General features: G+C 48.7%; 1 protein-coding gene across 1 annotated transcript; it reads right to left on the bottom strand.

The window, feature by feature from the left end:
* Window positions 1-32,018: 32,018 nt before the first annotated feature.
* Window positions 32,019-140,964, bottom strand: NLGN4X (neuroligin 4 X-linked). The gene is made up of 5 exons (XM_090264176.1): window positions 140,442-140,964; window positions 90,893-91,045; window positions 43,643-43,828; window positions 40,697-41,486; window positions 32,019-33,035 (listed from the first exon to the last, which is right to left on the bottom strand). Exons 1-5 carry the CDS (start codon window positions 140,911-140,913, stop codon window positions 32,186-32,188), a joined length of 2,451 nt encoding a protein of 816 aa, XP_090120302.1. The 5' UTR covers window positions 140,914-140,964; the 3' UTR covers window positions 32,019-32,185.
* Between the last annotated feature and the right edge of the window lie 3,215 nt (window positions 140,965-144,179).

Here is a 144,179-nt window from a genome sequence, read left to right as displayed (position 1 = left end):
CACGAGACTCAGAAGAGCCCCCACATCCAAGAGAATATTCTTCCCCTGAACTTCCTTGGGCTTCAGAATCACTGGGGAGTTAAAATAGTTAATACACATGGGATTGAAGAGAATCACATCAGATCAAAGGGAGTCATACGGGACTGGCTACGGGAATTCAGGGCTGCAGAGAATTCTAACGGAAGATGCCCCCACTTACAATCACGTGTGATTTTTCCAAGCAAACATCCCCGCTGCTGTGATGGTCAGCGTGACACCCAACAGAACGCTGACTTCTCAGGGGGCTCCAAGGAAAGAAGGAAGCTCCGCTTTCCGTAAGCACCAGCGTTTGTCCCATAATTCACAATTCTAAATAAAGTGTATAAAGCTCACTAAAAGTTGAACATGATGCCATTTTTATGTGCCTTATAGCGATTTTGGGGATTCTAGAACAGCCTTGCATTTTTCAAACACCTGTAAGATTAGGGCCACTTCCCACAGGGAACTGATGGTTATTTCTCAAGCATTTATGGTTTCGATCCAATTTTAGCTACTGAATGCCCAACTATGCACCGTTGTGATTCACAAGGAAACAATTTTTGATTGATAATGATTCCGATCCCATATTCCTTGGTCAAGGCTAAAAGCATTATCATGCGAATCCTAACTTTTCAGATGTCCCTCGAAAGTCCCCGAATTCTGCAGGAAAGAGAGAAAAAGACAGGAAAGGAGAAGTCTCCACTAACCCATTCAACATGTACTCGGCAGTCACCGGGCACCGCGCTGCTAGGCAGAGGCCGTGAGAGACCGAAGGATTCTAACACCGAACCTCTCACTCAGCCAGAAACAAAATCAGCGCTCAGGATTCATGATAGGACAAGCTTTCCAGAAACAGATACAAGCAGATGAATCCCAGAACACGTTCTAATTTGCCTTTTAGTTTTTATTGAAAGTCTCTTAGGGCCGCCCGGCGCTAGGGTTGACATGCCCATCTGAACATGTTGGTTATTCAGTGGTGTTCTACTACCCACGGGTGAATCAAGGCACGTTTTAAGCTGCACCCCAGTCCTTGGTCAGGGGTGGCACTGCTGGATTATCAGGTAGTCACTGATCCCATGGGCGCAGGCACCTGGCGGGGGTGCGAGGAGGAGGTGGGTCACAAACACGCACAAAATGCATAGAAACTCACGCAACGGCGTTTTCATGGACGCGTCCCGTTTGGAGATCTGGGAGATGCTAACGCGTGGGGCGGGGATTGGCTTCTTTACAAAAAGGTGAAGCTCATTAGAGCCCAACATGATCTGTATGTTGTATTTACCTCAGGGAAGCATGTATCTCATTGTTGAAATGTCTTTTAACTGTTGAATTGCTTCCATGTCTGGGTAAGGGGCGCATATTCAAGCCAAACGTGGGTTCCGATGGGGAGTTCAGTGTATCCTGGCCACATGGGTTTCTCAAAATAGAAGTAAATGACTAACCAGGTGTAGGACTGCAGTAGGACTTCGATGAGTAAATACACGCAAATTGGGCGGAAGAGTTCCTGGTTCTTATTAAGAGCTATGAGGGTGTTGTCGTTATTACGATGATGATGATGATGATGATGATGCTGTAGATACAGGCAGAAGCTTCCAGCCTTACTTTCATGTTCACATGCGTGCAGGCGGCCCACAAATATTTATTTATCTGACGTGTGTGTCAAGAGTCCCTGCAACTCCGTGGAAATAAAATGAGGAGGTAGAACAGGTCTTGCCCACATGGAGCTGCACGAGGGATGTGTTTCTGAAAAGTCGAATGTGGGAAACATGATAGGAGATTGGTTCTGAGATTAGGCTGCCAGAGACTCTCCATTTTTATTTTAGTTTTGTCCTGAGAATGTGTTGGGACATCCGTCCTTGGCTGGGTGGTACCTACATGTTCACCCACTGAGGTGCGCCGTCTTGAACGTCCACATCCACCCACGTCCACCCTCTAGCTCACGTGTTGCACGGAATTGTTCTATCTCTGCCTCCCACCGAGAAGGTGCTGCAATAAAATGCATATATTTGGCATATATTTCTAGGCTCAGCTAGAGGGCAGTGCTTGAAACTTGATCGATACAGTTGTGAACAAATAAATAAATAGTTAAAAGAGCATACGGTCGTGGAGGGCTTTTTACAAATCTCGGTTGGGGGATGCATTTTAGAAATCTTTGCCAAGCCTCCGTCTCGGCCACAGAATAATAGCGACACTTTACGGAATAGCAGCTAGCTGGGGCCAAGAGTTTCAGTTTCATTAGTCCTGATTCTCACAACGGCCCCCCCAAAAATAAGCGGAGTTTTGTCAACTGGCCAAGAATGCAGTTAACAAAAGCTGGCATTAGGCATTGAACTCATGATGGTCTGGCTGTTAAACCCGGGAGGCTATAATTCACATCTGATTCTTTTAAGAGATAGAAAAATAATCTATTTAAAAATATACTCCTATATATGCAAAGTATCCTCTCTAAATACGAGGGAAGAGTAAGGAAACCATAAGAACCCAATGGGACTTTCCTACCCACCTCAGCGCCTGCTCTGACCAACATTTTCGTGACCTTATTAACACGCCTTATGTTCTGTGTGATAAAACAAAATGGTTATTTAAACATATAGATGTTTAAAGGTCCAAATCTCTTTTCTCACCAGCAAATAGTCATGCCTTACATGACAACAGGGACAAGGAGATTAATTAGCCTGTGTTTGTAAAATACTTGGGTTTTTGTTCCCTTCCCTGCGTTTCCAGAGGAGAGCAGAAAAAGGCGCATTCTGGGAACGATGCCTGGAGCTTTATTAAATTATCCTTGTCCTGTTCTGTGATTTACAACCTGTGGGACTGCAGACCTTCAGAGCATTTGTATTCTGGGGATAGTCCCAAAATTCCTGCATTGTAACTGCTTCCCTCTGGTTCAAAATGTACCAGTGGGTTTAAGTAAGATTTTACTGGAGGGCACAAGCTATTATTATTATGGCTCATTGTACTTCTAAGTAAAATATTATATCTTACTATATAATAAATGAAGTTGGAAGTTAAAATCATGATATCTGAAATCATGCCATTCGTATCTTCGGAGGGCGATGATCCTTTATTTCGTATTTATCTAATTTTGTCATAATTCATGTGATGCCTTCATCTCAGCCTCATTGTGTTGGACTTAATTTATCTCGGGTATTAAAGGCTTCAGAATCATTAGGAAGCAATTCCCACCGCAGGTGATGATGGGAAGTTAATGGGCTGCTATCCATTATCCTTATTTCTCCTGAAGCAAGATGCAAAGATACATACTATGCGCCAGGTACAAAAAGACACTTCCTTCAAGGCGCCTTGAAGAGCCACTGGACTTTTGTGATAAGACAGAGTTTAATGGGTAATGTGCCTCTGTTAAAACCCAGCACGGTGGCTTTGGGGTCATTTGTGTTTATGGCGTTTTTCCTAATTTCTTATTGTATTGTGAGCACATTATGCAAGCATTGATTAGATATATGATTTAAAGTTTATATAGAAAACTGAAGATATATGTTTATGCATGTATCTCATGGAATTCAGTAAAAATTAAATTCTTTTTTTAAAATGTATTTTATTGATTATATTGTTGCAATAAAAAATTAAATTCTTAATTCAATAACACATTTGTAATTCCACTGATCGATCTGAGCTGCGGGTTTTATAGAAAAAGATAGGATAGATGTTTCTTTCTCTCCCTTTGTTTATTATGTTGCAAAAGAAAGTCGATCCACCCGTGTTTTCTAGAGATGGTCCATGGGCATATTTCAGCATCCTCGTGAACTGAAATGTTTAATCTTATGTTCCATTTGAAAACTATTAAATTGCTGTTCAGGTTAAAGGTCAGAGTGTGTCATCTCAAGTCAAGGGCAGCCCGCTCTGTCTTGCTCTTCACCGCCCTTCGCATCCCGGGCCGTCTTGCTTTCCTGGGACCACCCATAGAAGGGGGCCGTCCATCTTCACGCAAGAACCCCAAGTGAAAAGTGAAGAAAGATGCGGAGGGGTAAACGGTCACAATTTTGGGTCCCCTCCGGAAGGAATGAGTTCAGGTGATTCAGCAGTTTCTTCACGTCCTAAGAGAGAGTCACCCATGCACCGTGCAGATCTTGGGGGAAGAACGCCACACCATTTACGCAATGGTCTTGCAAAACATACAACTCGAATGTGGTTGGCATTCTATGATCTGTGCCGACACACGGTGGCCACGGAGGCGCAGCCCACCTGTTGGGAGGTGAGATGGTCTGCGAGGATGTCCCCCCATGGAAGCATGTGACCGACTGCTTTTACCCTCACACTAACTGTTGGCCAGGGTCCCCCGCTCGGGGGAGCATGTGCATTTGAAGGTAGAGAATGCCCAGCCATCTAGGGCCATTCGCAAGCAGCAGCGGCCGGGAACCGCCAGGAGCCGGGACGCTCGGCCGATGGAGAGGGGTGCGCGCCTCTGAAGATGGCATTGGTCATAATGCTTCCACGGGCAGCTCTCCCAAGTCCCCGGTTTCCTGCAACCTCATTGGCGACCAGTCACCAGCAAGCATTCAAAGCCACTGAGAGGGGATTCATAAAGGCACAGATAGGGCGTTGCAATAAATCCAAAGGAATATGAAAGAAAACAAGAAAAAAAGAGCCAGGGAAATGATTTCTCATGTTAATAGGCTTAGCCGTCTAAGTTATTAGTTGTTACTTCTTGTGATTTACCACAAGCTGGACAATAACCCTGCCTTTTCTTTCCTCTTCTTCTTCTTTTTAATTAATTATGTGTTTGTTTATCTATTTATTTTTAGAGAGAGGGGAAAGGAGAAAGAGAGGGAGAGAAACATCACTGTGTGGTTGCCTGTCACTCGTGCCCTCAACTGGGGACCTGACGTGCAACCTAGTCATGTGCCCTGACTGGGAATCGAACCAGTGACACTTGGTTCGCAGGCCGACACTCAATCCACTGAGCCACAGCAGCCAGGGCTCCCTGCCTTTTCTTTCTTCCCCTACCAGCACCCCGCAGACAATGATACCCAGGAAGGCAGTGTTGATCCCGAAAATAGTAAAGGAAAAGTGGATACTGTGGTCGTTACATCCCGAACTTTAATACTCCATCCATATTGCTGGACCCATGTGTCTGTAACGGGGCCCTAGAACTTAGGGGTTCGACAGTGACCATGTACATTTTTAGACACGTATTTTTAATGCCATTTCACGATCTTATCTCAAAAAATCTCAAAGCACCAAAATGCCCCCCCAAAGTGAACCCTCCTTTACCGCTCAGAGATAACTATACTTCGTGTTTCTGTTTGCTTTTTTTTATTGTTGTTCAGTTACAATTGTCCCACCCCATCCCCCATTGCTCTCCCCTGCCCCCACCCCCACCCCTATTCCCACAGTCAACCCCAATACTTCACGTCTTGTTATATGAATCTAGAGTCATTCTCTGTGGTTAAAAATACACACTGTGCGATTTTTGCCACAACATTTCCCTGGTGGACACATTTTTGAAGTACGCATTTTTCAACTGATAAATAATAGAAACAATCTTCTTAGCTATTAAGTATTTTCTGATTTATCACAGTAACTGATGAACTATTTGAATATGTGATAAAATAATGTATCCATCTGTCTAATGCTAAACAGTTAGGAAATTAAAGAATACTTTTTATAAACTATGTGTTAGTAACTGCCCTTATTAAAAATATGAACATCTATCCCCATCGTTTCCTGCGGAAAAATCCCAGTATGAAATATGGCATCGTACTTTCTTTTCAAATGAAAAGAAATTATGTTAATGTCTCTTCAAGAAAGGGCAAATCGAAAAATGAAATGAAAATTGCAGTGCAGAAATCTCACCAAACCTGGGTTGATGTAGACAGGTCTGCTCCATGAGTCTTAAGAAAACATATGTTCCGTCTTCAAAAACTGTGATGTATTAACAAATAACCCCGATTTGGATCATTTTGAATGAGAGCCAACTACAGAGTATTTTGTCTTCTCTTATTAGTTCATGGACATGTGGAGAACATTAATATGTAAACATGCATTTAAGGCATTTACACCCACTTTTCCTGTGAACACTGAGGAGGTCAAAGATCACTCACTATGTATGAACTCGTCTGTCGTACAAAATTCACTGCACGTGCCGTTAAGGCTTGGCGTTCGCAGCCCGACTTTGATGTGCTCAGGAGCCAAATTTAGTCCAGTCCAGGAAGGAGGTTAGAAAATTTGAAGTGTCAATAAAATCCAGATCATGGGAAAACCAATGAAAAATGGACATTTTAAATGAGGGGATGTTTATAAATATGCATGTTTAGAGAGCAGAAAAACAGAATCCATTCGAAGAATGGAATTTTAAAAAGAGACTTAAAATCGCTTCAAGAGATTTTGCCCACTTTTATAAACCGGATCATGGGTTCCGAGAAAATAAATAAACATCCGATTATCATAATTTGTAGACGTCTCCTTCATGAAACTAAAGTTCCACAATCATACGAAATTGAAATAGAAAATCAACTTGGAAGATGTGAGTTCAGAGCCTCCTTTGCATAGGATTTGGTGCGTAGGATCATTGAGTCATCTGTAAGGGTCTTTCCAAAGATGCGAATCATAATTTTCATTAAATAGAAGCTATTCAGGTAATGTCTACAAATTATGGTTCATGATAACATTTCCATACAGTCTCTAGGCACCTGGGGTCTTTGACACAAATTCTAAGAAATGGAGACTTTTCTGAAGTGTCACCGGGCACATCTCAGTGAAATGACCCCACTCAACATTTCCTGTTACATTGTAGGTCACTAGTCTTTCCTTTTCTGGACCAAATCTGTTTAAGTTTTTATTAAATGTATCGGGGTGACATTGGTTAATGAAATTATATGGGTGTTCAGTGTCTGATTCTATGATCCATCACCTGTATATTAGACCGTGTGCCCACCACCCAAAATCAAGTCCCCTTTTGTAAGCATTCATTTGACCCCCTTTACGGTCTCCCCCTGCCCCATGAATCACAATATTCACATTCACGGTTAGAAAACGCAAATCTTTAAAATCGGTCACCCTTCTTGGAAGTTGTCAAAAATCATTGTCTTTAGTTTCCACGTTGCTTCTGTTCGCGAGAAAGAGAAGTGCTGAGAAATGAAATGGTAATTCACGCTCCAGTTTTTTGTAGACATGTGTGAAAATTTTTTAAAAGTGAAAGGCAGCACTTTCCTTTAAAAAATATTTTTATTATTAATTTTTTTACTCAAAAAAAACCATTTTAAATTGTTGTCCTATTACAATTGTTCCATTTTCCCCTCATTGCTTCCCCCCATCCCACCCACCCCTTTTCCCACGGTCAGTCCCCACGCCATTGTCCACGTCCATGGGTCATTCACACTAGTTCCTTGACTAGACCCCTGTCCTTCTTTGTCCCCTTCTCCCCTCTTCCCTCCCCTCTGCTCACTGTCAGTCTGTTCCCTGTTTCCATGACTCTGGTTTTATTTTGCTAATTTGTGTTGTTCATTAGGTTCCTGCATTGGGTGAGATCATATAGTATTTGTCCTTCTTTGCCTGGCTTATTTCACTAAGTGTAATTCTCTCCAGTTCCATCCATGTTGTCACAAATGGCAGGAGTTCCTCTTCCTTTCTGCTGCGTAGCACTCCATCCACACCATGCATGTCCCTCTGCAATTGGGCAGAAGGTCCCAGACACTGACTGAATCCTTCCTCCTACACTGGATGGAAAGACCTGTCCACAGGAGGCACCAAAACAGAAATTCTCCGAACGAATGAAAGGAAGCTGTAATTCAAGTCCTTGTCCATTAAAATCGACCACGTTGTGCATTTTGGAAGGCACACGATTCTGTGTTTGAAGAGGACATGAGAGCGAAAATTGAAAAATCTACAAGAAACTGATTTATCTGGTTGCATCCCAGGAATGTTTGGATGATGATCCCATGATTTCAAGAAATAGTCTCAGAGGAGAAAGCAGCTGTCTTGCGGACAGCAAGGAACGAGTGGTGTGTAATCTCGAATCAAACGTCAGCCTGGGTGGACACCGCTTCGGCTATCGGCCCGTGGAAAAGGCCAAAAGCTGGACCTCACGGGAGCTTGATTATGCGTCCTGCTGGGCGCTACCCACCGTCCACTGAGAACTGAAAGTCATGGTTGAGTAGCGAACCGAGCAAGCCATTAGGGTTGTTCCGGGTCAGCCCGAGGCTGAGAGGAAGGGTCCTTGTCACGCCCGCCCCTCTGTCCTTTCATAGATGTGAACTAAGTCACGTGGAAGCGGTGGGGAGGCTACCCCATCCCTTTTCATCTCTGTGTTGCGATTGCACACAATTGTGCGTCTATAATGCCCTTTGTCAATACGTCTGCATCAGCACGAACCACAGGAGAGAGACCGTCTGTCACTCAAACAGGAATGACACCAGGCCATGCTCGTGTTAAGACAGAAATATAAAGCATCCGGAACTCAGTTGGGAACGTCAGACGATTCCAATGTTACACCGGACACGAGTCAGTTTGACCTCTCGTCCCGGGGAGGACGTCTTTTTGACTTTTATAGCATCCGAGCTGGGGGAGTATCTCAAATAAATGAACCCAGGCGCGGTACTTGGCAAGAGAGTCTTCCTCAAAACAATGTCCCTAATGCCTTTCCTCTTTGTTCTACACATGCATTCTGTAACATAGCATGTCATATGTCACATGCCACCTCGGTAAACGATAATTATTTGCACGTTTTACTATTTGAGGTTACAAGGTAGCGAATGTGCTCCTCAGATAGGAATTTTGAATAAAACCTATTCGACTAACTTTATGGAGACTCAAGTAAGCAGGGATTACAACATGGTCTGTGAACTTGAGGTGTCTACTGGGGGTGATCTTAAGGAGCCTGTTTCTTCCACATGGCAAGGTTACATAATTCTAAGCACGAATCAAAAGACTTTCATTATTGTTCTCCGTGGATGGACCCCCCTTAACGTCATCACTACAAAGACCTGGGCGGATTCACAGGCATAAACTTATATGTAAGTATATAAGCATGTGTGAGAGCATGTGCGTACAAACACTATGTCGTCGTCGTCGTCGGCAGCCGTCCGTCTCGAGAGACGATGGTGTAGCTTCTTAAGAGTCTATCTGCACCGCCGAGAATGGCTGTGCAGTCCGACTTGGGAGTGACACAGTATCTGTCTCCTCCCATGTTGAATCGACATCTTGCGATGACGCTGGAGTGTCCTCTCCAGTGAAGCTGAAGCTACAGAGCCTGGGCAGGGTGATATGGAGGGTCTGCTGTTGCCCATGCAGCAGACCCCCCCTCTCTTCGCAGCTGAAGGGTCCAAGGGAAAGACGGAGTCAATACAGCTTGGCTTCAGGTGCGCCGCAGGAGTTGCCGGTGTTGACTACAACGTCAAACCGCCTTAGGGACTCCGGCTCCGGATTTTCTGTCGGGGTTTACTCCCTTAGCCTTTCCCCTGAAGAGGTATGCCGCAAGGCAGCGGAGGTTTTTTGGAGTCAGAGTTTTCCTTCTCTGACAAACACTATGTATATAGCAAGTATATACTATACACAAGTCTATATACCTTTTACGAGTATATATGCTCGTAAGTACATGCTTATATTTACATATGTGTTCTTTAGATAGAGAATATACTAGAAAATATTTTAATTATATACTTATACCAAAAAACACCAAGAATCATAAAATATAAATTTGTCTTATATAAATTTGTATATTTGAGATATAAAATACATAATTATGTAACTATATACACTTACATAGAGTATATGCGTACACTGTAGTTGAACATATTATTTCATACTTATAAATATACTTATGTAAAACGTGAGCAACAAAAAATCCATATATTTGGCAATTAAGAAACTAAAAAACACATGGTTTTCGCTGTTGCTATGCTTTGCTATGTTTTAGGAGGAAGAAAAAATAAAAAATAAGAGAGAAAGAAAATTCAGCCTTGAGGCAAAAGATAGATCAAATTCAGCGGAAATTGATGAGAGCCAAGTTCCTAGTTCGAATTCTATTAAATTATACTCCACTTTTATTCCAATCACATAAGCGTCATATATTTTACTGTATTCTAATTTGTTGCCCAAACAAGCCAGAATTCCCATGGTTTCTTTTTCTATGTGCGATGACAAAGGGGACATCCCTCATCATTTCCGAGTCCCCTAGGTGTCTGGACTCCAGGAGAAGCTAACCCTCACCTCTTCCCAAGGGCGGGCTGCCGCTGATACAAGTAAGAGACCCCTGTACCGGAGCCCGAGGAAAACGAATGACAGGCCTGGCTGCGAACATCAGGAAAGAGCCTACAGGGACGAGGGGCGTGCAGTGACACACAGGTCATGAAGGGGACAGGGTCTGTCACGGTCCTCGTGCCCAGGCCTGCTGAAGAAGTGCAGCAAAGCATTCTGGGCTTCTTAGTAAGCCATGACATCTTTGCATGGAGCATGTGCTGAGACGGGAAGCAGGAAAATCCAGCTTCATAAATTTTCATAAAGGGAGTTGCCCTAAAATGAATGACAATCGATTTAAACTATAATATCCCAGAATTCTTAAAATGCGTATGTACTCAGGAGAGCCACGATAATGTTACACTCTTTCTAAAGAGTTGGAAGCTTCACATTTTATTTTTCTCCCAAAATAATGATTTAAGATGTCTGCCAGATAGAAAGATAATTATTTCTAGGCTGCTGTGATTTTTTTTTCAGGTAAGACAATCAAATTACATTAGCAATAGAGTCATCATGTCATACATGTGAATTTGATGGCATTATATGATATTTCATTACATGATGTTATTCTATGTGTATCCATTCAAAGAATGAGTAAATCACCTCCTTGTGTATGAGCTGTCTACAGACTTTAAGATGGAGAAAAGTAAATACACACACACACACACACACACACAAACATATATATATTCAAAGCAACATTAGCAAAATAAACAATCGGATGTTTTAAATGGTCAGTGTACTGCATGCCTTTAACAGAAGGGGATACATAACTTCGCCATATTTTCATTAGTTCTATTCATGCAAATATACGTATTTCAGAATGAGCTTTATGGCTCAAACGGTGGAATGAAAAATCGTCCCCTCTTCCTCTCTCTCTAATACTGTGTCATTTCTCTCGAATCCTCAGTGAGCTCTTTCAAAAATGTCAGTTTTTCAAAATCTAACCATTGTGAAGGGAATCACTTCCTACACATTTTGGTTGGAGTTTAATGTCTTCTTTGAATACCGGGTGCTATTGAAAGGAGAAGTCCCTGACATCGCGACTATATGCTAGTTTCACAGGGTGTTATTGGAGATATGAAATGTATTGCATAACACCTGTGAGCACCTGCTACAGAAGTGATGCTTCTCTAGATTCATTTTAGCAGATTCTGATACTGTTAAAAAATAACAGTATCTCAATAAAATAGAACCCATGCACGGTAGAAACCATACAACTTAAGTATGCAGCTCCGTGAGTTGGTACAGACAGATGTCTCCCTGTGAATATCACCCAGAACAAGATATAAAATATTTCCATCACCCCAGAATGATTCTTCATGCCCATTTTCTAAAAATTCCTTCATTCAAGATCTCATGGATTTGTCTGGCCTGCTCTTGGCTTCCGATTAGTAGAACCACACGTGAGGTACTTTTGTGTGTGCATGTTGGGCTTCTTTCCCTAAGCAGAATGTTTTGAATATGATTTTTAAAAAATGTTTTCTTCTCTTGGTGGTCATTTTTGGTGCCCCAGTCAACTGTAAGAATAGACATTTAGTTATTAATTTTGAATCATCATGCAAACCCATCTAATTGAAACAGAATTACCTCCTGTCTTTGATTTTAATTTAGTCACAGATTATAATATGGGAAAAAACTAGCAAGCAGATGTGAAATTAACATGATGACAAGAATAGTGGAACCCTCTTACTATTACCTAAAATATGTGTTGTGTTTATTACTTGAATATTTTAAGAGAGAACTTGGTGAGGAGTCTAAAATCTAACACCAGCAACCACTGAAGACATCTTGCCACTCTGGGACCCGCCCCCTCTAGGAACGGAGTGAAGAACTCACTGGGGTTGGGGCCCACCCAAGATTTCTACATGAGAACAGACGGCTTTAGAAAATTCTGTACACGTGTTCCAAGTTACATATTATTCTTAAAACATCCCCACGGACACTAACACCGTGAAAAATTCTCACTCCTGGAATTTTTTTTTGTTTGTTTTAATGTACAGGCATTTCAGGAAATAGAACATATTTTCATTGTCAATCTTTGTTGGTAGTAATCTCTTTAAGTTTTTTTAAAAACGCATCTTATCCCTCCAAGGGTAATTTGCTTCCTCAAGGAGACGTTCTTAACCAGCAATTTACGTATGAACTGAAAATATCAGAAAAATGTGTTATGTGAAAAGGCACCAATTTGCATTTTTTCTGCTCAGGGGCAATCATTGTGATCAGATACTCTTAGGACTTTGTGCTCAAGTGACATTAATAATTGGCCCTTAAATGACGATAGCTTGTCTACGCATGCTGATATCTTGAGAAAGAGCAGAAAAAAATAATTTTTGTCCAATTTAGGGAAACCGTCTGTCAATTCCTGAAACAAAGACCAGTCATGCCTGTTTTCAGAAGGCAGCCAAGATTTCTGTAGGAGCAAAGATTTCACCGACTGATAAATCCTCTCAAGATTCAGAGGGTTCAAAAACGTATAGAAAACAAACCTTCTGCCAGAGGATTACACCCCGGTGATCGGAACCCCCTCGGTTTCAGACTTTCTAACCACGAGGATGCACAGATGTGATCTTACATTGGAACAGAGTAGGCCATCTATATTCCTACACGTCTTTTTAGGAGAGCAGTTTCATTAATATTTATAATTTTATACTTAGAAGAGGGCACTAAAATACTTTTCAATTTGATTTTATTTCTAAGAGCTGGCTTGCTCTGTCAGTCCGCTGATTTAGGATAAAGATGGTTAAGCTTCAATCTGTTCTTCGCAAAAAACAACAAGAACATTTGGCCCCGCAAATCTTACACAGAGAACCGCATCACTTGAAGCTGAAATCAAATATGCAAATGTTAATGATTTATTTCACTCAAATCAAACGAGCATAAATAATTTCATAGTAAGATGCAGAAGCAATTCTCTCTTATTGATCCTGATAGGTTTATCAGCTCCCAGAAATCACGGATAGGAAACGCACACACATACGCGATTTGTTTTAAACATGAAATCTTTCATTGAATTCCATCTGCTGTTCATTGGTTCTTAACCTTCACCTTGGCCCTGTGGTTTTTATCCTCAAATACTTCGTGCCCAACCCAATGTCTGGTCATCTCCTAAATGTTGTGCCTGTACATTTAAAAACAAAGATGGACCATGATTTCACCGATACGTTGCTATCGGTCAAATTTCAGGGAAGAAAGGGGAGCCCTCTGAGGACTCATACCGGTTCTTGCGGCAAGAGGTCATGATTCTCGGAGACACGCTCAGGCTCAGTCCACAGCTGAGAAATACCAGCACCAGGAAAAACATCTTCCGATCCATGGTCTATTCTTTCTCTGTCCCTCGAAGCTGAAATGTCTGGGTTCTATCAGTGGGCTCTTCTGAAATCTGGAAGCCATGCTGGGAATTGGCATAGAAGTCTCTGGCCAGAAAAAGTGTTCTTGATTCTGTATTGGTGATGTGGCCTTAGCATGCTCTTTTCCTGCATGTCCCAGCACAACCCCCGCACCCCCACACTGGCCCAAAGCTTCCTTTTGTAGACACGGATGACCTCTCTCTTTATTTCTTTAGAGCTAACGATGGTGACCACCCCATTGCTGCTGGTCCTGAGTTTTTGCATTGACAACTGGGGTGTTTGGACACCTTGGAAGGTTTGATCAGGACACCCTTTTGGGGTGCTACCCGGCACAAGAGCTGTCCCACAAAGAGAAACGGAAGCTGCTCCTTGGTAGGGAACCAGCCGTGTACTGGGTTGCCTGTCTTTAACTATAGTCTCTTGGTCTTAGGTCTCGTCCCTTCCCTACAGGACGGCAAACCAGGAGTTCTCTCCATGAACCCCCAAATGCGTGTTTGCTTTAGGGACACCTGTGTGAGCATTTTTCTAAAAGGCCACCTACTTTTCGGTAAGGAATAATCACAAGACACATGCACGCTGACTAAGCTCTGAATGCAAAGATAGTATCTCACATGGTTTCCTGAAGCTTAATACCATGTCTGATAGGTCTTTTAAAGTTATGTGCTTGCATGATACAAACTTTTTGCCACGTTAGCTTTAATTAGAAATATTTATTTGGCAATATTCTTTCTTTGTTACTCTTAAGCATGAATAAATTTCCTATTCCTGTATTTCTGAATAGAATTCAAATTAATTACCTAATTAATTACTATTTCAAAGAGCTTTCTGAACTGCTTACACCAGGACCTATAACTTAGATACGGCATTTGCTGGGTGTTACAAAGAGAAACATTGTTATATATTTATACAAAACACATTTAAAAGAATTAAGAGATTTGAATCAGTAGCATTAGCATTGAATATAAAATACTCATTAGAACACAAAGTTTAAACAAAATGTTACTAAAAATAAATAAAGAGTAGTTATTATATTTGCATAACTTTCCAGCAGAATAAGTCAAGCCGTAATGTTACACTGAGGGAAATAAAAATGCAGACAGCCCTATTTTGTGAGCAAATTAAGATTAACTTTAGGGATTACTATAATAAAAAAGAGACCAAGTGTATACCCTGTAGCATTAAAACTCACAGAACAAAATCTAAACTCTATTGTCAAGGAAAATCTTATAAAATATAGCCAAACAACTGATTTTATGGCTTCAAGTCATATAAACTGATATATTCATATAACTAAAGCAGGATTAGGTTTTGGGATCAAAATATTTGAGAATATTTATAGACTATCAACGCCAGCTGAGGGGCTGAATGATAAATGATTTGGAAGGACTTGGGAGAAATCAGTTACCAAAGCTTAAGGGATGAGCAGTGATTTCCAATGATTTCTTGCTCTTTTCTCTGTTTTCACAATATTGTAGAGAAAGACTGTTCAGGTTAGCACACCCTTCTCTCAGTGTCTGGAATCTACTGGATCGTAGTGCTGGCATCTCACCCAGCAGCATGGCCAGTGAGTGGATTTGCCATCGGAAGAACAACGATGACTTTATCCGCAGCGGATGAAAGGCAGGATCCTCAATCCCTATCCTGCACAGAAAATGCTTTGGGTGGTGGCCAGGAATATGGAGAAATCCTCCTCCTTTTGTAGCAGGTTTACCGGACCGTGGTTAACATTCTTCAGATGGTGAACTCCGTATGGGTAGCCCAGGAATCCATCCTTTTCCTAGGTCTTTTGATGATCTTCTGGGTGTGGAGATATTCCCGCCGGAGGTCCCAGGGGATGAGGCAGATACAACTGGGGGTGCAAAGCATTTCTGGACACTTCTGAATGTCCCCCAGCTAATGTCAAGATGGAAGGTTGGGGGGAAGCTCCTTGTGGAAGACATATGGGCTTTCATCAAACAAAAAGCTATGTACCAGAGGTCCACATGGCAAGGAAACTAGTGTGGGCCCTGGGAAGATGTTAGACTGGATATTTGTATCCCCCGCAAATTCGTATGTTGAAGCCCTAACTCATAGTGTGATGGTATGAGAGGTAGACTCTTTGGGAAATTAAGGTTGGGTCCACCGTGGGGGGTTGCTGTGCTTACGAAAAGAACAGAGATAGCGATAAGTCTCCCTCTTTCTCTCTCTCTCTGCCCCTTTCCCTCTCTCTTTCTCTACCCCGTCAATATCTTTGTATCTGTCATTCCATCCATCAAACTATCAATCATCTATCTCTCCTATCATCTACCTATTTATCTAACGTCTGTCCCTGTCTCTCTTTTTCTTCCTCAATATCTATGTGTTTATTGATCATTCCAGCAATCAACCTGTCAATCAACTGTCTATCTTTTATCTTTCATTTCTCTCTCTCTCCACACACAGAAACAAGATGTGAGCAAACCAGTAGATGTTGATCATCAGCATGTCAAGATAACAGGACTAAGAATGAAACCCTACCTTCATGAGAATACTTTGACCTTGGGCTTCCCAGTGTCCAGGACCAAGAACAATAAAGGTCTATTGTTTAAGCCATCCAGTCTCTGGAATTGTGGGATAGCACACCAAAGAGTCTACAACAGAAATGAAGACTCACAATTCAACAACCTAATGAAACTCAATTCTGCCAACAGCATTATTGAGCTTGGAAGTAGATCCTTTCCCAGTCACGTGTCGGGAAGGGGCCTCTGTTACGGCCACCACCTTGAAGTCAGGCTTGTGTGAGCCCCAGAGACAGCTGCCCCAGTTAAGCCACACCTGAACTCCTAACCCAGAGAAACCAGTGCCCTGTCTTAAGCCACAGATGTGTTGTGATTGATGCTGAAGCAACAGATAACTCGTCAGAAGGATACATGGATTGTCATGAGAAGAATGACAAACGGCATGTGTTTGGGAAAAGTAAAGTCTACCAGACAGGAAGTCAGAGCTAGGAAATGAGCTCCAAGGACCAAACACATGTCTTTTTATTTGCTGGAAAAACCGAGTCCCTCCCATTTATTCTTTAACGTCTGTCTTATTTGGCTCCAATCCCACACGCGTGTCCAAAGCCAACCCCTGCAATGAGGTATCTTGTTTGCCAGTGCAGCCCTATCCAATGGTCAGTCGCTTGGTCTTTCCGCAATTCCCATGAATCCTTTGGCTCTTGCCAAATCTTAGGAGGTAAATACAGATCATTTTGCTGCCCGGTTTCTACTCCTTGCTGTGAAAGATGGGTCCTCCATTAGAACGAGCAAGAGAAAGTGTGGTTGGTGTCATCATGACTACGGCTAGAAAAAGAACTTCTCTAGCGTTCAAATCAATAATTCATACCCTTCAGCTGATAAAATTATCATTAATTAGCTCTTTCCAATTACCAAGAGACATCACGTATTCACGAGGTGATGAATAAATTCTGGAACCAACGTATGCAAATAGTAATTTCACTCCTTTAATCACACGTACCCTCTTCGATGGTAACGCTAAATAAAACATTAAATATCTCCATGACTCCCTTTGATGTTCGCAGTCTTGTTCCTTATTGCGATGAGAAGCTCAAAGCGACTAACTACAAGAGAATCGTACTGCAGTGAATTACAGGTACAAGACTTAAGTCAGTCTGGCCCATTAAATAGCAAAGGAGACTCTGTTCTCATTTATATTTCAGTGGGCTGTCTCTGCGGAGACCACAGAGGTCACCCTCCCAGGCGTTCTTCATGAGGATAAGGAGAAATGCCCAGGACGTGCAAGACGGCACTTTCAGCTGCTGCAGGACATCGAAAGAGGCAGGTTCGTCTTACACACCAGCACACACTTATTACACTAGGTTTTATTGAAGACTTTGGTATGCAAAAGTGTGGCCAAGTTCCGGGAACGTTCATACGGCAGAAACTACAGTAACCCTTTCCTTTCCAACTCTGCGTCTATTAAAGAAAATCATAACGAAGGCACATAAATGCCATGACTCCCTCAGGAAACGGAGGTGGGGAAAATATATAACTTTCTAGCACATGCTTCCAGATTGCAGCATGTGAACCCACTAAAAGAGAAGGAGAAGTTAACTAACATCATGAAGGTGAGTTAAATTGTTAAACAGTTGAAGTCCTCTCTGGCCACGACTTTCTTATTTCATTTTAGCACACACGATAGAAAGAAGATGAGACATTAGGAATTAAGGGGAGAAATTAAATCAGATGAGAAAAATTTTCTGGTAATTTTGCAATTTAAAAACATAGGAAGTTCCTAATAAAATGATAACTTAATAATAATGTCATGTCAGACATCTGTGCCTTGTTGATCAGAGCAGGGGATTGGAGTAGCGGTTTGCAGGCGGGGGTGGGGGGGAAAGCTGCCTGAGCAGCAGACAATGTGATTAAAAATACACACACAGCCCTGGCTGGTGTGGCTCAGTGGATTGAGCGTCGGCCTGTGAGCCAAGTGTCTCCGGTTTGATTCCCAGTCAGGGCACATGACTAGGTTGTTTGCCAGGCCCCCAGTTGGGGGCGCGTAAGAGGCAACCTCACAGTGATGTTTCTCCTCCTCTCTTTCTCCTTTCCCCTCTCTCTAAAAACAGATCAATAAAATAAAAAGAAAGTAATCTTTAAAAAAAAAATACACACACATACACAGTTTCAATAGAGGCACTCAGTTAAAGAATTCGGCCCCTGGCTGTTTGATACATTACCGTCTCATGAGCGTGCCTTATTCTACAGTGAAATGACGTTCACACTGTGGATATCACTCCACGTCGGAGCTGCATCAACACATGACCTATACTGATAACGCTGCTTTCTCAGTAGACCCATGATCTGAAACTCACACTAGTGTCTTTGAAAGAAAACAGTTCCAACTAGGAATGAATGTCATCGTCATCAGGATGAAGGATGGCTATGCAACTCTATGTTACAAACACCTTTCAGACGTCCATAGTTAATCAGCATGAGCATTAAGTTATCTTTGTTCTCCTACTCAAATCCATTAGTCCTCCCCCAAAATAATGGCAAAGGTAGGTTCATTCAGCAATAAAAGACAAATAGCCCAACTAAAAAAAACATCAACACAAGCTTTGAATAGACTTTTCTGCAAAGACACGTAAATGGCTACTGAGATCATAAAATGATACCCATTAGTCATCAGGAAAATGCAAATCAAAACTACAGTGATGAATAAAACCTCGGGACTTCTGGCCAAGACGGAGGCCTAGACAGACACGCTGCATCTCCCTCCACAACTAAGAAGGAACACAACTACCTCAAAACTAGAGACAACCAGAAGTTCCAGAAAATCGAGCTGCATGGAAGACCAGCAAATAAAGTTTTACAAAGAAGAAACACTCACCCAGACAGGTAGGAGGGGCGGAGGCCCGGGGCGGAGAGGACGCGGTGTGGTGGCGGCAGCAGTGGCGCAGTGGCAGGCCGGCGGAAAGCACAGTTACACGTTTTAAAAAGTAAGAAGGGACACCTGGGGAGCGTTCCCAGCACCAGACCAGACCACGCAGCTCACAGTCCCAGCACCAGGGAAAATCAAGCCTCATTGCTTCTGACTGTGCAGACCAGTGGGGGTTGGGGTGGAGGCAGAAACTGCTGGTCTCTCAGCAGAGTCCACTTGTTTAAAGGGCCCCCACGGTTCTAGAACATCCGCAGACCCACCCACTCTGGGAACCATTGCCAGGGCAGGAGCTAGAGAGGCACCAGTCCCATAAAAAAAGTGGGAGAAGTGCCTGGAAAAGGGGCGAGTGCTGGGCAGACAGCATTGTTCCCGCTCAGACCCCTCCTGCACATACAGCACCACAACGTGGTGAAATGGGTCGCCCTGTACTGACGAATCCCTAAGGCTCTGCCCCTTACAATGTAACAGGTGCGACAGCTCCACCTAAGACACAGAGGCAAACACAGACAGGAGCCTGTCAGAATGAGGAGACAGAGAAGTGTGGCCCAAAGGGGGGAACGGATCAAGGTTCCAGTGGGAGAACTAAGTGACAAGGAGATAGCCAACCTAACAGATGCAGAGTTCAAAACACTGGTGATAAAGATGCTCACAGGCTTGACAGATATGCTTGAGTACAGCAAATGCATAAGGGAAGAAGTGAAGGCTATGCTAAATGAAACGAAGGAAAATCCACACAAAACCAGTGGTGAAGGGAAGGAAACCAGGGTTCAAATCAATGATTTGGAACATAAGGAGGAAAAAAACAGTCAACCAGTGCAGGATGAGGAACCAAGGATTGAAAAAAAATGAGAAGGGGCTTAGGAACCTCTGGGACGACTTTAAACGTGCCAACTTCCAAACCATAGGGGCGCCAGAAGGAGAAGAGAAAGAGCAAGAATTGAAAATTTATGTGAGAAAATAATGAAGAAAAACTCTCCATATTTGGTGAAGGAAATTGGAGGGTTATCAGCTGGGAGGGGGAGGGGGAGAAATGGGGAAATGGTGCAGGGACTAAGAAGCATAATCGTTTGGTACAAAACAGACAGGGGGATGTTAAGAATAATATAGGAAAGGGTGAAGCCAAAGAACTTACATGCATGACCCATGGGCATGAACTAAGGGGGGGTGGGATTGCTGGAGAGAAGGGGGGTACTGGGCATAGAGGAGCAAGGAGAAAAAAATTGAAACTACTATAACAACATAATTAATAAATGTACTTAAAAAAAACAATGATGAAGACAAATGAGGGATTGGGTCAATATGGTGGCATTGGCAGACATGGCTTGCCACATCAAAATTACGACTGAAAATATCCAACAACCATCAGCTAGAATCCCCAGAAATCAATATGAATGGAAGTCTGGCAACTACAGAATTAAAGAAACCACATCCATCAAGACAGGTAGGAGGGGTATGGACGTGGAATGGGCTGGTCTCTCATCCATGTGTGGTGGGTAAAAATTCGGGAGTGATATCTTTGGAGTGAGGTGTCCCAGCCCCGCACCAGCCCCGCCCAGCCCAGGATTTCGATGCCAGCAAGATAAGTCCCCACAACTTCTGGCTGCAAAAACCAGGGGGGATTGAGTCAGTGGAAGAAGCTGCTAGAGACCCAAGCAGTTCCTTTTAAAGATCCCACACACACAGGCTCACCTGCTCAGACTCACCCCCTCTGAGCTCCAGTTCTAGGGTAGCAGCTTGAAAGGCACCGGTGGCATACAAGGAAAAAACTGAAGAGTCTGGCATCAAGGTGAGCAGAGGCCATTGTCCCTTTTCTAAACCCTCCCTGCAGAGAGCTAGCAAACTAGTGCCATATCTGAGAGTCCATCAGATTGGCTAACACTGTTTGACCTGCCTTGGAGATCCCCAGAGATCACCCCCCCCCAACTTATGGGCCCACCCACGCTGCTTTTCCATATGAATGGCTGGTCTTGGCTCAGGCTTCACAACTTCCTAAATCCTCTCAAATGAGCAACAGCTGGCCTCAGTGAGCCCATGTTCAGCACTAGCAGCAGCCAGCCTAGATTCGCAGGTTGGCTTCACCTGGGAATCTCCAAGCCCAGCACAAGTAGCAGCCATCTCAGATTGCTTTGTAGCTCAGGCAGTGCTTGGGTGACAGGGGAGGCTGTGCCAGTGGACCCTACAGGAAACCTACTATATTAGGCCACACTACCAGGCAGAGTCAAAGCAGCCGTACCTAATACACAGAAACACAGGGAGGCTGCCAAATTGAGGAGGCAAAGAAATGTAATTCAAATGAAAGAACAGAACAAAACCCCAGAAAAAGACTTAAATAAAATGGAGATAGTCAACCCATCAGATGCAGAGTTCAAAACACTGGTGATTAGGATGCTCACAGAAATGATTGAGTAAACCACGAAACAAAGGAAGACGTGAAGGCTGTACAAGATGAAATACAAAAAACTATACAGGGAAGCAGCAGTGATGGGAAGGGAACCGGGATTCAAATGAACAATCCAGAATATAAGGAAGAAATAAGCAGTCAACCAGTACAGAGTGAAGAAACAAAAATTTTAAAAATGAGGAGAGAAAAAGAAGACTCTGGGGTGTCTCCAAATGTGCCAACATCCAAATCATAAGGGTGACAGAAGGAGAAGAGGAAGAACAAGAAATTGAAAACTTCTTGAAAAAATAATGAAAGAAAACTTCCCTAATTTGGCAAAGGAAATAGACATACAAGTCCAGGAAGCACAGAGAGTCCCCAACAACTTGGACCGAAAGAGGACCACACCAAGACACATGATCATTCAAATGTCAAAGTTTAAAGAGAAAGAGAGAAGCTTAAAAGCAGTAAGAAAAGAGAGTTATCTACAAAAGAGTTTCCATAAGATTATCAGCATATTTCTCAAAAGACACTTTGCAGGCAAGAAGGGACTGGCAAGCAATATTTAATGTGATGAAAAGCAAGGACTTACAACCAAGATGACTCTATCCAGAAAGCTATCATTTAGAATGGGAGGGCAGATAAAGTGCTTCCCAGACAAGGTAAAGCTAAAGGAGTTCATCATCACTAAGTCATTATTATATGAAATGTCAAAGGGACTTACTTAAGAAAAAGAAGATCAAAACCATGAACAGGAAAATGACAACAAACTCGAAAGTATCAACAACTGAATCTAAAAACTTACAAAAAAAAAATAAAATAAACAAACAAACTAAGCTAACCAGAACAGGAACAGAATCAGAGGTATGGGGATCATTTGGAGGGTTATCAGCTGGGAGGGGGATGGGGAGAAATGGGGAAATGGTGCAGGGACTGAGAAGCATAATTGGTTGGTACAAAATAGGGGGAGTCAAGAATAATATAGGAAAGGGTGAAGCCACAGAAGATACACACATGACCCATGGACATGAACTAATGGGGGGCGTTGATTGAGGGAAGGGGGTTATTGGGTGGAGGGGAGCAAAGGGAAAAAATTGGGAGAGCTGTAACAGCATAATCAATAAAATATATCTATATATAAAAAAAAAAAAACCAAGCACAATGGGTTACCACTCAAACCAAGGTGGTTATTTAAAAAAAAGAGAGCGAGAGAGATGATAAGTGTTGATAAGGATACAGAGAAATAGGAACCCTGATATAGTGCTCACAATAGGTAAGTAGGTAAATAGATGATAGAGCGATGATGAAAGAGAAAAGTGATAGATAATAGATAGATAGACAGACAGACAGACAGATAGATAGATAGATAATAAATAGATAGATAGATAGATAGATAGACAGATATGGCCGGATGAATGGATAAATAGGTGAGTACATAGATAGCTGTATAGAAGAGAGATAACAGGTGATTGATAGGTAGAGATGGATGGATCGATAAATAAGTAGATAGCTGGATAGATGGTAGATTCATGGCAGAGATAAAACATAAAATTTACAATAGCTTTATCCCTCATCTTTAGTGATTTCTTACCCACCCTACACCCGTGTCCAGTTTGATCCCCTATTAGCCATGTTTCTAAAGCTCCGCTTTCAAAGACCCCCACACCCTTCCCACCCGCCGTCCCCATGGAAGCCTTTCTGTCCCCACGGAAGCCTTTCTGTCCCCCGCTTCCCTGTCCTGTCAGCAGTTTCCAGCTCTGGCGGCCAGCCTTGCAGGCTCTCTTCTCCGCACCCCTGTGAGGTAAGGCCCGCCTCCTTTACCTACCGCAATTCCAGCAGCCCTGTGTTGGGGGGCTCCTCTGAACCCTGCCTCCCTCCCCCCTGCATACCGCTCAAACATTGTGTTTCTTCACAAGGAGCACCATGCACCTGCATCTTGGGTGCCACCACTGCATCCCACGCAACTGTCTTACAGGATTTCCTTCTGATTGCGTCCGCTCGGATCATTTGATTTCTTCCTTGGGGGTCAGCCCTCCCGTCCTCATGGTCTGCTCACTGAGTAGAGAGGTGTCCCTCTTCTGCTCCACTGCACCTGCCCGCCTCCCTCCAAGGGCAAGCCCAGGAGGCCCCGTGCCCACAGCACAGAGGGGACCCCTGTGGTCCTCCTCTGCACCGCTTCATGCAAGCCACCTGCTTGGCTTCAGACTGGTGTCCTCACCACCTGACTGTCCCCTGCCCCCCACTACCTGGCTTTGTTGAGCTCGGCTGGCACATGCCTGTCATGTCATTTCCCGGTGAATCGACTGGACTCTGCCCATCTTTCACCAGGATTCCGGTCATAGACTTGGCTTCCGCTCCCAGGGACAAGCTCATTGTTGGACCTACACAATTCCTACACATTCTGCCCCCCTGACGTTCCTTCCGTTCTTATAAAGGTCCTGAGTGGCTCCGGAGTCCTCTGCTGTCTGGAGGCTCCCTCTCTCCTGCCGCTAAACTGTGGCCAGACGGAGCTCCTTCCCAGTGTCCAGAATTCAGCTCTGACCAAACCGCAAGTCTTTTTTTTTTTCCTGGAAATTTCTTGGGCAACATTGTGACCCTCACTTATTTAATTTCATCACCAAATGCTCTAGAATTCAAAACACGGGTCAGTTTCTCCCCTTCCTGTTGTTTCCCTTCTTGGTGGGACTGAATTGCCTTCTATTTGAAAATGAGTGTCCCTGGAGCTAACAGGCAATCAGGCACATGAAAAATCAATCAATAAATATCCCTGGAATAGGCCAATTTTAAGAAAGAGCTTTAGGTACAAATCATTGAGCATTTCAAGACATTCGTCTTCTCAGCTCCAAAAATAACAATGTCTCATAATGGATCACAAGCATCACTCCAGTCTAATATTATACGGAGTCATCTTGGTGGCGTCACGCCATCGATTTCACGGTAAAATGGAATGTCCCATGAATCTCCAATGAAAAATGTAACAACGAGGCATTAGAGCTTTTTTCGGGACGTGATCTGCCATGTGACCCACTGAGGGTGTAACATCACACAATTCTGTCTTTAAAGAGCTACCGTTCAAAATGCAATATGGTATGTGCATGTCCCCTTCCACCACTCGGAAACAGTGGTATTTCCCTAGAAGTGGGTGCACGAGAACTAATGACAATAATTCCTTGGTTTGCAGTAAAACAGTGCACATTTCTCCCGTGCGAGAGGCCGCCCAGTCCCACTGTAATGTTTTGGAGATGTTTAAAGGTTTCCATGCAAAGGTATCCACACGATATGCTCTTGTCAAAAGTTCCATCTCACTGTGGGTTGGCGGTAAAACTCAGGTTGGGGTGTTGCTTCTGCTTCTTTTGGCAGGTTGAATGGGAAACAAGGTGCCCATGGAGCTGGGAAGAATACATCAAACCATCGAATCGTCCTCTTTCCTGTAGCGCTTTCAGAGAGAGTGATGGAAAGCTTTGCAGCCACCACGCTTCCCGCCCCTTATTCAACACCATCCGGGAAGCCCCGGCCACAGCAATCAGACAAGAAGAAGAAATAAGAGGCACCCAGACTGGAACGGAGGAAGCAAATCTGTCCCTGTTTGCAGATGACATCCTACTATGTGTAAAGAACCTGAAAGATTCCACCCAAAGAAAACCTATCGATTAATAAATGAGTTCAGTTAAGTAGCAGGATACGAAATACATATCCAGAAATCAGTTTCATTTTTTATGCCCCAGTAATGAACTCTCAGAAAGGGGAAAGTAAAAACACAACCTCACGTACAATTGCATGAATAAAATAAAATAAAATACCTAGGAATAAATGCAATCGATGTTTGGAAAACTGTACGACATGGAGCAAAGAAATGGGAGAAGATACAAATAATGAGAAGCATGTATCATGTTCACGGCTGGCAAGAATCAACACCATTAAAACGCCCGCATGCCCCAAAGCAATCTATAGATTCAATGCAATTCCTGTGACGATTGCACTGGCGTATTGAACAGAACTGGAATATTCCAAAAATGTATGTGGAACCACCAAAGCCCCCAAGGAGCCACGGCAGCCTTGAGAAAGAAGAAGAAAGTTGGAAGAATCATGCTACCGGGTACCAAACTGTATACTACAAGGCTAAGGAGTCCCTCCCTTCAACCCCAAGTGCCCGGTGTCTGTGCTGATGGAACAAACAGAACCACCTACTCCGTGTTTTTCTCCGTTAAAAATTTTTTGCTTCTATTAACACACGTACAGTAAAAACGAAATAAACGGACATACTTTACGACATCCTTCCTATTATGCCATTATTTATATTCCAACCCTAAAACTGAATGAGGGGAGACATGAGGAACCCAAGGAAGGGGGTTCAAGGTTAAACACCTGACTCAGTGGGGCGCGGGAAACGGCCATCGGTCTGGTTGTAAACCAACTCGGCTGTCATCTCCCAAAAGAGGGTGGAGGTTTGTGGATGAGCCTCATTGAGGATTTGGTTTGAATGACGCCTTCTCAAAGGCCCCTGATCAGCTGCAGAGAAAGAACTGTTATGGCTTCCAAAACGTCCCCATAGCAGAATTTATGTGCTTCTACCATTGATACTCACAAATCAGTAACATACACTCATTCATGTGTAGATGGATGCACTTATACAAACACATGATACTATATCATTTCCAATACAGTATATGTGTTCTGCACACCCCGTACATGAATATCCTTAGACATATATATATATATGTATTGTGTGTTTACATCCTCTGCCAGTACAAACCTTTCCTGCAACGGGAAGCAGAATCTAGCCTTTGTGGTCCTCTAAGGGATGATCAAAATACGGATCCAACCGGACGGATGTCCATGCCGTCACCTTGGCACATGTGCAGGAAGCAGCTTTTATTTCGCCGGGACAACCGTGTGCAGATCAGGGGGCTGCCCCGCTGGGGGAGCACCGATGTGTAACCGTCACGTGCTCTGTGGTTGACGGCACGAGAACCGCGTCTCCGGACCAAGAGTGTCAACACGCTCATATTAGAAGACTAACCGCACGTCCCGAGGAGCTTCTCTGATCTTATTAGTGTAGGTTTAAATGGCTTTGAAAGGAAGATACAGTTTGTGCTTGATGTCAAGATCAAACAGTCCAAGGGAATTAAAGATGCCTGTTCAGAGGGTGCATTTAAAAGCGTGTATGCCCACAAATGCCTGAGTATGATGTTTGCAAGGAGAAGCGTATATGCTGCATGCAACAATTAGTTATGAGTATGTATACACACATGTATTTATATCACGTGTGTATGCAATACACAGCATATGTTATATGTGTGTTTGTACAATATATAGCCATCTTAGGTACTCAATTGTATATATGTAGTTGTAAAATATAACATTTTATAAATATATAACATACTGTAACCAGTATAATATGTATAATATATAACATATATACATATTATGCATTTTTGCCAGTATAGTATGCTATGTATCCTACATATTATATGATATATACTTACATTTATTATCTATGACAGCTGATATACTAAAAGACAATGAAGGAAGTAACTGCAATAACAGTGCAAAATTCCCCAAACCGTCTGTTTCTCCCGGTCACCCCTTCTGTTTAGACCCCCGAGATGGTGGGTGTCGGGGCGTCCCAATTCCTATCTGTGTGCGGGCCTCAAGGGTGGAGCTTTTGCGGTTTCGTTGGTCACGCCCGTCTCCCGCATCCTTTGAGATCACACATGTCTGAGACACACAGACACACCCCAGCACAAAACGCACCTCTCGTGGCTCTATCTCCTCCCCTGAGTGTAGTTCCGTCTTGTTTTTCTCCACGTTCCCTTATTCTTTGTTCCCTGTGCATGTAGCTGCACCGTCCCTGGGACCGGTCTCTTCCCTCCTTAGTAACATGAACAAATCACACCCTTATTTCTCAGGTATGCCCACAGGCCCTTGTATGTCTGCTCTTCCGATGCCAGATCAATAAAGAAATGAAAAAAATGGCTGCCAGGTTGTTACACCGATTTCCTAGACGTCAGCAAGGATGATGGGGCTTCTGGTCTTCGAATATCCCCTGGTGTGCAGCCATAAAAAAAGAAAGAAGCCTTACCCTCCGCGACAGCAGGGCTGTCCTCAGGAACTCATCTGAGGACCTCCCCGGGGAATACTTATTTCAGCCAGGTGACCTCTTTAACCAAATCTGACATTGTCTCCCCAGTTTTCCCGACAGCTCTTGCCTCCAGCGAACCCAACTGTGTGTAGGTTTTCTAAGCATTTGTGGTGACCGTCCCTGTACAGGGTCCTATAGACCCATAAAAAAAAAAAAAAAAAAAAAAAGTGTGCAGAGTTTTGCTCTTACTTCCTTGGCAGAACCTCATTTTCCCCCCTGAGTCACGCATCTCATCATAAGACCGGATGAGGCGAGTCCCTTTCAAGGAAGTTCCGTGAAAGGAAAAGGAGCCTGAAAATTCACGGCGAGGTGCTGGTAGGCCCACTTACAGATCAAACGCCGTCGGCCCTTGGATTTGAACTCCCCAGGTCCGTTTGTACACGGATTCTCTTTAGTCCTCACCCGAAGATGGGATTGTTGGTTTGAGAGAGAGAAAAACACGGATGAGAGAAACACTGATCGCTGGCCTCCGATTGGCACTGCCACCGGGGATGGAACCCCTAACCTAGGTCTGTGCCCTCACTGGGGACTGAACCCACAACCTTTCGGTGAACGGGATGACATGCCAAACCACCTGAGCCACCTGGCCAGGGCTCCACACGGGTTTCCAGAATCACACTGGAAAACACCCTGAGATTCCCCTTCCACCAGGAAGCGACTGTATTGATTACTCCTGACAAACACCTAGTCACATTGCTGTTTCGTTGTAATCAATGCATAAACTCTTGTACCTGTCAATACACATAAATTTCGTTTTCACTTTACTTTTCATTTTCGATGTCTGTTGTTAGTAATACTTATAAAACATACTTTTTTTAATCATATAAGACAATACTGATGTAAGTACTAACAGACACACAATTCATCTTGTCCACGGATGATGTAAACTTGCAGTATCAATAAAGACAGTGCAATACTGTAAATATATTTTCTCTTCCTTATGAGTTTTTAAATATTTTCTTTCGCCTGGCTGCCCTTACCGTGAGGACACTCTCTCTATAATACACACAACGTACAAAATATTGCAACAGGTTTTCATCGGCTGTCTAGCTGACTGGTAAGTCTCCTAGTCCATAGGAGGCAAAGTTTGGGGGGAGTCACAAGTTGTATGTGAATTATGTGAATATTTCACTAGGGAAGCGGGGGTCGTCCCTGCTCCTAACCCCCCGGCCTTGCTCAGGGGTCAACTGTGATTCTAGACAATCCGATGAAGGCCGTCCTGGGCCATCACAGCTTAAGATAACTCACAGACAGTCCGCCACCTCTAAAATTAATGCGACGTCCCCTTTTATTCTAGACTCTCTTTCCTGAGAACTCTAAGCAGTTTCTAACTCTGAGCTTTTTCTGTTTAAACATGAAGACAGGTGTCTGCCCCTTAGGGCGACTCTGAATGTTAAATAAGACAGAAGGAGCGGCCAGATGTGCAATAAGAACTTGATCAATTAGCTGTCATCGGTACGACAGCAACTTTCCGACTCCTGAATTTTACTCGGTAGTGTTCCGCTGTGCTGTGAAGGTTGACTCAGAGAGCGCTCCGTGCTGGAAAGCGTAAAGACCCCGTGATGTCATACACAACGCAAAACCCACAGGAATGAAGAACGGCCATGCTCGGTGTAACAGATTCAACTGTTCCATTTCAGAAAGCGTCTTACCCACGGGGCTCCCCGTCCGGAGCTTTGGTCTGCAGCGCCAGGCCCGTCGAGTTTACCCCACAGCGGTACAGAACGCGTGCTCCGGACCGGAAGACAGCGACCCCCTACCGACTGAGTTTTCCCTTCAGAACCCGTATCAGCTGCCGCATTTTAATTCGGCAAACGAGAAAGGCGTGTGAAGAATACAAATAAATGGATCCACTGCCTACGAAAAAATGGACGCATGATTCGTTGCACAAAGCATTAGAAAATACTGTGATATTTTATTATTAAAAATGCTTGCTGAAAAGTTTATACATATGTGTCCAGCCATATATATCTTCTATCATTACTTAAGGCAAAATCAAAAACAAAATCGCAAAATAACCCAAGAAACCATTAAACCCTGCGTGCCAGTGAAGGTCGGGGATAAAAGCTTAAGAAAGTAAATTTTTTTTATGCATTTTTTTCTCATTTTCCTCTTTTTTCAGTTTTTTATAGATAGCAAGTATATTTTATTCTCATAGAACTCTATGAAGACTCTATCACTTCTTTCCATGTAGAAATAAGATAGCATTGACGATGTATTAAATTGCTTTTGATCATAATCCTCTGTAGAAGCTAAAGGAGTGATTCACTTAACAAGAACTTTTTTTTTTTTTTCCGTTATCCAAAGGTGACAAACCTGATACATGACTGTGCATATTGCTAGCTGAAGACAACTGGAAATACTGAACAAATACTAGAAGTCCTATTACAGACGGACCGGACCAACATCAACGCAAGTGTCTCTTCTTCTGTTCCTCTGGGGTGTGACGGACAGTGGGTTGGTGGCAATTTTACAGAGCCGGGGGACGTGGCGTGAGGCGGGATGCAGGTCACACACCGGGTACCCGAATCTTCTAGCTGCAAGAGAGGAGCGTGGCTTCCCCGTGTTCCCACGGGGGATCATACTATTTCACAACATGAAATGCACCAAGGCTCATACTCAAGTTTGAACCAAGACCAACGGGACGTCCATCCATTCCTAACAACTTTTCCTGGGGCGCTTTTGCCAGCGCTCTGACAATGGCTACTGTTGTCATTTAGGGGCTTTTGTATTTGAAGGAAGCGGGGCTAGCTTGGCGGGGACGGGCCACCTCTGCAAGGACACTGAACACGGACATTCTCACATACGCACGACCAAGCCCCGAGACGCTCCCTGCAGCTATCTTTGGCTACTATCTCCTGCTGTCGCAATAGTTTCTGCAAGACAAGACATGACCGCGGTCACTGGTTCTTCCTCCCACGGGACGACACTAGCAACATTCTTTATGGAAGATGAGAAGGACGAGGAAATGACCACGTGTCAAAGGGGACGCTGGTCCCCAGTCTGTCCATTTTAAGCAGGTGACAAACTCCCCGATGTCACCCCGACAGGGAAGCTACCATCACTTGCTGGGAAACCCACGCGAAGCACGTCTGATGTCAGTCTCCCTTTGCCTTGTGTGTTTTTGTCTGTCGTGTTCCTGACCGCTGACGGATACACAGACCCACGAAAAGGAATATTCTGGGACAAGCATAGCAAGAATAGAAAAACTCTGCTGACGGATAAATAAAGGACCCACGGCTTCAACAGAAGAGGGGCGACCCACCCCCTCCCGCCACGGGATGAGCTCAGCCCCCCAGACCCGGCGTCAGCCAGCCCCTTCTGCAGCTGCTGGGGAACACAGAGCCGTATTCACTCGGCAGGGGACGCCCCGCCAAAGGCCGGCTTTCTCTGCGTTTTGGCAGGACCCCGGGGCGGGAAGCAACTCTTCCCAAACGTATTCAAAGAACCAGGACTACAGAACTGAGATGCCTATTTCTTTTCTTTTTTTTTTTTTTTGGCCTGGTGTAGCTCTGTCTGTGCATCTCTTAATTCCATGCATTTTCTGTAGATTCCACGTGGGGCACCCGGTTCCCTGTTGCAACTTCACGGAAGCTTCACGTGGGCACACGCACACACACACACACACACACGCACACGCACACGCATGGAAGCAAATGAAAGTTCCCTAAAACAAGTCTCCTAAGGTTGCGGTCACATGCACTTGTACAACCTGGAAAGGGGAAGGGGCCCCGCAGCCTCGTCACGGAGACGGCCGGGGGACGCCCTGCCTGCTGCCCATGAAACGCATTAAAAACTCCGCGTCCTCATCATCACAAGGAATTAGGAAGAAACACCTCCTATGTGGAGAGGAATCAGGTGATATGACTAATGTGTATATATATGTATATATATATATTCCTTTTTTTTATGTACATACACACCACGATGGGAAAAGCACAATCTTGCTAAAAGCTCTTTCAAACTAAAAACACCCATAAAAGCCTCTTTTGTTTCGTCTCGGGTTCTGGGCGTGTGTGTAGTGTTGCAAATCACAGCTATATACATTTCCGTGTTTCATTTTTACAACGTTTCTTAAATAGAGTTCAGGCCGGGGGAAGCCCTCGTTGCACAGAAGTCTACACAGGTTCCTGCACAGTCCGCGTGGGCATCGTGATAAAACCCCAGTTTTCTTTCTTGCTGGGGTGCAGCTCCGTGCGCTGCATAAACACCCGCCCGTTCTTTCTCTCTGCCACCTGCCGTATGGCACATAAAGAACTTCTTTATTATTATTATTATTATTATATTTTTGAAATTGCAATTAAAAAAAAAAGTGACGTGTTCCTGGCTACGTTCCAGAAGTGTCCGCGTGTGTCGTTAGCTTGGGGACAGCCCCGTCTTGGCAGCGCCGAGGGACTCCTCTCCCAGGAGCGTGCGCTGGAGCGGTGGCGAAGCTCCGGTCGCGCTCTGTCCTCGAGGTCCACTCTTCACATTCCGTAGGGTCGGAAGCTGACCTCGTCCTAGCGGGAAGTGGCCGCGGGGACGTGGGCGTCCACAGGGACGTGAGGATGGGCTGCTCTCGTTTGCTCGTTTTCCTTTGATTTTTATTCTGCGCGGGCGGGGTGGAGGCCATCCCTCGGGGAGCCACACGCCCGTCCGTTTCCCCGCTGTGCCCCGTGGCCGCCGGGACGCGCGGAGGGAGGGCCGGGGCGGGGGCCAGCACAGCTATACCCTCGTGGTCGAGTGCCCGTGCGGTAAGTTTGTACTGTTCTGCCCCCCGCTGAAGGTGTTGAACGTGTGCAGGGGCTGCATGCCCGTCAGTGTGTTGGGGATCATGGTGATGGTGTTGGGGGTCATGAGCGGGATGTCGTCCGGGGAGCGGCGCAGCGTGAGCGTGTAGTCGGGCGGGCAGGTGAGCCTCAGCGTGTCGTGCGCCTGCAGGGACTCGCACTCATGGTCGTGCTCCAGCTGCTTCATCTGCAGCGACATCATCTCTTCGTTCTGGATGTGCGCGATGTCGTTGGCGGTGTTCCTCTGCGGGCTGGGCCGCCGGTGCGTCTCGTGCCGCCTCTTGTCCTTCTTGTAGTAGAGGGCGGCGAAGGCCAGGATGTTCAGGAACAGCAGCGACGCGCCCACGGCGATGGTGACGCTCAGCTCGGTGGAGTAGTCCCGCTTGGTCTCGATGAGCACGGTGGTGTCCTCGGGCCCCGTCTTGTGAGGGTCCTTGGAGTGTTTCGGGTGGTTGGCGGGCGTGATGGCCGGGCGTTTGGTGGTGGGCCAGATCTTGGCGGGGGACCGCCGGGTGCCGTAGGGGAAGGACGTCATGTCGGGAGGCGGGACCTTCGTGGTGGTGGAGACGTACTGGAATATCTCGTTCAGGTTGTGCAGGTGGGGGACGAGCTCCAGCCAGAAAGCCACCTTGGTGGCCCGGTAGTGGTCCCGCACCCGGGGTTTCAGGCCGATGTGCAGATAGAGCTGGTCCTTCGGGTTGTACTTGGACCAGGCCACCTCCTCAAAGCGGTTGGGCTTGGTGTGGATGAACTTGGTGTCCTGCGGCACGGGCTGGTTGGGGTCCCTGCGGAAAGACGGGAGGACAAGAGAGAAAGGAGGTCATATTCTACCACGTGGCACAACACTCATCAGACAGAACGAGACACTGGGATCCGTTCAGCGCACGTGTGCCGATGGGCACAAGACACGGATACGTTCATTCTGTTCTTGAGATTCGTTCTATCAGTGAAATATCCCACTGTATAAATAGGGACCACATGCTACACACAAGTGACATCGTATGGTATTCATCTTTCCCCGTCTGACTCACGTCACTCAGCACAATACCCTCTGGGTCCCTCCACCTTGTCGCTCATGGTAACATTTCGCTCTTTTTACGGCTGACCAATATCCCACTGTCTATATGATATATGGGCCACATCTTCTTTATCCAACGGTGTTTTTAAAATAATTTCTGATGGCCGCATGACGGCATGTTCCTAATACTTTTACTACTTTAAAGACGCGTCAAGGTGTCTTCCACAGCAATAAAGGAAAACAGCGTGTTGGTGGCATTTCAGTGACGCTGCCCACCCACTGCTGGCTTCCATGCCGGAAAGCAGGGAGACCAGAGGTCCCGCTTACAGATACTAGGTCTACAGATGGTCCCAGGCAGCCTCACGAGTGCAAACGGTGTACTTGGGCAGCAGGTGCCATGGACTTTAGTCCCCGTCCTGAGGCTAGCAGAATCATTTCCAAAACCTTGACCTTTCTACACCTGAGAAATCGTGAGCAAGTCCTCACGAGCCCTCAGTGGGACTGGAAATAAGCGAAGAGGGTCAAGTATTCACTACAACGTTGCTGGGATCTACTAAGAGCTCAGAGAGTGTGACCCCTTTCTGTCAAGACATAAATTAGAATACTTAATATATATATAATGGGTCATATACCTAAATATATAATTTAGAGTACTTAAAAATACAATTCAGAATGCATAGAATATAATTTAGAGTATCTATGAATTTCCTTAGAGGAAGTAGTACATACAGTAGAGGATACAGCATACCTTTAGAGCATACATTGCATAAAAGCATACTGTATATATGGCATGTGGTATGTTGTATATAGTCCGTCTTCTAAACTTATACTGTATACAGTATCTATAGTAAGTCATAGATACTGCATATAGAATATACTTGTAGTACTGAGTGCCACCGTAGACACTGCATGTTATATAGGGCATATATGTATTCATACACACTGTGTATCACAGTTTACACGGTATACACAGATATATGATATATCGATATGATTATATATGTATAAAAGAAAAAGCAGTTTCATCTCATCACTGAATAGACACTAAATCACTGCTTCTATTTACTAATGGGAGCAAAATTATAAAATTATCGGTCATACTGACATGTACTTTTGTATGTATGTGTTTATTTATACACAATATATGTGAAAATAAGCTGCTTTTTCTTTATCTTAGACAACGTTATGTTTTCGAGCAGGTGTTGGATTCAACAGAGCACCGTATGTTTCTTTGGCTGGAGTTTTCTGAAATAAGTTTTTGACAACGTTCTTTTTAATTGGAATCTGCCACGGAGACATTTATCATTGACTCTGACTGTCTAAAAGCACCAAAAGGTCATGGGGATTCCTACTAATTTTCCGTTCATCGGATTCGAGTCCATTCTGTTTGTCAGCCGGGCAACCTCTTATTAAGGAGACGTCATCTGGGGAAGAGAATGTTCTCTTCACGTTGCCTAGGAGGCCATGTTTGCCGGAACCTGGGCTACACTTGCAAAGCAAAGAAACACACTTTGCTCTCAAGGAACAGACTGCCGGACCTGGGAGAACCAGAAAGGTAGACGTGGCCCCGATACAATCTAGTCAACGTCTCGGACGCACGGCCAGAAAACTAAAGCAGAACAGACTGCCGGAGCTTACGGAAGCCAGGTCTCCTTGTGACGCCCTCCGCTGACGGGAGCCTCCCAAGCGGGCCCCCGATCTGTTCTTTAGATTTTCCTGCCGCGTTTCCCGTTTTAATTCCCGGGTGTGACATTGACGAGCATGATGGTTAATGACAGGAAGAGACACATCTCTCCCTGGGAAGAACCTCCCCATCTCCAGCTTCCTCCCCGAACCGCTAACACACACGTCTTCAAGTGTGTATTTTACTTGAGATATCGCCTTGCCTCTGACTACAGTCAAATGTGTTCCTCGGATTTTCTGGTCCGTTGTGTTGACTGGAGATAGGTAATATGACTTCTTTAAAGATGTCAGGGAATTCTGATATGGTCTTCTTGAAGGCACGGGGCTCTCCTTTGACCTGAAACTCTGTCGCGGACGTCTGGAACAAAATCCACCCACCCCCCAAGAATTCTGTGTTCAGTGACTTATGCAGCAGGGAGAGATGCTTATTTCTTTAGCATAAAATACTCTCTGGCCATAAAGGTCGCTTGTAAATCCAGACTCATGCTGCTAGGCTATTCTCTTTCTAGGCTATTGTCCTTAATTACCTCCTTCCTACTTTCTTCTTCCTAATTATCTTCTTCCTACTTTAAGATTCCATAAAAGTGGAATAGAAGGTAATCACAGGCTTCTGGCAAATTCCAAAGTAAAGATGCACCCGAAGCAAACTAAAGACCTAAGGCATTGCACCGTACCTACCCCAAACTCTTGAGAACAAAATTAAAATATTGAAACACACGTTGGGTTTATTATATATTTTCTATTACATACTATATATTTTATATGACATAATATATTTGGTGAATGAGCCATTATGAAGCAATATTGCTACCTCTGAATTCCAACCGCATCTAAAGTCTTCAAGGTATGATGCACGATTTGATGGCTTGAGGTCCTCTTCACGGCCGTATTTTCTAGAGAGATCTGTATCTTTGCTTTTTACCTCCCTCTTTTCACAGAGAACCCCGACTGAACTGGGCTCTGATGACCAAGCACATGAATTGTATTGACTGGCCAAGATCAACAGCTTCCCTTCTGGAACCAGAGGTCTGATATGACAAAGACGCCTGGTCTTTCCCGTCGTTGGCCAGCTTCGGAATGGGTTTTCATGTTTCCTCGCCGTCACTTCTCACGGACCACGACTCCCCATGTCAGCCTTACGTCTCTGCGGCTACAGAACGTTCCGGCCCGCACGGCCCCTGCCCGTCACCTGGCTTAGTTCTCACCTGGGTCATCGAAACAGTCTCTTAGGGACAAATGCATCCCCCTCTGTCCTCTTCCCCTCCCTCCCTTGCGTCTCTGCCCTCATAGGCACATTCCAAATATCTCTTTTTGTGTGCTCCACAATAGAGCAGACAGACAAGTAGAGTTGGTATGTTCAGTGTATGTACATGTAATTCTAGGCGCCAGATTGCATCTGTTAGCTTCAGGGGTCCAAGAAGAAGCATCAGGTACTACCCCGCCGTGGCCAATCGGGAACTTCAGTGCGCTGTCTGTCAGGTGTAAAAGGGTTTAAGTCACACCAGATGATCACGGAAACGCATGTTCTGGACCTGTGTGCTCCTTTCTCCATAATGTGTTGTCCTGTATGTATGATAAGCTATTATTATTATTATTATTTTTAGAAAGAGAGGGGAAGGGAGGGAGAAAGAAAGGGAGACACACATCCATGTGTGGCTGCCTCTCACACGCCCCCAACTGGGGGCCTGGCCCGCACCCCAGGCTTGTGCCCTGACTGGGAATCGAACCAGCGACCCTCTGGTTCTCAGGCCACTGCTCAATCCACTGAGCCACACCGGCCAGGGCTGGGCTATTCTTTTACTCCAACTCCTGCCTCCCTAGTGCTTCTAAGGAGTGGTTGCTGGTACTCCCAGGTGCTCCCTGCTATTCTTTCATGGTTGTGGGCGTGGGGGTCCCAGAGGTCTGTGCTCATAAGCGCCTCCGCTCTGGCCGTGAGGTCAGCTATGCCGTAACCTACGCCGTTCCCTGACCAGCACCGTTTTGGCTCCTTCTCCTCGGCGGGACCGTGGAAGCAGCTCCCCTGCGGACGAGGAAATTCTCTGCACCGGCTTGGCGATGCGACCACCCTATTTACAATAAATAATGAGCTAGCAGCTACCTCTGAAGCCTGCTCATCCGCTGATCAAAGCTGACATGTTCCTCAGCTCCATGTTCTCGTTAAAGCATCAGCCCGTGAAACGTGACTCCCTACTTACGTACGCTCCAAGCGGCGTCCTGCTTTGCTCCTTAAATGACGTTCTGAGGGCCTTCCTTTGCGGACGATCTGGCCATGCCAACAACCTCTACAGCTTCATTTAAAATTAAAAAAAACCAAACTCACGGCGTGCATACGTCTTAAGGATCACTTCCGCTCCGCGCCTCCTGGGCCACAGGCACGAAATGAGCTCCTGCTTGGATGCCCTCCAGATTCTTCCATCATCTCTCTGTGTCTTGTCACCTCGGGGAGGCGGGCAGCTGAGGTTTGGGGCTACGGTCGGAGGGAGGCTGTTTCTCTGACGGGGGGGTCTTCTGTGCCTCCCCGTCGGCGCCTGCTCCTTGGCCACCGTTGAGAAAGCCAGAAGTGCCCTGTCCCTTGAATATGTCTGCGGGGTGATTAATCCCAGGTGTGCAACAGCTCCATGACCTTGCTGTTTCCCAAGTGAGGGGTGTACACACCAGGGGCCACGCCGAGGGATTGCGGCCACTAAGGTTACGGCATACATAGCGTCCACGAGCACACGCGTGCGGCGTTTTCAGCCCAGGCCGCGATGCGGTCGCCTTAGCTGTGGGTGACGGTATTTACGCAGTGCTGGGACCTCACTAATTAATCCCCTCTCTCTTCCTTCCATCTCTTTGTTTTTATTATTGTTCTATAACAATCGTCCCAATCCCCCCCCCCCCTCCGAAAGCCTCAGCCGCAGGGCCTCTGGCCGGCAGGAGAGCTAATGAGAATTTAATGCCTTCGTTTGGCTTCTATTTCTTCTTAATGGTTCCGTGAAATTCATGATGAATAACTCGGGTCGCAATTAAAAAAAAAACGATAAAAGATGTCTGCGCGAAACCTGGGAAGGAACAATAACTCCTTGGTTCTAACAAAAGGAAGCAATGAGGGGGTGTTTCGATCTCGCGTAAAGAAGGGCACGTTTGGAAGACGGTGCCGGGAACCGCAGCTGGCCACGGTTGGGGACACAGAGACGGGAGGGCACCCTGAGCGTCTGAGGCCCACGACATGGCCGGACACGGACCTGCCTTTAAAGGGGGTGGTGAGTTCCACTGTCACCTCCCAGGTGAAGACCGGCTCAGGTCCTAACCCCGGCACAATCTTGAGGGAAACAGGGTCCAGCCGGAAGGGACACATTCACCCAGAGAAGGTGAGGTACCACGGGAGGAGAAGGAACGTCTAACGCAATGCGCCTGGCAGCTGCCACCTCCCATGAACAGGGCTATCGAAACCCAGACACACACGGGGGGCCAGCCTCATGACGATAGAGACAGGGGATGGAGGGACGCCGCTCCGAGTCAGGCACGGGCCAGACTGCCAGCAGACCGTCCAAAGCTTCGGAGACATGCAGAGACACGCGCCCCACAAATCTGGGAGGGAACGTGGCCTTGGAGACCCGTCATTTTGGACGGCACGCGTCCAGAGCTGTGAAAGGATGCACTTCTGTAGTTTCAGGCTGCGTCGCTGTGGGTACTGGGTTTCAACAGCTCTAGGAAATCTATGGCCCTGTGCGATGGAAACACGTGTATGGACTTGACCCTGGCCCTGTCCTGTGGAACAAAGAACTTTTTCACGACAGGCAACCCTGCGTCCCTAATGTTTGTGCCTCCTCCCGACCCCACTGCCCTCAGGGTGGCTCTCCCTCCTTACTCCACATATGCAGAATCAGACAGTTCCACGTGGGTACCCATGCTACACGCTTTCCACGCGGTAAACACGCTGTGCTTCCGCGAAGACTGCACAGCGCTCTGAAGCCACTTCCCGCCGTGAGACTTGGAGTCACTGTAAGGCGTGATTGCTTGTAAAGCCCTCGGCATTGAGACCCTCCAAATTCTCCCCTCTTTGCCCCGTCCCCAGAGCCGCATGGGGGGGCAGCAAGGCCGCATGCGGGGAGCCCCTCTGGCCATCCTGCCCGACACGGGAAGATTCGCCAGCCTCGCAGGCACGCGTGTCTTCGTTTTGAACGATACCGCGTGAATGTGCACAATGAGGCTACAAGACACGAGGAAATGAAGACTCGCTGACAGAGGGAGCCACTTACGGGTTGGGCTGTGCTTCCTCTCACTGTTTGCTGACAATCTGCTCCGCAGAATTATCAGTGGGGGCTGCTGCATGTGTAGCTCTTGGGTATTTCCTACACATTTACCCAGTGAGCCTTTTATTAAGATATACCACAGATACACAGAGATAAATACGTATCTGTATATATGCACATAGCCATGAAGTGTCTATTTACTTACGAAATCCACATGCATAAATATCTATACATATGTGACAAATATCGTAACTACAGATGTGGGAAATAGAGCCCTGTAGGTTCTACACCGTGGCCAAAAAGCAAATATTGCACAGAGTGAGGGACTCGATGGTTCTGGTTTCCCAGTGCATACAAAAGTCATGTTTACACTATACTGTAGTGCACCGATTTTCCACCTTTTCCGTGGCAATAATTACCAATCTACGGTGGCATCCCAAAGTATCTCTTATGCTGACCTGACCAAACAATAGGCGTAAGTTTGATTCCTTCACACCGGGCGGCTACGGTTGGGTTGGCGGCTGCCATTATTTTATTTGACACTCGAAGGGGAAAAAGGTCAGTGCCCTGGACTCAATCGTCAGGTATTGTAGGCTCTAAAAATTCTTGGGCCACACCCGCTGAAAATCAGTGCTATAGTTTATAGAGTGCGCAAAAGCGTGATGTTTACAAGACACTGTGTGTCACTTTAATGAAAATGCTGACCCTCCTCTGATCCTTCAGGTAAATCATAATCTTTTTGCTGGTGGGGGGTCTCACCTTAAGGTTGTAAAATAAATGAGTCAATAACGCAACGTTGAACAACAAAGGCAAGTGTGATAAAATGAGGTGTGCCCTTATGTGCAAGTACAAACACACACGTAGCATCTCTCTCTAGTTACGAGGACGTCTGTCTCATTTCCACGGCTGCATGGTTAGCACCATTTATCATGCGGCTCATGTGTTTTGATAGCCCTGTTATCTACCCGAGGAGACACGGTCTCATGTACATTGGAAACTACACTCAGCTCTCCCTAAAATAGGCACGTATGTCTATGTCGTGCAGTAGTAGGTAGGAAATAGAATTTTCAATAGGCAACGAGCCCTGTCATAAAACTCTGGCTTGCCCTGGCTGGTTGGCTACGTTGGTTGGAGCATCGTCCATACACCAAAAGGCTGTAGGTTCAAACCCTTGTGAAGGCACATGCTTGGGTTGTGGGTTCAGTCTGCAGCCAGCATACATACGGGAGGCAACCGATCCATGCTTCTCTGTTACATCAATGGCTCTCTCTCTCTCTCTCTCCCCCTTTCTCTCTAAAATCAGTAAACATATGCTTGCGTAAGGATGAAAAAAATGTGTCTTGAGAGATACAATTTTAGGGTCAAGGACAAACGTGGCCCCCGTAGAAGTTGGGGAAGAGAGACTACTGTGTGTGTTCACGCCAGCTGCCGTGTGCATAGTCATGCAAACTCTCATGCGGAGGAACCAAACACCTGGGAGGAGCATCATCCCATGATGGGGACACCTTACCCGGTTTTGGCGAAATTGGTCCAATAGGTCATGACCACCGCGCTGAGCATCACGTCGTTCTTGGAGAAGTTGCAGCTGAAGAGCTCGGTGGGGCCAATCATGGGAATCCCGAAGACGTAGGGGACTTCGTCGCCGTGGGCCGAGTCTGCCCAGCTGGGCTTCATCTCGCTCTGGCAGTGGTGGTAGAACGCGTAGAAGTAGGTCGGCGATCCGTACTGGGCGTGCAGGTCGGCCGTGGCCACGGCGGGGGCCACCCACTGGTGGTCGGTGAACAGAGCCACCAGGGTCTTCCGCCGCGTCTCCGGGTTCTCCTTGTCCGCCCAGTCCGTGTACATGAACTTGATGGTCTCCCGCAAGGTGTCCTTGCCCTCTGGGTAGCCGTACAGGTTGTCCACGAAGTTGGACACGGAGAAGTCAAAGTCGTTGGGCGTCACCCCGTCTTCGTTGTCCACGATGCCGTCCACGAACTTCAAGCCCTCCCCTTGGTTGACGCCCAGCATGATGTCGTAGTTGAGGAACTCGCCCTGCTCCATCAGGATCTGAGGGTCATCGGGGATGACGTCCCCGTCGATGACGGGCCCGAAGGAGATGTGGTAGGTGGCGGGGGTGATGGTCTGCTGGACGAGCTCCTTGTAGTTCTTATTCCGAAGGCACTCCACCAGGTCCGTGGTGTCCAGCATGTTGCAGCCGACCTTGTCTGCCAAGATCCGGGTGTACTTGGCCGGTTGGTAGTTGACGGCCCAGCTGGAGAGGGCCGTCCCGCTCTGGATGATGGCCTTCTGGAACAGCCCTGCAGGTGCAAGAGCGGGGCATGCAAATGAAACCCCGAGAGACAGAAGGGCAGCTCTTCCTTAGCAAAGAAGGCTCTGATTGTGTGCCCGGCCTGTGAATGTCGGGACGGCGGCATTCAGCTCATTCAGTGTCCCTTCCACGCAATTCCATTCCGTCCTCCCCGCTTCCCGCCCCTCCTGCCGGGCATTGCTTCTATGGGACGTTCTGACAAACACACACGGGAAAACCAGGTACCGTGTGCTCGCGGGGAAACCCAGTCTCCTCAAATCAGTTTCGGACTAAACATTCACAGATGTACTTCTATGCCCCGTCCTCAACCTATGAGGGACGTTAACATTTGACAATTAAATTAATTAAGTTAACTCTTCCTAAAGGAATCCTCACTTGAACACCCCCTAAAATGTATATTTAAAAAAAAATTATTCATTTCAAAATGGCATCCATCGGAAGCCCAGGCTTTGTCTGATTTATTCTGCCCCGTTTTAAAAATGTCTGTGTGGTGAGACAGTTGAAAAGTCTTGGGCAGTTTGAGGAGTAAGATTTGAATTGCCCAACTACGACACACCTTCCTGAGACGTTGCATTCATGTGGCTTTGCCTAATACGTCATCAAAGTCATTGGGGGGCCAATGGGCCCGTGTTTATGACGGTCAGAAATAAGCCACTATTGACTTGTGCGTTTGCTTCTAAAGACTGATGCTTTAAAACATGTTAAAAGCATGATGTCAATACCTGACCTACGAAGACATCTATGAGTGAAAACCATCAGAATTGGAAAAATAGTGTGAGATGTTGCTTTCCTCTCTCTCACACCCCCGTTGGCCATGACTGAGGAAGAAGTGCGGCTCTATCTGTCTGTTAGGGAAGCAATATAACCCCTGGAAAACGAGAAACATGGAATAAAGAAAGAATATCACCTATAATTCACCCTGGAACATGCCAGTTACCCTCCCATTTTAATATCATTCTTTTTGGCTACTTTTCCTCAGGAGTCTGCTTTGCGGAACTGCGTCCATCATAGGCATATTTTTTACACTGTTTCTCAGGACTGTCCAACTGAGGCTCAATTATTCACACTAATTACTATTCCTTTGAGTCAATACCTATGTTCCTTATAACTTTCTTGCCTTTTTTACCTTTTTTCGTCATTCTTTGGTGTGTTCATACTATGGCAGATATGTTTGTGACTGCCTCTTCCATGCATACGTTGATTTCATTAGGAGAGAGCTCTAGAAGTGGAATTCCTAAGGCCAACCCTTTAGGTATTTTTGTCATTCTTGATTCTATCTCTGGGTTGTTTCTGAAAAGGCCCTTTGCACACGTGGGCCACGCAAGACGTTATCGCATGGCAAAATCATTTCTATCTGTCGACTTAAGTCATTAACACTCCTTACCCCCTTAGCTGTGGCTGACGTGGGTTTGATTCCTACTACGGTTGGTTCTGACAAGTTTCTCCATTGCAAAGAGACCACCATGAAAGTCTAGCTGCTTTCCTGAGGAATCCCTTTCTCCTTTTGTAAAGGGTTCATACAGATAGAAGCCTTTCACTCCACCTCTCCTTATCCACGAGGAAGCAAAGAATCGGGACATTCCTATTTGAGGGCCAAAAAGCCATGATCAATTTTATCTCGCGAATGGCGATATCATGGCACAGAAAGATTCGGCAACTGGTCCGCAACGGGACAGGAAGGGAGGACAAGATGGGACGCCCGGACACGGCACAGCGGTCCCTTCCTCCGTGAGCATGTTTGTGGACCACGAAGGTATTTTAGAGGGAGATGCTGTACAACCCTTTCAAGTAAACTAATTCCTTTCAAGCTGCAAGTGCTTTTGATGGAAATGCTACCAAGAGATATGGTCTCCACTGTATCCAGTCCCTGTTAATATCTCTTTTATTTCCATCTAAATTTTTATATTTTCAATGACAGTTGACACTCAACATTATCTCGGTCACTTCGCAACATCTACAGATGCGATCTCGTTACTTTCACCCCTGAAAGCGTATCATGTTTTACGTCAATTATATCTCCATTTGTAATAATGGGAAGACAGCTGAGTGAAAATAAGAGCATGTTGCTACATGTCATTTTGGGGGTGTGGGTTCTCTGGGTCCCAGGGGCCACCCGTTCGCCTTGGGGACGCCTTTGTTTCTTACCTTCTGAATAGTGGGACAAGGTCAGGAGACTGACGCACGAGGCTCCTGCGCCCGAGCCGAAGATGGTCACTCGCTTGGGGTCCCCTCCGAAGGCGCCGACGTTCTCCTCGATCCACCGCAGGGCTTGGATCTGGTCCAGGAGCCCGTAGTTTCCCTTGGCCGCCTGGTCCCCGGTACTTAGGAACCCTGCAAGGGAAGACATGACATTTCGACGGGTCAGCACTAAAACGCACATGCACACGGTCGCGACTGGAAAAGATCGTGCGTTCCCTGGTCCCCGCGCTTCTGAGAAGCAACCGTGCAGACCATGTTTTCCCGGCAGAGAGGTATAATCGTTACTGTTTCTGTGGACGCGATGATAACACGCCCGTCTCCTCGGTGGGTTTGGAGGGAGCTCATGCGGAAGGCAAAATCCATCTACAATATTTCCAACACGGGACCACAGCAGAGACTACATACATGTCCCTCGATTCAAGCGATTATTCTCGTGCATGGGGCTCTTTGCCTTGACAAAATGAAAAATAATCCTAAAAGAAGTTTTTCGCGGGGAGAAGACCTGTGTGTGTGTGTGTGTATGTATGTGTGTGTGTGTGCATGTGTGCAGGGGATTTGTATGTTGGTGTCTGTCTATAAGGCCGTGTAGCAAACACCAGCTTTTTCCCATTACATTTTTATGAATATTTTCATTGCACACCTTTGTACTGTTTTCCTTTCAGAGTGAATTGCAGACAGAAGGAGACCCCATAGTTCAGCCGCTTCGTAGGTACCTCCATTTCTCCACGTAGAAAAAACTAACAGTGACACGCACACACCAATAATTCTTTCATACAATTTAAAACGGACAGAAGGACATCAGAAAGGCAAAAGTCTTGGCCTTTCTAAATAAGTCCTTTGGCTTCGATTATTGTCAAAAACAACTGTTATAAACCTAAGTCAGAAAAAAATATTAAGTAGTTAATAACACGGTATTGCGTGTATGAACGTTGCTCAGCACATCAGTGTTAAAAATTCACGTTAAGAGAGTCCCCTTAAAACTTCTCATCACAGGAGAGAAATTTCGGCCGAAAGCCAACGCCTAATCAAATCTCCCCGACTGCCTGCAAAATGCCAGGAGCTGGGGGTGCCCTGTATTTTAAAAACCAGAACTCTGTCGGTGGAGAAACTAGATGTCACTCGTGGCCCAAGAGCCTTCGTCTGTCCTGAGACACTGCAGCTGCCGGGGAGCCACCAGCACGAACCCTCTGCCTCATCACATCCCTGTTCCTCTTTGTAGCAGAACGGTCCTAACCTGGAAACACTGCTTTCCTCTGATGGGCGAGGTCATCTGTTAGAGACACACGCGTTCTCCTCCTTGGGATGGACTTAGGGAGCGGAGGGAGGCGGGAGGTACCTGGGACAAATGGAATAGACCCCGAGTTTCCTCGCCTCAGGAGGAAAGCCTGTCTCACGCAACTGGACGGATCAAACGGCGGGGGACGGCCGTTGGGGTGTCGCGTAATAACGCGCGTAAAGACAGGCCTGTCTGTCCCCATGAAGGGCACAGGTGATGAATTCTGACAGGCTCCAGTGATTTTCTGGCGTGTCTGTTCTGCGGCCAACACACGCTCCTGCGCTCGGCTGTCCCCCTCCCGTAATGCTTTGCACAGATGACCCGTTGGGTCATTTCGCACCTCGGATGCAACAGCAGAATTTGGAGCTCGTGGTCCATCTCGGCTCTGTGTTCCACCAGGACCCTCCCCTTCCGAGCAAACCGTGGGACCCACCGCCCCTCCAACGGCTGCTTCGGGAGCACCCGTCACCCTGGCAGCTCTCAGCGCCTCCCTGAGCGTCCTCCGGAAAGGTCGGCGCTCCAGGGTTCTCAATTCCTTCCCGAAGTCCTGAGGGAAACGGCCCTCCACGTGTGTCTGACCGTCTGCAGACGAACAGGCTTTAAAAAAGCTGCTGTTTCCATAGTTTCTGCTTCGGAATCTTCACGGACCTCAATACCCAGCGACCTATTTTTTCCCCTTTGCTTTTTGTTCACACCGTCCGCCAGGCAGACTCCCAATGTCATGTTCTCTACGCCCCTGTGTCCCTGTCTCATCCTCATGGAGCAGATACGGCGTTGGATGGAGCCCAAACGCAGGACGCGTGTGCGTCTGCCGGTGTGAAACGCTGGGAACCACAGGACAGCAGCCGGGCCGTCGGCACAGAGAGACACGCGCTGCCGAGGAGCGGCGTTGGCAGGGGTGCCCTCGGGAGCCAGGCCCCGGCAGAGCACGGGGGTCCCCAGCTCGTGCGCGGATGAGTTCATAAGCCAGCCGCCCCTCTCTTAGACAGGCAGGCCCTGCGTGGCCACTCCCAGAACCGTTGTGCGTTGGAGGGTGTTCTGTCTCTGAAACAAAGCCTGTCCGTCAGCCCCCCAAGACTGTTGGGAGGGACCAGGGTGACAATGAGTTGCCTCCCGAGAAGGAACAAAAATAAACGGCGGATACGCCAGAGAAGTGCTCGGTGGCTGCGTGGTTACTCTACAGGATGATTCACGAAAAGATGTCTGAACAGCAGAAATCATGTCTCCTCCTGCGAGAAGGAACTGAGTGCCGTGTGCAAAGGAACGTGGTATTGGATCTCAGGGTCGCTGCTAGGATAGGAAGGTTTGCGGGGCTAGGGGAGGTAATTATAATCTACAGGTGCCTTGCTTTTTCTCCGTGGGGGGTCGCACCATAGGGCTCACTCATGATGGCTGTCCACGCCCTGTAAGTCAGCGGGGAGAAAGCCAGTGACGTCAGACGTGTTAGCCCCTCTGTTCGTTGGTGACGGAGCATGGAACCCACAATGCACTTCCTTGTAGCACATCGTTCACCACGCACGCACAGCAGGCATTTGTATAACGGAATATAATTCTTAAGTGACATACAAGGCCAGTAACATTCACACTTTCACGGTGTGCATTCACCTGAAACTGATAGAACTGATCTAGGTTGGCAAATGTCCTTCTGTGTGTGTGTGTGTTCCTCTGCTCACAGAATGGCGTGTTTGCTTATTTTATCTGCAGAGTGAGAATCTGCAACCTATGGAAATTCACTGATTTTCTTAACTCAAAATCACTCCCTCCCATATATTTATACACGTGACTTTGTGTGGATGTGTATACACGCACAGATATTTAATTTACTTGCATCAAAACAGAAAGGAAAACATGTTGAAATAAAACACTTCAATGAAAAGACAGAATGTCCTTTAGGTCACATACATGAGCCCCAAAAGGAAAGCTGTGTGATGAAGACTGGGGCGCAAGAATAATGGAAATCACTCAAATCCATGCAAATTGAGATTGTTTGGTGTTTATACAAATCATTCACGTGGCTCATTCATCACAAGGGGAATCCTCCATTTTTTCTATTGGGATCATTTATAATTTAACAGAAGTTCATCCCTTATCATGAGGATAGGCTGGAAAAGAGGAAAAAGTGTATATTGAAATTCTGTAGAACCGATATGTAAAACTGATGGGAGTTGACTGTCTCTACTTAAAAAATGACACGTGTAGTAATTGAGTGTACTTCTATTAGGTTTAATTATTACTTTAATATTGCACAGGGTCCAATTCTATTTGTAATGCCAGTAAAATAAATTGAACATAACTATAAAGAAGTTATGATTCCTTTAGCACAAGTTTCCAAACTTAGGGTCCGTGACATTAGTAACGAGACTCATCAATTGTATTCTATCCCCACGCGATGGTTTAGAATGAGGCTACTCTGATGTTTTCAAGTTCTTTGGTGTGTCTGTTTTCCAGAATTTCGTAAAAGCATTAGTTGCCCGTGACATTGGAAATGACCAGACAGCCTCCCCTGTATTTGCTAAAACAGGGGTTTCTCTGTGGCACGTCTGGAGCAGGCAAACATCGCTTTGCAATGGTCTTGCGCCTCCTACGAATGTTCTTATTCTTCTAAGGATCAGGTATGAATGGTTTGGTTGGGAATGACAGGGTAGCACATGGAGAAAAATCTGTTCCAATAAATCAGCAAGTTATTATTATTATTATTTTTGGAATATTCATTCAGAAAACTAAAATCAGTTGCGGTCTAGAACGACATAAAGAACAATCAATGCAGGTTTGTTCGTGATACAATAGAGATCCCAACGCGGAGGTAATTGGATGAACACGGAAAAATGGCCGCTCTGGGACCCCATCGCCTTGGAGCTGATCGGGATGGGTTCTACTTCTAAACCTCGTACGGAAACATTTCCCCAAATTTGTTGCTGACTCCCAATCAAGTAGCTATCAGCTCCTTTGGGTTTTATTTCTAAGCCGTTCGTACACCTAGTCCCAACCCTGAGGCCGCATCCCAGGGCCTGAGGTAGGAGCTTGAGGTCACCGCTCCCCATCCGTTTCTGTGCCATCCATCGAACTACACTGCTCCCCAACGTATAAAACTGGCAACACCCACAAACGCACGCACACGAAAACCTGAAACCCTTTGACCCCAAAGTCCTATTTCTATGCTGGCTTTCTAGTTTAAAAAAACCTTTATTGGAAGGTACATAAATAGCCATCCAAAGACCTGCCGTGTTCATTGATTCTAACTTTGGACAAGAGGATAACAGCTATTTCTGAGCCCAAGAATCAGAGATGTGTTGCACAAACTCAGTTGGCTGAATCTGCCCCGTGAAGAGCTGTGTTTGGATAAAATGATAAAATCATCCAGGCAGACAGAGAAACACATCTGAGATCTCTCAAGAGAAAGCAGCAAGCTGCTGAAGACGACTGTATACGACCCCATGTTTATCAACATCATAAAATGGACGTGTAACATGGAAAGTCTGTCAGAAAATCAAACCGTTTGTTCTGTGTATCCTTGGAATGGGGTGATGGGGGATTTTCTCAGTTAATGGTAAATATCTGTTTCTCTGTTGTTCACTATTTAGCAATCACAGACACACACAGCCGTTATGGGTGCTTGAAGAGCAAATTCATTAGTAGGACTTTGAAAGCCATTCCTGGGGTCCTGCCTCCACAGCTTTGACCATGACCTTTCCCTGACACATCCCTCCTACTTATTCCTGACCAGGGCTGTTTGTCTTTTTAGAATTTATTTTGTTTAAGTATGATTTGCATACACTATTATATGACTTCTATTCGTTTCCGGTGTACAATACAGTGATTTGTCATTTCTAGACCTTGTCATGGGACCACCCTCCTAATTCTAGTAGCTGTTTGTTGCTGTGTAAACTTACTGCAACATATGGACTCTATTCCGTTTCACCCCTTCCCCAAACCCCTCGCCTTGAAGTAACCAATCCCTTCGGTCTTTATTTCTATGAGTCTGGTCTTTCGGATGGCCCACATCAGTGAAACCATATGGCATCGGTCTTCTGAGCTCCATAACCTCTAGGTTGTCACAAAGAGCGATGTTTCATTCATGTTTCTATTCCATTGTCAACAGGTACCACAATGGATACCCGTCATCAACAAGCGAACACGTAATATGCGCTGGCGAGGATGTGGAGAAACGGGAACCCTCGTGTGCTGGTGGCGGGAATGCAGCCTGGGGCAGCCACTGCGGAAAGAGTGTGCAGTTTCCACAAAAAAACAAAATATAGAACTATCATTCCACCCAGTAGTTCCACTTCTGGGGATTTATATATAAGAAAAAAGAACAGTCATTCAAAAAGATATATACACCCCGATGTTCGCGGCAGCATCGTTTACAAGAGAGAAGATGTGGAAGCCACCTAGCTGCCCATCGATGGACGGACGCATAAAGACGTGATAGATATCTACGTCCTTGTCTTTTATAGGCTCTTCATCTTTTTATGTACAATAAATATCCTACACCTAGAATACTATGCACAGGGCTGCTCTGGGCCTGCCAACTGCCTTCTCACGTGGCCAGAACACACCTTCCTCTTGGAGACACCAGGGAGCTCCATCTGCTCATGGGGCAGAGCACCACTGCAGGACGAGCTCCTTGCCCCTGGTCCAGCCCCTTAGGGGGAATCACCTCCCACCTCTTTCCCTCTACCTGTCCACGCAGGTAGGTTCCTTTTCAAACGTTCCCACATCCTCTCAATGTTCCCAACACGGTACGTTATTTTAGATAAATTTGTACGATAGAACTTACCATTTTATAGGAAGGGTTAGGGTTAGGTCTTTTACAGTCGCTGCCTGCACCGGATTCAGGGTCCATTAACCTTGAACTTGAGTCTACACATATGACTTAACATTTCAAAGTCCCACTGTCGTGAAATGTGGAATTGGAAAGAGAACAGTAGGTACATCATAGCACCGTTTGGGGAGCTCAGTGGAAAATAACATGCCAGTCCCTGTTACTGGGGTACCTTGTGTGTCCCCAAAGTCTCCAGCTGGATGGATTTCCCTTGTATCAGGAATAGTGCTACTTATTTGTGTTCCACCCGCATCCGTAAGTGCACAGAGCTGTGCTCTGAATAAATGGGTCGCTGGTTACTGGCCTAGTTAGGTTCTGACTTCCAGAGTACGCAGACGGTGAAGCAAGTCCGTGCTCTCTGACCGCTGTGTTGTTTGTGAATCATTTTGCAGAAATGAGCCTCTGATGTGCTGAAAATCGAAAGAGAAATGCAAGGCAAAGAAAAAAAAATCACAGCTTTTCTTCAAGCTCTGCAAGGTCATAGAAATTCTTATTCCAACATTTATTTTAAACTCCGAATGACCCGTGCCATGCGTGAAAAGCTGGGGGAAAGGAGACATAATTTGAGTGGATTTACATACCTATCTTGAAAACCTGAAGAAAATATTTTCTTTTTTTGCATTTTAAGCAGTGATTTGATAAATTATTCAAATGGAAAGTCATATTTTTTTTACATCTAAGTATATTTATAAAACAGACCAGGTTACCTTTTTTTTGTACCTAGATGGCAGTCAATGCAACACTGCCCACAGGTAAGCAAAAAAACACTTATATAATACTATATTATAAAAATTAAATGCAATTTTCATAATTCTTTATGAAGTACCCTAATTCAAAGTATGCCGCTTTGTTTAGATAGTCCCTTCTACCCTCAACTTCAAAACAAGCCTGGTGCCCTGGCTAGATCGGTCAGTTGGCTAGAGCATCATCCCGACACGCCAAGGTCACGGGTTCAATCCCCAGTCAGGGCACACGCAAGAATCAACCAATGAATGCGTGAGTGAGTGGAACGAATCTCTCTCTCTCTCTCTCTCTCAAATCAATTTAAAAAACAAAGAGAAATCAAACATAATAAAGGTCACTTTCCAAATGCAATAATATCAACTAGCTCAGCTCATGACTTTTGTACCCAGAAATACTCCCAAGGTTTCCAGCATAGGTGTGCTCTGGCGAACTTGGGATGCGGTTGAGATTGTTTGAATTCAGGAAAAATCTGAGAAGCTCTTCCGTGAAAGAACACGCCCACGCAAAACACGTAAACGGGATGGTACCTAAAGGAGCTCTTTCCCGATGGCATGTTTTGTTTTCATAATAGGAAGAGTATGGATGAGCCAAGATGTCATTCCTAATATTGAGGGAGGACAAATGGTGTCCCTAGGCTGTGGGTGTCACCCACTACAACTGTCCCGTGGTGAACTTGACATTGCAAGGATGGGCCCGGGGAGGTAAGAATTGTTGCGAATGCTGAGGAATGTATTTCCATGGAGTTGGAGGGTCTTAGTAGCCCCTGGGGGGTGAATGAATTTTACATCTCCGTTAAAAGGTAATTTATGGACAGACGGTGACTTTCTCTCAGTAAGTCCCTTTGCCTTCCCAGGACGGGATCACCCTGACTGAGCAGAAATGACAGGCCTACCAGCAGCTTAAGACTCGGTTCCAGGTAGAATTGTCTCATCACCGCATGCAGAGCCGAGGAGCACAGCAGGATCTACAAGGCCTGACATCAGCTAGAGGTTGCAGAGGAAAGAGGCCCCTGTGGGCATCATCTTGGACTCTAAAGATTATAAACGGATGATCCCACGTCTTCTCTACTTGATGGAGGAGACCCAGACATGCAACGGAGAAGACCACCCTTTTGGGGGCACCCCACCCGCAAGCCAGCCACCACTCTTGCGTGACCCAGGGTAGCTCCGATCTCCTGTCTGGTTGATGGAATATAAATGTTGCCACCATATAAAGAGTTGGTGTCCGTCACACTCCTAACGATGCCCTGCATCATCTGTTCACATCAAAACACAAATGATGAGGGCGTACGAGCCCACACCCACTGGACGGTGCCTACGGAGGCGCGTCCTCCCGGTCTGAGAAACACCCCTGGTCTCCGAGAAGAAATCAGCCACAGGATAAACACAGTTGGAACTCTTACGAAGGGTCCTTTTTAGTAGGATAATACATAGCAAAGAGCATGGAGCCAGGAGATAGAATCTAGGTCCCCTGTTTTGTTGACTTGTAGCTGAGAAATCCCAGCAGGCGATGAAAATGCCCGTCGCCGTGTATCAAGTAGGAGGGTCATCGTTGCTCCACATGACACTGTCATGGAGGACAGAGTGAGGAAAAAAGCAGGAGAGAGCACGTGGCCCTGCTTTAAAGCCTTGGGGACCTGTGTCTATGGGAAAGAAATAAAAAGGGATGCTCATAAGAACGCTGACGAAAAGGACAGGCATCCCCTTTCACCGTCCCATACGCAAGAGTCCCAGCAAGTAACGATAAACACCACGCAGAGGGAACAAGAGAAGCTCGTAAAAAGCACAGGAATTCTTCACAAGACTCGGTGCCAGTCGAGGATGGATGGGCCTGGGGCAGGGGGGAGGGGCAAGCATCCTTCCGAGACCCCAGGCTGTGCATGAAGACAGGGACATGCGGGGAATGACGCCAGGACAGATGGATGGCATGATACCACGCTCTCGAGGAAAATAAAGCGGCATATGCTTCTGAAGGCAGAGGTGACATATGACTCGTTTTGCAAAAGGTCCCAGCAGAGAAGGAGTGAGGAGGCTGGCGGAGGCCCGGCTGGTCAGCCCCGTGCCCTCCGATGGGGGAGTGAGTACGGACCGGGGAAACGGTCTTCCACAGCCCAAGGCGAGACCCTGCCTCGCAGGGACGGGCCGCCCGTGTTGAGACCAGAAACACGAGTCTGTGCAAAGCCCGGTGGGGACCATGGGGTGACGGCCATGAGTGCATTCGTGGGTCAGACTTGGGCTACGGGAGAAGATGTTTGGGGTACGATGTCCCCTTCCCGGCCGTACATCGGAGCCAGCCACGTGTGGGGGCGCTCCTGCCATAAGTCAAGTCAAAGCCGTAGCCGTGTTTATTTGAAGGGCTCCTTCTAGCATTAAAAACTGAGAGGCACCCCCAACCCCGCCCCTCTGTCTGTCTGCTCTGGGTCTATGAGTGTGTTTCTATTTTGTGTGTCACTGTATTTGGTTCACTGGATTCCACATACAAGGGACATCATGTAGGATTGATCTTTCTCTGACGGGCTCATTTCATTTAGCAGAACGTTCTCCAGGTTTATCCACACTGTTCCAGAAGGTCCGATGTCCTTCCTTTTTCACGGCTGCGTAGTATTCCATTGTGCAAATCCCCCAGAGCTTCCTACTTCGAATGCAATGTCCCAGATCGTGAGGATCCGGCTGGAGCATGGCTCCTTTCTGTTCCTCCTCTGCGAATGCGATATTGAGGGACGTCTGCACAGGGAGCAAAGGGTGGCGATGGGCACCGCCGTGGAGAACACAGAAACAGCAAACTCCGTTTCCTCTGCCCGACGGCAGATTTGGAAAGAAAAGCAACTTCTCGGAGATGGTGAGGCAGTGAAGGGATAGAGCGGACTCGGTGGATGGTCTTGGCAATTCTTAGCTCCTGTCCCCATTAGCATTCCCCCCCCTCCCTGTTTCCCTCTGTCTCTTTCCCTTTGATCACCTGAAATCCACGCTAGGACAGGAAGAGAGCAAGAACGTTCGAGAAACTGATAGGAAGTGAGCAAACCACCCGCTAGGCACTGGGATGTAGATGACCGCAAACTCACACAGGAAGGTTTATTCCGATCTGTCTTACTCTGTTGGTTTGGTTTTGTGTCCAAGAGACAATGGACTAGAAAGCTGCTTGGGACTGAGAAGGACTCCCGGGTTTGCTGTGATTGTATTATTGCCATTTCCTGTTGGTGTTGTGTATTCAGAAACAAGGAAAGCTGGTGTGTGTGTGTGTGTGTATGCACGTGTGTGCATGTGTGTTATGTGCGTGTGTGCGTGTAGGGAGAAAGAAGAGCAACGTAAAGGAATAGAGACAGACAGAGGGTAACACAGAGAGAAAGACAGAGACAGACAGACACAGAAGAGAGAGAACTCAATCATTTGTAAGGCACAGCTCAAAGCTGCTTTCCAATAGATCCACAAGCTTCCTTCTGAAGACTTGTCTTTTTTTTTTTTTTTTTTTTACACAAATGCCACCTGATAAAAATTGAAAACATTCCACGGAGAACTTGCATTTTAATAGGCAAACAACATAGGAATCTGTGCTCTGTGACTCTCTCTGTGCACAATGGGCCTTGGTTTCACGAGTTGCCTTCATGTGCCATCTTGATCATATTAACTCCGCACAGAGACCACAAAGCAGGGGAGGCACCAGATTCAGGATTTATGAGATTTTCACATAAGTGTGGCCCTCTCACTCTCACATGTAACATACATGACATTAGGGTGTTGCCTTTGCATTGATACGATGAGCATCAAAGCGTCCACAGTAGACTTTCCTTCTCTTCCTCCCTTCTGTCCTTCCTTCCTTCCACTCATTCCTTCACCTCTCCACTCGCCTGCCCGTCCATCCATTCATGCACCCACCCATCCATCCACCCATCCATCCATCTACCCACCCATCCATCCATCCATCCACCCACCTATCTATCCTTCCTTCCAACCATCCATCATCCATCCACCCATCTGTTCACCCATCCATCCATCCATCCAACCATCATCCACCCATTCCTCCATCCATCCAACCATCACCCACCCGTCCATCCATCCATCCATCCATCATCCATCCATCCATCTGTTCACCCATCCATCCAACCATCATCCACCCGTCCATCCATCCATCCATCCATCATCCATCCATCCATCCAACCACCCATCCATCATCCACCCGTCCATCCATCCATCCATCCATCCATCCATCATCCATCCATCCATCCAACCACCCATCCATCCAACCATCATCCACCCATCCATCATCCACCCATCCATCTGTTCACCCATCCATCCAACCAACCATCATCCACCCATCCATCTGTTCACCCATCCATCCAACCAACCATCATCCACCCATCCATCTGTTCACCCATCCATCCAACCATCATCCACCTGTCCATCCATCCATCATCCATCCATCCAACCATCATCCACCCGTCCACCCATCCCTCCATCCATCCAACCATCACCCACCCGTCCATCCATCCATTCATCCATCATCCATCCATCCATCTGTTCACCCATCCATCCAACCATCATCCACCTGTCCATCCATCCATCATCCATCCATCCATCCAACCACCCATCCATCATCCACCCGTCCATCCATCCATCATCCATCCATCCATCCAACCACCCATCCATCCAACCATCATCCACCTGTCCATCCATCCATCATCTATCCATCCATCCAACCACCCATCCATCATCCACCCGTCCATCCATCCATCATCCATCCATCCATCCAACCACCCATCCATCCAACCATCATCCACCCATCCATCATCCACCCATCCATCTGTTCACCCATCCATCCAACCACCCATCCATCCAACCATCATCCACCCATCCATCATCCACCCATCCATCTGTTCACCCATCCATCCAACCACCCATCCATCCAACCATCATCCACCCATCCATCTGTTCACCCATCCATCCATCCATCCACCCACCTATCTATCATTCCTTCCATCCATCCATCCAGTCACTCATTCACCTCTCCACCCACCTGCCTATCCATCCATCTATACAATCTATCCATCCATGTGGACACATTTCTTTTTTTTATTATTAAATGGACTCTGTAGAATTAAACTGGCTACAGAAATGATTAACATTACATTCTCCCAACCTCCTTCTTAAATACCACTCAATGGATAAAAACTTATTTTTTGCTCCCTGGGGTCTATGGAGCTATGATAAAACCATAGATCCCATGGCTTTCACAGGCTACACTAAATGCCTGAGACATTATTAGCATAACCTAAAACATGGATAAATAATTACATCTCCTTGACTTGTAATGGAACATGAGTCCTTGTATCATTCTGACTCACATTCAACAAGACCGTCTTACCGTTGCCTGAACTATGCCAAACCATAATTTTTTCCCTCTTCTCGCTTGGTTGTGCTTTATTAAAGATTAGCCCCGGGCAAACGCATGCAGCATTTCCCTGTACAGCCAGGAGGCTGTGGAAAGCCAACAGATATAGAATATTGCAATTTTATGGGGAGTTTCATTAGCTTTGGCCCCCAGAAAAGCCCCGGGCCTCACTGCAAAGTTCCCAGAGCCAACTGGCTTATGTCCAGTTCTTAGGTTCATGTGGGTGGGTCATAGTCACCTCCAAAGATGAAGGGGGTGATGGTTAGCTGTTTCCCCCTCCACCCCTAGGTCTTGAACCCCAATCTGTCACAGAGGCAGACATTGACTAGACCCCGATAGAAGACACACGACATAGTTGGTCTGACTTGCTCTATAACCTTTCCGAAGATTCACGTCCTAGCTCGTACCTCGTCTAACTCCCAAACTTCTGAGGTCCAGGGCTAATCTTGTAATGGCTTCCAGCCATCAGAAATTTTCCGTCGTCCACGGATGGACGCAGGACTCGTGGGGCTTCACGCCATGAGTGTGGATGATGTAAACGGAACACACCATGCTGCAACTTTGTTCTTTGTGCACGCGTGGGGACTTCAAAGTATTTCCGCTGATCCGTGTGTCCGGAATATCTTTAACATCTATGTCAAACGTGTCTGTATGGTTTGAACATCCCAGGACTCAATATTTATCTACCAAATATATAAAAACCAGACGACCAGATGGAAGGTAGAAAAATTAACGCTGGGGAGGCCCCAGGAGGCCCCACATTGACTGGGAACGAAGGAGGATTGAGCTTTATTATGCTTTGTGTCTTGGATACACGGCAGAAAACTAATATAAACTAGGAGAAGTTCCGCTTACAGTCCTTTCTATTATGACATGGGTCAGTAGCCTTCCAGAGCCCTGATTCCTTAAACCAAAATAATCACAAAATGGCGGGCATTGTCACAGAAAAGGAGCATCTCAGGAAGAAATATTTTTAGAAAGCAAGCGTATATTCTTCTTCTTTTTTTTTTTAATGTCATTTCTTATCCTTCCCAGCCAAGATGCCAACCCAGCCTGGTGCAGTGGTCCAATAGGTAACTCAAATTTAGTGTACATGTTCCATCAAGTTTGTGAATGATACACTTTACTGTGCGGATTTCCATAACTTACATGATCATTTCAAAACGATTTTCTTCTGAAAAATGTGTAGGACGTTCCCATGAGTCATCCGTGTCAGACGTGAAGAGGGAAATATTAATAGTGTCCCACATACAATCACCCTGGAGAATCTTCTCTGGGACGGTCTACGTTGAAATTTCGAATAAGGAGTTTTGTCGCAAGAGGCTGGCTTTTAGAATCAAACAGATATTTTGATAAATGTGTCATAGGGACAATCAAAAGCTTCTGATGTTCTCAAAAATAGTCCTGTTGACCAAGAGTGTGGCTTTGAAAGCAATTTTTCCTGCATTTCAGCTTCATCTGCAATCGGTATAGCTGCGCCTTTGTAGACGCACGAAAGGCCTGAATTTCAAATTCACGCGCGTCGAAAACTGAGCACGGGCTGGAAGGAGAGCAAAACCTATATTTTTACACCATCTCCTCTTCAGATCTAAAAAGGAGAATGTTAACTTGTTTTATATTCGGTTCCATGACCTTTTGTGGAATAGTCAAGTCCCTAAAAGTCAGCAGATCCATTTACATAAGACACAGGAGTTTAAAAAGAAGAAAAATAAAAAGCTCGTTCTGATTTACTCAAATGTCAATGTCACTGCAAAACCCCGTGACAGCCGGGAAAAGAAGTTCTTTGCTACAGATATTGAAAAACACGCGTCCTTTCAAACTTTAATCATGTTTCTACATCTTTGTGAGCCTCTGAGGTATCTCGAGAAGGATTTATCAGCGGCAAGTCTTACAACATAAAGAAAAAACGATAGTATGTTGACTACCTCCAAAGTCAAGTTCAAAGACTTATTTTGACGACCGATGTGAGAAGCCAAACGGAGACACTTGAAAGGCTCACGGTCATTTCTGGGTAAATATAAATCAAAAGCTCCCTTTGTCTTGCGTTTTAGGTGAGTTTCTTCTGCTTCCCTTTTTTTATTAAATCCTCCCCTGAGGATGTTTATTGATTTGAGAGAGAGAGGAAGGGAAGGAAGGAGGGAGGGAGGGAGAGAGAAGGAGGGAGAGAGAGACAAGCAGAAACGTCCGTCAAGTGCCTCCCACATGCGCGCTTACCGGGGATCGAACCCACAACCTAGGCATGTGCCCTGACCAGGAATCGAACCCACAACCTTTCGGTGCAGGAGGCGACACTCCAACCCACTGACCCAGCCAGCCAGGGTGTGTTTCAAGTGAGTTTCCAAACAATAAGGTGGCCAGAGACAGTGCTGATCTACATGGGTCGATGAAATAACCCCAACTAGTCTATATTAAGCAATTAGAGACGTGGCCCTAGAAAAGGGAAGCAGAGGGACAGAAGGATTGTCACACTGCCTAAGGCCGGGGCACCAGAACTCTCCATGCAAAGTTCATGCAGATTGAACGCCTTCCCTGCGGCAGCCCCTCCAGAGGGAGGGAGGACCAGGGTCGTTGTCTAGACCCCAGGGAGAGTACGCACCCGAAAACATGCTCTTGGGCACAGGGATTATTTTGAAAAACAGGGGACCCTGCAGCTCTGCACCCGGAGTGGCATTTACGTTGAGAAGGGCAGTCGTCATGGGTAGGAGTGTCTCCGTCTCCATACCAAGAAGAGGATGGTTTTAAATCACAAGGAGCTGTTCTCAGCAACGCCCACCTGCCAGCCCAGCTGACTCCTGTTCCCCTTCACTTCCCTCCTCACCCCCCCAGACCCTCCTCTCGGGTGCCCTTAACTGCACGGGGCACATAAGCTAAGACAGGTCATACAGAGAGGTATTCTGTGTCCCCGGGGCATCTCCCGTGACGTGTACGTGTTAATCAACTTCTGATGGTTCTACTCTCGTGCACCCACGCTTTTTGGACGAGGCCCCCCGACAAGAACTTGGAAGGATAAAAGACAAATTACTCTCTCTTCTCCCAGACGCGCATCCTCAGACTCCAGAGACCAAGACACTGGATAACTTTGCCAAAAGCGCATAAAAGAGATGAGATGGAACAGCTACTCGAAAGCCGCACTTCTGCCAGTCCGTGACGGGAGATGTCACAGCCCGGCAGACCCGCGTTCTCTGGGTAAAGAACAACAGGAGTAAGAAGAGCTGTCAACCCAGAAACACACGGGAGTGTATTTTGATGGAAATCAGAGCTAGTCGATGAGTTTATAGACGTTCATAGCATCCCTCCGACACCTTCTTAGCGCTGTAACAAATGCCTTAAAAACAAGGGGGAATTGTATCTCAAGACCCACACACGTCACTTCCATTCCTATTTGAAATCCTGGGGTGATCAGAAAAAAAATCCGAAAGTCACCGGCGTTCAGTAAGCAAACAGGAAGGACAGCCGGCTCTTGGGACATCCGAGATCTTTGCGTATCGGCATGAAAGCACCGTTTGTACAACACCTGGAGGTTCATCTAACTACGTCCCCGGCGTTCACGTCTCCTGCTTCAGAATATCACGGCTGCTGTGACCGTCTGCACACCCCATAATTTTTCATTACGATGGGATGAGCATCCGGGAGAAAACCCTGCCCAGCGCGAGGCAGATTGGAAGGATGTCAGAAGACGCAGAGAGAGGCTCGGGGGGCTGGGAGTATCAGACGCGGGGCGGGGCAAGGGTGAGACCCCAACGGGCAAGACCTGGGTGTGCAAAATCGCCGGGGAGGAAATACCTCCCGTGGCAGCATCCTGGGGCGACAGCTTGGAGAGCAAACTGGCTGGACACGCATGTCTGACATGTTCAAAGATAAAACGGTGGCCCAGGAGAGACGTGAAGACTTATCGGAGCAGAACGTTGACAGGAAGCTGGCAGCAGCCAACCCAGCAGATAGAAGGAACCACAAGAGAGAGACACACGTGGAAGACATCCCCGCAGAAGCACGCGGCAAAGAGGAAGTTAGAATGGCCAACACCCAGAACCCAAAACCCAAAACACCCCCAAAGCAGGTGGCTTCTTGCAGAGTGACATCCACTTAGGGACTGGGCAGGGGTCTGTCTCTCTGCGAAGGTCTAACGTGCTGGTCCTTGGAGGATTCTCAGGGACAGCTTCCCTTTCGGGCCAAGCCGCAGCTCTAATGACGTGAAGTCTCGGTTTGGAGCTTAGCAAGCAGCATCTTCGTTTTCAGTCTGTTGTCTTTTTTTCTTTTTTTTTAACCAACAGAAATCACGTAACTATAACGTGAACATACTCACACGGCGGCCGTGATACGGCAGGCCCAGAACGGCACAATTTATTCTGGTCCTCGGTATTCTATAAACATGACAACTCAAATAAGAACTGGCTTCCACCTAAACCATGACGGAAAGTAAAAGGGAGCTAACGTTGAATTGGAGTGGTCCGGGGTTATTGTTTTTTGTTTTTAATTTCAATTGTGCGTCTTGTCTGCTAATACGTAAAGCAACGCTAGCGCTCTACCGATGCTGTAAACTTAAAAAAAGAGAGAATGTCCTACCTAAGGCCATAATGATGGTCAAAGTTTATAAAAATAGGAGAATTTCCCTGTTGTCACCATGCTATTATCTAATAGATGCAGAACCCCAAACAAGTCCAGGTGAATTGTATGCCACGGTGTTCTGGGAGCCGTGAAGGTAATGAATATATTCGTTGAGTTGCAGGAATTGGGGAGCAGGGACTCACGGAAACGCCTCTTAAAGCACCTCAGGTAATTGTTCTACATCGAATATCCGTGTCTCCTCTAAAATCCGCATCGTATGTTGGAACTGCCGCAGCTGAGTTGGGCGTGTGGTCTGAAACCACATCATGGGATCCAATGTTCTGTCTTTGTCACACACACACAACTCTCTCCGTGTTATCACATTTGGGGGTGACATGGGGTAAAAACAACTCATAGACACAAACAACAGGGTGTTGATGAGCAGAGGGAAGGGGTTCAGGGGTGTAGAAGCGGGTAAAGGGGGGTCAGTGGTGATGGAAGGGGAGCTGATGTGGGGTGACAAACACACAATACAGTGTGCACATGATGTATTCTGGATTTGCACGCTTAAAAAAAATCTCTAGATGTTTAACAGGTTATCAAACATCCCATGTGTGTTCAATTGTTCGTTCGTTGGATTTTTCTCATAGATTGTGGAACACACGTCTTTGAGAAAGTGGGATTTTCCTAATGACATGAAAATAACACGTACATGCTCCTGGTTACTGGCTTTGAAATCTAACATCCTTTATGAATTCGACTTGTCATCTCAAGGTAATTATAAACACACATGTGAGATACACGGGTGTTAAAGAAACCAACAGAAAAGGCATCTCCTTCACCCCATGTTCACATCTTGCAAAAGCAGAGCACACGATTCCAACAAGGATGTTCACACTGATACAGTCAAGAGACAGGACATTTCCATCCCCGCAAAGATCCTTTCCCGGGCAGCCCTGCCTTCTCCTTCCTTGACCCCAGCAACACGTCCTCTGTTCCTTAATCTATAATTGTATCGCTTTCAGAATGTTCTACGAATGACATCACACATGAGGCAGCCTTTGGGGATGGGCTGTATTCCCTCAGCCTAGTCCTCTGGTGAGCACTTAGAGCATTTTACCTTCCAACCAGGGACAAGTCAGCGATTCCATTTCTCTTCATGCCTTGCCAGTGTTTGGTGTTAAAACTGTTTTACATTTTAATTATTATGGTTTTAGCCATTTTGACAGGTGTGTAGTGATACCTTGTGATGATGCTAATCTGCATTTTTCTAAAGGCTAATAATATTGAACATCTCTTCATACGATGCCATCGGTACATGCCCACGGGGGACTCTTCATGTCTTTCTGCCTTTTGTGACCAGGCTGTTAGGTTTTGAGACTTCTTCATATGTTCTCAATAGTGGTCCTTCGTCTGTAAGTGGTTTGTCCATCCCTGTGCTAACCTATCACGATATCTCCAACTCTTCTTAGAAATGACACTCTCTCTGTTCACAAACTGCCAAGACTGTCTTACCGACTCCCTGACGGAGGTCAAATCCCTTCAGAAGAGAAATAAGCAGATAACATGAAAGACGCTTCAACCCACCGAGATGCTTGGAGAGATTATGACGGAAGGAAAATGACTCTTTTACGCCAAAGTCAGAGAGGGAGTGTATCCCCATTCTTCAAAGCCATAATGGCCATGCACCAAGATCTCCCTCCCGACCAAGAATTGATCAAAGCGGGTGTCACTGGTCACTTGCCCTGCAGGCCCTGGAAGATGAGGACCCAAAGCACGTGCCAACAAAATACTCCAGACGTGTCCAGAATCTATTATAAATTATAAGGAGGCGGTGCTCCACACCAGAAAGAAAAGGAAACCGCACGTCTTCTTCCAAAGCATCAGTCACGTCATGACAGCGCACCCCAGAGAGCGTGCGCTTTATGAAGGGCAGGCTTCCTCCAAGGCCGTTCCCGCGGCGACGCACGGAGGTGCTTTTGGTCTCTGTCCGGCGGAACTGCCTGGCGCCCTCACTTCATGAGTTTACTAGCTGAGCGCCACGTTTTCCCCTCCGATTGTGGTTTTGTTCTCCGTGACAGTTGGCACCCGGTATTATATCAGTTTCAGGTGTGCGCCCCGGCGATTAGACGTCGCAGACTCCCGATAAGTCCCGCACGCAGCGGGTGCCATCCTTAGCCAGCCATGCTTCATTAAGCCCACAGCTGAAACGTCCCCTTGGGGACGGTCTGTTGGCAGAAGCGAGAAAACTAGCAAACACAGAGGAATATCCACGGAATACTATGCAATTGCAAAGCGGGAGCTCCTTCTCGTGGCTGCCCTCCCTGAGGCTCATGATCACCATGCGTTCAACCAGCGTTCCTGGTCTACTTCTATGATCCTACACTGTCAGTGGCAAAGCCAGGAAGTTATCCATCGGGGACAGGCAAAGAGACCGTCTTCCTTACTTAGGAAAGGCCACCCCATGCTGAGATGAATTGGCCAAAATTCCATCTTTGAACAAGGGATCTCTGTAGGGATCTTTGAACAAGAGGAGTCAACACAAGAAACATATCAAAACTCACCGGCTTACGACGAACGGAGCCGGTTTCTCCCCATCTGCCTCTCCCCTGCGGGGAAATCATTTCCCGAGAGGAAATAGTCACACACAGTGAATATTCTTACACTTCCGTGAATGTGCGCTCCCACTCTTTCTGCTTGCTTCCCGAAAATAAATGAACGGGCCTCTTCCGAGGCTGGCTGGCTTGGGTGATGCCATTTCAACATGGGACAGAGCACCTCCAATCTCAATGCTCTGTGTTAGACATTGCACATGATTCTGTTTTGGGAGATCGTTGACTGGCTTAGGGTCATTTATTCTAAATCGCCACAGGCTTTCAGAAAGAGAGAAAAGTACCGAAATCTATTCCTAGTCCTTGCCCAGCGTTCATAGGAGCAGCAGGCACCATGGAAGAGTGTTTTGAGTTTGCATTTATGATCCTTATAGAGAGCCGAACAATCTCCTAACACTTCTAAAGTTTCCCCGCCTGCGTATTCAGATATTTTTTAAATCTTCCCGATAGCATGGCCCGATGTCTTTCTCATCAATATGGAGAATATTAGCCAATAAACTGCCGCATCATGTCACATAAAAAGTCTTCAATGAACACTTATAATGGGATCGCAGAACGAAATTCAATAAACAACTCATGCCATTAAGCATGCTATTAAGAAGATGCTATATTCTACGTTCCGCACGATTTTTAAAACGCGAATAAAAGAGAACATTGGGTGGGGGCAATTCCCCACATTGTGGAAGTGCCAACCAGTTTTGGCTTTTAAGACTATTTACCTCTAAGGAGGCTCTGTGTGCGTTTTTAACAGCTCCCATGATATCACTGTAGGCTAAAAATGATCACTTGTTCAATGCCATCCTCATCCTATAAAAAGTAATCGTACAAATCCTTCCATGGGAACTGCACAGGTTCCCGTCTTCCCTGGGACAGTGAGTGACATCTGGATAAACAGGCTATTGTCACAGTTCAAGGAAGAAGCACTGGGGTGGCCTAGCAACGGTGGAGGCCAGGAATGCTGGCCAGGACCTGACCGCGAGGTGCCCCGCTCAAAATACCATGAGGACCTCAGTGAGCAAACCTTGGCCCCCGATATAGGCAGGAACCCAGACACTGTTTTTTCATTGGCGAACAAAGTAATTTATATCGAGGCTCGACCCCTGCCCGTAAAAGGATGGTGCTGGACTCCTTGGTGTCTGCTGCAGGAACACCAGGTGCTACCGTATCGTGACACGCATGTTCCTAGTGGTGGCTGGCAGAGTCAGTCTTGCTGCCTGATCATGGGTCCCAGGCACCTTCTGCCTGAAGACCAGTCTCAGGGAAACACCTTGTGCTTCAGCCCGTGTAGTTGTTTTAATGAAACATAGACCAAGCGGCGTATACACAGCGAGGATTTCCTTCTCACAGTCGGTTCCGAAGGGCATAACTCTGTGGTCAAGGCAACAGCAGACCCGGCATTGAGTCAGGCCTCTGTTACTAGTTCGTAGACAGCTGTCCTCTTACTGTGTCCTCACCTGGGGGAAGGGGCCAGGTGCTCTCTGAGGCCACCATTATAAGGGCGCTCATCTGATTCATGGGGGGCCCACCTTCATGACCTCATCCCCTCCCAAAGGAGCCGCCTCTGAATAGCACCCCATTGGGGTTAGAACTTCAGCACATGAATGTGGGGGGGACATGAACATCCCACCTATTGTAATAGGTGGGTTGTCTCCACCTGTCTGCCCAACGAGGGACACACAGATCATAAATAAAACTTCAGGAAAAAACATGCCAGGTTAAGAAAGAATCATTGCCAAAGACGCATCATGGTCGTTAGAGCATTTCTTTTTTCTTTCATTGAAATCTTTTCTTGTTCTTCTATTACAGTTGTCCCCTCCTCTGCCCATCCCACCCCTTCTCCCACAGTCAGTCCCCACCCCATTGTCCACGTCCATGGGTCATTCATGCATGTTCTTTGTCTACTTCCGTCCCCTTCTTTCCACCATGATGCCCCTCCCTCCTCCCCTCTGGTCACTGTCAGTCTGTTCGTTGGTTCCATGCTTCTGGTTCTGTATTGCTCTTTAGATTATTTTGTTCATTAGAGTCTTCTTATAGGTGAGATCGTATGGTGCCTGTCTTTCACTGAGTGGCTTAGTTCACTGAGCATCATACTCTCCAGTTCCAACCATGCTGTAGGGAACGGCAGGAATTCCTCCTTTTTCTCTGCTGCGTAGTACTCCACTGTGTAAACGGACCCCGTTTTCTGATCCACTCATCCACTGATGGACACTTGGGCTGTTTCCATGCAGTTGATTTTTCCATTATTTTCCCAAAAATATTTTTGTTATTGGGTATTTCATGATACAACTGACCTTGCTTTTCACCAAGATGGGGACGACATGGTTTCTTATCTCTGTGGATCAACTCTCTCTTTAAAAAAAATTAAAATGAAGAAAAACTAGTATAAACTAAACAACAGGCATTGAGTCAGGAATGATGAGCGCTCCTGTCTAATTTATACGCCAGATACGTCAGAAGCGAGAACTAATGAACAGGCAAGACCGACGACATTTCACCAAATTCTATCAGTTGTTTTTATTGGAGAGAATGGTGGTTTCTTTTTACTGTTCAGGACCAATAACAATATTGAGTTACCAATGGGTGTTTTCATGAACAGGATATAGATGGACAGATAGACAGAGAGACAGACAGACAGGATCGGGTAAGATAAACAGATAGACAGAAACATGCATACAAAGAGTAGGACAGACAGGATAACAGAGAATAGACATCTCCCCCATTTGCTTAGTTCGTCATTAATGTCTCTCAGGAAGAGTATAGATTTCCATGCACAGACCACCACGTATCTTTGTCATATTGATCAGGACGCGGATTATATATTCACACACCAAAGTACCTTTCCGTGGCGGATGAGAAATACAAGAACCACCAAACGTCAGACCGAATGATCCACGACAGATGGATGCCCAGTGTCACGCGATGAGATTTTCTTGAGAAACGAGGACATTGTTCACGTTTCCTGTTTCTAAAGGGTTGATCGTCTGGTAGCATCTTTGTGTCCGGGTCCCTCTGCTTTTCACTGAAAGATTCATAAAAGTCCCCCTCGTGCCCCACTGAGCTAGCTGGCGCATTTTGTAGGTCTGCGTGTCTTTTTTCTTTTCTTCTGTGTTTCCCTCCTGCTGACCTGACATTCGCCGCTAGGAAAGCATACGCCATACGGACATTTTCAAGGTGGGTTGGCATGAAGAGGGAAGCGATATGAGCCAGTCAGAGAAGGACAAACACCACACGATCTCACTTACCTGTGGGATCAAAGAGACACACCCCGCTAATGAACAAAACAGACACAAACTCATAGATACGGAGGACAGACTGACAGCCGTCAGAGGAGGGGCGGGGAGGGGAGCCTGAATGAAAGAAAGTGAAGGGATTAATAAAAAAAACACATCTGTGCACAACCCGTAGGGAGAGACAGCGGTGTGGTGAGGGGCAAAAGGAAAAGTGGGGTTAGGTGGGCAAAATGGGGGGGTTGCAGACAGAAAGAGACATGTTTTATTGAGCTGTTTGGTTTTATGAACCAACGTCACCCCAATAAATTCAACTTAAAAAAAAAAAAGAGTAATTATGAAAGAGCACCAGCCAGAGTCCGATGTTCAAACCAATCAAAATAAAAGCCTGGTTTGCCGTCCTCGGAAAATCTTATCTCTTTGAAGATTGCAAGAAATTTTAATTGGGGGAGGGAAACATAGCATTATTCTTTTTTACCGTGCCTAGATTTCAACCGTAAATTCACCGTCATGGGAGGGATGAGCCCATCTAGGATCACAGGGATGATGAGCTTATGGAGTAATTAAGGTACAGGAGTCCCTGTCAATATCGCGGTTCACTTATCGCGGGATTTTAAAAATATTGTATTTAATGATGGATCGTGGATTTTTCGCTCTATCGTGGGATTTTGCGGTCCTGTACAGTAAATACTAAAATAAATGTCAGGGTCCTACTTGGCGGATTTTCTCCTATCGCGGGGGGTCTAGAACGTCATCCCCGTGACACGTGAGGGATCGCTATACACAAAAACGCTCCCTTAGGTCCTCTGCAGGTATTGCCTCCGGGATTTCTCACAGTAACTGCAAAGCAGCCATCGTTATTGCCAGGGGATCGATTTCACCCAGACGTCCTTACGAACAGGTGGCCGTCACCATCATTAATCTTTAAGGTCAAGGATCCTGCATAATATTATGCAAATGAAAATGAGGGCATGTTGAAGAGAAAAATGTAAATATCTGAATTCTAAATGAAACACTGGCTTCAGTCATCTGTATTTATAATGCTCAGGAATTTATTCTAAAATGCCTTTTAATCATGCATCGGAAATGTCAAACACTCTCAAATAAACAAAAATAGCCAAACTCCTATTTCCCAGGAAACACTTACATCCCGATTGAAAAGTTTAAATAAACTGATGAAAAACCAAAAGTATGACTCTGTGTGTCACGGAGAAATGTTAATAAAAACATCCACTCATCCATAACTCCAACGGAAACATAAATTCTAATTAAAATTCAAGTGGTTTGGGCTGTCTCGTTAAATGATAAACTGTCTGAAATTTCTTTGACGTCTGGGTGGCCAGGAATAAGATTGCCTATTTAATGTCTTGAAAACATCAGAGTCATTCTCTGAATTCTAAACTGCTCTTAAGAGACTATAACTCTAATAAAATATTTTGCATTTTCTGTATAAATTGGTATCTCTTACCGTGCGATTTGTGTGAAAAGTGGAATAAATCAGCAACCGATAGCTTGTAGTGACAGACCAGGTCATTTAAGCCAAGCCCTTTGTTAAGAACAAATAAAAATTTGCCTGACTTAAAAAAAACCTTAAAACAAAATTCAATGCTAAAACCATAGAGAACGCCAAAATTCACGAGAAAAGGAGGACTCCCATCGGTACATCAGCAAGATCCCCGGGCACATGGCGTCTTCCGCCCTTGGGCATCTTCCCTTCCGGAAGACATTCCTAGGTCAGGGGGTCAATGTTGAACCAAAGTCTCTCCTGAAGGCGTGCGATCGGGTACATCCCCCCTCAACTATGCATCCTCCCACGGGTTCGGAGCAGAGTGGCTTTGCACAGATGAACCAACACTGAGCAGCTGTGGCCACGGACCCAAGTGCCCGTGTACGACTACAAATATTTCCTTTCCAGACACCAGGGCCAGTTCACAAGGATGTCCAGGAAGATAAAGAAAGACACAAGAAGCCACTGGTCAGACCCAGCAGAAATAACAGTCCCCAGGAAGAGACCCCCCCCCCCAAAATGATCAGAGGGTTAGAGGGAAAAACCATAAAAATGAAGAACCAGTGAGTCAGCGTAAGGGCAGGTGAGAGGAAATGAGGGAACACCTGGAGAGGGGAGAACGTGCTTTGGAAAGATTAAAAAATAAGATCGAGAAGAGAGAAATAGCAATGGGGAAAATAAGAGGAGAATTCCCAAGGCTGCATCCACAGAACCCTCAGGTCACGACGGTCACGGGCGGCAAGAGGAAGAAGCAGGAGGGAAAGACAGACGCGTGGGTGACCGCAGTCCAGCAATACGACACGCAGGCTTCCCAGCGCCTGGGAAGGGATCCTGAAGAAAACACAAAATCACAAACTGCAGAAACGTGACATGGGGACGAGAAACACAACACGATTCTAGAAGAAAACGTGGAGCAAAATGAGGCACGGTAAGCGTTGGTTCTACCACACATTAGGTACAGGAAAAGACAAAGGAGAGACTTCATGAAGGGGACTGTAGGTCTGAAGAAATAAAAACTTCCGAAGGAGACCGGAGAATCCATTTGATAAACATACAAAACGGGGATCCACTCTGAGCTGGATGCGAGCAGACTCCTTACCAGAGAAAAGGAAGGAGATGCGATGGCAAAATTGGAAGAGGCAATGGCTAAGGCTCCTCGGAACGTAAGACCAACGCCGCTGCAAAGGTTTAAAGCGATTCAGAAATTCTAACACGATAAATGGGAAGAATACGGAATCTGTTTGCGTCACAGCAAAACGGCAGGAAAGCACCCAGCGACCTGAGACCTAGAACATGTGTCACGTTCAATGGAGAAAGCTGGCAACGGACAGCTCAATTCTTGACAGCGACCCCAGAACCCAGAGACTCCGGGAAGGATCGCTTGGATGGCGAGAAGAAAATAACTGCACATTAAAATTCAGCACGGAGGTTTGTCAGGCGGAGGGGATCATACCGACACGTCTGACAAGCTCGTGGGAGTTGGCAACGGCTCCCCTGCTCTGAGGGGGCTCAAAGCCCTTTGCTTTTCTTGTTTCCCCGTGAGCTTCTATTTACAGATCGCGGGACCCTGTTTGTGACCGCAAGTTGCATTATCCCACGTCGCCGCGGACCTCAGGCCGGTTTCCAACAGAAATCCCTTCCTGGGGATGAAGACCTGCGTCCTAGCAGGATATTGACAATAAATGACCAGGGGCTCCGAAGCCATGTCAAGTGACCGGAAACACACAAAAGGCTGGAGCAATCTCACCATCCCGCCATGAGTGTCTGGCATCTGAAGCGACAAATCTGTCCGTAACCATGCTCTTTTGGGGTGAATCATTTCTGACATGCTTGCTGCATTCTATCAGCCTAATTATGTGACGGTCACCACCCATATACATTCAGCATTGGATGGTGCGCATTAACATATTTCCCAACGAACATCATGGCCAAATGAGCGGGGGCCTCGGTCCGTAACCTATAGTCCATCCAGACAATGGGATACAACTCAGTGCTAAGGAGAAATCAGCCATTAAGTCAGGAAAAGACGGGGAGGAAATTCAATTTAAAAATTAAAACAGGTTAGCTGGCACTTTACATAGTTATCTTCATATGACTGACTATATATGCTCTAGGCGGTACCTGACCTCCCCTCGGGTATTTTGTAACTAGCAATTTGTATTTCCCAATCCCGTCACGTTTTTCACCTTATTGGGGAGGTCACTTGGCAAGTTTTATAAATATCTAACCCTTATGCTGCATACCTGAAACTAATATCATATTGAATGTCACCTGTAATTAAAAAATAAATATATATCTCAGCTGGAGTTGAAATGAAAAAGAAAGTGTCTTAGAAGTAATACAAAAAAACAAACATGATAAAAAATATGTAGGGAAGTTGGTAAAATAATTAAATTTGTTAAACCTCTGACGTCTAGACTTCCAGTCAAGATGGAGGTGTAGGCAGACACACTTTGCCTCCTTATGCACCCACAAGAAGAATTTCAACTAAACCTCAAAGTGAATAACACCCAGAACTCCCACAAAAGTCAAACTGTACCTAAGTCCATCAACCAAGGGTTTAAAGAAGCCACGTTCATCCAGAGAGGGAGGAGGGGCAGGGCGGATGCAGTATAGGGTGTAGAGGCAGTGGCAGCAGTGAAGGAATGGATGGTCCCACATTCCTGTGTCGTGGATAGAAATCAAGAGGGACACCTTGGGAGCAAGCGATCCCAGCCCCAAGCCAGAACGCACAGCCCAGGGTTCCAGCGTCAGGAAGATAAATCCCCGTAAGTTCTGGCTGTAAAAACCAGTGGGGGTTGGGGCAAAAGAAATGGCCAGTTTCTCAGGAGAGTCCATTTAAAGGGCCCACACAGACGTAGAGTGTACACAAACCCACCCATTCTGGATTCAACCAGGGCAAGGGCACCAGTCACACGCGGGAAGGGGGTGAAGTGACTGGAAACAGGGTGAGTGCCAGGCAAACCTCCAGAATCCAGGAAGTGACACTGTTCCCTCTCTGAGTCCCTTTGCCCACAGAGCCACAAAGCAGTGAAGCAGGTTGCCCCACCAGGGGGAATACCTAAGGCTCTGCCCCACAGAACTGAGCAGGTGCACTAAGGTAGTCAACACAGCGCCACCTAATACACAGAAACAAACACAGGGAGGCTGCCAAATTGGGGAGACAAAGAAATATGGCCCAAGTGAAAGAACAGAACAAAACCCCAGAAAAAGAACCGAGCTAAAGAGAGATAACCAACCTATCAGATGCAGAGTTCAAAACACTGATGATCAGGATGCTCAGAGAACTCACAGAGTACAGCAACAATATAAAGGAAGAAGTGAAGTTTACATTAAATGAAATGAAGAAAAATCCACAGGGAACTAACAATGAAGGGAAGGAAGCTGGGATTCAAATCAACGATTTGAAATATGAGAAAGAAATAAACATTTAACCAGAATAGAAAGAAGAAACAAGAATTAAAAAGCAAAAATAGGAGAGGCTTAGGAACCTCTGGGACATCTTCAAACGTACCAACATCTGAATCATCGGGATGCCCGAGGGAGAAGAGGAAGAGCAAGAAATCGAAAACTTATGTCAGAAAATAATAAAAGAAAACTTTCCTAATTTGGTGAAGAAAATAGACATAGAAGTCCAGGAAGCACAGAGAATCCCAAACAAGCTAGACCCAAGGAGGACCACACCAAGACACACCATCATTAAAATGCCAAAGGTTAAAGATAAAGAGAGAACCTTAAAAGCAGCAAGAGAAAAGCAGAGAGTTACCTACAAAGGGGTGCCTATAAGACTGTCAGCTGATTTCTCAAAAGAAACTTTGCAGGCAGGAAGGGACTGGCAAGAAGTATTCAAGGTGATGAAAAGCAAGGACCTCTAACCAGGATTCCTCTATCCATCACAGCTATCATTTAGAATGGAAGGGCAGATAAAGTGCTTCGCAGACAAGGCAAAGCTAAAGGAGCTCATCATTACCAAATTATTATTATATGAAATGTTAAAGGGACTTTTTTAAGGAAAAGATCAGAACTATGAACATTAAGATGACAACTCACAACTTTCAACAACTGAACCTAAAAATCAAAATCCCACTAAGCAAACCAGAATAGGAACAGAATCATAGGTATGGGGATCATGTGGAGGGTTATCAGCTGGGAGGGGAAGGGGGAGAAATGGGGAAATGGTGCAGGGACTAAGAAGCATAATCAGTTGGTGCAAAATAGACAGGGGGTAGTTAAGAATAATACAGGAATGGGTGAAGCCAAAGAACTTATAGGCATGACCCATGGGCATGAACTAAGGGGGGTGGGATTGCTGGAGGGAAGGGGGTACCAGGCAGAGGGGGGCAAAGGGGAAAAATTGGGACAACTGGAATAGCATATTTAAAAAATATACTTAACGATATCTGACTTCTACAACCATACAAAGAAAAAACAGATAGGAAGTAACTTCCAAATTGAAAAATATAGCAGAAAATGTCCCCGAATCACAGGAATGAGTCTAAATGACAAAGACCCGTGTAACATAAAAACTTTAAAACCTCATTATTCGGTACAGCCCACTGACATTTCTGGATACCAGAAGAATAATTCAAAGACCGTAACTGTCTTAGAAAAAAAAAAAAAAAACAAAAAACCTAAACATAAATTACAGCCATGAAATTCTGATCTCCTGGTGGTTCCTGGAAGGAGACACAGGCCTCGCAGCCCACGGTGCACGCCGCGGACACCCGCCAGGTGTTTCCATGATGTCGTGGGCTGAGGAGCAAGATGGAAAGGGGTAGAGGGAGGGCTGAAATCTGCTCTAGCGACCCCCGGAGAAAGAAGGCCCCTTCCCCAGCAGGCCAGATGCAGAGGAAGACAACGGGTTGCGTGCGCCGTAGATTTCAGCCCCATACGAGGACGCTGAAAGGGTGCTTTGACACGGAAGCTATGAAAAGCACCCATGTGCTTCCTATTCTTCTGCACTTTCTTGGGACCTGTGTGTGGGATCTCCTGGGACACCTGACAGCAGACACCAAGATTGGACGGCTCGGAGTCAGACATTCCACGGAGTCCCTGAATCTCATTCTATTCTGAGTGTCTTTTTCAAAGTCATGGTAGGAGACCCTCTGGCCACATGGGTGGATGCGTTCTGCCTTTTCCCACGGAGAACCTTGCTCCCAGACCCGCCCAGGAGACCTAGGCGTGGAAGGATAATGCTGTGGTCCTTCCCGAAACCTTGAATCCCCGCTCATCCTTCAGGACAAAGTCCGTGGGTACGTCCTGTACAGACAAATCGCAGCAGGCTAGAGGCCGGGACGGCTATTCTGCGAATGAACGCCGTCTCGTCCCTGAAGTTGTACCACGTTTAGGGGAGATACCTACATAGATGTTTCCATAAGCGTCTGAGCAATGCCGGAGGTAGCACTGGAAGAGTTCCTGGAACGTGAGACTCACTTTAGTCTTTCTGCGCCGTATCTTGGTCCACAGAAGGAAAAGATCAAATGAAACTGGGGGAGCTCCTGTGAGGTCGCCAGGTGCCCGAGGCTGCGGTTCAGGGGAGCCCCTCAAGATGCGCGTCCGATGGGGACGCAGGCGTCGGAAGCTGCCTTTCAGCCGCGCCGCCGGCGACCTGCTCAGCTGCGCGGTCGGTCTGCGGTCCTTTTCCTCCCAGCCCTGTCCCGTAGGCACGGCAGGACGACCGAGGATGAAGGAGCCACTGTGTTCAGGTACCATGTCCGGGGGCCGGACGTGCGCGCTCGCTGGGAGAGACAGCAGTGAGACTCGGGCCTTTGCATTTTGTGTTTTTATTTTTTAATAATTTATCTGTTTGTTTGTTTGTTTGTTTACTTGTTTATTTAAAAAATGTGTCCCATCCGCCCTGCTCGCTGGGCTGTGTCTGCGGCTTTTCAAGAGCACACGGGGCAACGGCAGGAGGAGTCGGGGGGCCTTTCTCAGACCTCAGCGGGCAGGCGTGGAGGCTGTGGGGTGAGCCCTCAGCTCCGGGCGGTCTCCATTCCCCTTCTTTTCTGCAAAGCAAACCAGTCCGTGACGCCTCGGGACCTTTTTCTTTTCACTCTTTCACGTGCGGAAAAGCGAAGACATGCTAACTACGGCTTCACACGGAGGAGGGGCAGGTGCCGGGGTGTCCGATGGAGAATGGGGGGCACCCGTATTGAGCGTGACGCTTAGGCTGAAGCACCCTGTGGGGTGCAAGCTCTGGGTGGAGCCCCAAAGCAGGGAGGGGGTGGGAGCCACGAAAAGGGAGGTGCGGCTGCAGGGCCCCTCCACGCTGCTCGCCCGGCATTCTGCATGCGCACGTGACGAGGGGGAGTCCCCACTGTGTATGAAACGCTAGCCTTGGACACTGGGCGCGCACGGAGACATTATCGGGCACCACGTGCTGATGCGAATGACATTTAAATACACCCCAAACACCGTGTGCCCCGGCCCGCCAGCGTCTTATCAGGCGATGGTGTCCGCTTTGACCCCGACGTCTTCTAAGGGAGAAAGCATTGTAAACCTTGCTTTCTGACCCCAGACGGGTGTCCACGGGCCGGGGGACGCTGTCCGGCAGAATCAGCAGGCGCAGTTCGCCCCCCAACATTGACCTTGGGAAGGGCACAGACGAAACCCGGTGAAAAGGAAACAGACCCTCCGTTAAATGCAGCATCGGGGCGGACTCGGCTGGTTCACGGAACAGACGTCGCTAAGGAGCAGCGCAATTTAAAATTACTTTCACTGTGCTCGGGAAAAGACGGTAATCAGGAGAGTTCCACCTCCCTCACGGCACGTCGGTAATTCAGAGCATCCCAGACAGTCGTGGGAACATGTGCACCTACGAAACGAGGGCTCGGAGCAGATGTTCCGTTCAGGGTTTGGGATCCGAGGATGGGGACGTATATTTTGTTGACCGATGAGAAGACCCACCCCTGCTGTGGACCACTTTATAAACAACTGACCTGAGACCTTGCAAATGCTTCGAGAACCGTGACTTTTCAATTAAAAAAAATAAAATAAAATACCCACCGAGTCCAGGCACGGGCCTTGGGAAAACAGAGGGGTGCCTAACAAATCATCGTATTAACCAGAAACCTGCAAAAGACACGAAGAATCCACCCAAGAGGGAATCCATGGGATTCTATTTTCTTCTCAAGAAAGTGACTGGCTTTAGTTTTTGAACTCCCTTTCATACAAAGATGGGTCTCTCCACATGACCCCTCACTTCTCAAAGACGTGCACAATTCATCGGTAAGGAACTTATAAGGAACTCGTGCATTGTGTGTGTTTGTGCGTGTGCGTGTGTGTGTGCGTGTGCGTGTGTGTTGCTGCATCGGGCAGGAAGCGCCCCCTAAAATCTGAGAACACGTGTGATTATTTTCCTTTACAAAGCAGCCTGTCACAGGGTGTGAACTCCACAGGAATATGTGTTCGATGCATGAAAAAATAAAAAGAAAAGACTTAAAAGAATTTGACATTCTTAAAACCCCATGCCAACTTTTGTCTTGCACGCCAACAATACACGCAATGCTGCATGTATGGGTCATCAGGTTGCTTTTCTTTGCGGACGCCTGACCGCTCGCCACACAGCCACGTTTACATTATCAAACGAGATGGCGTGACGGAGACAAACCCGCCGCGATGTGCTGAGCGGTTCTCCAAAGGACACTCTCCATTGAGACACAGCAAGTGTATCCTTAGTCGCAAAGAAAGGCCAGTCTCCGAGGGCCACCGACTCACAGAAGCGGCACAAATTACGCCAATAAACTAAGATCACCATCATCTCTGGGGCACAAAAAGAGCGGAGCAGGAAATGCGCGCACGGTGGGAACTGGAAAAACACACGCTCTCCTTTTCCTCTCCCAGAAGAGGCCAATTTGCTCTTTCTTCCTGGCTCCGCGGGAGCAGGATGTGAAAAGGGGGTCATTACGGAAACCCGTCGAGAGGTTCCTCACACGATAAAAAAAATAAGAACTCACAGAGGACCCAGCCACTCCACTTCTGCGTATGAATCCCGAGAAAATGAAAAGGCCGATTGGAAAGATATGGGCACCTCTACGTTACAGGGAAGACAGGGCAGCAACCCAAGTGCCCCCCAAATGACAAACAGGTAAAGGAAACGGGGTACCTTGACGCGATGCAATATGACCTTGCAGGACAAAGAGGGAAATGTCGCCATTTGCAACAAGACCCATGAACCCGGAGGGTGCTGTGCTCAGTGAAATCTGTCCCAGACAGAAAGACAAATACCACGTGATTTCACGGACACGCGCAGCCTAGAAACAAAGTAAATGAACAAGAAAAGGAGAACCGTAACAGAACTAAGTGATGGCGGCCAGATAAAAGGGGGCTTGGGGGCGGGGCTTGGAAAAAGGGGTGGAAGGGATTTGGAAGGGCAGAGGGCAGGTACAGAACAGTCACGGGGACGCGCCGTCCGGCACGGGCGACAGCGTCACTAATGTTGTCCCGCCTCTGCGTGGGCCTGGGAATACAGAGGGGCCCATTCTGTAAAGCAGGTAACTGTCTCAGCCCAGGCTGGGCCCCTGCCAAGAATGCAATCCTCGATGTTACCGGTAATGGGAACTTTTACACTTTTCAATGAAATAAATAAAACTCTGCTTACCACTTCACGGTAAGTCTACTCATTTCCTGAAGCGGAACAATCCCTGCGAACCCACGAGGGGGTGCGAAGGCCACGTAAAATGCGCAGCTGTGAACCCAGGGCCCCGGACCCAGCGTGTTTGCGACAACCAAGGCATGAATTAACGTTTGGGGGGATGGATGGGAATGGGAACCCGGGTCCGGACCCAAGTCTCTCTTTCCCTCACGTTCACCGTTTTAAGGACATGAGGGAAAAGTAGGTCCTGACACCTGGCGGAAGCATAGATGTTCCATCAGCAACTTGGGTTGGCTCTGAAATTCAAGTCTTGCGTTGAGATGCAATGCATCCCATAAACGCAAAATTAACCATTTCAATAAAGTGTGTGATGCTCTGCAGCAGCAAAGGCCAAACGGAGCCCAGCCCTGGCCAGGTGGCTCCGTGGGTTAGAGCCTCATCCCGATGCACCAAGGTTGTGGGTTCAATCCCCAGTCGGGACACCTACCAGAATCAACCAATGAGTGCATCCATAACTAGAATGACAAATCATTGTTTCTCTCTCGCTAAAATCAATGAATACATTAAAAATCAGTTTTAAAATGGCTCTGGTGGCATGGCTCAGTGGGTTGGAGCATCATCGCCCATACACCGAAAGGTTGCAGGTTCGATCCCCCGTCAGGGCACAGCTAATCAATGTCTCTCTTTCGCATCGATATTTGTCTGTCTCTCCCACTTCTTCTCTCTCTATCATCAGTGAAACATATCCTCAGGTGAGGATTAAAAGAATGGAACTGTGACCTAAGACACCCTCCTCGACCTTCTAGGGACAGAACAGCCACCTGCATTCCTAAAGGATTCCATGCCGAGGGGTCCACATGACGTCCAGGCTCAAGAAGCCAATGGCCACACACAGGTAAGAACCTGCATTCTGGGTCCTGGTTCACGAGGACCCGTCCACAGGCAGGAGGTCACGCCAGGTAGGTCTACTGCTACCTGCGCTGACCAGGTGCGTGACGACCGCAGTGGCCTCTGGTGTGCTGATTCTAGCGTCAGAAGATACTCTCCTGACCATGGGATCTGGTCAAGGCAACTGCCTTCTGCCTCACCTGTTTTTTTTTTTTTTTTAAATAATTTGTTTATTTTTAGAGAGAGGGGAAAGGAGAGAGAGAGGGAGAGAAACATCCCTGTGTGGTTGCCTCTCACTCGCACCCCCAACTGGGGACCTGATGTGCAACCTGGTCATGTGCCCTGACTGGGAATCGAACCGGCGACCCTCGGCTCGCAGGCCGACGCTCAATCCACTGAGCCGTAGCAGTGAGGCTGCCTCACCTATTGTGACTGTACTCTCTGTACCGTAAGAACATGGCAGATCTTGGTTTTCTGCGTCGATTTAGCAATGACTCATGTTGAGTCGCTGTCATGAGCTTTTCTCAAAGGAGATTCCAAGACGGGCTTTCCAAGGATGGCTTCCAGATGAGGGCTCCTAGCCTCCCACCCCACTGAGATCTTGCAGCGTCCCTATCGTCCGAAGTCACACTGTGAGTTCAGGAAAGAGGGAGTTCCTGCCGCGAATAACATATCATGTTTCTGCTGTCCCACCCCGGCCGTAAAATGCTTAATAATCTCCACGGCAATCCTTCTGCCAAGACAAGCATCTCCCAAGAGCAGATCTGAAGACTCTTCCTCCCAAGAAACCAGCTATAACTGCCCAAGCTGGTGTCTGTGAACTAGACTCATCATGGTGAACATTCCACAAGATATACAAATATTAAATTACTGTGGTCTGCACCTAAATCTAATACAAGGTTACCTGCGAATTTCATTACAATGTAATTGGAAAAAAATCCCTCCGAGTCAAGAGGCACTTCATGTAAAATTTAATAAAGAAAGAAGATTAATTGGACGCGTAGTATCGGAAATTACTAGCAATGTCGCCCGCACAAGTTGTTCTATTACAACTAATAATTTTGCCCATCTGGGGAAGGGGTACACAAGGATTGCCCAAAGGGCAGCTCCATTGGTTAGCGCATCGTTCAGATGCACCAAGGTGGCAGGTTCGATTCCTAGGGAGGGCACATACAAGAATCAACCAATGATGATGCATAAATAAGTGGAAGAGCAGATCGATGTCTCTCTCTCTCTCTCTCTCTCTCTCCCCTCCCTCGTCCCCTCTCTCTTCCTCCCTCTCTAAAGTCAATGAGAAAAGTACTGTCCCAAAGGAAAGCAAGTTCATTCTCAAATGACTCTACCAACAAACAATGTCCCTTCGTATCTTTGCTTAGGAAGTAAGAGTCTCTGGAATTATTCTAGGAAATAAGGAATAGTCTAAAGAATTTATCCCAAATGAACTTCCCCATGTGTCCCAGCCAGACATTCATCAAAAAGAGCAATAAGATGATATCATCTTATAGGGGAAAAAAAATCATCATGCGCGCGCGCGCGTGTGTGTGTGCGTGTCTGCGTGTGTGTGTGGAGCAGGCTGATTCTCATTAAAAGTCCACAAGTTCCTTTAACACTCGAGCTGTATTTGAATAAGGCCCTTTAAACACACACACACACACACACACACACACACACATTCATCTTGGATGTTAATTTTTTGGAGCCTCCATCTTGAGATGGCAGGAGGCCAGCCAACAATTCTCAGCGAGGGCATTAAGGAGCATTTATAATTGGGTTTTAGAATAGAGGGAAAAGGTGGGGAGAAGAGAGCAACGTGACGCTTTTCGCTTTATATTTATAGTCCCGTCATTGAAGAAGAACACGTGAGCTCCGGCTTTCTGCGTGGCTGGAACAAAGGCGTGTGTTCCGTCGCCAACGGGGAAGAATACTCTGCATGCTTTGGAAATGGGTGGGGGAGAGTTGCATGCCCAGAAAATAAACTTCTGGATGCTGTGAATGGCAGATGCGTTACCTGAAAGCCCAGAGGAAGCAAGAACGTGGTAGCATGTGATACGGATGTGACCTGGCCGGTAGGGGACCGGGTTCCATCCTGAGCCTGCCGACATTGTCCCAGCAGGAACAACAGTAGATGCACGTGACGCACGGTCCTTCCTCCTGCCTCAGCTCTAGGGGACATTGAGCGACATGGGGGGATGTGTCTGGCTGTCAACACTGGGGCTCGGACGTGCTCCTCGTGTCTAGGGGTGCAGAGCAGGGATGGTATAGGAATAGTATCAATCCCCAAGTCTAGATCAACATAGATCCATAAAGCATGAGAGGTCAAGCCCTGCCGCAGAACCCAAAATTGAGGGAAAGAGCCTTCTTCGTAGAATAAACTTAAACAAAAGCCATGAAAGTGATAACCCATAAACCGCAGTCCAGCACACGTCTGTTATTAGCCACCACAGCTGCCCTACGATATCATGCTATGCATGTCATGGTATGTCTCTGTTTTTTCCCCTCATGGGAATAAAAATGTTTGAGGCTTTGGGATGTTTTCCCACAATTCTATTTCTAATGGATCATGTCATGTGGCAAACAGGAATCCAACCCGCAATCTTGGGGGGCTATCGAGACAATGCAGCAACCCACGGAGCCCCGACAACCAGGGCTGGTGTGTATTGTTTGAATGAAAGAGACAATGAATGAATGAAAGAGACAATGAATGAATGAATGAGAGAAGGAATGAATGAAAGAAGGAAACCACTCCTATTTTCCTGGGCAAAGGCCATCTTTATAAGAGTAGGGAAACTCTTGTTTACATTATACCAGCCCTCCTCTCTCTCTCTCATTCCCTTATTAGAATTTATTAGTATAATTTCAAATTGCCCACAGAACCTTGTACGGTTTGCTTGCCAATTCACCGTTGAAAAGTGCCTTATCACGTCCTCATTCCCAGTTATGACAAGTTAGATGCCTTTTGGTCCACGAATAACCCTGCGTTGCTGTCTGCTCAGTGCTGATCTCCTGAAAGATGATCTGTCCATGGGTGCCAAGCCCAGAAATGGACCCCCCACCCCCCACACACCTGCAATGGCTAAATCCAATCCCTGAGCATGGTAAACTAGCTGAAAAGAATAAAAAATGGAGCCTCTCTGATGGGACTCCATCCTAGTGACGCTGGAGCCATCCTGGCATCCGGGAATAGGGTCAGAGCAACGAGGACACTATCCTCACAGAGGGACCCAGAGGTGGGGCAGGTTGGCTGCAGACCTATGTTCCAGGCATGGGTTACCGTGGTAACAGCCCAGGGCCTGCTGGCTCCGCACGATGGACCGTCATGACAGCGGTGGGCAGGGACAGGTGTTCGGTGGTCCCGTCTGCTTGGATGACAACAGTCACTGCGTAGCGTCATAGGTCAGGGAAGCTGAGGACTCCGTTTTCAGAGCCATCAATGGTGAGAAGGAGGTGAAGGAGCTTGGACAGTCTGCACCTTGGCAGCCAATCTTAGGAGCCTTTTCGGGTCCAAGGGTGGGCAGGAATTTCGGGTGGACACAGCCCCCTGATGGGGAGAAGATGGCCGTGAGTATGCGGCGCAGAGGTGGGCGTGAGACGGGAAGGGAAGCGCCCCTGCCTCCGGGGTGAGTGCCGGACGGGACGCTCGCACGCGTGGGCCAAGCGCGTAATGAAAACGCTTTCCTCAAAGGACTCCCCAGGCCCAGACGCCTTCAGGGCGACTCACAGAGCTTGTTAGGAGGCGCGTCAGCTACGATCCTTCGCGAACTCTTTGGAAAAACAGACGTGGAAAGAACACCTTCCAGTCCCCTGACAAGACTCACTTGATATGTAAGTCAAAGGCACCGCAGCAGACCCACAGACTCACCTTTATGTGAATAAAGACACAGAACTGCTCAACTACCGCCACCACAGGAAGGGCTACGATAAGACGAAAAACTACGGAGCTGCAAGAAAAATGTTAAGAGTACGTCGGTGCGACCCTGAGTCCGGCAAGGACTTCTTACACGCCACATGGAGAGCAAAAGAAAACAAGGAGAAAATAGGTCCATTGCATGGCATCTGCGTATGACAAATTTGTGACCATAGGCTGCCCCCCAAAACGTGGGGCAGAGCACACAGTGGGAGCAGGCATTACAGCTCCTGTGTCTGATAAAAACCACGGATCCAGGTCATACGTGTTAGAAAACTCTCACACCTCGATACTAAAACCTAAATGCCCCCATGAAAACGGGCCAAGGGTCTTCACAGACATCCCCCCAAGGAGATCCACAAGTCGTCAATGCCCACGTGAAGAGATGCCCCTGTTGTCACCCGTCAGGAAACGAGTGTCCAACAGGGTGTGAATTTAAGTCCCGCAGGACGGCTACAGTGAAAAAGACGCACAAGAACACGGGTGAGTTCCTATGTGGAGAAGGGGGACCCTTATCCCGGCAGGGACGTGAGAGACAGTTAGAAAAGCGGGTGGACGTTACTCAAAGGATTAGCTGTGTCATCCCACAACACAGCAGTTTTGTTCTCGGGTACACACGCAGGAGAAAGAAGAATGCACGGATGTGCACACAGACACCTGTATGGGAACATTGTAGGCACGCGATTCTTCCCATCCAAGGAGAGAGAACAACACAGATGCCCATCCACGCATGAACGGGTAAACAACACACATTCTATCCATACAATGACATACTCTTTGCACAGAAAAAAAAAATGGACACGTGTCACCAGTGTATGAACTGGGAAGGCATGAAGCTCAGTGGGAGGGGTCAGGCATCGATGTCCACACGGGGGGTGATGCCGTTTCTGTGAAAGGCACAGGCTCTGCTCACCCAGACGGCTGATTCGTGGTGGGTAAAGCTCTGGGGTGGAGGGGCCATCAGCACTCGGTTTCTCCTCGGGGGCAGAAAAATATTAAAACATCAGATGGTGCTGATGGTGGAGGCCCTTTGGGAACACCCTGAAGGACCCGGAATGGGACACTTCATACACGCGCACGGTCTGTAAGGGCGGGCAGGGAAGCTCAGAGGCCGTGAGAGGCAGGGGTCGGGGAAGACCCCAGGGGTCCCTTCAGAGAAGAATTAGTTCAGAATGCATGCAAATATTTGGATACGTAGAAAGTATTGAGAGCACTAGACGCAATGCTTCCGTGAGTGGTCCTGGAAGGAACCGTTGTGAAGAAATACGATTAAAACGCAGGATGCTGGCTCACGAGAGACATGGAAGCAAGACCAGACATTGTATGACTAACAAACCACATGAGCATCATGGAGAAAAGAGACATAGAAGGAAGGAGAGGCCGTTGGCCCAAGATCTCTTTCTGTACAGACGTGATTCCTATGCGTGGTTGTCATGAAGAAGAACCGTGGGAACGCAGGGCTGGTATTGGTAAAAGACGCTCAGGTTCAGAAACGTAGAGAAAAGGATATTCTCACGGAGCGCGCTCACGTGCTAAAACCCGCAGGCTGGCATGTGTCCTAATGTGTCATGACATATGATATATAATGTAAGATAATATATATCACTGTATTATATATGCATTCAGAGAAGGAAAACTCTGATTCCAAAAAACCTCCGCTGCCTTGCGGCATACCTCTTCAGGGGAAAGGCTAAGGGAGTAAACCCCGACAGAAAATCCGGAGCCGGAGTCCCTAAGGCGGTTTGACGTTGTAGTCAACACCGGCAACTCCTGCGGCGCACCTGAAGCCAAGCTGTATTGACTCCGTCTTTCCCTTGGACCCTTCAGCTGCGAAGAGAGGGGGGGTCTACTGCATGGGCAACAGCAGACCCTCCATATTACCCTGCCCAGGCTCTGTAGCTTCAGCTTCACTGGAGAGGACACTCCAGCGTCATCGCAAGATGTCGATTCAACACGGGAGGAGACAGATACCGTGTCACTCCCGAGTCGGACTGCACAGCCATTCTCGGTGGTGCAGATAGACTCTTAAGAAGCTACACCATCGTCTCTCGAGACGGACGGCTGCCGACGACGACGATATATTCATTGTTTGATATTGTTGATGTATGTGCAAAATTACACATATATGTGTGTACGTGTGTGTGTGTGTGCGTGCGTGTGTGTGTGTACTTTTCCATACACATTGGCCTGATCACTAAGGAAAAAGAAAAAGACAAAGACATCCTCTAAAGACTCGTTGGGGTATATTAGTAAGAAAGCAGAACTGCATTGAAGGATAGACACGCTCCGTCCCAGCTGGACTGCCCTGAGCTCGAGAGGGAAGGAAATGTATGCAGAGCAGGCAGCGCCTTATCTGTCAGGGGTCGTTCAATCACCCCGATCTTCATTCCCGGCCCGCCCCCATCGAGCGAAGGTATTCTGGGGACCCCACGTCGATGCTTCCTGACGGATCTTCCCAGAGGCCCCCAAATGCAAACACCCACCCCGGTCCTGGTGTCCTTCAGAACGATGCTATTCGCCCCCGCTGTCGGGAAAGACGACCTGATCCCGATACACGACAAATGACCCGCCCTTCCCGCAGCGCCCGGGGGAGACCCGCTTCTCCAAATCACCTAACAACCAGCAACGCTGCAAACGCCACGTGAGAAGCACCATGAAGACAGACAGAGAGGAGACGCGACTGGTGTCCTGTAGGACGAGGAATGTTAGACCCCGGCTTGCACATCCATGTTTGCAGGAAAGCCCACGTCTGAAGGCGCGGCTCACGCGAGCTAAAAGCGCACCGTGGACGCGCTGAGCTGGAAATTATTGACCCGAGTCTCCGATGGATGGAATCGATGCGTCGATGAAGTGCATCTGAACACGGTGTTTCCAGCAACGGCCACAAAGAGAAAACTCAAATCCCGCTCCGTGCATTCATCATGGAGAGAAACATGCCTTCTAGTGTCTGCCCACGCTTCCCCTCATTCTCTTCACCCCAAAATATCCATCTATACCCGCTGTTTCCCCCGTGTCCCGAGGTTTATTTTCCCCCATGTCCCCGCTCAGTGACCTCAGAACAAGGGGCCGTGGTGGCGGTGTTCAGATGCCCCTCGCAAGCCCCGCTTGGCCGCGCGTAAACACGCGTGTGGGCTACATAAATCCAGCAGAGCAGGCCCGTTCAGCCACGAGGAACCAAGGGCAGGAACGTCCGTGATTGCGAAACCACATGGCCGTCGACCCCGGAACGCACACAGGGCAGCGCAGAACGTCAGCTCTGCTTAAAAATGAAGAAACTACATAAAAAGGTCAATGATGACCGTGATTTTTTCCCCACAGCCAGAGTCCCAGCTCCTGCCACGCCAGCAGCAAACACTAGACCTCGGCTGGTGCCTGCAGGTGAGGTCCGTGCCCCCGCCCCCGCTGACGACGAAGACAACGCAAGCCGTGCCTTCTGTGAACGTGTCTTGGTTTTTCCGTCCTGCGTAGCTTTGGGGTCGGGGAAACCACGCCAACAGGACGGTCGCTTCTTCCCCGGTGGATCCGCGGGGATTCTGCATGATCGGGGGGACGTGGTCCACTCTGCCCCTCGGCCCCCGGCCGGAACCTGTCCCCTGGCCGGCTGAGAACCTCCGCCACCCAGCACATCCGTGCCTTCCCTCCGCCCTCTTTCAGGGTCCCAGTTTTGGGGCGTCCCAGGCTCCCCCTGAGCCCACAGAGGGGGAAATTGGGGAGGAGAGGAGGGAGCCGTTCTGAGGGTCCCATTGAGTCCTGAAAACCCTCGAAAGGGAAGAATGTCTTCATCTCCACATACATCTGTGCGCCGGTGAGTTGATAAATAACGTGCATTCCGGGTGTCATTTAAAAAGAGAACTTCTAACAAAACAGAAAAATAAAAAGGAGAAACAATACCCTTCGGGAAAAAATAGTTCCAGGATCAAACACCGATAACCGCCTTTCACGCCCACGTGGGAGAGGGCCGCGCCCAGCCCTTACGCAGCAACGTGACATTGTATCAGGGGACGCGCCTGGAGTCTGAGGACCCACAAAAGTGTCCCGGATGGAAAATGCACCCCACGTGCCGACGGCAGGTCTTCACCGGACGTTATTCAACCTCTTCTCCCGTGACCCCAGACGCCTTTGATTGACAGAATCAGACACGGGCACCTGGATGTATGACAGGGACAGCACCTCCGGCTGGCGCACAAAGGCTGCACCCGATGCCACCCTGCGCCGCGTGCATTTCGGACAGAAACCGCGACGCCACCGCGGGACACACAGCAGCACAGCCGGCCACCGTGGCTCCAGCCGGGCACGCTGTCCTTCAAAGGCTCTGCGTTCTGCGCCTGGGCCACGCCTTTATTTCCAGCCACCTCTGTCTCCCATTTGACGTCATGACGTGAGTGCACGTACATCCACGGACGTGCTGGGTGACCTTGGAGGACAAGCGCCCGGCAGGACAGAGAAGACACCCCACAGCCTCCCGGGAGACCGAACCTTTTGGGGACGCCGCAATACCTGGGAAAGGAGCTGGTCATTCGGAGCGTTTTCAAATCCTTGAAAAAGTCCGTGATAGAACCTGTAGGTCCCATGACCTAAGAGTGTGAGCTACTGGTCAGGGGAGAAACAGGCTCCACTTTTCTCTGGCCCCCTGGTCTTTACCGTATTTACGGGCAGTCAGGTAACGGGGTGGCAGCCGCAAGAGGACGCCCACCTTAGCGACAGAGCGTTTGATCTGTGGTGTGGCTACCACACTGTGTGCTGTCACGGACCATCCACGGGCCACCCAGGACCCACTTCGAGAAACACAGAGACACGCCGCCCTGCGGCATCTAACCCAACACTCAGGGCGCAGGACGTAGCTTTGCGCCGCGGCAGAAGCTCCGCCTGAGGCTGGGCTGGCGCCTGCTCTCCCGATGCATGATGCACTTGACCTATTTCATAGTTGGCACCGACCACAAGGCTGGGGTGAGAGCTGAGCAGAAAGCCTGGAGCCTTGGCTTCCATGAGAGCTGGGGCCGCTCCCGGCTCCGAGGCCCACCGGCGGGATCTCGGGGACCTACTCCATCGCCCGCGCCGGGCCTTTGTATCCCCCTAAGTAAGATCAGGGAGCCCCTCCGAGAGGACGACATCAAGGAAGACCTACAGCAACCTACGCTGGCCACACGGCAGGCTCTGTTTCCTCTTTATTTTTAAATTTATTATTGCTCTGTGACAGGTGTCCCATTCTCCCCCGGGCCCCTCCCACGGTCAGTCCCTACCCTGTGGTCCGAGTCCATGGGTCATTCATACTAGTTCCTTGACTAGACCCGCCCCCTTTCTGTCCCCTTTCTGCTCCGGTCACTGCCAGTCTGTTCCTTGTTTCCACAACTTTGGTTCTAGTTTGCTCATTGGTTTGTTTTGTTCATTAGGCTCCCGCATCAGGTGAGATCACATGGTATTTGCCTTTCACCACCTGACTTATGTCACGTAGCAGCACACTGTCCAGTTCCATCCGTGCTGACATTGCAGGCTCCTGACTGTTGGTTATAGGACCCATGGCTTGGCCAGAAAGTTTGTTTGGTTTTCTGCCGTACGATGGCTCTAGAGACACCAAGTTGTCATTAGCGTCATCTGAAACAATTTTGTCCCATTGTATTATGACAGCTGTCCTATCAGCGTGCATTTAAAAAACACGTATCAACATTGGTGAATCTTTGTGCCACCATTGAATAGGGAAGATGGAAGAACATTTTTGGCATGTTATGCTTTCGTATGTCAAGAAAGGAAAAAATGCAAACAAAAGATCTGTGCAGGGTATGCAGAAGGTGGTATGACGGACTGAATGTGTCAAAGTGGTTGGGAAAGTTTCACGTTGGAGGTTTCTCGCTGGACGATGCTTCATGGTCGCGTAGAGCAGTCAACGTTGATAGCGATCCAATCCAGACACCGATGGAGAACAACCAAGGTTCTATCACGCGGGACAGAGCCGACAGACTCAGAACACCCACATCAATGAAATTATTGATGAACATGAAACATGCGTCTTTTATTTTAGAGACAAACACTAAATGGGCTTTTGGGGTCCACCCAAGAGAGAGCAGCATTTTGGAGCAAAAACAACATTGCATCTACCTGATGCATCCAGGCTGAAGGGAACCAAAAACTTCCCACATGCACTAAACCAAAACGAGTGTTTGAAGGCAGGGAGACTCGATCTACTGAAAATACATGAGGAAAGGCAGTGGGAAGAACAATCAATCAATAAATCTGAGATAATTCCACCATCCATAAGCTTCAGAGGAGATTTTTCTTTTCCATCAAAGGTCTCTGAACAGCCAGGAAAAAAAGAAGCAGATTTAATACAACTCACGTGTGACAGTTTTTGTCTCCCGTACTACGTCCGACAGAATAGAAATGTGCTCATACCAGACCAGCGTCTCTGCCAATACGTGGAATAGTAGCTAAATTATTAGACGTGCGTGAGTATAAATAATCAGTTTATAGCACGGACCATACAGCCCCGTTTGCCTGGCACAAACCCAGTTTGTTAATAAGACACTCACGACTCTGAAAGCGCTCTGCACTGGCCAATAAGTGATACGGCCCACGGCGACCGCGTCCGTGCCGTGGTTCTCGTTAAAGAGAACACTCACATTTCAGAAAGCCAACGTGACGATCTTCCCATTTACATCCGACGACAATGATCATGCCGCCAATGAAGGCCGTGCAGTTTAGAGGACGGGACGGGATGGACGGCAGTCGTTACAGACGTGGCCAGCGCTGAGGGTTTGTCAGAATCAATGGAGATATTAATTAACATGACATCCAGGGATATTAGTAACAATGGAAATTGTCAGGGGACTGGGGTGCTAGTTCTCAGGGAAGGGATGGGCCCCTTCCCAGCTGTCAGACCACTGGGTCTGGGTGGTTTATGTTCCATGACCTTGAACGAGGCAGAAAGCCACCCCCTTCTATGGACACACAGGAAAGAAGGAGCAGATTTTCTCAAGACCACGCCACAGACACAGAGGGAAGGGAAGAGCCTAGCTCATCCCTGTCGCTTTTTAAGATCCATGTTCTGTCCAAGAGACCATCCATTTTTACCATCCTCCATTTTGAACCCTCTTTTTTGGGAAGGACAACAGCCCCTGTTCCTCTGTTGAAAAATGAAGAATCTCGAATCCCATGACCCCCTTTCTTAAACAGGAAAATAGCCTGGATCCAGGGGTGAGTTTTTTTAAGAAATAAATGTCAACAATGTCTCCACGTTTTTGCTAAACTCACCTCTGTTTGTACCCAAAGCGCTCCCTGGGGGGAACGGATAGAATGGGGGGTCGTGCACCATTTTATCTGGTTATTACTTAAACCTCAGCATCATCGCAAGATGTCGATTCAACACGGGAGGAGACAGATACCATGTCACTCCCGAGTCGGACTGCACAGCCATTCTCGGCGGTGCAGATAGACTCTTAAGAAGCTACACCATCGTCTCTCGAGACGGACGGCTGCCGACAACAACTTAAACCTCTGAATGCTGATGTTTTCAGAATCAACCTGAGACCAATCCTCACGATTTCCTGAGAGCCGACAGAGCAGGGTGGCCAACAGCTTTCAGACGGACACTGTCAAATGCAAGAAGGGTGACAAAGACACACTGGGTCCCCTTTGGAAACCTCTATCTCCTCGCCAGGACGACAGCGGTCCCTCCCTGATCGCGGGTATGACGTTCTACATGCCCCTGCGACAGGTGAAAATCCGCAAAGCAGGGCCCTCCCATTTAGTTTAGTATTTCCTGTACGGCACCGCAACAGCCCGCGCTAGAGCGAACAATCCGCGATCAATCCTTCAATAGAATATTTTTAAAAATCCCGCGATACCAGGAGGCCACGATCCGTGAGCCATGATACAGAGAGGGACTGCTGTGCTCTTTAATTTCTCCGTAGCAAAAGGTAACCTGCCCTGGCTGGAGAGCGCAGGGCGTTAGAGCGTCGTCCTGATACGCCAAGGTGGCAGGTTCGATCCCCAGTCAGGGCACATACGACACCCGACCAGCGAACCCATAAATGAGAGGAACAAGCAAATAGGTGTTTCCCTCCTCCCCTGTCCCCTCTTCCTTTTTCGCTCTCTAATACCAATAAATAAAAAGAAATTTCTTTGAAGGGAAACTTAATACGTTTGGAGGAGAAAAGTTCTCAAAGCAGCTTTTGGTGTGGCTCTCTCTCTTTTCAAACAGATCACTAAGGGCTTTGTCACTCTTCAGAGTCCTTTTCAAGACCGGCACCTCACTCACCCCGGAGCCAAATGGATAAGCATTGCGTGCTCCAGGGGGGAAATCAATTTCTTTTGAAAATGTAACCTTTTAAGTAACATCCACCCACCGCGCAGGCGGGAGAGTGTTGTCCCTGCAAGAAAGCCAGACGCTGTCCCATGTGCGTTTCTTTCATTCAGAAAACCCTCCCAGGGTCCGCCCTGACCGTGGGTGGGCAAAGAGACTGTTCCCTTTGTCAGGCTCCGGCGGGGGGCCCTGGCAGGCTGCTCCCGTCTCCCCACCCCTCCTTAGAATGGACCTTTGTCACGGATCAAACAGCACCCCTTTCTGTTTTGAACGGGGGTGGCCAGACAACCAGCCTCCGAAAGTCTCTGAAAAAAACAACAGAACTCAGACCTGCCAGCTGTCACCGCGACGCAAAATTAAACTGATTCCGCAAATATCTGGCTCATCCAATCCATGACCCTCAGGCTTTGTTCCCCTTCAACACCGACAGGGGATTTCAAGCGTCCATCAGTTCTCCCGAAGGGGCCCTTTGCAAGCGTCTGGGGTTGCTTTGCTTTCCTGGGTCGGAAATGCCTTTGGACAACTCCCTTCCTCCTGGGGTCTTTTGTACCGAACGTCTGCATCGGTGGCTGAGGACAAAGGCTCAAAACAAAAGGCACACCATGGAGTTGACAAGGCAGTGTTCTTGGTAATCTGTGTCTCTCTGGAGGAAACAGGGTGAGCCCCATTTCTGCCTGAGACAGTGCCAGGAACCCATGACATTTTAATATCTCACGGCCACCACGCTGTGACAGACACAGCTCAGCCTCATCAACCACATTGTGAAAAATTCAATTGCCTGCGACATCCCCGTGCATGTTTGCCCCGAAAGCAGACGTTGCTGCATAGGTCACGGGACATTCTCGTCACGAGACGCGCCACACAACAGGGCGAGCCGCAGACGGTCAGCCTGAAACTATGAGCCCCGCCCCCCCAAATAGCTATTTCTCCAATACCCAGTCGGAGAAAAATGAGTTCAGCAAAATAGCGGCTGGCACGCTTGCAGGCCCGTGCCCTTGGCCATGACTATCGTGGCTGATGCTGCAATGTCACAGAATACAAATCAGAATTGACCTCCATGACAGGCCAGGACAATGGCCATGGAATCGCACAGAGGTCCTGGGCTGCACACGCAGACGGTCTGCTCAGAGCAAAAGGAGGCGAAAGATTTTCCAACGCCCACGTCACACCACGGCTGAAGACAGCGACCACTGCCTCTGTCTGTGGCGGCCCGTTGGGACCCGTTAGCAAACAGGGCGTCACGCACAGCACAGCACAGACTGTGCCCTGAAAGGCAGGAAGAGAAGCAGATCACACAGGGCAACGCACGGCTGAAAGCAGAATCCCCCGAGAACGGAGGTGACGCCACCGCAAAGGGCCCCCCACGGCGGCGGAGGCAGAACCCCTCCCAGACTCACCTAAAATGCCCAGCCGGTAGTTCACGGTGATGACGATCACATTCCCGTAGCTGGCCAGGATGCTGCCGTCAACGATGTTCCCGGTGCCTTCCATGTACGACCCGCCGTGGATGTAGACCATCACCGGCTTCTTACTGCTCTGATCGTGGATGTCTGGAAGGAAAAGGGAAGTGAGGCACAAGACAGAATCTCAACGAGGACCGGATGCTCCGCCCAGGACAGGGGCGGCGGGTGACGTCTCCTAGCTTTGACCCGAGTCCCTCCCACGGCTCTGTTTTTATCGCAGACGCCTTGATGAGGTTCCCTAGGCCAAATGGTCGATGTGGCTGCAGGGTCTACTCATAGATGTGACTAAGAAGCACCCTGACCTCTGAAGAAGGATGCGTGTGTGTGTGTGTGTATACCTAACACGCTAACGAATTAAGGATTTAGATGAAACACGTTATTTTCTAAATAGCGCTCCGAGGCTCACAGGTGACGGACATCAGAGAAGCGCCAGCTTTCATTACTGAACATAGTTTTATCACCAAAGGGTGAACTCAGCGTGAAAGCTGTAATTTATTGTCACTGGAGCGGCCTTGTTCCGTCAGCGGTGAGCTCGGAATGACAACGTAAGAACGGGAGGGAATAGACAAACTGTCAACCCAGGATAAGGACACAAAGTAAAAAAATGTCAAAAAATGATCAACGGGAGGGAACTGTGAAAAAATGCAAAAAAGAAGCAAAGTCAAGAAAAGATGTCCAAACAAATGTGCGTTGCTCTAGGTGACTGATTGGAATGTCCCAAGGTATTTAAGTGACATAAAAAAAAAGATGTAAGAAAAACAACACAAATTTGAAGCTCGAGATGGAAACGCTAGACGTTCGCACAGGAAATACAAGCTCCCACTGCGATTGGCCGCTGTCGCGGTAGTGACTCCGCTACTTTCGTGAACAAGGATGAGGAGACCATGTTTTGCAACGGTTGGGGCGATGGACGCTTCTTTCTGAAACGTTAGGATCGAAACCTCAATGTTTCGTGTTCATCCTCCCCGAGGCTGACATTTCCCATTTAAGAAGTCAAGGATAATTATTTCTGGATATATAGACACACATATATATGTATATATATGTATATATATGTGTCTGGTTATTCATTCAAATATCTGTCATCATAAGAAAATCAAATGTACCGAAGGACATTTATTTTCACTTTTTTTTTTTTGTCTTAATTCATCAAGAGATTTTTCCAACATCAGAAAGGAATTTGAAGGCAACGAGCCGGCACCCTTGGGTGAAGTGAATTCTAAGAATGACCTTCAAATGAGGCCTTTCGTTGCTGCCCTAAAGAGTCGAGAATGTTCTAGAAACCTCCTGGTCACAGTCAAGTACACAAAGCCGGGCCAAGCTGCCCTTGGTTATTTAATCTACAGCTGAAGAACGCCTCTTATTTATCCTATAAAATTCCAGTAGGAAGTAAAAGTGCTTCGTTAATGATTTATCCGTCATAAGCTACTTGGGATTTTTAACTAAACTGCTGTCTCTGTAACGGGTGGGGTTGGGTGTGGTCTTGGCTCTCCCTGGCCCGTGGTTGGTCTTTATTTATTTCACCTTCACGGGATGTTGGCGATTCTGCGTTACAGGAAAAAGTCAAGATTTTGAAGACCTGCTTTCTGGGGTTTTGTCTGAGAAAATGCAAAGTTCACATCTCTTTTCTCCCAAGACACACAGAGCAAGGTTCTCGTGACATTCAGGACGTGAGGACCAGAGGCGGTATGAACGGGAAAAGTACCGAAATTGCCTCCCGGAAAACAGACCCTAACGATGCACAGGAAACACCCTAAAAAGAGGCAACAGAGCCGGAGGCAAACGCTGCCCCTAGACTCTGCAAGATAACCAGACGGAGGGTTTTTTGGAAATACATTTTTTGAATAGTAGACAACAGCAGGTGTCCTGCGACCTTCCCTGCAGGACAGGCTGACCCCTGAATCGGGAGCAGAATGTGACCGTCCAAGGTCAGTGGAGGACATTTCTCATAGAGGCACTGGAGGTAAGGACGGGGGACGAGCGCCAGTGAACTAATAATCATTTAAATTGCCTTTCCATAATAATACTAATAATAAAATAATTTAAATGAGAGCCAAAGGGTCCCTAATGCCTTCATCCCTTCCAGAGAAACAAGAGGACGTGCGTTTTGCGACTCCGATGGGGAAAACGTGCGTGTCCTGATGCCGGGAAGATTTCACAGCAGCTTATTTTAGGGTTACATTTCTTTTCTTTTCTGCCATTTATTCACTGTGCTCGTGGGCCACTTAGATGGACCTCCCATCTTTTTTAAAAGAAAATCCATTTAGTTCTGGTGGATAATCTGTCCTGCCTTTAGGAGGCCTTCCAGAAACTTTTCATAGGAAATACAGGAAGCTGTTTTTTCGGGGGGCGGGGGGCAGACAAAAATGTTTACGGAACAGCCGTAGCAGGAAAAAAAGCGTAGAACTAGCTTTGTTTTGTTCTTTCACTTGTTGAGTATCCTTACTTTATTTTATTTAAATGATGCTAAAAGCAGGACTGAAAGAGACAACAGCATCTTGTCAATACACTTTTTATGTATTTCACTGTGAGCCAGAGAAGATTCTTGGAAACCTGGTTTGGAATTGGTAGGTCTGAGACACAAACGAAGAAAAACTGATAGGCCAGCCACCCAAAAAGTTCTCTGGGGGCGTCTCACAGGCCTTTGCAGGTTATAAAAGGAATTAAGACCAAAGTTCCAAAAGACGACATCAAGTCACAAAATAACACTTGGGAGGAAGAAAACAAAGAATACATGCATGTTCTGAAATTTCATTCTCTCTTCTCATGACCAAGCCAAAAAAGAAAAAAGGAAAGAAAAAGACGTACAAGAAGAAGTGAGCTTTTGTGTGAACCACGTTTTCTTCTTCCCTTCCTATTCAGAAGGAACGTTCATACGTCTTCGTACAGGGCGTGGGCGCTCATATCCACAGTCATCGGACAATGACTGGTTTCCCGACAAGAAGAAAATAAGGGAGCACCGCAAAGTGGACCCGTTTCAGGGAAAGGGAGGAAAAACAGGTTGAAATGAAAAAGAAAAAAAAAAAAAAGAGAGATATAAAATCATGCATCGGGGTCGAACTTTGAAAAAAAAAAAACAAAAAAATACCTTCATCGTCAGCACGGTCATTACTTGTTATATCATCTCCGTGTCTCTTTGTGCTGGCTCCTGGGTCGGATTGAGAAGGAAAATAAAGGGAACAAGAATTCAAAAACAACAGGTTTGCCAAAAATTCAGAAGAGAGAGAGATACCACCCAGTAAAAGAAAAAGAAAAAGAATGTCATACAAAAAGTTAAAATCTGTTACAGCTGGACTTCAAAAACATAAAATTGGGGGATGCAAAATGCAGAGAAACATAAAAGATGTCAAGAAGAACAAATTCAAAATGTTGTTTGCAAGAAGTATTAGGTTTCCCGTGAAAATGCCGTTTGGGAGTTAAAATGAGACTACCGCCAAAAAAAAAAAAAAAAAAAAAAAAAAAAAGCTAATGTGAGTTTAAGGAAAAAACAGAAAATCAAATTATTAAAAAAAGAGATTTCCCACATTCTTGGAAGAAATGCATAGAAAGTATCCAATCCATCTCTGATGCTAACATGTTAGAGTCTAGATCCATTCTTGAAATGTCTGATGTACTCTGGTCAGGAAATTCTACGACGTGCAAAACAACACATTTAAACAATAAACATGAAAGATTTTTAATCAAAATACCTTATCACTGACATCCGTTTCATGCGGAAGAACTTAACACCACGCCATTTCCGACAAAAGTCAGAAAGGTCACCCGTTAAGGCCACGGCTACACGACAGACACACATCAGTCCATCACGTAAAGAAGGAAGATGTTCATACGTATTTAAGGTAAAACACTACGAACCATGTTTCCTGTGTTTGAAACACCGCCTCCATCTTCCGTAAAGCTTTTCATTATTTGCATTTGTACCACGAACAAATAAGTAAAGTCACCTACCTTGAGCGCCGCAGACAGAAGCCACCTAGGAATTTCCCAGGAGTGGGGAACGCACCTTAAGCGCACACCAAGGACGTCCCTACGCGTCCTGCACACGGCGCACCATTTGGGGTTTTCATGTCCCGGACACGGGAGGCCCAACACCGACTATCGGTTGCATCGGTGCGATCATTGGCCCGCCTGGGTCGTTTTTAGAGATGGACGTGGCCCGGGATGCAGAGCCCAAATCCCCAAGTTCCCAAAACTTGAAGCGTCTCCATCCCCCGGTCTTGGTCTCGCTACCTACCTGGTGCTTGGAGATCTGGGTTAAGAGAGACGGGACACGGTAACGGTCCCCCGCCACCGTGAGGTCTGAAAGCGCCCCTCAGCTCTCCCTCCCTCCGAGGGCCTCAGGCACGGTTTGAGACCCAGATGGGGAGCTGCTGCCGCCGGAGGTCAAGGCAGAGTTGAACGGAGTCTGTTTCCGGGGACGGAACGCCTTTCCACGGGCAGAGCTGGCTGAGTGGGGAGGGAGGGTCCTGCTTAGTTGGATCTGTCGATGTTTCTCAGGGTTCCATGTTCTCCCTGCAGACCATCTGAAGCGGCCCCCATGAGATCGCTGAAGACAGGGCCGGGAGGCGGGACCTACTGGTCCTCAGCGTCTCCTAGTCATTTCGGGTGCATCGCGTGGGGAACCATGTTTCATGCATTCCATCATGTTCATCTCCCATTCTTCCAAGGCTTTATTACGTGGCAGTCCCTTACAAAGCACGCAAGATACACAGGGCACAAACGTGCTCCTCTAGGGCACCAGTTAGCTCGACAGCAAAACCTAGTCATGCCCCAGAATTCTGCCGCATTCATATCTCACCATAAACTTAAAAATTGATCCCCATCACCTCTAGCCTGACAGTCTTTTGGACCGCTTTGCTCAGGGTTGGTCAGGATAACATCTATTTCAAAGCCATCTTGCAGACCAGATTTATGGGACGGGGGGAACCGTGGGGGCCCCAGGACAGAGCACTCCAGCAGGGACCCAACCAGGAGACCACATCGGTCAGCCCTGCACCTCAGCAACTCGCTGTAGGTGGGGTACACCCCACACCGACATACGTGTTAACATATGTTCTAACCCTGCTTCCACTGGATGGGCACACAGCCTGGACCACCAGCTGGGGTGTTTCACCTGCCGGGCACATCCTGTGAGGGAGCACAAGGCACACCTGGCCCGCAGGGAGGGCCGGCGTCCGCACGTGAAGGAACCGGCAGAGCTGACCCACTGCTGCCTTGGTTTGTTCTGAAATCAGGACCCCCGAACAAGACTCTGTTTCACGCTGAACAGAACTGTGTGAGATTGGGAAGCCCTCCCCCGTCAACCAAGACACTGAATGAAACCCACACTTGCGGAGGGAGACGCTTGATCACGGGCTGGGTGAGGCAGGATACCGAGAGCTGCGGCAGCTATTATTTTTTTAATAATGGTTCTTCAATGATCAACTGGAGATGTTCAACATGGGGAGGAGACGTGAATGTTGGGTGCGAACGTCCTTAGCAAGGAGGACGTCCGGAAGCTGGGTGTGCGTCCGTTGCTTCTGCTTTCCCTACAGTGATCTGCGGAATTCTGCTGTGGGAACCTTTCGGAAGGTTACCCCAAACACGTAAAGGGAGCTAGAATTGCTGACTTAGAAGGCGTGGTCTTGGGATCAGAAGGCCAGGACTCACCGCACACGAACCCTGGACTTCTGACCTGCAGGCCCCACGAGGCAGAGTTCCGTCTCACCCCGTCCATGAAAAATAAAAAAATCATTACAAGAAAAAACAGAGTCTACTCGGGACTGATACCCCTGTCTCAGGAAGGGGGATCCAATGTTACGCTCTCCGGTCTGCCTTTTAGAATTGATCGCCGACGGTAATTTATCATCGCTTAATGATTCTTGGGTTTCACTCAAGGAACGTCGCAGGCACGGATCTGTGTGATTAAACGGTGAAACCGAGGTCTCGGTCTTTCCAATTTTCTGGTGGTTCAAAAATGTTTCCTGGTGATAACAGAAATAACAGGGTTTGGGGTGTGCGTTATAGCTTCTTCTTTCTCTTTGGCTGTGTTTGGAAGACCAACTGAGCGAAAACGGGAATCATCATTTTCTTTTCTTGTTTTGCTGGAATTAGGAAGAATTGATTTCATACTTTTGTTTGCTCGGAATCAGATAAGTGGAAAATGATATATGACTGCGATGCTTATTAAAATCTCAGAGCCCTGCATGGTTTTACATGAGCATTTTTTTTGGTTCTGAATTTTGTTACTGAATTATTTCTGTTCTCAGGGATAAAAGACAAATCCTATTAGATTTACATGAGTTTCTCCCATTTTTATTAGACATTTCAGTTGATAGAATATATTACCTCCCTGAACCACCTCTTGAGCCCGAGATTAAACCACGATGTATTTAAAAACTGAAACTAATTTAATATTGAATTATAGTACACATTTTTCATGCATCTTTATATAGAAAACTCATGTTGAAAATGAAATTGGTTTTTATTTTCCCGAGATACACCTTCTCAAGTGTGGTATGAAAACACACACACACACACACAATAAACCTCTGTAGGTATGGACACATATTCTCCGTGCCAAGTTATTCTGGAACGTTCCGAGTTCTGTTGCATCATGTTAACGGAAGAAAAAAGCTTGGTCTGCGTGTACAATGCTGAGTAATGGGGAAAATCTCCCTGCGTGTGACTTTTCAGATGTGGGACAGGAATTGGGGACAGGGGGATGACATAGGACCCTCATTATTTTGCACGTGAAGGAATAACCTGTCTACATCTCAGAGTGGGTCTTCGTTCTTTTGATGTCAGGTCATTCTGGCCGCCTTTGACTTTTCTGTCTGTCGGTCTCCCACGGGAACCCACTACACACAAATCCTTCCCCCCGAAAAAGGAAATTGGTCTCCACTTATAATCCTCCCACTCCTCGACTCCTGAGTCTGTCGTGCAAAAGACAGTGACATCCCCAGACCCCGAGACCCCGGGGCCCCTTACGCCGCCTGCAGCTGCCGGTGCGATGACAGACGGTATCAGGCTGAAACTACAACCCGTTTTGATCAGCCTGTGGCACCCGCAGGCTCACCAAAAAATGCCCCTCTGTGCTCTCCCCCCGTAAAAGCAACCCCCTTCTCGCCTCGAAAGGCAGAGTCCTGACCACCTGCGGCAGGTCTCCCCGCTTGCTGAGTTCCCCCGTAAACCTCTGCGTCTCAGCTCGCTGTGTCTTAGTGGTCATTGGAGCGACTCCGTCCTTACACAAAAAGTCAAATGACTTCCATAAAGGGCCCGAATAATATCTATTTCTGAATGCCACTGGTATCGCTGCAAGTAGGATACTCTTCCCTGCAGATAAGGGCTGGGCCCCGTTACGCACACTTGAACGCAGCTGACTGGCCACAATACACCTGTTTGCTGTCGTGTTCAGCGGATGATTTAAACAGTAAACACGTCGCCAAGGAAACACAGCTCAGGAAAATCGTTCTGGCCCCTCTTCCACGTGGAATATTTGGTGTCACTCCATATACGCTGCAGGAAGGGCTCCACAGATTATTCAAAATATCCCACGCCCTTCCAAGGGGATGTATCGTAGCTTCCAGACCGGACAACTTCAGTCTTCGGCCAAAAAAAAAAACGTGGATGGAAGAGGAGCGTGTCACCCCGACATAAAACATTCTGAGCCTTCAATGTCTCCCCATTTTTCCCTCTCCCATCAGCTCATCCTGGCTCGGGTACGTTGCCGGTACGTTCTTCAGGGGAAACCATCTCTTTATCGACGTCTTCCGACGGCATTTGTGGGTGTCCCCAGTGACGCCCCCAGTTGCCTGTGCATTCTCTGCGTGTGCCCATCACACCCCCTGGGTGCCGGCACCGCTGGTGTAGAAAGATCCCTCACCCGGGTGCTGCTAACGTGAATACTTGCTGGGCGGGCACTCAGCAGCCCGTAACCTCTCCTTGTCTAGCGGGGTCCATAGTCATAACCATAAAGGCGAGTCGTTTTAACAGAAAGACGATCAAAACTCCCCGCTGGATTTTAAAATCGAGACGCTTTCCGTGCATTTTCATAGATAGCATCCATGCAGATGCTCCAAGCCTCTCCAGACATTAGAGAAAAAGATACGGCATCTGCATTTTTAGAAATAAACTTCAATTGTAGGTCAGTTTTCAATGGAGAGAAAATGGTGAAGATGATCCAGAGAACAGCCGTACGCCTCCTGTCCCACTTCTTCTTCTTTCATGAACCAAAATGGAAATATTACGATCACCCTCACCCCGTCTTGTGTTCCCGTTTCCGTGGTTTTTCCGTCACGTCCTTGTTCCCTGTGTCCACTTCGGCCGTGACGTCTCGTCAGTGTCTCAGCCTTTCCCTGTTTCTTCTGCGAGGACGCTCTCCCCACGCGTTGCTTAGGCTCTCCGTCCTCGATGTGGCATTTTCTGACGTTTCCCGTGACGAGGCCAGGGCTCTGCCTTTTGGGGAGCGAGGTCAGAGGTCAAGTGCTTTCCTCATGACATCATCGCCCGGGCGCATGTTGACAACAGGACAGGTCACGGCAGATGCTGATCCCCGATGCCCGGCTTAGGGGGAGCTTGTGTGGTTTGTCCCCCGTGACGCTGCTCTTTCTCACCCCTGCCCCCCTTCAATATTATACCCTTTGGAAGGAAGCGGCTGTGCACGGCGAGACGCGACAACTGGGTATCCGTGCTCCGTGACCGTGTGGGGCAGGATCACCGTCCACTAGGCAGAACGTTCCTCCACGCTAGACTTGCCTCCTCTTCCCCACGGCAGGGAGAGGATGGTCACGCCTGTTCCCAAGAGAGGTGCTCCGCGCGACCCCCACATCCTCCAAATATCACAGGATACGCAGCAAGAGGCCTTCCATGTTCAGACGCCATGAACGGTCACAGTCAGATGACCCACCCCTAAGGGAATGAACCTGGGGACTCCAGGTGGCCCCCATGTCATCGCCGGAGTCAGACGGAAAGAGGCGCCAGGAAAAGACCATCGGACGCAGCGTGGGCAGCCTCTACAAACAGAAAAACGCAAGCAGGAGGTTTTCCTCCAGAGGCTCCCCAAGGATCTACGGACGGGGATCTGAGCCCCGGGAGAGGCATGGAGAAGTCCGGGAATCCTGACCTGCAAAACGACAGTCATCTGGTGTTGCGTCAAGCTGGGAACCATGTGGGGCTGCGGAACGGCGCCAAGAGAAAAGCCACCTCCTGTTTGTTTATAAATGTAGTCATTTACGCCCGTCGCGGTGGTGGGTGTCATATGATATTGTGTGTGATGATCCACCCCTTCACTGGGTTCTCGCTTTGGCCGGAGCAGATGCCTTTCGTTGGCTCCCGGGTCCCTTCCACAGACGCTCGTCACGGGGGTGTCTTCAAGGGTTTTGGTTTTCTTCGTTGGTCCAGCACTTTATTACTTTTTGACGCTAAGAGACCATGTAGGATCTTGTGTATTTCTTGCCCCGTTTCTTTGTTTTTTTGAGGACATTTTAGTGTTCATCAGTTTCGATGAAGGACCCTTTTGCAGTTGTAATTCAGACTGGAACACACACATCCCTGCTCTCCAAAATGATGTCCTTTGATACCTTGCCCCGTTTTTAAAGTTGAGTCATTCTCTCGAGTTCCGGTCCTTCTATTTGACACCCGCGGTTCACAGGTTAAGAAGCTGAAGGAGCTCAAACAAGGGAGGCTTCCCTCCGCGGAGCAGAGGATAAAATCGGTGACCTGCCTGGAATGCAAACAATAGGCTTCACAGCCCGTCACTGTGTCTGTGACCCACGACCACAGAAGACAGATTGGAAATTACTACTTGGCTCTCGTTCCTCTGTCCCGTTGGTTTTCTTATTCCCACAATGATTATTTCGCTATAAATCCGGTCATAATGAAATTGCATCGTTTGCGGAATACCGGCAGGGCCTGGCTCCAAACACTGTGCAGCCATCGTAAAGAAAAAGGAAAATTATCAGAAACTACCTGCACTCTGATGATCCAGACCAGACACCTAGCAACCAATGAAAGCGAGGGAACTGGGTTCAGGATTTCAAGTTGCCAGTTTGGGGGTGCAAACCGGAATGGTAACACAGGGTCACTTTTTTGCACCAAAAAGCGAAAACTATTTTACGCACGGTGGTGGGTCTGTCTTTGCGAAGGTCATTTTGTTTCCATCCCCCAAATACATGATAAAGCACAGATAACGTGCCTGGGACCATGTCTAGCTACTCTGGATTCTGTTGCCACCCAAGGAAGGGGTTCCCGTGAGCAGCGGCACGCCGTCCAGAGTCCACCCGTGCACGCAGAGGCATGGGAGCTACCCCCATCTGTTCCAAACCCTCTCCAAAGGCCACCGGCAGCTCTACAGGGCAAAGCGGGCAGGGGATGTTCTTCTTTCTCATTATTAAGCCGCATCTGAGGATCGGTGTTTACTGAGTTCAGAGAGAGGGGAATGGGGAGGCAGAGAGAGAGAGAGAGAGACAGCCATCAGTTCTGCCCCGGGGACTGAGCCCACAGCCTAGCTGTGCGTCCTGACCGACAATGGAATCCGTCCGCTTTTGGCGCACAAGACGACGCTGCAGCCAGCCGGACGCCGTGCCAGGGCACGGGTTTGTTCTCCGTGGGCATTAAAGCACCTCACACATTCCGTGATCCGGCCGTTGTCTCCGAGGCAGGACAGACACAGGGCCTGGCCGCTGGGGGACGTCTTCCTGAGGCTATGCCCACACTCCTGCCAGCGCCTCGGACATGTCAGCTTATCCCACTCGTTCTGCTGTCACCGATCCAATACCAAGTCTCGGCCTTTGCTATGAAGTCACGCTGCAGAGAAATGAAAGTGGGAACCGGGCTGTGCCAGAGCCTTCCTTACTGTTTTGGCAAGTTCTGCAGGGAGCCTGTTCTGTAGGTTTCTGTTAGCTCTCTGCTTTGTTCCCTTTTTCTCTCTGTGACGTCTGAAAACACGGGCTCCCAGCGGCCCCCTCCCGGATGGGCCAGGATGGACACACGCCATGTTCCGCAGGAGGCTGGTTACAAAGGCTACAAAGCCCAGGACTAAGACGTCACCTAGAATAGTCAGAGCACTGAGCCATTAAAACTCAGCAGGTCCTTTGTCCTGCGGCCATGAATTAGAAAGGAGTAACGATTTCCCCGCTAAAAACTCTTGACGGCGGCCACGTAGTCAACAGAGAGCTCATCCACACAATGGTTTTGATTTTCGTCCCAAAATTAGACCCTCCCACGTTGCTGGCAGGAATAACAGGATGGGTGGCGTCATTAATTTTATCACGTTTCACCGCAGGTTAAAACGCATGGGTTGCGTCGGGCGCGGTCCCTCCCACACCTTCAGGAGTCTCGGTTGAGAACAAAGGGACGCATCCGAAATCCGCCGTGAGAGAGGGGTGAATGTGGAGTGTGGGTCCATCAGGGAATTCTGGACCAGATGCAGCTGCTGAGCTGCCGTTCTTGGCGGGTGTCTGAGGGGCTCCCGTGGGATCCCCCGGAAACCTGCAGCTTCCCGGCGGCCGCCAGCCCCATGCCCTCCGGTGCGAGGACGGCGTAATGTTGTGGTTTGGCCCGATTCCTCATTCCTTCAACCATAAGGAAGACTTCTGATGCCTTCCGCCAAGAGCTGCAATGGCACCCGGCTCCTTCTGTGCTGGGAAAAGATGGCGACCTGGGGCCCGATGGGGCCCCGTCTCCGAAGAGATTCACAGGCCAGCACGGCTCTCGGTGCTCCCAGGGGCCCTTTTTGTGTGTTTGTGTGTGTTGATTGCGCTGAAGACAGAAGAGAGAAGCTCACGACCCCGATCGCAGGGAAGCGTGTTCACGGGACAGCTCTGGGAGTAAGGGGGACCCGAAACCAAGCAACCGGGAAAGGAGGGGAGAGGGGAGAAGCCAGGGGTGCGTGAGCCTCCTTAGCCAGCTGTCAGGTGTGGACAGGCTTGCAGACGGGGGCCGGTGCGCTGGGAAGATCAGTCCTGCTCATGAACCGCACATCGCTTGCCTTGGACACAAAAGTCCAAGAGATTTTCATGAGCCAGCAAGAAAAAGGCACGGACAGACACCCGCAGAAAGAAAAGGGTGGTCTCTGCCTCCAACAGATGCCGGGGGACATGGCGTCCGCCTAAGAGCCACAGAGTCCTTAGCTCGTGCGGGAGGGACGTCAGGGATGGGATGAATGCTGTTTATCATTTTTAAATTGATTTTGAAGAGAGAGAGGAAAGAAGAGAGACACACACAGAGAGAAAAAGACATCGATTTGTTGTTCCACGTACGGGTGCATCATTGGTTGACTCTTGCATGTACCCTGGCCGGGGATCGAACCTGCAACCTTGGTGCATCAGGACGATGTTTGAACTACCTGAGCTATCCAGCCAACGTGCCATGAATATTTTTCATGGCACCGATTTACTGAGGAGGAGCAGCCACGGAAAGAAAGAAAGCAGATAAGACACTTGGCATCTACGAGGTCCAGCAGGCAGTGAAGGAAACCGGTAGGGGTGCTGGAATACAGAGACGATCCGGCCCACAGGCTTGTACCGGAAACCATGATGTCTGCAGAGAGGGGCGCAGTGCAGACTCGGAACCATGCGCAGGCAGCGGGTTTTCTCCTGCACACGGCGGCCCTCGGGGAACGAGCTCTGGAACCCGGCCATGGAGAAACGGACCTGGTTGGCTGTGCAGAGGTCCCTGGCTTCTGCAGACTCGGGCTCAGGGCTGAAACGTCCGTGCAATTCCACGTTCACAAGCTCTGCTCCTGCACCCACGCCGAGACGGACAGACAGACACCAGGGGGAAAGCAGAGTGGGGAGGAAAACCACGGAGAGGCTCAAAAAAAATAGGGAATATACAATCGGTGACGATGAACAGCTCAGAATGCAGATTAAATTACAAAGCACCCTTAGGTCTATTTTTCATATTTAAAACCATCAGCCCTGGCGGGTGTGGCTCCGTGGCTGAGCGCCAGCCTGCAAACCAAAGGGTCGCCGGTTCGAATCCCAGTCAGGGCACAGGCCTGGGTTGCGGACCAGGTCCCCAGTCGGGGACACATGAGAGGCAACCCCACATGGATGTTTCTCTCCCTTCTTCTCCCTCCCTTCCCCGCTCTCTAAAAATAAATAAATAAAATCTTTAAAACCATTGAAATGCACATGATCTGTACACACAGAAGGATCACAGATTTGATGAAGATACGATCACTGATTTAACCCGAGGCACCTCCATTTCAATTCGAAGTTCTTCTTTTAATAAAAGCTCCTTCTCCTGATGCTCGATGTCATGGCGGGAGCTCAGAGAAGAGCTTACGTCAACCGAACGCTTACAAATGATAGAAGAGGAAAAAGCAGAAGCCTTGATTTCCAAATTAGCAGAACGAAGAGTGAAAGTCAGCAGCAAAATGCCCCCCAGATGAGAGAAACACACAAGATTGCAGAGACCGTATCAAGTTCCCCCCGAAAAAGTTTCCGTGGAATAGACGTGACGGACGCGGCTTCAGGACGGGGGAACCCGAGAGCTGGAAAATGTGAGTTTCAGGTCAGAGTTAATAAGCTCAGGCGGGACGGCGTGTAAAACGCTGAAAGAGGCAATGAGACTTCTGTGTCCCAGTGTGGGGGGGGGGGTGTCGGGAGCCATGGGGATGAGATCTGAGCCACGGGACAGAGACCCACACCCAGGACACCGATAAAGCGTCACCGGTGAAGAGAGGAAGGGATGTCGGGAAATTGCTGGACAGTGGCTTTTATCGGATGAACCTTTTTCCTGGGTTCCAAATCCCTTACCTACACCTTTTTCTTCCTTATAAAGAACGCTGGCTGGAAATGAAATGGAAGCTGATCTGTCAGGGTACACAACCCGCTGTCTCCTCAGATTGCCGGCCACGGGCACAAGGCGCCCGTTTATATTCAATCCTTGTGTCTACTTAATGATTCTGGGGGTGACCGGCAGCATAAAGGTTGACTTTTCTGACCTCATTTACATGAGAAAACCCAGATCTATGGGGAAACGAGCATTTCAAATGTTGGGATGTAACAAAAAGATGCGACAAACCCATTGAGCCCTGGTCGGGTAGCTCCGTCGGTTAGAGCATCGTCCTGATGCACCAAGGTTGCAGGTTCGATCCCCGGTCAGAGCACATGCAAGAATAAAGCAATGAGGCATCCACATCCATACATGGAATGACGAATCAAATCAATCAAAATTAAAAAATTTTTTTTATCCTTTAAAAGAAGATGTTAGAAGCACATTGCAGCTAATGAACAAAACTTTGGGCAGAATTTCAACTGTCCCCATCATAGTAATGAATAAAAAGGTCTTGCCATAAACAATTATGTTTAAATGCGTGTGCTCGTACACACGGCTACACATACACACATACACACGTACACAGAAGCAATAATTAAAGGACCAACAGCTTGGACATAAAAGGACAGTTTTCACCTCTAAGACACAATTGTAATCGTTACCATTTGACGCAATGTCTTCAAGATATTCGACGGCCAGCGTAGAAAAGGAACACACAGTTACCGACTTTGCAACACAGAGATCATTAAAACTCCATGAAAATTAACCATCTGATCAAAAACAACGGCATATGGAACAAAAGAGGGGTTTTTCTCCATTGTGCACATTTTGCCGGTTTATAAAAATGACCCCGTCATAAGGAACTGTTTTTTTTTAAGCATATTAAAAGCAAAAAGAATGGGGCATTTTTAGGGGACGAGGCCTCCCATTGTGATTTAAAAAACGATCAATGACCAATACTGGGCAAATTGGCCCAAGCTGACCCAGAGTGAAAATCAGGAAATGTGAGTTTCGACTTCCAGGGTACATGAGGAGCCCTGCGCCTTTTCACCGGGTATTTTGTCTTCGTGGACGCGCTGAAATTCCACACCCAGAGCACGAGCCGTTGCCAACTAGCGACTTCCGTGGGATCACCCACCAGGACCAAAGAGGAATCTAACGTGATGGATGCGTCTGCCTTCGGTAGAGGCCGCATCGTTACAGATTTCGTGGAAGCGTGGTCCCCAAATGCCTGGCCTTTGGTTTGTTGGAAGGTCACTCCTGTGAGTGTTTTACAGGGAAGAGAATACAAGGAATGGGTGTGAGCTCATGAGCAAAGTGCATCTGATTTCGGAATGAGCTCAGAAATACGCTCCTGCCCGAAGGGCCCTTAGGAATGCAGGCTGGGGTCACCGCTGTGTATGGGGGCACATTCCAGGAAGGGAAGCGGTAGGATTCCGATTTAGAGAAATTCACCCGTGTACCCATCGCTCCGTGTATGGGGTCCACACAGTTCTCTGGTGAAATAAGACGCATCGAAGCTGCCGTTCGCGGGGACAGAATCAAACCCCAGGAACACCGGGTCCCGGGCCGCAGACCAAGGCTGCCCACGCGCGTGATGTCTTCTTCACGGGCTCATTATTGTCTGACAGCCGCCCTCCGCCCCTTAGAAAGCACCTGAGCCTTGCCTTCTGACGGTCTACGCCACGCGGGCAGGCCGCGCATTGTGCGTCCTCCCGTTCCGTCACCGCGGCCTGGCGAGAAGACTCCAAGGACCTCAGCAGCGGCATCCAAACCTGCATCCCTCCCGTAGCCACGGCCTCACCGGCGCGGCCCGGCCCCTGCCAACAATCACCGTAATCCAGCATCACGGCACCCGCCGGGCCGTGAAGAGGGCACCCCAAACGTGCGCTGGGACCCGCACGGAACCTCTTGACCGAAAATGATGAGAACGTCAGCCGGCCACTTATTTCCTGAGAAAAGACATTTTCCCGCATTTCCTGTTCCAACGAGGGACGGCCCTGCCGTCACGTCTTGTTTGCGCGTCCATCCGGCTGAGTACTTTTCTCTCCGCCGGGCACAAGGGCTCTCTCCCGAGCCGAGGCACGGCCACGAAACATCTGTTTCTCAGCCACGTCACTGATGTCCTAGGGCCTTCGTCTCACTGCTCTGGGGCAGAAGGGAAGCAGGTGATGAACGTCTTTCCTTGGGTGGGTGACCGGTGAACTCACCCTTGTCAGGAGGGAGAAAGAAAACTGTCTCCTCATTGACTTCCCTCGTTCACGGCTTTATTTTCAAGATCCAGGGGACGCCTGTTTTTTCTTTCTTTTTTCCGATGACCGTTGACGTTTGATGTTATTTTACATTCACCGCAGACGTGTGCCGCAGTGATGAGTCTTTATATGATTTACAGAGGGACCCCCCTGAGAAGTTGGGTAGCCTCTGCCAACATTCCCGGTTATTATCCTACAATATTACACCCTGGGGTGGACTTCCCAACCCCGTGACGGTGTGGGGACTGCCCACCGGTACTTCTTCGTTCTTTCCCCCACTGCCCCTTAAGACCCAGCCATCCCACTTCTGCATATTTATCTGAAAACCATGCAAAACGCTAATTTGAAAAGACACATGTCCCCCTTCTGATGTTGTCCCCACGCCAGGCGGGCTGGGCCAAGTGCACTGGGCCAGCGACCAAGGGCGGTCTAGTTCTCAGCACCCTTTTTCTCTCCGTGGGGAAACCCACTGCCTTGCCCGGATGTCACTGAGCTAAGATGTAACCCTGTGTCTGATCCATCACGCCCTACATAGGAAAGTAGCACCGTGGAGGGACCCATCCCCAAGGATAAAGCCAAGAGACGGATCTAATGGCCAAGAAGAAAGGATGCCCCGCTAATTGCCAACACAGATGGAAGAGCATGAACTACCCAGTCTGGGTGCTGAGGAGGAAAGACTCAAGACTTACAAAAAGACAAAAGTCTGAATAAGGACTAAGTGGAAACCAACATCCAGACCGTGAAATGATATTAGAAAATACTAATAACCGTCAAAACCAATGGCACAGCCAAGCGATGATACAAAGAAAAGTGGAAGAGAGGTCATTAATATCAGTACGTTTTTTTCTCCTGGATTTCAGATGTCATCATTCATGTGACAAACGGTAAAATTGAATATTTTAGTGATGCACCATTTTTTAAAAAAATGCCCTGAAAATATATAACGACCCAGTTGCTCATTCAGAAATAGTCCGCCTAAACCATCGTTAATCATCATAGAGAGGATTACATCAGTTACCCTGATGTCATCGGTGACGGCGGTAACACTGTGTGCCCTTGGGGGAGCTGAGACACTTTTAAATTTTCTTCTCAAATTTAGGACCCTTTTATGAAATGCACGAAGAAGAACAACGTCTAGATGTCTGACATAAGAAACACCTCCTGGTTCTATACCAATGAGAGGACTGAGGGCAGGTTTGGTTTTCACGGGCCGAGTGAAGGGTGTGCGTCTCCGAGGTGACGAAAAGCCATGGAAATCATCCACCTGAAGCTGTATTCATTCATTTTTTTCCCCTAGGCGTCCGATACCACAGAACGTGTGCAATGAAGAAAGCACCCCGTTCCTGAGAGGCGGCCGGATGCGTAGGAAGGGTGAATAACAAGACACCCCCATCGACCGGCCAAGAAAAACGCATCGAACCCTAAACAGAACCCTGGGAAAGATTTTAGAAACAAAATGGATCCGTGATACGTGCTAGAAAGCTCACGAGCTTGGATTGACGTTTGGGCGATTTCCAAAATGTTCGTACAATACAAATTGAATGGTATTGGTTTTTTTCCACTGCAGAGATATTTCCCATCAAGTTGGGCAGAGAAGCTGCATCGTTGGCAGGAAACTCCAAGTATATTCACAGGAAACACAGTGTTTAATAATCCTCGATTAAAAAAAAAGAAGAAGCCGTTCATGAGTGAGTAAGAAACCATGAGGGGCCAAAGGTGGTCAATGGAGCCAAGAGACGGGATCTGTGGTCTCTGTGAACCGTTTCTAGGCTCAGGACCGTGGGTGGTCCTGGGTGGGGAACACGCGTCCATTTCAGAGAAACGTCGAAATCAAGGCTCGATCACAACAGCAGAGGCATCGAGGCAGAAGGACGCCCGAAAGAGCAACTGCTGTCGTCACGAGGAAGGGTGAGCTCTGACGCAGCCGCACGCCCTCTGCTGACACTTTCGTGCACAGTGGTGAGCGGGCCAGGGGGCGGGGGCACCCCAATCGGACGGATACGGCGATCGTTCGGGACGCGGCCTGCTGCTCTCCTCTGCGCGACGCGCCATGACGTCCCCTAAACGCACTCTGTGGCTCGTCTGGCCGGGACATCTCCGCGTGGTCACCGAAATCCTGCCCTTGCTCTGTCATGAGCGAGATCTGAACGGGAAGGTCCCCCCAGGGACCCTTGAGTGACATCGTTAATGAAGACATTTGGGGAGCGTGTTATAGACGACAGTCTAGCTCCTGGAAAGCAGTCCGAGGAGCGGGCTTGCCAAGGTGCCGCGTTATTAATTCAGGACCACGGAGAGCTCAGGACAATGCTGGAGAGACTGCAAACAGAAGCACCCACAGCAAGGTCAAAGTCTTTTCCTTGTTTTCTCCTTGAGGTGAGATAAGCACGGGCCCGTGGGAGGCCCTGGAGGGTACGGGCTGCTCCCCACATTCAGCGGTTTTCGGGGAACATGCTTGAGACGTTTCCCCGGTGTCCACAGCACGTTCTGCTCTCGGGTAGCGAGAGCTCAGGGATATTGAACGTCGGCTTTTCTTCCTTTTCTGTGACACACACGGAGTGACTTAGAAGCACACGTACTCCACCCTCTGGGTCTGAGGCTCTGAATCCCGGCGCGCAGACCATCAGCTGTCCTTCCGGAGAACGTGTCCACCTCTCTGGCCATCCGTGTAGCTCTGCCCTTGGCTGATGCTTTCAGGCAGCTGCTGATGCCAGATCTCCCTGCGGACGGTGCCTGTGTGTGAGCATCTGCTTTCCACCCGTCCTAGGCTTGCGGCACCTACGCGGCGTCCCCGCTTTAGGATGATCCTTGTGTCTGCCCTGCTTTGCACGGATGCCATCTTGCCTCACGCCTCCCCGCATTGCTGCCCTTACGCTCTGCAACTGGGGTCCTCAACCTCCCCCTCCACATTCACCCACCCCAGTCCGTGACGATAAACCTGTCTCTCTGGAAACTAGAAACTAGAGTCCATCGTACCTACAACCCAAACATGACAATCACATACGCTGTAGCCTGGGTCAGTCCCAAATATCACCCCAACGTCCTGTTCCACTCCACCCAGAAACAGCCTCTCCTTTAGAGAATAAGGGCCGTTTGCTGTCCCCAGATTGAGCCCCACCGTTGCTCCTGCTGACCGCCAGCACGGGGCCCCATGGGTCCTTCCCACGTCCCCATTAGGAAGCAGTCAGAACAGCACCCCGTGGACAGCTCTTTCCCTGATGACGTAATCTAAACAGCATCACGCCTCCTCTGTGTCCCCAGAGCGCAAGCCCCGAGGCACCCCGTCCTCTGTCCACAACATCATGCGGCCCACATGTGGCTTCCCTTCCAGGGGACAATGGCCTGTAGGTTTTTGCTCAGTGGGACGTCACGCCATGCCATGTATAGATCGGAACTCAATACCCGGGGCGGAGCCCATGGAGTCCTAGAGAATGAAAACACGGGCATGAACCTCGCGTGTATTTAAAATTGGGATCCATTCGAGTCAGACGGAAGATGGACCGTGGATGTTAACCTTGTTCTGTACGGTGAAAACCTGTCTACGCCATCTTCACTGGTAAGCCGGTGTTCTGTGACAAGGACTCGGATCCTGGCTTCTGAAGCCCAGCGGCATCTTCTTAGGTTCCAGCGAATATGCAGGGTCACAAGACCACGAGAAGCCATCACGGTGCCGCTCACGTCGGCAGGACGCAGGACAGGAAGCCAGGCTTGCCATCGGCCCGGCTGCAGGCATCCGAGCTATTCACTCCACAGGGGACAGTTCAGATGCTCAGGGACAAGAACTCTACCAGATCAGCACCCTTGGGGGTTAGCTTCTCTGTGGCGTAGAGACCCGAGGACTCCCAGAAGCCAGTCTCTCCCAGGAACACCCCACAAACAAGCAGAGCGACCAAAGTCTCTTCAGGGAACGGGGCCACGTCAGAAGCACCTTCCCAACTCAGATGCCACTGGCCAAGATGGCAACCATCTTTAGGGAAAGCCTAGGGCCACGGTCATCATTGCCAGGCCTGTGATGTGGGGGAACAGCTAACCAGCAGAGCTAGACAAACAAAGTTAAGCTTCTCAGGCACCAGGGTTAAGGTCTCGTTACCCTCTCTACCCAGAGACACAGGGTGCATCTGAGCCCCGGCGACGGCAGGCGGGAGGAGCAGCGGCTGGAATTATACAGACGAAGAAACTGAGGACGAGGGACAGGCAGATATTCGCTGTGGACAGTGCAGAAGAGAGTGATGAGCTCGGGAATGCAGAGGGGAACCTGGGTGACTATCAGTACAGGGCTCCTGTTAGTCATACAGATTCAAGGAGAACCAGCGCTCATGGGACAAGGGAAAGCCCAGAAGTACGTGTGATAAAGGGCTGGTGTGTCACAGCAAAGGGAGCTCCGGGAGCCAAAGAGCCATCAGAGCGTGCCACGTGCCGGCCCACACGCCTGTAGAAGCCAGAGGGTCGCAGACGCTACCAACGCCATGCCAAGAGGAGCCTTGACCATGAGAGCCGTGCAGGGGATGCCGGTGAGCGGCGTGGCTACCCCCGGCCAGCGTGCAGACAGACGGCCGCACAGAAAACGCTGCCTCAGTCCAGGATCTTGGAGGGAGCGTTCACGAGGTCATCCGCCCCTCTCCAGAGATGGGGACTCGATTCTGTCCATCAAGAGCAGGGTATCTCTACCATTTTTCCAGCAGGAAAGAATGGCGACCACATCTGCATTTTGTAAAGACAACTCTAGGTGAGTCCCCAAAGCCCGAGGCTGCAGAGAGAGAGAGAGAGACAGGCCATCCTACAGAAGAGACCCAACGGGAACTGGAAGTCAGGCACGGAGGAGAATGTGGGGAGAACGGATAAGACTGAGGTGCACGCCGAAGCGACCTGCAACTCCTGTGGTCATTTCCTCACCAGCCGTGCATCGACGCGAGAAACAGGAAATCTTCCCAGGCTTCGCCCGTCCTTCTCGTCCCAACCCCCACGTTTAAAATCAGTCCGCAACCCACGCCAGGGCCACCGGCAAAACACCGACTGATCTCTAGACGCAGGATAACGTGGTATCTGCACTACGGACGGAAACGGCGGCCCCGCCTCGGACTGCCTAGAGGAAGATGGAACAGAGGTAGCCTGCCCTTCGTAAAAACATTTGGAATTCGTGTTTAGCATCATGGATCCCTTAACAAGGAGGTACCCGAGGAAGAAAACCAGCTTCACAAAGCACCCCATTCCCACATCAGTCCTATTAAAACTGGCGATGACGGGAACCACCACCGACCCACGAGCACACCGTAGATTTAAAAAAGGGTTTCGTGCCTTATCATCTGGGAAAAAAGAGCTTCTAGAGGCGTCTGGCAGACTCTATGCCCGCTGTGACGCACGTTTTTAGAGGTTCACGGAAGCCAAGGTCTTCCGTCCACGGATCGGTCCATTTCTGCCCATTTCTCAGCTGCCAAGCCTGGCAAAGGCCCCGCGGAGTACGCGCTCCGAGGACAGCGCTGCGTTCCTCTCTCCACCAACTCCAAGTTGGACGTTGGGTCCAACGGTAGCACCGACCCCCGTCTTTTACGTGATTTACAGACAGTTGCAGAGGAAGACCTCAGACAGGCGCCGTCCCACTCATTCTGTAACCACAGAAGTCCAACGCCGATTCATTAGACGATCCCTGGGGCCTTTCTTATGTCCTCAATGCAAGCCAACGAGGAGACAGAAAGCTGCCTGGTCCAAGTGTCCTTTACTTCCTGAGGCCATTGCTTCTTCCGTTCAGCAGGTGCATTGCCAACGGCAGCCAATCAAAGCGGAGAAAGTGTACTTATCACCACGGGTGATCGGACCCCACAAGAACAAAGACCTAAATAATGTTTTCCTGTTGCCAATACGTTTTTCATGAACAGTCTAAATGGAACAAAAATTTTTTTTACCTTTTTCCTTCCACGCCCACATCCATATTAAATAGAAAAAGTCATATGCCTCCTGCCGTTCCGGACATTGGCACAGCTGTGTATCTGAAAATGTGGATGTTCAAAAAACGAACACAGAGACAGCAGTTTATCCGATGGGGTTCGGGTGTATTTTGTATGATCTTTTCTCACAACTCAGTTCAGCACCCATAGGATTGCACCCCAAAATTTTACAGCTCTCTACCCCAAAATGACTCCCTCGCTCCCGTAGAGGCTGTCTGACCGACGGGTGTTCCCTAGCATGAAACAGAAATGGTGTCTTTGTGCCTCTCATGTACCTGCCTATTTCAGAAAGATCTACTAATTATCTAACCACCCCTCCGCTCAATCAAAATGGAAATTAACCCAGAAGCGTGGCGCACGGAAAGACAAGAAATCGGAGCAAGACGCGTCTCCTCGGCGACGTTCGGTGCATTTCCTTTGCTCGGGAAATGGTAAGAGAGGGTATATTTTAGCCTGTGACCGGCTTCAGAAACTGTAAACGGGGTTCCTGGCCGTGTGTGCTTTCCGATCCCAGCAGCCCCAGAGGAGGCCGGGCTCCCCGTAGCGCGATCCAGAACTCCTACCGTTCGTTTTATTAAACTCTAGCAGCCTCGCAGACTTCTTTCACGGGGTGGCAAGGCGAAAAGCCTGGACCGGAACCTCTGTCTGGGATACACGTCTCTCACGCTCGGGGCTGAGGTTCTTTTTCCCCGGACCGATGGCCCTCAATTCCTCATCCTCGTAAAGACCTGGCCCGGCCACACACCTGAAAGTGGCCCGGTCACCGGCTCCAGCGACGCGCACACTTCTTATGAGCCTCCCAGTTCTTTGTAGGGTCAGAAAGTCTGTCCTTCATCTCTTTGTTCACGGGTCTGTCTACGTCCTCTCCAACAGAGTTGAAAAAAAAATCTCTGTACATTCCTCATTATTATATTGTCAGGGCCCAGGAAAATGGCCCATCCCATCCTCTGAATGAATTAATACAGAAGCTCGGCTCATGAAAAGACAACCTTCTAATTAATTCATGAAGCCATCCGTGGAGGGACCTCTCCAAGGTTGATGTCGCCCACATCCATGCGTCCACGCTGTCTCCCACGTAAATGCTTCTTCTCCTAGACAAGTGGTAGCCTCTCCTCTAACTTCTGACCTCTCGTGACATCTACCGTCTCGCTCTAAAACATGTCCCCTCCGGCCAGGTTGCCTGCCGTGGGGAACAAAGGGACGGGGTGCTTCCCTGGCCACGGAGAAGCCCGACATGAACAACAGGCTCCCAGCCACGCATCCGTTTCAATGTCCGGCGTTTGCTCCAAGGGTCCCAGCCACGGAGTCACGGCTCTGCCGCCTGTCATGAACAATACACGACAAGGCCATATAGAGAATTCTAACATGGCACCGAAAGCATTCACGCGTGATGCTGTGTTCCCTTAGTAACGGTTTGGGGCCCCTGTGGAAAGGCACGACGCGCCTTCGGAGAGGGGACAGAAACGTGCTCTGTTTGATCCCGGCCGACGGCGGGATGTTCACGGTGACCGCAGACTCGCGCTGTCAGGGCTCTTCGTCCTCACCTGCTGCTGCTGGACTGTCCCCGTGCCCAGATTCTCACCTGCTGCCTTGACAAAGCGCAGTCGCTAACCAACCTGGTCCCGCTGTAAAGACGGAGCACGAGAAGGCTTCCATTTGTTGTCCACGCCAAAGCCGCCTCAGCAGACACATCTGTCCTGACCCCCCTGCTTCGGCCAGGTGCGCCCTGATCCCTGCCACATGCCACCAGCCCGCTTTAATCCTAGTGCGATGCCCGTATCCCCACGTGACCAGTTTTATATCCCTGATGCCACCTTTCTGAGGTCACGGTCCCACCTTGGACCTTGCTCACAAGCCACAGGCTCTGGGTGCCCATTCTGGTTCTGTGCGCGCATGTTGGGCGCAGACGAGGGATGGAATCAACACCCGAAGAAACGACACTATTTATCTGGCGCCCAGCAAATGCGCAGTAAATATCACCTGCCACGAATGTGCTTAAAATACCAAGGAGAGCTCTGGCACTGTCTTCTGGGTCATCTTCGTCACCCAAGGGGGAAGGTAACGGGTATTCCCGGCGTCACGCCTAACGTCTAGGAACGCTGGTCATGGCGCTACGAGGTCCCCATGTCCCAGTTTCCCAGAGAGTTCCATGAGCTCAGTCTGGATCCCACAGGGGAGACCTAAAGCAGATGCGTCTGGTTCACATTCAGTCCTTGGTCCCAGTGAGAAAGACTGCGTCCCTGCACACGGGGGGGACGGCACGTAGCAGATACGCCCTGTCTTCTGCAGCTTCCTATTTAGGAGCGGAGATCGTGCAAATGTGGGAAAACCACAGCAGAAGCCACATGGAAATGGACAGACGTGACAGTGTTAGACCCAAGCAAACGGCAGTTCCCTACGGTCTGATATCGTCCATACTGAGCAGAAATTCTTGCTGTGCTCCAGTGGAGGGTCCTGGTATTCAGCGTCCACGTCACGTTCTTTGTCTTCTCTGGGTCACAGACTTGTATGAGGAGACTCTCCTCTCAACAGAAGATACATCGTCAGCCACCAACAAAAGCGCCAGACCGGTTAGGGGGGGATTCTTAGACTCCCTGCGCCTCTACGGCTCTTGGCGTAAGAACTTCTAGTTCCCAGAATGCAAAATTACTTCAGTTTGACCTCAAAGAGAGACACAGCGTGTTCATGCGATTAGATGTCTGTTGAGTCAAATAAAAACGGGAACCTTCTAAAAGCCATCTGATACACGAAAGTAGCAACTAATTGTCACCAATTAGGGCAGGAGGTATACTTTGTGCTGAGCGCTCAGAACCAGAGCGTCTGAGTTTTTATGGCAGGTTTTATTCTGCTGAACAGTGGGGTTCTCTCGGGTTTCGGGAAACATTTTCCCAAGGAACAGAAAGAAAAGACGAGGTGGGCAGAAGCCCAACTAGGACATCTGGTCACCCGCCATGTGGAAGGCTGGCTGATGCACCGCCATCTCTCCGGGACCGCGTGACACTGTTCTCAGAGTCCCGCCTGTCAAGTACAGTGCAACCGTCGTGGGACAAGGTGTGTAGAGCAATAAATTCTTTCCCATCCACTGGTCACCTGCACCGTGTAGCCATAGCAACAAGAAAAGAGGGGTATGCATCACTTGGGTCAGAGGTAAACTCCTCAAGGAAAATCCGCCTGTCTTAGCCAGCCATGTTCCCGCCTTTTTTTTTTTATCATTGTTTTTTTAAAATTTTAATTTAAAAAAAGGAGTCACCTGAGCATTTTACAGATCATGATGCATTAGGTGTCCGTTAGTATCGGAGGATCTGTCCCTTGCTTCTACCACTTATGTTCTTAATTTTTTTTATTTTTATGTTGTAAAGATTTTATTTATTTATTTTCAGAGCAAGGGGAAGCGAGGGAGGAAGAGAGGGAGAGAAACATCCATGGGTGGCTGCCTCTCACATGCTCCCAAATGGGGACCCGGCCCACCACTGAGGTTTGTGCCCTTGACTGGGAACCGAACCGGTGACCCTTTGGTTCACAGGCCGGCGCTCAGTCCACTGAGCCACACCCACCAGGGCTCACTTAGTTTTTTTTTAAATACCTTTCTGACAACTGGTTATTTTTCATTCCAATACATAGCACGTGACATGATGGCTATGTAAGGGTTACAGTATGTTGATTCTTTAAAACTTTTCAATGGCAGGAAATACCGACACATTAAAAAAAATTATTCCAGGTCAGCGCATTAATTTGGGAACCCAGCACCCCCCCACACAGCAGCTCATCACATCCCTGCAACGCACATCGATTCAAACTCAGACGTCCCAACCAGTCCGAACTCTGGGCAGGGAGGCGGCGTGAAGACCCCATCTCTAGCATTTCAGCCCCGCCGTCTGCCCTCAAACGTTACAGAGAAACCAAAGTGAGAGGCGAAAACATCAGTGGGGAGCGGTCCGTCCCTTTCGCCTCCCCTGGGGGACGAAGAAGAGAAACCAGTGGGAACCCAGGAAGTCACAGGGTATAGAAAGGAAATCGTCACGCGTGGCGGAAGTGTTCATCTAGCCCAGCACATGTGTGCAGACTGGCCAGGAGCTGCCCGGGACGGGGACCCCTTTCCGGTTTCATGTGCGTCCCCCAAGGGCTCCCATTGGGTTAGATGAGAGGAGAGAACCCAACACGCCAATGTCACGATTGAATGATATTCTAGAAGAGCATCAAGAAGAACAGAGGAGAGGAAATCTACACAACCTTACGTGTGCCCCATGCTGCCTAGTGCCGGCCACACATGTGAACGATGTCACCTCTACCTGCATGTCCACCCTCCCTCCCGTCTGCGCCCCTTTCCCTTCAAGCTACGCGTGTACCCGTGCATCCTGGATTGTTTGGGGCTCGCTCTGACCCCATGACCCATCCTTATGCCCTAAACTCTGCCTTTCCTCATTTTCACTGCGTACCCGGAGGTCAACCGTGCCAGCCCCAGACACATCTTCCGGTTTCTCCTCCTCCGGGTGGGTGATGGGTGGGTTATTACCCCGCAGACCAGGACTTTCCAGCGTCAGCACAGTGGACGTTGGGGGTCTGATCACGTTGGCTCTGGGGCTGCCTGGTATGCTGAAGGATCTTCAGGAGCATCCCTGGGCTCCCCGCGCCCCCAGACATCCGTGGTAAACTGTCTCCAGACCCTGCTGCTAAAGGCCCCGTTAGGGCAAAAGCACCCCAGCTGGGACCCTGCACTCCAACCCACATTCAAGCGCCAAGCAGGCCTGCTTGGTTCGTGTTCTAGTCCCAGCGCGGAGCACCGTGGGCGACCCCCAAGGGACGCCGATGACATCTTGGTGGCTAACCCAGCAGGAACTGGGTTAATTTTCCATCGGGTGGCCGCTGGGAGCATATTCAGAGACGGCCAGTTCCGACCAGGGAGTCTCCCTGATCCGTTTGTCCGCAGCTCGGAGCCCAGACGCAGCTCCGGAGGACACACCACGGAAAAGACTCACTGGTCTCCCCTTCCGCCCGCACGCTCTCTGTCCTGCTGGGGGCGGCGTAGCGGGCGCCACCTCTCCACCCGATGGCAGAGCACATGTATCCGTCACCCAAGAGCTCCCTGGGTGCGTGTCCCGAGGCAGTTGGCCTTTCCCAGTTGAACGGGGTAATGATGCTCCAGCTCACTCTTGCATCATCAAGAACGACCCACGTCATGACGTCTTCAGCCCAAGGCTAATGATTTACTTATTTCTTCAATATTTTTATTGATTTTGAGAGAGAGAGAAACAGGGAAACATTGATTGGTTGTTCCACTTATTGAGGTATTCGTTGGTCACTTCTTGTCTGTGCCCTGACCGGGGATTGAACCTACAACCTTGGTGCATCAGGATGATCCTCCAACCAGCTGAGCTACCCGGCCCCACTACCAGGCAGAGTTTTGAAGGTTTCTCATTGAAACGTTATTCTCAACAGAACTTAAGTTTCCTTTGTATGAAACGTGCATGAAATGGGGGGTTATTTTCTCATAAAAGGATTCCTTATGCGTGTATGAAAAATAACAGAAGAAACAATGCTTAGTTACAGAAATCAATTATCCATGCAATAAAAGGCATAGACTACCGAATTTAGTGACTGGGTTTTTATTGGGTGGCCCATCCCACCCTTTTCATATCTCTAGTTTGGGCCAAAATGACGCTTCCTCCAGGAAGCCCTCCAGGCTGTCTCCAAGACAAGGTCAGAGGTTGCTACGAGCTGCTCCCAAGGATATTGCTGTTTTAAGCATCATGACACTAACCTCACTGTCAACACGTCCTTATCTATTATCTCTCTTTCCTTTTACAAAATCTTTGATGCCCACATAACAGTGTAAACCTTCAGAAATCTGGCTTCATAATTTAAGCATGGAGTCAGCCACTGAGTCATGGGACATGGGGGGTTACATAAGGTTGAGGCCAATAGTCCGAGACCGAGAACGGCAGAAAGGATGGCAGCGAAGCATGACGTGACCCAGTTTTCATTATTAGAAACGCCTTCATCAGCCAGTCTGGAACCCCTATCCTTTGTTAGGTCTGTCTGACAAAAAGCTTAACTGGATTTTTAACGATTTCCACAGCGTCTCGCACATTTCCTGCCTCAGAGGCACAGTCCTACTTCAGGGCGAAGGCCGCTGGCAAAAATCTTGTGGAAATAATAAAAATGTTTATGATGCCGTGGGTTTCGGCTCGGAGACACCGCCCTGTATTGGAATCCGCGACCTGAACATGAACGTGGAATCGTCTAGAATACGCAAAGCGCTTTCTGGTGGGAAGATCGTGGGACGGAAACGCACCGGGTTCTTCGGTCCCCGTACCCAGAAGCGCTCCAAGTTCAGGTCACGGGTGGCAGGTGGTCCTTACATCATTGGCTGGGGACTCCGTGGATGCCAACGAGAGAAACGCATCCCAGTGTGACGGATCGGCAGCGGGTCACGCCATAAAAGCCGCCGGAGATGCTGGTTAGTTGGCTGACCCTCAAGTTCATCGTCAGAGCCAGGTGTTGGGAGCAAATATTCTCGGAGGGAGCTGGAGCCAGAAGTACGGTCGGTGACTCCTTTATTTTTTCAGGGGGGCGGGGGGCGGTTATGACACCTGGAAATAGCCCATGTTATTGAGAGAAACAGGGATGCTTCCCAAGAACCGCAGGGACAGAATTTCCCACGCCACTGCCCCGCCGGCCGCCGGAACGCCTCTCTCTGTTGCTTGGATCAAACGGATTCACCTTTCCGGAAATCTGCAAAAATGGAACCCTTCTTGGAGAGACGCAGAGCAGCCGGGGTCCCTGGCCCGGTCGGGGAGGTTCCGGGGTCTCAGGCACGCAGGTCACCGATGGCATCCTTTTGGGTCAGAGTTTCGGGCTGACCCAGCGGAACCCGAGGTCCCGAGATTCCTGGGAACTCACTAGAGGTCTGGCCGCCCACCGGGGTGGGAATGTTACGGAAAATGAAAAAGAAGGTCAGGATGGCCCAACCCTTCCTCCTCTATACCCAGAGGCCTAAACCGAGCGCCGGGTTCTTCCTCAGCCAGGGAACATAAATCACCCGTCCTAATACCTGCTGAGTCCTGAAAAAGAGATGGAATAATCTGTTGATTAGAAAGATGAGCGATCCAAACAAATATAAGTCTGTTAAACCCCCTCCACGGGATGGAGAATGATGGCCATAGAGGATGGACGACGGTTATCGAGGGGACAAGAGAGACAGGAGAGATGAGAAATAAAATTGTTTCACAGAAGACCTCCAAGGACAGGCTAATATCGAAGAATTCAGCCCGAAAAGGCATGACGAGCCAACGGTCATCTTCCCCACAGGGATCTGGCAGATGACGTGGGAAAGAGTTCCCTACGAGCCAACATGCAACGGACATAAATATCATGATTCCTCCACGAACATATTCCTGAGGAAGGAGCAACAGAGGCTCAAAGGCCATGAAGAACTTTCTTGAAATGAATGGAAGAGACTGTCCCAGGAGGAAAGAAAGACGGAAGGCTTCTCATGGAAAGAAGTCACTAACAGAAGAACAGAATGATTTACAAAAACCAAAGAAAAAACAAGGTACGCACCAATTACCGTGATTTTGAAAAACTTAAATGACCTGCAAACATATGTTTACATTTTGCAGGAATTAAAAAACCACCCAGTGTGTGAAGGGAGACTTTGCTTGAAAGGGGTTTTGCTCCTGAACCCAAATACAAAAAGAAACAAGAGGCTACCAAGGGCATATTCCTTTCAGGTTCAGAAGGAAGAGGAAGGACGCCCAGAATGTTCCATCCAGAGAAACTGTCTCCCAAAGGAAAATGAAAAGGAAGAACCAATGATATCGTTCAGGTATGAAAAGTCTTCACAAAACGGACCACGTTAAACCCCTTTTCAAAAACTCTTGAGAGTGATTTTTTTTTTTTGCAAAAAAAAGAAAAAAAGGAAAGAATCCCGAACCGTGAAATAGGAAAAAGGTCCTCATAAGACAGGTGTCATCTCGGAAAGGGATAATCTAACCAAATTTCAGAAGGGATGTAGAGTCATTAGAGCCCAGGGGGAGAGAGAGAACATCGGGGAGCGTGGGCGGAACTCATGTGTGTTCTCTGGGGGAAAATCACGGATGTGGACACGTATGGAAGGTAATCCTGAGAGCAGATCTGAGCCTTACTCAGAAATATGACTTTCAAACACACGGAGGAAGTGCTGACTTTTCCAGCCTCTGGGAAGGCAAAGCGAAGCAAAGCAGAAGATAGTATGGGGCGAGGGGCAGGGAGAGGAGAGTAAAGGGGGGTCCGTGGTGATGGAGGGAGCATGGCCTTGGGTGTGGAACCCACAAGAAAAGACACAGAGAATGTGGTCTAGATGGGTACCCCCAAACCTATGTAATGTCATTCACTCACGTCACCCCCAATAAACTCAATAAAAAGGAAATGAAAGATAGTGTAACAGTGAAGTTAGCAAGAGCAGAAAACCTCCGCAGCGGGAGTCAGAAAAGGCGAGCGCAACAAACGGAAACCCCGCGAGCACGGAAAACAGGAAACCAAACTAAATTGCATCCGTAGACGGTGTCATCACGGCATTTGTGAAGATATAAGGAGACCAAACCGAGAAGATGACTTTATACATAGCTTTACTTACACACTGCAGACCACAGATGCATTTAACACGGAACGCCACCCAGACACGTGACGTGACTGAAGAAATACCTGGCATGCAAATTAATACCAGACACAGAATAATCAATGTCACAACTGGATATTAAATATTGGAAAGGGAATGGATCACTGAAAACATGTAACTGGACACAATTATGTAAGTCCGTGGCATCAAGTCTCAAAGGGCTTCAAAAGTTAGTAACACATTCATGTTATTAATACTGTTATTAATAAATTATTAACTTTTAACTATTACTATTACATATATTCTTTAATACCATGCATATACTTGACATGCTATTATTACTATTTAATAGTATATGTGATATACTGTGTCTATATACAGTATTAAATAGCAACATTTGCAACTTATTTATAATTGTATGTTCCTTATAAAGATTTATAATATTAACTATATTGTTTACACATTTATGTCATATGTGTAATGTATTTTATATAATATAATCATGGGTTTATTTATAAATGTTATGTTTGTATATTATAACATGTAATGCTTAGAAAATGTTTAAGATAAAGGATATGTGAGAAAAAAGCATTAAAAGAGATGAAAATACCACATTCTTGGAACGGACAGACATGAGACAAAAAAAAAGCAATTAAGACACAGCATATTAGAGCAAGCCAATAAGTGTGACTTGATAGAGGAAAATGGGAATACATGGCCACAAAATGCACACTCACATATGCATCGGGAAACATGCACATGCATGTCTACATGCATGTGTGTGCATGTTGTTCAAGCACATGCCTACAAATGTATCAGCGGCTCTTTAAAGTAGCATTAAACAGCAATATAGTCCTGATCATAACTCAATAGCACTAGAAATTCATAGTTAAAAAGAAGCCACAAACGTATTCATGTATGTATGTGTGTGTGTGTTGTGTGTGCATGTATGCATGTGTGTGCATGTGTGTGTGTATGTTGTGTACACACACCTTTAAGCGAACAAGCCCAAACTACTTGGATTCCACAGAGAATTTCGGTCCCACGCGGGAAACCCTGGCAGGTGAAAAGCAGTCCTTGCTGAGATCATTAAAACCTCCGACACGTTTACAAGATAACAAGGAAGATTCCAAAGAAATAAGCTGCGGCGGCCACGCCAACAGCCAGAATCATGGGAACAAATGAGACCGAGGCCAATCAGACAGTAACACACGATTACGATGCGGAGCCGGCGTCTGAGAAACAGGGGACAAGTGATTGAGAAGCTTCGTAATATAAACAGGCTCCGGCTGGGTTGGTCACGCAAAGCGGGGAAACAATGAAGATCAATGCGCAGGGCTGGAAATCACTTCAGAGAATCCCAAACGAAAGTATGAAATTATAAAACATGTTCATGCTACAAGCCCTGAGGAAGAAAACTCTAAATTTAAACCATACGTCAGAAAGTAATAAAAACGGGGCACACATAGATCCTTTCAATAAACTGGCAAAAAAGGACCAATAATACGAACATCGTAAAATGTCTCCCAGCTCAGAACGCACCAGCCCAGATGATTTTCGGGAAATTTTTACTAATCATCCTTATTGGCATTTATTCCGATAACTATAACATTGAAAAGAAAGAAGCCTAAATGTTTTCGTAAGATGAACTTGAATAGAACAAGCCACCGAGGAGCGTACAATACGCAGAACCAAACGGAGAAAGGATATAAAATCCAAATCAAAACGAGAAACCAAATTCACTTTTCAATGGAGATGTAGAAATCTTAAGTGAAATATTACCAAACGCAGCCTAAGGAACGACGGTCATTTTTATTGAAAGTTGACATGATGATCCATTTCATTTCCCCCCAAATGCCCTCATAGAGAAAAAGTCCATTATGATTTTTAGAATAGAAACAAAAGGAGGGGACTCATGTGTGACCGGCCATAGAAACGCCACCAATGATTTACACAAGACTCAATGCTGTTTTATAGTTTTTTAAAAAATTCAAAACGTAAACAACTGGAAATTAAAAATAAGTCTTTCTTATCGGATGATAGCCACTGGCCAAAAAGTCCGTAGCCAACATCACATGTATTGAAGAGCGTTAGAGCTTTTTGTCTCTAAAATCAGACAGGAATGTCACTCTGCTCCCATACAGGTCACCACAGCACTGAAGGTCCCGGGTCACCGGAACGACGTAAGAATTTAAGGCCACGAGAAGTGTGAATGTTCCAAAGAAAGAGAGAAAACAGTCCTTGCCTGTAGAAACAACGATCATTTTTATGGACTCCGTGGAACGCAATAGATACGCTCCCAGAAACAACGGTCCAAAAAGATTGCTGCACATATATTCCATGCACCCCAAATCAGCACATTCTTTTATACCGTGAGTAGGCGCTAACACGGAAAAGAAGATAGTCTTCCCAAAAGTAATTCATTGACACCATGTCCACGAAGCTACACTGGGATGGCCCTCGGTGCCAAGTGACGCCGGTGCAGGAAGACGCCGACGGGTGCAGGAAGTCCCCACAAAGACGGCAGAATTTGGCGACTCTGACCCCCAGATTCTGACTTGTATAGGAAGCAATAAATGTCCGCCCAGGGCAAGGGCCACAGGGAAGAACACAGGGCTCTGTTGTGTTTCAGGAACAAAGTGACGCATGAACGCGGCCCGTGGAGAAACCATAGACTACGCCGTAGGTACACATGGTCGGTGATGGTTCCACGGGTCCCGTTCTGCTTTCCTGTCCTGTCCCCAAACCCACAGGGACAACCCCTTGTGTCTGGTTTCCCTGCGGTCTCATCCAAGGCTAACACGAGCAAGCCATCTTCAAAGAAAAGGAGAAAAGGGCCTAGATGACTAGATAGGACCTCAGCTCCCTCCCCGGCAGGTACAGCCCGGACCACCTCCGTGGGCGACTGCAATGTCACAGGAGGGTACGCTAATGTGACGACCCCAGGGTGATGGTCCGACCCTCGCTCCTTGCCTCTATCTTGGTCCCATCTTTTTAAAAAGATTGTATTTATTTATCTTTAGAAAGACGGGAAGGGAGGGGGAGAGGGAGAGAAACATCCATGTGCAAGAGAAACATCCATCGGTGGCTTCTTGGAAGCCCCCCGCTGGGGACCTGGTCTGCAACCGGGCCTGTGCTGTGACCAGGAATCGAACCCGCGACGCTTTGGTTTGCAGGACAGCGCCCAAGCCACTGAGCCACGCCAGCCAGGGCCTGCTCCTGACTTTTAACGTGCTTGTTTGTGCCTGGTGCCTTGCCCTGGCGGGACCCTGGCTCACACCACAGATCGCCGGGAAAGAATACACTGTTTGCAGTGCGCCGCGGATGTGCGTGCACTCTGCAGAGAAGGGTCCCTGATCCCTCCCTCACACCACACGTCACAGCAAACTCTGCGCAGGCGGGACACGCACGGGTCAGCTCTCCCACTGGGAGACAAATACAAAGGAGACCACCCGGGTCATCTTTGAGACGGTGACGATTTCTTCCACGTGTCTTAACGTAGAAACCAAGGCAAGGCAGAAAACGGTTGAGGGACCTTCGCTAAATCAAAACTATTGATTTGCACTTGGACAAAGGGCATGAGAGGAGGACCGAGGACGGGCGGGAGGAGAGAGAAGCCGTACGTGACGACACCTGACCGTGGAAACCGAAGCGCCTCCCCTGGGCGCCTGAGGCGGGTTCAGAGAAACCAGACGCGTGTTGTTGGGGAGGCTCCGGGGATGGGGGGCCCACAAGGAAAAGCCGGCCAGTCCAGCAGCAGAGAATACGATTCACGTGTTTTCATGGACACTCACCATATCTCCCCACGTCGCTAGGGACTCCCCGACAATACAGATATATATATATAAATTTATACACACACACACATTTTTAAGCAGCCAATAAAGTCCAAAGCTTCCCCTACAGCCAGCTGGCTCCGGACACCCCACGTTCTTTGCCTTGTCAGGGGTTTGCGTCCCCCCACCCCCGTGCAGCGCCGCTGCTGGCGGAATCAATCCTGTTCCAGACACCCCGAGCCGTCACTGCCCCTGCCTGTCCCCGGCGCGTCTCTACGTCTGGCAACGAGGATGTTCATGCTGCATGAAAAATACATGAACACTGTAAATCCCCTCCATTTCCGGGCAAGACGGGAGAAACAGATTTCAAGTCACAAATCACGCGCTCCGTCTTCTGCCCGCCTTCGGCCAGAGGCCGTGACAGGGGAAGCACGGAAGGACCGCCTGTCTGCCCCCATCGGGCCCGATTCTTTGCTTTTGGAATCTAATCAAGAGCCTGTAACATGTACCACAAATCCCATGTTAATGGCCGCTAATTTGGTTAACAGGGGTGGGAATTTCTTTTCTCAGGGAGCATCTTTGACGGCATTTTAATACGCGGACCTGTTTGTACCAACTGTCTACCCAAGGGCCCCAATATTTCTTTCGGATCTTTTTTTTTTTTCCAGCGATGTCAGAGCACCGAGAGTCAAGATCACCAAGGCATGGCCTGTCCCTTTGTGATGCAACCGTGAACCTGCCTGGTGGATGCCATCCTAAACAGATTTTGTTTTCTACAGAGGCTCCAAGATTCATCTTTTAATTTTTAACTGTTTTATCCTCACCGGAGGATCTATGCTTATTGGTTTATTTTTTAGAGAGAGAGAGGGTGTGGGTGGGAGGGAGAGAGAGAGAGAGAGAGAGACATCGATGTGAGAGAGAACCACGGACTGGTGCCTCTTGTAAGTGTCGAGACCAGGGACTGAACCTGCCGCCCAGACATGTGCCCCAGCTGGGGCTTGAACCGCCCACCTTCTGGTGCACAGGGCAATGCTCCTACCTGCTGGGCCCCCCTGGCCAGGCTGACCTTTCAATTTTAGGGGTACCTATGGCTATACCTTTACAGCATTGCTATAGCACTGAAGCACCCACAAAAAGATTTTCACCACCTAATCAAGGAGACAGAAGACACCGCTGACCCTCTTTAGCCAAGACGACGTCTTAGGAAGAATTCAGAAGAAGTCCCTGAGATGCACAAAGATCTCCTTTTCCGTTGTCTGTGCTGCTGCCGTCTGCTCAAAGGGCCCCACTTCCTGGCGACCAGCTCAGCTGGGCCCGTCTATTCGATACTCAAAGCCACAGTCCCTTCTTTGACGGCTCTCGCAGATGAGCGGCCGCGGTGAGACACGGACACCTCCCCTGGTCAGAGGCCCAGGCAGCGGCCACGGGAAGGGAGGGGCCGGTCCCCGCGCTGCAGCATAAACCAAGGGACACCTTCTGGACGCTGACGCAGGCCCAGGGAGCCCGTCGGCAGGGAGTGGGCAGGCTGCGTCACCAGTCCCCAGGTGCGGATCGGAGCTGGTCACGTCACGGCTTAACCACGACCCCTCACAGGACCGTGGCCGTCCACAAGGCCACGGTTCCCCGCATGTTAGCAGGCGGTCAACACGCGTTGGGACGCCTCCCCTGCACGGTTCCGTGGGCGGCTGTGTTGCAATGTGGTTCCCATCAGGTGTGGGCCCCACGGGAGGACCCTTCTCTGCACCCCGAGGGGCTGGAGACGAGGAGATGGCTGCACGGCACACGGGGCCGCCCCTCAGACAGATGACGGGCCACCACGCTGAGGGTAACAGACTGACCGCCCCCGGACACCACAAACACTTCCGTTTCACGAGCGTTTTAGAGAAGGAGGCATGGATTCATGGGGAGTCCAGACATGCTAAAAATATTAGACCCACAGGTACACATATATGAGAAAAAGCAAGTGTACAGAGGATAGATTCTGCCCTAAAGTTGCATGAAGAATCCTGGCAAAGCCGAAGGTTGGGTGTCATCCTGCAAAGCGAAATGTCGCGGGTTGGACTCCCGGTCAGGGCACTCGCCGGGGCTGTGGGAGGGGTCCCCTGTCGGGACGCGTACGGCAGGCCACCGACCGGTGTTTCCCTCTCACATCCATGTGTCTCTTCCCCCGTCTCTAAAAACAAATGAATAAAACTTTTCTTTTTAAATGGAAAAACAAAACAAGTCCTTGGAAAGAGGACGGGCGTGACGTTGTCCCCGGAGGAGCCGAGTGACATCACAGTCACGCTCTGGGCTGTGGATGGAGCGGTCGGCGAAGGTCTTTATCATCATCATGTCCTTTGCTCTACAGGATGGGGAGGTAAAGGTTCCAGATGCTGTGACCCTGTGGTCCCCTCTGTGGCTACCGAACTTGGTCAAGTTTGTCATTGTCGTGGGAAGGAAAAGAGTAAATACACAGGGGCAGCTGGTCTCCACGTACCTCTGCTGCTCAAGGACACCACAGCGTGAGGGATCCGGCCTGGGACTCTTCTCATCCCCTCCCGACACGCCCCTCCCTGCTCCAGCGCCTCCATCCATTTCTGTCCTTCACGTCTCCAAGTGGCCTCAGACCCGAGTCTCGAGCGCCACGTTCACGCAAGTCGCCCCCATGTCCCTCCCGCGCGCTGCGTCACGGCGTGGGCTGTGCTCAATGGGGACTCCGGTCAGCTGTCCGTCTTGCCCTGCGTGGTTTGCCAAGGCAGGACGGGTCCACGTTCAGCCAGGCGTCCTGCCCTTTGGACCACGGTCACTAAGTGTCCGATGAATGAGTGAGTCCATGTAGGAAGCACACGTCTGCTCACGTTGGAGAAACGCAGAGACGTAAGGGGGTCCGGGGGGCTTCCTTGCACAGACGGGCCACGCGAGGACGGAAGATGAGATTTTCACCAGCACCAGGGAGCCCACCCACCTCGAAGAAGCCCCGTGCACAGAAGGCAGCTGATGGTGAGTTTCTACTTCGAGGAGAACTCCTTGCGGGTCCGCTGCACGTCACGCGGCCGGCCGTCGGCCTGTGCCCCACAATGCAACTCTCCCGGGGCCTGTCCTCCTATGGAAGGCTCAGGCTGACATTCACTCAAGTTCAACTTTCCTGGGCCCCACTCTCCCTGTTGGCTGAGCCTTTGGGAACCCTAAGACAGGCGCCGGAGCTCTTACGGCGCACCGTGGCCACGGAGGGTCGCCACCTGCCCTCCACAGCGTCCCCCAGTTCTGGGGGTGTTTTCCACCTGGTGTCTTGCTCTCGGCGACTTGCCCCGAGGGAACGTATTCCCAGCTCGCAAATCTCTCGGGCTGTCCCGATGCAGAACGCCTCCTGTGTGACATGTCCCCGTCCCTTTATCACACTAGGTCACGGACAGGCCATGGGGCTCCCAGCACAGCTGCAGCCACCCCTCCTAAGCCAGTTTCCCTTCTTCAGATCCCCAGCTTCGTCCTTGCAGCTGAGAGGCAAGAAATGGTCTGGCTCCAGTGTCCCCTTCTGTGCTCATTTCTTATTCCATGAGGCCACGCCTCTCTTTCTGGCCTGACTGCGCTCCCTCATACGAGAGATGATAACAGACGGGCTTTGCTTGCGTTGCGTTGTTTCCCTTTGGGGAGCTGCCTCGTCTGCCCGCCCATCCATCACTTTGCCTACGAGACAGACACTGGCCCACAGCCGGCCTGGGACCCACACTGACCCCCAAGTCATCGTCTTCCTACCCACGTGCTTCTCTGAGCGGCAGGATGCTGTCACAGAGACACGCCGGGGACCACCGCGCATCAGCACCTGCAGGAGAAAGCCAACATGCAGGTCGAAAGAAGGACCCCGCACGCCGTGTTCCCTAGGACAAGGGTTTCGGTCTGAGGACATCATTTCTGAAGCGGCAGCTCCTGCTGGGATTCTCAGCCCAGGAGCCCACAAACCCCTTCTCTGTCCCGTACGTGAATCCACCTTGAATTCCTTTCAGCCACCATCGTTCCTAAATAAAAACAGCTCGATAAGCCTCAACATATAAATTCCTCCACCGGAGGCACGATCTCTAAACGGGATGTGAGTTATAATTTCGCCAGCTCGGGGAAGCCATTCATTGTATCAGCAGGTGGACTCACCAAGGACCACAGACCAAAGGGCTTCCAACAACAGTCCATTTTATAGGGGTGCCTATGCATGCGTGTGTGTGTGTGTGTGTGTGTGCGTGCGTGCGTGTGTGTGTGTGTGTGTGCGTGTGTGTGTGTGTGTGGTGTGTGTGTGTGTGTTTCTGGTCGTTGCCAGTATTCCCTGTCATCCCGCGGGGTGCAGAGGCATCGCTCCAATCACTGCCGCCATCCTCATCCTCATCCGGTGTCCTCCTGTCCGCATCTGTCCCTTCTTACGAGGACACCAGGCATCCTGGACGTAGGGCCTTGCCAATGCAGTAGGGCCTCTTCTCACCTTAAGGACACCTGCAGAAAATCGACTTCCAAACAAGGGGGTGTTCGCAGGGACCAAGGGTTAGGACTCGGGTGTATCGTTCTGGGGCAGACAACGCGTCCGGTCGTACGGGCGACCCCAAGAGGAAAAGGTCGGAGGGTTCATCACCATGACATAGTCTGCAAAGGTTTCTAAGGGATTCCAGCCCAGAGGCTGGCGTCTTAGAATGACAGTTTCAAACCTCATAGACTCTGAGTTCCTTCTGGGCTGAGACCTCATAGTCCCGCCTCCTGTGGAGTTTAAATAACGGAATTGAAGCCGCGATGCAAAGAGGAATAAAAATGATAACAAACAAGCAATGACAAAGCCTCACGTGGAAGACCATGTGTCCCTCCGTCTAGAGAAAGCCTCTCAGACAATGAGCTCCACTCCGTTCCAATCTCTGAACTTCAGTTAATTTCTTGGAAATGACGGCACCTCCGTTAAGTCAAGGACAGTCCACCGCGTTTAAAAACAGGCAGCCCACGGCTTTCCCCAAGGACAAACCAATGACGCAGCTTGTTGGCCGCGCGGTGGCCATTTGATGCTGCCTTCCCGTGGCAGCGCTCAGGGGCTTGGCGTTTCGGGAAAACGCGCAGCAAACAGGCTGCAGAGCGTCAGCGTTGGGCGGGCGACATCCTACGAGCCGTCTGAGCTGCAGTGACGAATTACTTCACCCGGGTGCGTGAGGAGAGCATCCCCGAGAGGCAGAGGAAGCCTGTACGCTTTCCTGTTCTACAGCCTCCTGTCCCGTGGAATGCGACTTTTTTTTTAAATACTTTTTTTTTAAATGCCTTCAGACTCTATAACAATAAGCCAAGTTCTTAATGCATTTGGCAAAAAAAAAAAATATGAACGTCCACTTTGGGTATCGTCACAGGGCCGGTCACGGTCCATGAGAACCGACGTGTGTCTATCGGCCGTCGGGGGACGTGAGCGATCACTGTTGGAACCGGGACGCCCAGAGAAGAAGGTGGGGACGCAGGCTGGTGCAGCCACCACGGGAAACAGCAGGGCGGTTCCTCGGACAGCTAAAAATAGAGCCACCGTGGGGGCCGGCACGTCCCCTCGGCAGTATTTGGCCAGAGTGAGCATCCTGACTGCCCAGCAGGACGGGAGTGGATAACAAAGACGGGGCACGTACATGCAATGTCATATCATCCAGCTGTAAAGAAGAATGAGGATGCCCTTGGCAACGACACGGAGAGACCCGGAGGGCACTTTGCTCAGGGAACTATGTGAGAGAGAGAAAGAGAATCGCCATATGATTCCACTTGTAGGCAGAGTCTAAAAAAATACGCCAGAGCAGGGACAGACTCAAAGACACAGAGAGCGCACGGACGGTTGGCCACGGCGACAGGGGCCGGGAGACGGGGTCAAACACGGGACGGGACGAGACGCACGGACGGGCACTCGCAGAACCATCGCAGGGAGGTCAAGTCCAGCCCAGGGAACAGAAGCAGCATATCGTCATTAACTGACACGGGGACAGACGATTCTAAGAAGGAATAAGGTGCTCAGATTGTAACGTGTAAAAGTGTCAGCTCGCTCTATGGTGCGCCCGCAGCGAATCTAACCCACATCGGCATGCATGTCAACGCGACGTCAGCCAGACACGAAGAATGAGATCGTCGATGTATAGCCTCCGCCCTGAAGGCGAGGAAGCAAGAGGAGAGGGTCTCCCGGCCCACGGGCAGGAGAAGGTGGTCCTGCAGAGAACGGTTGGGAAAGGCCGCCTGGCACAGAACGTAGCTGGTGTGCGAAGACTTTCCAAAGCAAGCGAGCGGAAGCGGGAGCAAACACCCACGCGGCTTCCGCCCCAATTGGTGGAGATGCCACCCAACGGCAGAGCCGACCCTTTCCAATAAGGAAATGGAACCCCGGACCCCACGCAGAGGTCTTTTCCACCAGGTTCCCGTCCAGGGACGGCCCACGCGTCTGCTTCCACCAGGCACGCAAGAGCTGATGCACGCGTGACCTTCCCATACGCCCCTGCCGCGCACGAGCTGAGCGTTCGCTACGAGGGGACCACTTGCTGAAACCAGAAGAACAGGGCCCAGAATGCCTTCCCTCCAGGCGGGCTCAGAGGCTTCCTTGTGCAACATTTTGGGGAAATGACCCCGAAGACTCCTCGCCCAAGGAAAGGTGCGAGTACGGTCCATCACTTACTTCCAGGCGACTCTCAGCGTGGAGGTCATCCACGCAAATCCCGCTATGAAAGGCAAATACATCGCTCACGCCGGCTGCTGTGGAACGGCATCTCATTATCACCTGATTGTAGCTCCAAAGGCAATATCTCATCAAAGTGTCTACATTTTTAACATTTTAATATTTCTACAAATAATAAAAACCACGCTGTTTTCTAAGGCTTCTTCTAGCTGTAAACATGTTTTAAACCTATAACATTAATATCATAACTTGATTCCACGTTAGTGATCTGGATGGATCCGTTACCAAACGGAGCGACAAAACTATTTTAACGCGTAAACTATTGTGGGCCGCCGGACGGATGTTCAGGAATGACTTCCTTTCCCAAGTGCCAGGTGATAAAAAGGACATTGGGATTTGGTAAGAACCGCGTGTTATTCAATCTGGTCTTTGTTGCCCTGTCTGCTGAGAAGGAAGACAGACGTGACAAATTCTTCCAATGGAGTTCCGCTGATGAATCCTGCGACGTCAAAAATGTAACCATGCAGAAGTACCCCACGTGGGTCCTTTGCGTGTGACATCAGCCTATGAAAGCTCCTTCTTAGAACTTTCTCCTGGATTTATCATTCCCGCTGGCTCATCTTGCACCCACAAATCCCTGTCTGGAAGGGGCCCGTTGACTTTCCCAGCCAAGAGCTTCTAGTTCTTTCTCTCCCCTCTTGGACTCCCCCCCAATTAGTGGTTTGTACATATGGAACCTGAAAAGAAGGACATGTTTATTCATCGTGTTTCAATGAATCAATCCGTTGACAGATCTCTAAAGAGAATCAGGAAAGGAGGAGAAAAGAAAGTACGCAAAGAATCAAAGCTGGCTTCGGGAGATCTATCCATGAACTGGTTGAGCTGAGACGGAGGTCAAGGTGTCGGGAGGAAAACCAGACTCCAAGGTTGGATGAAATGATGAAGGATGGCCCAGAAGAGATGATCAGGATATGTCTCAAAGCCTCCACGAATAGCTGAGGTCACTAAATACTCCAAGGGTTGCATGGCTTGACTAAGACCATATGAAAAATCAGCGTCCGACTCCAAACAAACAGTCTCACTGGGCAACGCATAAAAATAGGACGTGTCCTGCAGGTACAGCTCTGCCGAAGGAAACAGGGATCTTGACGTCTGTGCGATCTTATTAACCAGTCACCCCACTCATTTTTTTTAAGTAAATGAGGACCCATGGACAAACAGTCTAGCAGACTAACGGCCCCTAAAGTTTCTATCCTGGACAGTTTTGTGTAAATACTGCTTACGGTCTGCACTGTGTTACAAATTGGGTTTTTAACATCTTGTAGGTGATTTGGACTTCCTCTAGTGGCAAAAGAACTTCTAAATTACAAATGGAATGGAGTTAAAATGTATGTGATAGACAATGGGAAGTGGACAGAACAATGGCCTCGTGGAGAGGAAGTTTGTTTTCTACATTATCCCAACAGGTACAATTCATACTCACCAAATAGTATTTTTCTAAACATACAGAATTGCCAGACCCTCTAAGAAAATTATCCTTCTCTGTTCAAATGGGTGAACTCTTTGAAACCATGTTACCAGAAATCAATTTTGCTTTAACTGTGGATACAAAATTCTAAATTATGTTCAGTGAATCCTCGTCAGGGAGATATTTAATAATCTTGCATAATTATCTTCACTTAAAAACTCCATGTACACATCCAACGTCCAACTGACAGACGAAAATAGGAATCCTTTAATCATTTCCACATAGTTGCACAGTGATGTTTGTGGTTAAAACACCTGTCCCACTGTGTGAACTCAGTTAAGTCGTAGCTTTTCCTGTAGATTTTGCAACTATTCTACATACGATTTGATGGCAACTTGACAAGAACACAAAGAAAATTCATTTTCCCTTTATCTCATATAACAAAGAACCAAACTATTGTCTTCGGAGGTGCTAAGGCAATCTTGTAAGAAAAAATAATGTTCCTGCTTTCTTAATGATTCATTCCTGTCAATCACGTTTTATGCTAAAAACCCATGGGACGACCCAACCCGAAAAAGACAAAACTCTAAAACAAAGCAGGGCAGACTAATTCTTGGCTCTTTCCCGAAATGCTATTCCCTCTCAATTCCCTGTAGCTAAAGCCACACTCGGAACTGTCAGAGATGATGGTCCCTTTATCGCTACTACAGTAACTAATTATGTTATAAGCAATATGCATTGATTATGGACTGGGCTAATTATATATGAGGCCGCATACACATGGGCAGGCTAGCACCCATGTCCCGCTTACCTGCTGTACCATTAATTCTGTTCCCCTACCCCCAGGTTACACAGTGGTTGTGTGTGTGAAATTCTAGCCTGAGCCCTTCCTATGGGTTAATGCCTTAACCTCCCAGTGACCTTCCTTGTACACACAGGGAAACGGAGGGAGGTTCAGGCCCAGTAACTTGCCCACAACCACGCAACTGGGAAGGGAACAAGCAGGTATTTGCACACACACGGGCGGGTTCCTGACCCTTTTTCTAAGCTCAGCAGGACCGGTAAACCCAATTTACACGTAAAAGGACAGAGAGAGGATAAGAGATGCACAATAACCAGGACATGGAACCAGCCTAAATGGTCATGGGTGGATGAATGCACAAAGAAAATGGGATAGACAGATACGGGTAGGTAGGTATTCAATAGGGAGACAGAGATCGAGATGCAATGGAAGATGATTCAGCCACAGAAAAGGAGGAAATGCTGCCACAGATAACAGCAGGGATGGACGCAGAGGATGTTGTGATAAGTGAAATGAGTCAGAGAAAGACACAGACCATACGGCCACTCTTACATGGGGAATCTTTAAAAAAGACAAAACTCAGTAAGAGGGACTTCGAGCCAAGACAGAGGCCTAGACAGACGTGCTGCGTCTCCCTCCACAACCAAGAAGAAGCACAACTACCGCAAAACTAGAGACAACCGGAAGTTCCAGAAAATCAAACTGCATGGAAGTCCAGGAAACAAAGATAAAAAGAAGAAACACTCACCCAGACAGGGAGGAAGGGCAGAGAAGATGCGATGTGGTGGCAGCAGCAATGACAGCAGCAGCAGCCCGGCAGAAAGCACAGTCTCACACTTTGAAAAGTCAAGAGGGACACCTGGGGAGCACCCCCAGCTCCTCACCGAACCTCACAGCTCACGGTCCCAGCGTCAGGGAAAATCAAGCCTCATTGCTTCTGACTGTGCAGACCAGTGGGGGTTGGGGTGGAGGCAGAAACTGCTGATCTCTCAGCAGAGCCCGCTTATTTAAAGGGCCCCCACGGTCCTAGAACGTCCGCAGACCCACCCACTCTGGGAACCATGGCCAGGGCAGGAGCTAGAGGGGTGCCAGTCCCATACAGAAGTGGGAGAAGTGCCTGGAAAAGGGGCAAGTGCTGGGCAGGCGGCATTGTCCTCTGTCAGACCCCTCCCCCCCACACAGCGCCACAATGTGGGAAACAGGTCGCCCTGTACTGACGAATCCCTAAGGCTCTGCCCCTTACAACATAACAGGTGTGACAGCTCTACCTGGGACGTGGAGGCAAACAAACACAGGAGCCTGTCAGAATGAGGAGACAGAGAAGTATGGCCCAAAAAGAGAAAAGGATCAAGGTTCCAGTGGGAGAACTAAGCGACAACGAGATAACCAACCTAACAGACACAGAGTTCAAAACACTGGTGGTAAAGATGCTCACAAGCTTGACAGATATGCTTGAGTACAACAAACGCATAAGGGAAGAAGTGAAGGCTATGCTGAGTGAAACGAAGGAAAATCCTCACAAAACCAGTGGTGAAGGGAAGGAAACCAGGGTTCAAATCAATGACTTGGAATATAAGGAAGAAAGAAACAGTCACCCAGTACTGAATGAGGAAGCAAGAATTGAAAAAAAAGTGAGGAGAAGCTTAGGAACCTCTGGGACAACTTTAAACGTGCCAACATCCGAATCATAGGGGTGCCAGAAGGAGAAGAGGAAGAGCAAGAAATTGAAAGCTTATGTGAGAAAATAATGAAGGAAAACTTCTCAAATTTGGTGAAGGAGATAGACATACAAGTCCAAGAAGACCAGAGAGTCCCAAACAAGCTAGACCCAAAGATGACCACACCAAGACACATCATAATTAAAATGCCAAAGGTGAAAGATGAAGAGAGAATCTTAAAAGCAGCAAGAGAAAAGCAGAGAGTTACCTACAAAGGGGTGCCTACAGGACTCTCAGCTGATTTCTCTAAAGAAACTTTGCAGGCAAGAAGGGACTGGAAAGAAGTATTCAGAGTGATGAAAAGCAAGGACCTACAACCAAGATTACTCTATCCAGCAAAGCTACCATTTAGATGGAAGGGCAGATAAAGTGCTTCCCAGACAAGGTAAAGCTAAAGGAGTTCACCATCACCAAGCCATTATTATATGAAATGTCAAAGGGACTTACTTAAGAAAAAGATCAAAACAATGAACACTAAAATGACAACAAACTCACAACTATCAACAACTGATTCTTTAAAATAAAAACAAAATCCAACTAAGCAAACCAGAACAGGAACAGAATCATAGGTTCATCTGGAGGGTTATCAGCTGGGAGGGGGAGGGGGAGAAAGGGGGAAATGGTGCAGGGACTAAGAAGCATAATTGGTTGGTACAAAATAGACAGGGGGGTGTTAAGAATAATATAGGAAAAGGCGAAGCCAGAGAACTTATATGCATGACCCGTGGACATGAACTAAGGGGGTGGGATTGCTGGAGGGAAGGGGGTACTGGGCAGAGGGGAGCAAAGGGAACAAAATTGGGACTACTGTAACAACATAATCAATAAAATACACTTAACAAAAAATCCCCAAAGACGAATTAAAACCAAACTCAGGAAAAGATCAGCCTGGGGTTCTCAGAGCAGGGGTGGGGGTCGGGGATGAGGGAACAGGGTGGAGATGCTCAAACGCGCATATTTCCAGCTGTCCGGTGACGCGGTGCTGGGGACGCTGATGAACCACAGGGTAAATGTCACTCATGAACAACGGGGTGCGGATACAGGCAAGCTGACAATGGAGTAAACCCTGAGTTCTCATCACAAGTTACAAAAAACCTTCTTTTCAGAGTATCTACAGGAGAGGATGGATGTTAACTCGACTTACGAGGGTCATCACAGCACCATGTACCGAAGGCGAACAGTAAGGCTCTGAATGTTAAACTCACCCCGTGATGTGCATCCATTACATCTCAAGAAAAGCGGGAGAGAAAAAGAATTCACTGACATGCTATCAAGAAATACATTCATCAAGAATTTTCAAAAAGGACAAAGACGCCCTTGGCCCGGAATAGATCAGATGTGCAGGTGTGGAGGGAGCCCGCCGGGAGACCACGCGTGTTTGCAAACAGCGTGTTTGGTGGCACAAGAAGACGTGTAAAGACATGGCAGCCCCCGCAAAGGAAAGTTTGGGGAACGGGGGCAATCGGGGTGTTTTGCTGTCCGTCCCTCAGGGACATCTACTCTGCAAATCTGGTTTCGACGCCCAGGACCACGCACGTGGCCAACGGCTCCCTGCGTAAAATCCCGGTACCTTCTTGCATACGTGATTCAGGAGGATTTGTTCTCAGACCATTATGAACTCCGCAGGCAGCAGGTTGGGTATTTACCCCACGGAGCTGAAGCCTCCGTATGCCCAGCACTGGGACCTGATTTCTTTCCTCTCCTGGGTAAGAACTACGGAAGGCAGCCGACGTTATCCCCCGGCGTAAAGAGGACGGTTGCCGCCCACTCAGTCTTGGGACAGGAAAGGCAGCGGATGCGTTAGAATCCCAGAATGGGAACGGGTTGAAAAGCTCAGAAGAACTCTTCAGCCATGACTTTTCTTTCCCCAAAGGATAGACACTCTGGTAGGAAATTCGAATACTAGGCAGGGGCAGCAAAACGTGGATGAGTTTTCTCTCGGCGCAAAGGCAGTGGGGCGTACCACGGCTCGCTGGTGCTGTGTGATGGTCCCCGAGGTCCAAGTTCCATGGGACGGAAGCCAAGGGTCAGGACCGCTGTGCCTTTTGGGGGCGGAGGGGAGTCAAAGGGAGAATCCATTCCCTTGGATTCCGCAGCCCCTGGAGGCCACGTGACTCTTGGCTCCTAGCTCCCTCCCTTCCTCCTACCAGCAACGGCCAGCTCCGTCCTATGTTGCTCCCCTCCAGCTTCGTTCCCCTCCTTTGCTCTCCCCTCCCCAACTCAGGATCTTTCTTATTAAATAGGAACCCCACTCAGACAATGCAGGGTACGTTCCTCCTCTTTTAAGGTCAGCGGATGGGCAGATAGAACGTCACGTTCGGCCTTCATTCTATGCCCTTTGCTACGTAAGGCAGGATTTGTGGGTGCAGGAATTGGGACGTGCACCTCTTTGGGAGACCCGTCTTGGGCCGACACCGGGTGCCATTCAAAACTAGGCATCTGCGTCTCTGCGGCAACCCCTGCGTGGAAGACGTGGCTGCACGTACGCACTGCTCAGAATCATTGTCGGTGGAGACGTGGCGCCTGCTATCACCAAACCCTCGAATGCAGGCAGGAAAGACAAATCTGAAAACACGGAGTGTCAGCCTGGAGCTCTGAATATTCACGATGTCCCAAGAAGACAGATTCCACCTTTTCCGCCCCCAGGCCCTGCCCGACGCCCTTTTAAAATCCTGGGAGGGAATTGTATGCAAACGTTGTTTAAAAAAAAACCCACAAAGAAGCTGCCCTGGCCTTTTCTTTTCCCATTTTTATATTTGCAAATGCTTATTCCCTGCCGCCCAATACAATAGCCCAGCGGCTTATGGTTTCCGTGAACAGGATGGCACCTCTCCAGCTCTGTCATCAAGGACAGGATTGATTGTCCTTCGCGGGTGGTCTCCTTCGGTCCAACCTGCCCTCGCAGGGGTCACGCCGTCTGACGTGCAGGCATTGTTCACGGGGTTCAGTCTATAACGGTCGCCGGCCCGGACGCGCGCCTGCCCGATGTGTGATGAGAGCCACTTTGATCCTTTCTCCTGTGCGCTGCCTCCCCCGCTCTGTCTGTAATGTTTGTGTGTTTGAATAGTTCGTTAGCACAAAGGCCACCAGCCAGGTGGCACGTTCAACAGGAGCCCCTAATGGCGTTTGGAGGCGGCCATTCATTCGTCTTCCCCCGGGCCCACAAAGCAGGAGTCGGGGGACCTCCCCCCGCCAAGTCCCGCAGCCCGACGCGGCAGGCACAGGGTCCGGACACCAGTGTCACTCCCTGAATCCCACGGAGTCCCCAGGGTCCCCACGATTCATTGTGTGTGCTGTTGCCATGACAACAAGGGGCACATGCTGGGAGCCGCAAACACCTGAGCGCGGCCGAGTCTGTCCTTTGTGCGGCTGTTCTCTGGGGCGCCCCCAGCAGAGGACCCCGGCCCGTGTTTCCTGACCCTCCACTCCCCCTGCCTCCTCGCACCCACGGGGGAAAGGGCAGCCCAGATCCGGTGTGGCAGATGACGGACGGATGCCACCCTGTATTGCAGACAGCCACGCCGTGATCACCGGAAGTCATTTTCCAATGATTAAAGGGGGGGGATGTCCCTCCATTGAGGTCACAAAGGACACGCTTTAGCGTCTACAGCAGGTGAGGCCTGTCTGCGATGCTTGTCCGTGATGTCACTAAATTGCAAGATTTCCTTCATGCGTGTCTTTCTCCTTGTCTAAAAATAGCCCATGCACATGCTGACTCAGCAACGGGATTGCATCGCAGCGGCTACTCCGGGCGGACCTCATACAGCGTTTGTGATCTGACGTCCCCACGGACACAGGAGGTATCCACACGGGACCGGCCCCAGAGGAAGGGAATCGCGTCCACGTTTCAGCGTCTAGAGAACCGTTCCCTGTGGCGTCCCTGAAACCGTCAGCGCCATTCCGTTCAGGAAAGCCCGTTAGTTGCTAACGCAGCCACTACCCTCTCACCACGCACATGTGCTCCGTGATGACCTTGCATGTCGGAAGCAAAGGGAACCCAAAGTTGTGCTACCACAGGGATCCCCAACAATGAATTTTAACCACTTTATAAAATACCCATTGCTTGAGCATCTAAGACAGTCGATGGTTCCTTTCCAAACTCAAAGACACCAAAAAGAAAAAAAGAAAAGACTATTAAACTCCTGAGCGATGACGGCCGATGGAACCATTCCTTATCATTTTCGGGTCCCGACCATGAGCGTGACCCTGGTCTCCATTACATTAGTTTCAAGAGATGCCTCCCTTTGCAGAGGCGTCCGGGATAAGAAGTCACACTACATACGGAGTCCCGGGATGACATGCAGGGCACCCGTGGGACAGGCCGGAGCGGCAGGATAGAAGCATGATTGCATCTTGACCATATACTAGATGCTCAGTAAACACAGTGGCACAAACTCTAAGTGACTACAGCCCTGTCTTCAAAACATGAGGAGAAAATAGACAGATGTTTCCGGGCACCGGGCACAAGGGAGCCGTTCCTGTGCATCGCCCCGCGCCGCCAGCGGGCGGGGTTTGGTTCCAATCAAGTACTCACCGTCCTCCGTGGGCACGTAGATGTTCAGGTAAAGACAGTCTTCGTTCTGGTCCTGGACGTAGGTCATTAAAGTATCCAGATTGGCCGTAAACCACACGGGGAGCATGTCGTGCAGGAGAGACCTCTCGTCCAGGTGCTGCGGACACACGGCCGCAAACTGCGTGGCGTTCCGCACCCCAGTCCACGAGGAGGGGGGCTCCGGGGGCTGGAACCGCCGCTCGCCCGTGGGGGGCGAGGCGTACGGCACCCCCAGGTACTGCTCCACGGGGCCCAAGATCTCATTGGGCAAGGGTGTTCTTAGGCCGCGGATTTTGCCGTAATTCGTGTTGACCACAGGGTGCTGGGCCTGAGCGTCTGTGAGCACGACCTTGAGGGCCAGGGCGGCGACCCCCAGGAGGACATGGGAGTTCAGCAGGATGCAGACCGGGGGCAGGCGCAGAGGAAGCCATGGAAGTCCCGTGGGTCCCCACATTGTTCACTGCGACATCCGCGGGCGCCTGGCAGACGCAACTCCGGGCGAGCGACGCCGAGACGCCCGGCGGCCCAGCAGAGGCGACGGGCTTGCCAGGGAGCCGCGCCCAAGGCTCATAGACGGAGGTCAGGGCTCGGCAGCAGCCCAGCGCGTGTCCGGGCGGCCCATGGCCACCGGGCGGCCGCGTCTGAGTCCTGGACGGGAATCGCAGCGAGCGCGGGGCTCCCAGGGGCCGGGGAGCACCCAGCGTCTGCTGCGGGCGCCGCCTCCTTAGGAAGACTCCGGGGCCGCGCCGTCGGCCTGTGGGGAGAGAAAACAAAGCAAGGTGAGGCAGGCCGGACCACAGCCACGTGTGCCCTCTGCGGTGTCTCCCACGCCTCCTCTCCGACCCCACGCTACGCAGCTCGTATTCACGGCCAGACCGGCGCAGGGGCGTGTGCGTGGACGAAGATCTCCACGGAGCATGACAAGCACGCCACCACGCTTCCCGCGTGCCCAGGCCCCTGCAGCGGCGCCTGGCACTGGGGACACACGCTCCGTCCATCTTTGCTTGAATGAACACACAAATCCCCCAAAGTTCCCCGTGGGACAGAGAGAGCTCTAAGGACACCTCCCCGTTTCCCCGTTCCTGACCAGACTGGCCCAGCGGGGGAAAGGAAGCCCCGAAACACTGTCTGTCAAACGTTGACGGGAACTGTCCTAAGTCCCTAAAGAGGGATGGACGCAGCTCCGTTCTCCAGGACGGGGATGAGAGAAGGGACCCAATTGGCCTTGGTGGGGACTCAGCCCTCCAGCCCCACGCCCCTCTGACAACCACCGGCTTCTTCTCTGCATTCGTGGGTCTGTCCGTTTTGTTTATCTTGTTCTTTCTATTCTACACAGAAGGAACGTTACGTGGCTTTTGTGTTTCTCTGCCTGGCTCAGTTCACGGAGCAGAACTCCCTGTAGGCTCCGCTCTGCCGTCGCCATGGTGAAGAGTTCCTTCTTTTTCAGGGCCAAGTAATATTCCACCGTCCTGGGACTCAGAAACTCGTTTGCAAAGACGTGGTGGGTTTGGGGGCAGTATTTCCGGGCCGGAAGCTCCCTTTGCGTTTTGGGTAACGGATCGGTGGCCGAGACCACGTCACCGTGACGGTCACTGTTTAAATGACTCCCGTCAGGAATGAACGTTCATGGAACTATCATGGCTTCCAGGGAAATTCCAGAGACAGGGATACCCCGGGCCACGTTCATCGCAGCTGAATGAAAAGGCTCCAGAAATGTGACAGCAACATCGAACGTGGACAACGGCCCCAGGTGGGGAGGCTGACTGGTTGCAGCTCGTCTTGGACAAGAAAACGTGGCAGGTTCCGTCCTAGACAGGGGTGCGTGCGGGAAGCCGCTGAGCAATGTCTGCCTCGCACACCAATGTCTCTCTCTCTCTGCCTCTCTCTCATCAGTCAACACATCCTAGGCAAAGGGTTTAAAAAAAGAAAGTAAAAAATAGCATCGCACCCAGCGGCTGACGTGTGTGTGCCTCTGTCTTTCAATTCCGTGGGAGGCGTCTGGATACCTGCCCCTCTGGGAACCAATGTCTGAATAACCAAGACACAGACAAGAGGGCATGGGCTCTTTGGAGTCTTCTCTTCTCCTGAAAGCCATCCTGCATTGGAGCCAGAAGGACGCCCTTCCGCACGCTAAGAGGAGACGCCATTCGATTCGAAGCTGGACAGACGTGTGGACCCACACGGGCTTTGAGGTCAGCAGAGCGGTGGTGCCGAGCAGGTGCAGAGAGAGCAAGGGACTTAAATGATCGGAGGCCCCCATCACTGATCGGTGGACGCCCTGGCCTAGCCCCCACCCTTCCTTTATCCTCGGGGTATATCTTCCAAGACCCCCAGTGGGTGCCCGAAATTGTGGAAAGTTCCGAACCCTGCACCTACTATGTTCTCTTTCCTATCCGTACACACCCATGAGGAAGATAAATGATAATTTAGGCACAGGAAGATATTAACAATATGTCATCATACAAGAGAACAAGTTGGAACGGTAAAAGACATACGAGTGGGGATGCTGTCTTTCCAAGTATCCTATGCGCCTAGATTCCTGCGATGACGCGCGGTCATCTGAAGATTATGTTGAGAACTTTGCACGTGTAACGTGAAGGAAGTGGTCGGTGGCTTCTCTTTGGCATCTGGTTGCCAGCCTCTCTATTCTTGCACATCGGGGCCAGGGTGACGTCACCTAAGGGTCCTCTGAACGCCAGGACCGGACACCACGGTGGTCGATCTGACCAGCCAGGCGGATGCCGAGTGAGCGACAGGTGCCGAGCGTCTACAGCGCGCCGATCCGTGGAAAAGGGAGGATTCCTGTCCCTGGTGGGCAGAGCGGGAGCCGCGCAATCTCATCACGTGAATTAGAACGGCGTGCCATCGAAACCGTAGCGATGGCTTGTTTCTGGAATTGTCCATCCCGTACTTTGGGACCGAGGTTGACGGAGGGGGAGGCCATAAATAAAACGGGGACCACGGTAACTGGGGAGTCGATGAGCGAGTCTGTACAAAGCATCGCTCGGAGGCTTCTGTCAGGACAGAACTCGGGGGGCGGGTTTGTCCACGTCGGGCGTTCGAAATATCCCGAAGTTCACAGCTACCTTATCTGCTCAGCGTTTGGGTATTTGGTCAAGTTGCCAAAAGGAAGGCAGAGTCAACCCTGCGGTTTTTCTGCCTCGGCATCGTGGGCATTTGCAGCACATAATTCTGGGCGAGCGGCTGGCCTGCCTACTCGGGGGTGAGCAGCACCCGGGTCCCCATCTAGCAGATGCGCGTGGCACTGTCTCCCGGTCCTAAGAGTCAGATGTGACTCCAGACGCTGGTACACGGCCCGTCGGGGCAAATCATGCCAGAGCGACCCCTGCCTGTCTCCGTCACCACAGACGGAATGACGGTGGCCTCGTGAGCATCTCTGGGTCCACAGAGGATTATAAGCGTGGACACTATGTATGTTCGCTATCTATGTTCATATGTGTGTGTATGCATGTGTCTGCGTGTGTGCCCGTGTGTGTCAGGACCATCGGCAGCTCTGAACATGCCAGCATCACAAGTAATGAAGATTTTGAAAAGGAACTTATCAAATACGGAGCAACCTCATTATAAAAGACTATACATCTGACCAAGCAACATATCTGGGGACAGGAAAATAAAAGACCTGCCATGCCAACTTCACACAACGGATGGCATGTAGTTATATACACATGCATGTATACACTTAATAAATATTATATATTT

Source organism: Furipterus horrens, unplaced genomic scaffold (assembly GCF_987537825.1).
Source record: "Furipterus horrens unplaced genomic scaffold, mFurHor1.1.pri manual_scaffold_17, whole genome shotgun sequence".
In the NCBI taxonomy this organism is placed as follows: domain Eukaryota; kingdom Metazoa; phylum Chordata; class Mammalia; order Chiroptera; family Furipteridae; genus Furipterus; species Furipterus horrens.
Note: the sequence above shows the minus strand (reverse complement) of the source record. Positions and strands in the feature narration are given on the sequence as shown.

Coding starts and splice junctions, on each gene's coding strand:
- NLGN4X (XM_090264176.1), bottom strand. CDS start 140,913: ATGTGGGGACCCACGGGACTTCCATGGCTTCCTCTGCGCCTGCCCCCG. Junction 41,487..43,642: donor CTTGTCCCACTATTCAGAAG/GTAAGAAACAAA, acceptor TTGCACCTGCAG/GGCTGTTCCAGAAGGCCATC. Junction 33,036..40,696: donor ACCAATTTCGCCAAAACCGG/GTAAGGTGTCCC, acceptor GTCTTTCCGCAG/GGACCCCAACCAGCCCGTGC.